The sequence below is a fragment of the Ascaphus truei genome, chromosome 3 (assembly GCF_040206685.1).
Source record: "Ascaphus truei isolate aAscTru1 chromosome 3, aAscTru1.hap1, whole genome shotgun sequence".
NCBI lineage: Eukaryota > Metazoa > Chordata > Amphibia > Anura > Ascaphidae > Ascaphus > Ascaphus truei.
The window spans coordinates 412,685,498-412,829,676 of record NC_134485.1 but is presented as its reverse complement, the minus strand read 5'-3'; the positions used below and the strand labels follow the sequence as shown (position 1 = coordinate 412,829,676).

Sequence of the window (144,179 nt, the reverse complement as noted above, 5' to 3'; positions counted from 1 at the left end):
TCTATGGAATAAATGACCATTTGTTTTATCATTTGGTTTTGCTCAGTGATATGATCCCGGTTAAAAAGGTGTAAACGCCTGGTCTACCGTGACAGTCATCAAGGGGGATATTGTATTGTATTGTATGTCTTTATTTAAATAGCGCCATAAATATACATAGCGCTTCACAGTAGTAATACATGTTGTAATCATATAAATAACAAATAATATAAATAACAGGTCATGGGAATAAGTGCTTCAGACATAAGAGTGACATTAAGGAAGAGGAGTCCCTGCTCCGAGGTGCTTACAATCTAATTGGTAGGTAGGAGAACGTAGGAGGGAATTCTAGTAAGTGCGTCTGCAGGGGGCCAAGCTTTATGTATCATGTGTCCAGGATTATCCAAAGTGCTATTCATATGCTTCTTTAAGCAAATGTGTCTTAAGGTGAGTCTTAAAGGTGGATAGAGAGGGTGCTAGTCGGGTATTAAGGGGAAGGGCATTCCAGAGGTGCGGGGCAGTCAGTGAGAAAGGTTTAAGGTGGGAGAGGGCTTTAGATACAAAGGGGGTAGAAAGAAGACATCCTTGAGAAGACCGCAAGAGTCGGGATGGTGCATAGCGAGAAATTAGGGCTGAGATGTAAGGAGGGGCAGAGGAGTGTAAAGCTTTAAAAGTGAGGAGGAGAATTGAGTGTGAGATGCGGGATTTGTATAACACTATACAGCCCCATGATAATATCGATGACCAAATATGGTCATATAGCTCCCCCTCATGATGTAGAAACCCATATAAGGGCATTTAACTAATTCAGGGGAAGGAAACACAGCCCTGCATCTTAAATTCAGCGCTGCGGGGAGAAGGCTGCAGACAGTGACTTGGAGAAAACACACAAGAACAGTAAGGATTGCTACATCTGTAGGAAGGATATACAGGCATACCCCGCATTAACGTACGCAATGGGACCAGAGCATGCTGTTCAGAACGTGCTGACAGGTGTCACGGTAACAAGATATAACAAACACCAAATATCTGGGTTGAACTGAACGAGGCTTAGATATAATAAAATATATTTATTCCTTAAAAAGGTGAACACAGCAATATAGTACAATTAACAGGCCAGAAGGTAACACTTACTTAGGGTTGGGGGATGGAGAAGTATCAGCTAACAATTCTCCAGCAATCCGGTGACATTCAAGGTGAAATCAGAAGAACAACAACTGTAGGGTTGACACAGTTTATATACCTTTGTAACCCTATTCTTAACATTGAATACAGACTATTGGTGAACAATTATCTGTATCCAATCCCTAACGTGGAAACACAGTTTAACCCATGCCACCCAGCTAGTTAGCCCATGCGTACTGGGACTCTGAGGGTCTTATGTCTGTAGCCCCATAATTAAATCAGGGGCGACGACCAGTCTACCAGATGAAGTATCTGGCAGGATCTTCATTGTTTGTAGGTGTAGATATAACACTTACAAACCACTCCAGTTTGATGCTTCTCCGCCCTCAGGTAAACAGTTAGAGTGGCAGAGTCTTTTGATCAGTACTTGGTTCCTAGTGTAAACAATCAGGGCAGTTAACTTTTGATCACAGGGCTTATGCTAAATCATCCGGCTGCCCTTCCTGACCTATTAGCATAGCAGATGGAGTCTGCATTTTCAGAGCAGATCCAAAATACCATATACACTTTAATATTTTCACATATTAATAAGTTCCGTTCTAGTGGGCCCAGTGGGTCGAAATTTGCCAGTTTTTAATGCCTACAGTGACTCTACATATTGGCCAAATTTCAACTCTCTGGGACCTCCAGAACCGGAGATACAGAAATGCACTTTAAAACATTTTTAAAATACAGGATTATAATGAAACATGGGAACAGGGGAACATACATTTTCCTGACATGACAAGGTGTAAGCCACATTCCTGGACCGCAGTCCAGTTAACCCCTTGCCTCCCTGGTGAGGTCAGGGGGTGGCCATATGGGGTGCCACCCCTTTAATACCGGGCCAACCCCCCTCTCCCTCTACACCTCCCCTTCTTAATGGGTGACCTGTGGCCCACTGGCCCTAATGGGGAGTGGGGCACTGCTGGCACACTTAACGAACTCAGTATCAGAGGGATAGTCCTGACGTGAGAGTCCATCAGCATTGCTGTTTTCACTACCCTTTTTGTGCTGAATAGTAAACTCAAACTCTTGCAAGGCCAAGCTCCACCTTAGCAACTTGGCATTCTCCCCTGATGCCCTCTGCAGCCAACTCAGGTGGTTGTGGTCTGTGAGGACCGTGAAAGCCCTTCAATACACATAGGGCTGGAGTTTTTTGAGTGCCCACACAATGGCCAAGCACTCTTTCTCAATGGTGGCATAGGCCACCTCTCTTGGAAGTAGTTTTCGGCTGAGGTACACCACAGGGTGCTCTCTGCCGTCGTCCCCCACTTGGCTCAACAAAGCCCCAATGCCATAGTCCGAGGCATCAGTCTGTATAAGGAAATGTTTGTTATAGTCTGGGGCAGCCAGTATGGGGGCCCCAAGAAGCGCAGTTTTCAGTGCCTGGAAAGCAGTTTCACGGGCAGGAGTCCAGGTGATAAGCACAGGCAGTTGCTTCTTAGTCAAATCAGTCAGGGGTTTGGCCACGGCGCTGTACTGTAGGACAAAAATCCTATAGTACCCTGCGGTGCCCAAAAATGCCATGACCTGTTTCTTGGTTTTTGGAACAGGCCACTGAACTATGGCTTCTACCTTGGCTGGCTCTGGTTTGAGGTACCCTCCACCCACCCTCTGCCCTAAGTACAGGACCTCTGCCATCCCTACCATACACTTAGTGGGTTTCAAGGTAACTCCAGCCTCCCTGATCCTATCCAGCACCGCAGCTACATGTCCTAAGTGGGAGTCCCAGGAATTACTGAAGATAGCGATGTCATCTAAGTAAGCCCTGGCATAGCTCTGCATCCCTTCCAGTAACCTATTGACCAGGCGTTGGAAGGTAGCCGGGGCATTCTTCATCCCAAATGGCATCACCAAAAACTCATAGAGGCCACTTGGAGTGATGAATGCTGACTTCTCCCTAGCCTCCAAGGTCAGGGTGATTTGCCAATAGCCTTTGCTCAAATCCATAGTGGTCAGATACTTTGCCCCCGTGAGTTCATCCAGTAACTCATCCATGCTGGGCATGGGGTAGGCATCTGACACCGTCCCAGTGTTGAGCAAGCGGTAGTCCACACAAAACCGGGTGGTCTTGTCCTTCTTAGGGACTAGAACTACCGGGCTTGCCCAAGGACTCTGGGATGGAGTAATTACCACTAGGGTCAGCATCTCCTCTATCTCCCTTTCCATACTGGTCTTGACCTCTGCTGACACTCTATAAGCGTGTTTATGCAGTGGCTGCAGATCCCCTGTGTGCACTGGGTGTTTTGTGAGATGTGTGGTCCCTGGCATGTCAGTGAAGAGGGCCCTAAACTTAGCTAGCATGTCCCTGGCTTCTACCTGCAGCCTAGCACTCAACTGTGCCCCTATCTCTACCTGCTCCACAGTTTCCCTGCCTAGCCTCCCCTAGGAGATCAGGCAGAGCATTGGTCGCCGGATCCTCCAGCAGTGGGCTACAAATGGCCATTACTGCTCCCATACTCGGTGCTCTGTATTCTTTCAGCATATTGACGTGATATGTCTTATGCCTCTCAGGCTCTACCTGTACAACGTAGTTGTACTCATTTACCTTTCGGATAACCGGGTACGGTCCCGACCAGGCAGCCATCAGCTTGTTCTCCCGAGTGGGCTTGAGAACAAGCACCTGCTGTCCTGGGATGAATTCCCTGCTATGGGCATTCCGGTCATACCATTGCTTTTGCTTGGTCTGAGCGGTCCTGAGGTGGTCCTGGGCCACCCCCATGAGCATCTCTAACCGGTCTCGGCGATCTACTACATACTGGATCACTGAAGCATCAGTAGCAGTAGCCTCCCCTTCCCATCCCTCATGGAATAGGTCCAGAGGTCCACGTACCCTGCGGCCATATAGTAGCTCAAAGGGGAAGCCTGTAGATTCCTGCGGTACCTCTCGGTAGGCAAACAGCAAGTGCTGTAAATGAATCTCCCAGTCTTTCCCCTCCGCCTCTATAAAGGTCCGAAGCTTCTGCTTCAGGGTACCGTTAAACCTCTCACATAATCCGTTTGTCTGGGGATGGTAAGGGGTAGTGCGCCGGTACTGTACACCGCATGCATCCCAGAGACAATGTAACAGTTCACTCATGAACTGCGACCCCTGATCGATTAGGATCTCACTAGGGAAACCTACCCTAGAAAAAATGTTGAGCAAAGCTGCTGCCACTGTCTTGGCATCTATGGTGCCAAGCGCTATCGCCTCAGGGTACCGGGTGGCAAAATCCACCACTGTGAGGATGTAGCGCTTCCCTGACCTGCTAGGAATCATAAGGGGTCCTACAAGATCCATCTCTACTTTCTGGAAGGGTTCCCCTATTATCGGTAGGGGTTTCAGGGGTGCCTTCACACGGTCGCCCGCCTTACCCACTCACTGGCAGGCATCACAAGAGCGGTAGAAATTGCCCACATCTTGAGATGCCCCCAGCCAGTAGTAACGCTGTAATAACTGGGCTCACGTTCTGTTGACCACCTGATGTCCCGCTAACGGAATAGAGTGAGCTACCCGTAACAGTTGCTGTCGGTACCCCTGGGGCACTACTAGCTGTCGCTTACCAGTCAATCCCTCCTCTATCCCTGGGTTCCCTTCTTCTCTATACAGGAGTCCCTTATACCATAGGCAGTGCTCAGTGCCTTCCCCTGCCTGAGATTCAGACGCCCGAAGTCTCACGCAGGCCAGGGTAGGGTCTGTCTTCACTGCCTCCCTAAACTGGGCTCCTAATTCTGGCCACCCCCCCAGTCATGTCATTTTCTGGAGAATGGGGAAGGGTGAGGGGAAACAGTAAGTCAGTCTGTGGTTGCAACTGATCCTGGCTTACCTCCCCGGGCTCCACTGCGCCCTTCGCTAACGTTGGTCCCAAAGTCTGGGGGACTGGCGCCGCCGCCATTGCCGCTGTCTGGCTCCGGGTAACCACCGCCACTGCAGCGGGTTTGGGCACTCGGTCGTAGGTGCAGGTCATCGGACCCAGATCGTTGCCAAGAAGAACTTCAGCATCCAAACTGGATAAAACCCCCACCTCCCACACACCCTGGCCCTCCCCCAATCCAAAAAGATTCTGGCCACTTGCAGGAAACGTGGCTCTCCATCGGCCACAGTGATCTGTATCCCAGGGCCTGGGAGTAACTCCTCTGACTGGACCATATCAGGTCAGACCAGGGTCACTGCAGCTCCAGAATCCATCAAGCCGACTGCTTGCCGGTCACCGACTGTGACCGGGGTGAGATGTCTGCTCCGGCCGTCCATCTGCTGCAGGTCCGCGCTGAGATGTCCTCCACTCCTGGCTGTAGGCACCGATGAAACCGGGACAGGTGTGGCATGCGACGTCTCAGTGGGAGTTGGTTCCATGACCGGTCCGGAGTCTTTGGTGGAAGCCACCCGCACGCGGGCTACCGGCTTCGCAGCTGGGGTGCGTTGCCCCTGATGGGGTCCGCTGGAACGCAGGGGTTCCGGGCAATCTGGTCTGATGTGACCAGGGCGGTTGCAGTTGTAGCACCGGCGCTCGTGCCGGAGCTCCCCCACCTTCGGTGGACTGCTGTCCGCAGGCGGCCTCTGAGTCCATTGGGGGGTATTGGCAGACTTTTTGGCCGGTGCCGCCGCCACCACTGCCTTGGCTACTGCTTTGGCGGGCATCAGGGCTCGGCTGGCCACATAGTCGTCTGCAAGCCTCGCCGCCTCCTGGTAAGTCTTGGGCTTCTTGTCGTACACCCAAGGCCTCACTGCCGGTGGGCACTGCTGCATGAGCTGCTCCTGAAAGATGAGGTCCAGCAGGCGTTGGTAAGTCTGTGCCTCATAGCCCTCCACCCAGCGTATCCCGTACAAAGCAATGCGGGTCACGTAGGTAACATAGGACTCCAGGGGCTGCCTTTCTTCCTGCCGGAATTTACCCCGGTAGGCTTCAGGGGTAAAACCGTATTGAAACAATAACAGTTCTTTCAGGTGTTCATAGTCATCAGCATACTCATCTGGAAGTGCATCATCATCTGCTTAGCCAAGCCGGACAGTAAGGGTTCCAAACGTGCAACCTTATGCTGGGGAAGCACTTTGTACCGCCGACACTGTGTCTCAAAGTTCTTTAGAAAACTGTCGATCTGATCAGTACCTTCCACGAACTTGGTGAGACTGTGCTGATCCAGTTTGAGTTCATCTTTGTTGGGTTGGACAGGGGGGCAATAAGCGGGTCTGTTCACTGCCATAGTGATAAACTGCAGCCGCTCCTCCGGTGTCTCTCTTTCACCCCTCGCAGTAATCAGTGCCAACATTTCAGGGGTGAACGGACTGGTAGCCGCAGCAACCAGTACCCCCCTGTTGCACTGTTCCCGGGAGGTGCACTCGTTCCCTCCCCGAGATTCCGCCGCCCCGGCACTGGGTTCCTTCCCTGATCTCCGGGTGGCTGTATAAGGGCAAGCTGAGCCGTATACTGAGGCTCTGCAAGCCGGGCTTCATAGTCACCGATTGCGTCAACCATATCTGCGACCTCCTGGTTCTCATAGGGCAGTCCATATTCACGGCACTTGTCCTTCAGCTGAGCTCGGGTCCTCATGTTGGATGAGCCTTCAGCCTCGCTCATGGTTCATGGTCGCAGCAGTGAGGTGGTGTTACAACTTGTGTTAACTGTTGCATTACTGTGTGTTCAATATCTTTCGTCCCAGGAACTCGCAATTCCCTTCGAGTTCCCACTATATTACAGGGTCCCGCAGTACACTGTAATACAGGTTCAGTTCAATCCCGCCGCTGCCACCAGTTAATTATATGCTTGTCACGGTAACTTATGACAAGATATAACAAACACCAAATATCTGGGTTGAACTGAACGAGGCTTAGATATAATAAAATATATTTATTCCTTAAAAAGGTGAACACAGCAATATAGTACAATTAACAGGCAAGAAGGTAACACTTACTTAGGGTTGGGGAATGGAGAAGTATCAGCTAGCAATTCACCAGCAATCCAGTGACATTCAAGGTGAAATCAGAAGAACTACTAAAACTGTAGGGTTGACACAGTTTATATACCTTTGTAACCCTATTCTTAACATTGAATACAGACTATTGGTGAACAATTATCTGTATCCAATCCCTAACGTGGAAACACAGTTTAACCCATGCCCCCCAGCTAGTTAGCCCATGCGTACTGGGACTCTGAGGGTCTTATTTCTGTAGCCCCATAATTAAATCAGGGGCGATGACCAGTCTACCAGATGAAGTATCTGGCAGGATCTTCATTGTTTGTAGGTGTAGTTATAACACTTACAAACCACTCCAGTTTGATGCTTCTCCGCCGTCAGGTAAGCAGTTAGAGTGGCAGAGTCTTTTGATCAGTACTTGATTCCTAGTGTAAAAAATCAGAGCAGTTAACTTTTGATCACAGGGCTTATGCTAAATCATCCAGCTGCCCTTCATGACCTATTAGCATATCAGATGGAGTCTGCATTTTCAGAGCAGATCCAAAATACCATATACACTTTAATATCTTCACATATTAATAAGGTCCATTCTGGTGGGCCCAGTGGGTCGAAATTTGCCAGTTTTTAATGCCTACAGTGACTCTACATATTGGCCAAATTTCAACTCTCTGCGACCTCCAGAACCGGAGATACAGAAATGCACTTTAAAACATTTTTAAAATACAGGATTATAATGAAACATGGGAACAGGGGAACATACATTTTCCTGACATGACAAAGTGTAAGCCACATTCCTGTACCGTAGTCCAGTTAACCTTTGCCTCCCTGGTGAAGTCAGGGGGTGGCCATATGGGGTGCAACCCCTTTAATACCGGGCCAACCCCCCTCTCCCTCTACAACAGGCGAATGCGTGAGCTGCCATTTGCCTATTGGGCGATATGTCCTTTCTCGCGAGTGTCCTTAAAGTGAGTGTCTTTAAACCGGGGTATGCCTGTAGTACATTTATCAGATATTGGCTTAGACATTTGAATGTAGGGTCTCAAGAAGGGTAAGGAAAAGCATTATTTTTGTTGTTTATTTCTGAGCATGGTCTCAGGAATGGTTAAATTGCTGGTTTGATTGCGATGGAGTTAAAAATAAATATTGGAATATGATAGAGATCAAGAAAGTTCCTTTTATTCGTAAATAGATACTCGTTGTCCAGAGATTTCTGAGCAGTTTCTACTTTATTCTTCTCGAGGCAAAATAATAAACTTCAGATATACTGGTTGTCATGGGAGACCAGAACTCTTTCACAGGAACAAACACAAGACAGACACAGGGATCAAATAAAGGGATATTTATTCCGGACGGAGGCCGTAGACTCAGCACAATGTCACACAACAGAGCTGGGAATACAGTTTGAATCCTAGAGGTCCTAAGTGTCCGGCGCCACCGAAATGACTTACCCAGCGCAGTTAACACTCATGTGGGGCTCTCGTGTATCCAGGCAATTGATGTGGCATACCAGTCTTATGAATCAGTATCTGTGATAGCACTGAGCGCTTTCTTTTCCTGTGGAGCCATGGCTGGCTTATTCTCTATTTCTATATATTCGATCTATTTCCAAGGCAAATCTGCAGCTGCTGTCCTAATAGCAATACTTCTATACACTATATTTTATCACATATGATATATACCAATTCAATAGATATACACCAATCGTGAACAGCATTTCTGAAATTAACATTAAACTGTGAGTGAACCTGCTTAAACGTGTGCATCTCACAAACTGCATAAGACCCTTAACTTTGGGTTCTCAGCTACAGACGCAGCCTGCACAACAGCTTAATTGCTGTGTCTGAAGCAGACCTCTATGAACTCTGTTTCATTCAGCAGCCAGCTCCAATTAGAGATGCTGCATGCACAGGAGCTTAATTAAGCTCATAGCAGTCTGAAACAGATCACTAGGAATCCTGCTCCAGTCAGTGCTAAACTCTAATTGGCCATCATCCCTCACAGAAAACCTTCTATGATCCACAAGAAAGCTGCCAGAGATGATCTATCTCCAGGGCAAATCTGCAGCTGCTGTCCTAATAGCAAAACTTCTATACACTATATCTGATCACCAAAAAAGAGAACACAGGAGCGCACCAAGGTAAGAACAATTGTATTGGTAAGTACAAAATAGCAAACAAATAGTAATTTACATATAAGTAAAATTCAGTCCGTGTAAGGGTCAATCAAACTCCTCCATACAGTGGAATAGATGGGGGAAATGCTGTCTCGGTGATCCTACACTCCAGTGTATTTTTCCATTTATTGGTTTTCACTCCTCACACGAGACGGCTACTATCATTGATGAGGATAAGGGGTCCTTTCTCATCCGGGTATTCCAATGACGCATGAACTTGCATGAAACCGGAAGTGAGTTGCTACAGAGTGCGACCGGCTCAGCCCCAGCACGCGGGACTGATACCTACTGTACTACATCAGCATTTCCCCCATCTATTCCACTGTATGCCGACACATGGAGGAGTTTGATTGATCCTTACACGGACTGAATTTTACTTATATGTAAGTTACTATTTATTTGCTATTTTGTACTTAACAATACAATTGTTCTTACCTTGGTGCACTCCTGTGATCTCTTTTTTGGATATCTGGTCCACCGACGGAGGTTTCCAGCGTTGGACATTTTCGGAGTGAGGGGAAGCACTCCTTGTCACAGGAGCTGCAAGAGGAGAGAGAGAATCAACCTGTTTACCATCTTAGGAAGCAAGAGCGCGGATTGAATAAATTTTGACTATATCTGATCACATATGGTATATATCAATTCAGCAGATATAAACCAATCATGAAAAGTAGTTCTGAAATTAATATTAAACTGTGAGTGAACAACTCTGCCTTAAATAGAGACTCTGGGGCTCTATTTATTATTATAGGCTGAAGCTGTAACATTTTGGGCATTATTGAAATCCCTGCTCTCTGATTGGTTAAAATTCCGGGCATTATTCATTCAGTAATGCCCGGAATTTTTGCAGCCAGCAATGTGTTTATTTCCAATGTGTTTATTTTTAGCCAATCAGCTTTCAGAACAGCTCTCAGACAGGCCAGGGGATCGGACAGATATCAGCAGCAGGCAGTGACTCCTCCCCATCCCTCCGTGAACAAAGCTGACAGACTTAGTTGAGTTAAGGAGGGAGAGAGTGTGGCTGCAAAGTAAGTGGCTGTCTGCAGTTTGCTTGTAGCTGCAGTTTCTGTGTGTGTGTGTGTGTGTGTGTGTGTGTGTGTGTGTGTGTGTGTGTGTGTGTGTGTGTGTGTGTGTGTGTGTGTGTGTGTGTGTGTGTGTGTATATACATATATATAATGTATGTATGTAGCTGCAGTTTGTGTATGTATATGTATGTAGCTGCAGTGTGTGTGTGTGTGTGTGTGTGTGTGTGTGTGTGTGTGTGTGTGTGTGTGTGTGTGTGTGTGTGTGTGTGTGTGTGTGTGTGTGTGTGTGTGTGTGTGTGTGTGTGTGTGTGTGTGGTGTGTGTGTGTGTGTGTGTGTCTGCAGTGCGTGTGTGTAGGTGTGTAGCTGCAGTGTGTGTGTGAGTAGCTGCAGTGTGTGTGTGTGTGTATAGGTGTATGTGTGTAGAGCTGCAGGGTGTTTGTGTGTGTGTGTGTGTGTGTGTACACAGAGGGGGCGGCAGTGTGTGGATATAGATAGCTGCAGTGTAAGCGTATATAGAGGTGCTTTAATGTATTTACCATTTTTTTTAAATAAAAAAAATCTATCTAACTATACAAAACTGTCTATTATTTATGAAAAAAACCTACATTGTCTCTCTGCTATATCATCCTGGATGGCCCTCCACCGCCTTAAACTCAACATGGCTAAAACAGAGCTCCTCATACTGCCTCCCAAACCTGGCCCTACTACCTCCTTCCACATTACTGTTGGAACTACGATCATTCACCCAGTAGCCCAAGCACGCTGCCTAGGGGTCACACTCGACTCCTCTCTCACATTCGCCCCTTACATTCAAAACATTTCTAAAACCTGTCACTTTTTCCTCCGCAAAATAACAAAGATACGCCCTTTCCTCTGTTGCTCGACTGCTAAAACTCTGACTCAGGCCCTCATTCTCTCCCGTCTTGATTACTGTAACCTCCTGCTGTCCGGCCTTCCTGCCTCTCACCTGTCTCCCCTACAATCTATCCTAAACGCTGCTGCCAGTGTCACGCTACTTTTTCCTAGATCTGTCTCAGCATCTCCCCTCATGAAATCCCTCTCCTGGCTTCCGATCAAATCCCGCATCTCACACTCCATTCTTCTCCTCACTTTTAAAGCTTTACACTCTTCTGCCCCTCCTTACATCTCAGCCCTAATTTCTCGTTATGCACCATCCAGACTCTTGCGTTCTTCTCAAGGATGTCTTCTTTCTACCCCATTTGTATCTAAAGCCCTCTCCGCCTTAAACCTTTTTCACTGACTGCCCCACACCTCTGGAATGCCCTTCCCCTCAGTACCCGACTAGCACCCTCTCTATCCACCTTTAAGACCCAACTTAAGACACACTTGCTTAAAGAAGCATATGAATAGCACTGTGGATATTATGAACACATGATACATAAAGCTTGGCCCCCTGCAGACGCACTTACCAGAACTCCCTCCTACTGTCTCTGTACGTTCTCCCTACCTACATATTAGACTGTAAGCTCCTCGGGGCAGGGACTCCTCTTCCTTAATGTTACTTTTATGTCTAAAGCACTTATTCCCATGATCTGTTATTTATATTATCTGTTATTTATTTGATTACCATGTGTATTACTACTGTAAAGCGCTATGTACATTAATGGCGCTATATAAATAAAGACATACAATACAATACATTAGTGTGAAGATTCGCTGTTCTGCTATCCCTGCCTCCTTAACCCTCATTCGCCCATTGGACTAACGTGGTACTAGAGAGGGGCAACCTGGCGGTGGTACTTACATGCGGCGTGCGGGTTCTGCGCGGTCACCCTCGGTCTCCAGGCATGGGGCGCATTCTCGTCCCTCCTGTCTTGATGTGCGGCACGAGCCCGGTGTACGGTGTCTCCGGTGGTCTGCGGCCACCGCCCCTTGGTCCTGCCCTCGTCCTGGCATCATAGCTACACAGCGTGGTTACGCCCCTCGCTCTGCCTCTACCTCCGCAGGTCCTGCCTCTGGGTCCCGCCTCCGTCCTGACATCACGGGTACGCGGCGCGGTTTCGCTCCTCGCTCTGTCTCCCTTACCACGGGTCCCGCTTCTGGTCTCCGCCCCGTGTTCGCACAGATACTCTGATGCGCAATGACGGCGCGTGACCGGGTCGCCCACAGGTTGCTTGGGTTGCGCATGACGCGCACGCACATTCGGACGCGGTACCTATCAACTGTATTATGGGACGCACCTGGTATAGCCAGAAGCCTATCCCGTGCCACACTCTTGCTTCCTGGCTGCCTCCCATTGGTGGAAGGTCCTATAAATATTCTCTCAGTGCTCCCAGTCATTGCTGAGCATAACCTCTGTTTGTGTGACGCGCACTCGCTACCTAGTTCCTGTCCAGGATCTGGCAAGTGCCTTGTTGCGCTGTCTTGTGTTACCCTGATCCGGCCTGCACGACTATCCTACTCTCTGGACGTGCCCTCGCGGTTGTAGTTGGCGTTCAATACGGTTCCCTGCCTCAGCCCCGCGGTCGCGCCTCGTCTGTAGCGAGCTACGCATTACAATTAGCCTATAATAGTAATAATCCCCTCAGAACAGGACATTACTGGCCAATAATGCCCTGGCTGGGTTAAAGACCCTCAGCTTCGCCTCGGGCCTTCAACTCTTCCAGCCAGGGCATTATTGGCCAGCAATGCCCTGTTCTGAGGGGATTATTACTTAACTATTACCTGTATGCCTATTTTAACAAACGTATTAAAAGTTGTAAATTTTAACTAACCAACATAACGAACCCAAACAGTGAGGGCAAGACTATTACATAGGTCCTGCTAAGAAGTACCTTGCTGCTCCAATACACAGCTGTTCATTACTCTTTTATATCTGTGGTGCACCAACTAAGGGATTTCTTTCTTCTCTGTATCCCACTGTACTTTTGTCTGCATATCCCCTATCTCCCAGGTAGCACACAGATCTCTGCATTACGGGTTAGAGCGAGGTTTTTCTCAATTTATGGTATGTGTTGTATTGCATTATCTGTGTTATAAGTACGTGCCAATAAATACTGTTATATCATACCCTGGTGTGTAATTACTGGTTATATTGTCTTGGGAGGGGCTATCCCACTGTGTGAGGATCCTTCTCAGGTGGAGGCTCTGTACGCACACCCCAGGCTCCCTGCAGCGGAGGATCAGGCCTCCTGTAAGCCTATCAGATAACGCACTGCACGTAGTCACCCTAGACACGGGGGAAAGGGGGCTACACCTACAACGTTAAACTACCTGTATAGAAAAATCGATTAAGAAGTGCATGAGATCCCTGTCAGAATATGGTGTGAGATACTGAATAAGTGCTCTATGGACTTATTCTTACAAGTAGTCGACGAGGTTAAGAAACAATTGGGACAAACTAACAGCGAAATCATTCTGTTGAGCGTACACTAAGATAAAAAAAAATCCTCAACAGGATGCTACTGATCTTCTAGCTATCATCAATAAAGAATTACAGCAATACGCTATAGGCTTGAGACAATTTAAAAGAGATATATATTGAAAAGTGTGTGACGACTTCAAAGGAGGTTCGCATGTACCTGTAGCTAAGTGTCGAACAACATAAGCTATAGATATCAAGGCGGTGACTCCAGACGGAGACAACCACGTCCACAGAGACTTGAGACATCAGAGGGTGATCGGTGATCCTAACCCTTTAACAGAGGGTAGATACAGGAGTTCAAAATCATACTCTGATATTAATCTTGAGCACAGGTCTTTCTTAGGTCATACTAAAGACATGGACCGAAACATAGACAGAAACAAGCAAGAGGGGGTCGTAAAAAGACGTGTATCACCACACACCATGACGAGCAAGTCTCATCTTTGATATCTTGTCTACGGAATTGAACCAAGGTGAGTTGCGGGTGCTTTTCAAAGAGTTATCATTTTTTATTCTACGGTTTTTCAACCCTTTTAAATTAGCAGTCGACACTTTTCTTTAAGAGAGGCAAGTTCATTTCGGACAATTTCTCAAGGAACAGAAGGTATTTTATAAGGAACCCTTCACAATTAAAACCACCTTCAACCCATCTTGCCGACAGGCCTCTATTTTGAAACACGACACACATCCACATATGTGTAAACCTAATCGTGTACGTCCCAACCTATCGGTGATAGAAATGCAATACACTCTTTCAAGAATGATAGGTCTATTATTATTATTATTATTAAACCAGTGGACAAGGGAAGAGCGGTAGCAGTTTTGGATTTCAATATAAAAGGGACTAATTAAATTTACCCCAACCATGTATACTAGGCGTGTTAATGATGTCGTCTCTCTATGGTTGACAAATTCATGGGTCAATGATGATATTGGCAAGTTTCTTAATGTAACACCCCCGAGCCAGACGGTTATTTATGGACTACCAAAAATCTATAAAGAGCTAATTGATCTACTGTATAGGCTAATTATTCCAGCCACCCACTCCTTTTTGCAGCCAATCGCACAATACATTGACTCATATTTGCAGCTCCTAGTACACAGACAACCATCATATCTTCAGGACACCAATCATTTCTGCATAGATTATATGACTTTGGGACCTTTATTGATGACTGTTTATTAGTTACTATGGACATCTCATCATTATATACCAACATTACAAACAAAGTGGTTTTGACAGCTGTTCAGCTTTTCCTGAGTAGAGAACACATGGACCTTTCCGACTGTGGAATATCTTATATCATTGTTATTACTGGCACTGAAGAAAAACTATTTTCGCTTCAAGCAACAGTATTATTTACAGATCCAGGATATGGCAATGGGGAGCTCTGCAACACCCCCAGAGGAAAAATGTATCCTCGTTGATAACCCCTTTATTGAACATGTAGCCTGTTGGTAGCATTATATACACAATGTTTTCACGGTGTGGCAAGCCCCCCAGAGGCCTTTTCGGATTTTCTTCGGCATATTAATTCCCTTGACTCCAAGATCACATTTAATCCTGAAGTCAGCACTTCTGTGATACATTTCCTTGATATTCACATTTCAGTGAATAAGGGCACTATATTCACAAGTCTCTTTAAAAAGCCTATCAACAGAAATACCATGCTGAAAGCAGGCAGTTTTCATCCTACAAAGTTGATCAAGAGGTTAACGATATCGCAATTTGTATGCGTATCTGTAGTGACCCTGTTGACTGTGAAACTATGTTGACTGAGATGACCCAGTGTGTCCTAGAGAGTGGTTGCAGTTAGAGAGTACTTCTACTGTAGACTCTCTAAGCCGCCACCAGTCAAAGTTCTTTCAAAACTTAGGCCTGGGACATAGTAGGGTGAGCCTTGCAGAGCCGTGCTGAGCCGCGCTGAGCAGATGCACTTACCCCCTGCATCTGTCATCAGCGCGGCTTTAGCAGCCGCTTCCGCACGCTTCCGCATGCGTGCGGAGGCTCAGGTATTTTGGAGAGACAGGCAAATTTAAAATTTGCGCTCAGGGAAGCGGAGGAGCGGTCACGTGACCGCTCACATCCAATGGTAGCGAGGGACTAGCCCTGCCTCCCGCCCCGCCTCCGATCCGCCTCCCGACACGCCTCCGGCCTGCCTCCGCCCCGCCTATGCACCGCCCCCAAAGCGCGCTCACTGCCTCGCCTGCCAGGATACAAAAAAAGCTCCAGTTTGAGCAGGCGAGGCAGAGCAGGAGCGCTGATCAGCGCAGCCCGAGGCACCATGCCCGAGGCCTAAGGCTGCCTCACATTTTAATCTGGTCTGTAACTGTTACATACGCCTATAACATATTATCTTTAACAGTGCATGCAATGTCTTATATATAATGTATACCCTGTTCGCTTAATGTAACTATGTATTTGTAACCATGTACAGTATTTGTCATCATACTTCTGTGCCCAGGACATACTTGAAAACGAGAGGTAACTCTCAAATGTAATACTTCCTTGTAAAACATTTTATAATGAATAAATAAAATACTAAACATGGCTTTAAACAAAGCTAGATCTCAGATGAGACCCAGAAATAAGTGTGGGAATAGAGTGCCATTTTTGCAGACATTTAATACAGCATCCCCTGCAAAAGTGAAAACAGTTAAGAAAATGTGGGCTATTATAAGAGTGATGATGACAAGATTAAGTCTCTTCTAATGAAGGTGTATAAGAGGAATAAAAATCTCAGGGATCTACTAATTAAAGCTGACCCGGTTAAAAAATACAGAATGGTAGGCTACAGAATACAGGAATGTATGTATATCTTTATTTATATAGCACCAAAAGTGTACTCAGCGCTTCACAAAGAATACCGCATAGGGAATTACAATAATACAATAAGCGCAGCAAAATCAGACAATAGGAAAGGAAATTTGTGCCCCAAAGATCTTACAATCTAAGTGGTATGATGAGAGACTTAGGCTGCGGTCCCACTAACTACTATGGCGTGCGCTGTGCGATCAAGCCCCGCCCCCCCAGTACCTCTGGTCCCAGTTCCTACCTTGTCGCGCACCTTTCCCCAGCGGTGCGCGACATGTTTTCAGGCAGGCAGGGGAATTTGAGTTTAGTGTTTGCAACGGAGGCGTGGCCACGCCCGCGCCGGCGGTTCAGCCAATGAGGGCAAACCAGCCGTGGGACGTCATGGCCACGCCCCCGCAAACCCACCGCCACGCCCCCTCCCGTCGCAAACCTTCCCTCTCCCCTCAGATCGCGGTGCAGCTCTGTGCATGCGCCGCCCCCCCCCCGCCGGGCGCGCGTGCCACAGTGAAAACTGGGGACTCACCCTTACAAAGACAGTAGTTGAGGGAATAAGTGCAGTAGATGGCAGTGCTTGGTCACAATGGATGGTGGGAGTGACTGTGGGTGTGGGACAATAGCCATGAGTGCAGGCTATTGGGATGCTTGATTGGTGGGGCGAGTTTTAAGTTTAACACCATTTGCAGGGGAAGAGATGGCAGGGAGGCGTGGGTGAGAGAGCAGGTGTGTTTATGGCTGGGTTCAGGCTTAGGGGAGATCCCCAGCGGCAGGAAGGAGTAGAAAGAGGGTGTGAATAGAGGATTTGTGTGGGTGCTTTTTATTGATGAGTAAAGAAGTTGTTGGGAGAGAGGTGTATAAATAATGGTGCAGTGTATGGGCACATATGAAAGGAAAAAACCTGGGCACTGCAGATTTCTGCTAGAAAATGTATTATAAGCCAATAGTTGATGTTTCGGCCTCAAGGACCATTCTCAAAAGCAAATGCTTAACTCCAAAATTAACTCCTCAGACACTTTATATGTGACACTTTAATATGTTATACACAGCCAAATGGCACACAGCCAAAATAGACTGTCTTAAATACATTCACTTGACTAACAATTAAGGGTGGGGTTTGCCTAATCAGCTCACAGAACATTACCACATAGTTGTTAATAAGATTTAAGTTCTCTTGCAATTGATAGAAGAAATCAGCTCACAGAAACATACCAAATAGTTGTTAATAAGATTTAAGTTCTCTTGCAATTGATAGAAGAAACCAGCTCACAGAAACATACCAAATAGTTGTTAATAAGATTTAAGTTCTCTTGCAATTGATAGAAGAAACCAGCTCACAGAAACATACCAAATAGTTGTTAATTAGATTTAAGTTCAGTTGCAATTGATGGAAGAAATCAGCTCACAGAAACATACCAAAATCCTTTTTCTGACTAAACAGGCTGCTTTCTATGCACAAACTGTGGAGTAGGCAATTCATTAAGATAAGGTAATACCTTCAGCCGTCCATATAGGAGACGCAAATACGAGATTAAAAATTATCTCAATTGTCTCTGTACACATTGAGTATACCTTCTCAAGTACCCCTATAGTCTTATTTACGTAGGCAAGACTACCCGAACATTTAGATGTATGTTCTCGGAGCAGCAAAGTAGTTTCAAGTGGGTTAATGAACGGTTTGAGAAAGGACAACTAAGAGAGGATGGGAGCCCAATAGCCTTGCATTTTTTGAAAGGTAAAAACCCAATGTGTAGCCTTAAAGCTATGATAATTGAGCAAGTGCAGCCCCTTTGGCTCTGATAATTGAGCAAGTGCAGCCCCTTTGGAAGAAGGATAAACTTCTATTACAATGTGAAGCACACTGGATCTTTACGTGGGATGCATTGGCACCAAGGAGGAGTCAGTCGCTTTATCAAGGAGAGATGATGGTATACGAGGCATATCTATTTGGGTTATCTGCCTAGCTGGTTTGCATATGCCGCTACAGTGCCCATTTGTTGTGTTTCTTTGGCTGTGCATTATGGAGTGGACTCGCTGTGAGTAATACATGGGTTACCACCAGAGCATACAGCGCTGAATATTATAGGTGTATTGTAGTACCTATAGCTTGTCACCCTTACATTGATCTGTTCCAGTACATGAAGCTGTTTGCATATATTCGTTTTTTTACGTCATTATAGTTCTCCATTTCCTCCCCTGGTTGTCTGTCTACCTAGTGTTTTGTTGGTAAGTATAAACCCTATGCATACTTCTGATAGCTTTTCTCCTAGTTCCCTAGTGTTCGTATCGCAGTTATCTAGCAAGGTTGGTTGTTGTATCTTGTCAATAGGCTTTCACTTGTTCTAACATTCTGTAAGGCTAAGGCCTCGGTGTCGGCGCTGCTCAAACTGCAGGAGGCAGATCGCGGCGTTTGGGGGCGTGGCGGGGGCGTGTAATGAACGCGTCACGGAGCAGGTTCGCGTTTATTGGCTCAACCAGCTCGCGTCACGCGACTGTAGCCCCAAATTTCAATTTGAGTTGTGCCGGCAAAATGTCTCAGCGACAACGCTGCACTTTGCCGCCGGTGGAGTTTTCAGTTTGCATCGCCTTTTGTCTGAGCTCAGCCTAAGGCTGCAGTCCCAGTGACTAAGGCTGCAGACCCCTCAATGGGGCTGGGCCCAGTACGCACCGCTGAAGGTACAGCCGCGCCGTACTGCCAGATTTTTTAATCTCAGTGAAATTGAGTTTAGAGCTTGCGATGGAGGCGTGGCTACGCCCCCGCAGCAGTTCAGCCAATGAGGGCAAACCAGCCGTGTGAGGTCATGGCCACGCCCCTGCAAAAACCCCACCACGCCCCCTCCCGTTGCAAACTCTCCCTCTCTCTCTGCTGGACCAAAGAACGTGGTGCAGCGCCAAGCACGCGCCGCCCCACCCCGCCGGGCGCGCGTGCTCCAGTGCTAACTGGGACCGCAGCCTTGGGCCGCGCTTATCGTGCCATCGACGCGACATCAGCCGAAAACAAATGCATTGCCGCCGCCGCATGCGCTTATTCTAAGCGCTACGGCGACAATGCTATGGAGCGACGTCGCGAAAACTGGTAGTCGGCAAAATTTGATTTTTCAAGGGTGGTCGCCTCGTGATGGCCCTTGAACCAATCAAATGGCTGGTACCCGCGCCGCCGCCCGGCGAAATATAACTTTCGCCTGTGTCGACAGCGTCGTGGCGACGTCATCATCGAAGGCACTAAATGCGCGGCCTTAGGGCTGTTATATACTCTGTGCGGCCGTGTGCGCATGCGTGCCTGTGCAAAGGCACGTGCATGTGCCGCACACGTTTTGTGTGTATACTGTGCGCGAGTGAGGTACTGTATGTATGTGTGTATATGTGTGTAATTTATTATTTCTTTAAAAAAAAACACATTGGCCTTAGCCATAGAACCATTAGCATGCCGGATAAGGATGAACCCCAATATTGCGGGTATTCCTGTTGGCCAGGAAGAATTCAAAATAGCTCTTTTTGCAGATGATATACTATTGACGCTCTCAAAACATCTCACATCCCTCCCTAACCTTTTGCATGATCTATCAGAATTCGGCTCCCTTTCAGGTTATAAAATTAATCATTCCAAATCCATGGCCCTTAGCTTAAATCTCCCTAAAGAATTAGTAAAATTACTCCAACTAAATTTCGACTTTAAATGGAATTCGAACCATATTAAATATCTAGGGGTCCAATTAACAAAAGATGACTTGACTTTATACAACGCAAATTTTAAACCCTTTTTCGACCAGATAGCTAAGGATTTAACCACTTGGCATCCATATATAATATCCTGGTTTGGGAGAATAACCACCATTAAAATGAATATTCTACCTAGACTCCTCTATATCTTCACTAAGATTATTCCCGGTTAAAATCTGTCAGAAAGACCTAAATAATATACAGAAGAAAATTTTTAAGTTTGTCTGGCAAAACAGGCGACCCAGAGTTCGTAAAGATATTCTTTATAAATCCAAATCAGAAGGAGGCTTAGCTCTCCCGAACTTACAAAACTACTGTAGCCCCCTGTAAACAGCACAGGTTATACCTATCTTCTACTGTGGTAAGTCCTGTTAAGATCAGGCACCAGTAATCATTATGGGTTTTCCCCCTTCATAGCCATGCCTGAGTGGTAGATGCAGGCCTGGACTCTGCTGCAGGCGTGAGCAAGAGGGGAGGTTCTGCTGACATCACGAAAGGTGGGGCTAGCTCTATATTTAGCAGCCAACTCCTGTGAGTGACGAGTCTGCCGTAGGTATGTCTGAGTAGTGAGTCCTGCGGATTGGTCCAAGGAGTTGGAGGAGACAGGCGGTCTCACCTGCGCAGCCGTGCAGGAGCAGAGAGAGGAGTGGAGAGACTCAGCCACTTTGAGTAGAGCTGATAGCATTATAGACCTGGTGGACCAATGCCCCTCACCCCCCTGCCTGGGGTGATGGGGAGAATCCAATCCCCACCGTGAGGATAACCTAAGAGGTGGGCCGCGGGGTATTGATGCCCCAGCCCAGACCATCCTGTCGGAGAAACTTGGAGGGAAGGAGAGGAGGAAAGATTTGTATGAGAGGAGAGCGGAGTAATTAGCAAGGCTTGTGCTGTTGTTGTTGTGGCAGCTGGACGCCACTACATTTGGGAGTCGCTGATCTGCCAATAAAGAGACTATCCTTTGTACCAAAGACTGTTTGTGAGTTGGAAGCTATTACCCTGGGACCGAGGGGGTTCTTCTATACAGGTCCTGTCCCATATTCCTGGGAGTATAGAAGATGGAGGCGCTGCACCACTAAGAGATCATGGAGGCTACCACCCCAGAAGCCTGGTCCTGTCTCCCCAATAACATCGCGGGAAGCTCAGGCCCTCCTGTTGCTCACAGGTATGCACCACCACGACGCATGTAATCTGCCCTCATGCACCCTAGACACCACCATAGAGTCTGGGGGGGGGGGGGGGAGCAGGGTTAAACTACTATAGATCCGCACATCTAGGGCAACTCATTAGCTGGCATTCAAACCCAACCGAAAGGAGGTGGGTCGAGATAGAGGACCTGATTTGTTCCCCATGTAAAATAAAAAATCTTCTCTGGCTCAACAGAAAGTCTAGACCACCTGAGACCTACAAGAACCCGGTGATATCCTTTGCCTGTAATCTCTGGGATTCCCTCAAAACCAAGTTCCAACTAACCTGTACCCCTTCCCTTATGCAACCACTATTCTCGGACCCCTCCCTTCCTTTTTACACAGGAAACCCGCACTCCCATACCTGGATTCAAAAAGGACTCACAAGAGTAAAGGATATTCTCACCCAAGGGAAAGTCCCCCCATTCACTTCGCAACAAACAAACCATGATATCCCCTCCTCTGAATTCTTCAGATTTCTCCAGGTTAGGCACTATATCCAATCAATTTACAAGCCAAGTCAACCCCATGCTTTAACTTTGTATGAGGACTGGTGTCTACACCAGCCCCACACAAAGGGCATTATCTCCAGAATATATCACAGTTTATCCTCTATCAAGAACAACCAAACCCCCGATAACTATATGGTATCCTGGGAAAAGGATCTTAACGTCTGTATAGATCTCGATACCTGGACAGACATCTGGGAAGCTGCTTCCAAAAACTCATCATGCGTTGTAATTAAGGAGAATATTTACAAGTTAATATTCAGATGGTATATGACCCCTGCCAGGCTGCACTCTTTCCTCCCAGGGGTCTCCCCTCTGTGTTGGCGTGGTTGTGGTGAAGTGGGGAATATACTGCACATATTCTGGTCATGCCCCAAAATCCAACAAACATGGACGAAAGTGTTCACCTTAATACACAAATACTAGAAATCTCTGTCCCACATGACCCAGTATATATATATATTACTAGGAAAACCAATGGCTAATATCTCCAAAAAAAAAGCTAGAGTAATATCCCAAATTTTAAACGCTACACGGTGTACAATTGCCAAAAATTGGAAACAACCGGCCCCCCCATCCTTAAATCAAATAAACAACAACATTTGGCATATAGTCTATATGGAAAAACTCTCAGCCTATCTGAACGGCTCTACCTCGCAATTCTCTGATATTTGGGCTCCTTGGTTCCGCCATGCAGGTATATCCCCATATATAGACTAGAATGCTTTGAACAGAGTGATACATGTGGTATTTAAATTGTTGAATACAGTGCGATATTGGTACAAATGCTACCCTTTCCCCCCCTCCCCGACCTCCCTCTTCTCTATTGTTCCACAACCAGTTTATTTGTATTACGATATCCCCCTTTTCTTTTGTGTAGTATGTTGTGTTTACCTTATTTTGTATGTTTGAAAATGCTCAATAAAAAATGTAAGTAATAATAAAAAAAACACATTGGTAAAAATAAAATATTTATTAACATTGTCCAGACACACACATACATACACACACACACACACACACACACACAAACACACAAACACACAAACACACACACACACAAACACACACACAAACACACATACATACATACACACACAAACACACAAACACACACACACACATACATACATACAGTTCAGCGCCGGTAGCGACGCGAAATCATTCTATTCCCCGTCTTCCCCGCTGTCGGCCGGATGCACGCTCACTGCCGTCTATATACACTATATACACTATATACACTATATACATTACCCCGGCCACTTTTTCTGGATATTTACTCTGGTTTATGTTATGTCTCTGGTTTTAAATATATTTACTCTCGCTCAATCGTTTAGCTCCGCCCACTGCACGTAGCCACGCCCCTCGTCCAGCCAACATCCATTCCCCGTTCAACTCACCCACTCTCTCATAGCCCCGCCCCCTCTCTAGTAGCACCGCCCCATCCCAGTTTCATTTCCTCTCAACCCCACCCCGTCCTTTGTTTCTCCCGCGTCACTCCCTCAGACCCGCCCCTCTCTTCCTATCGCTCATTGTTTCAGCACTTGGCCCCGCCCATTACCCGCTGGCTGCTATGACAACGAGTGAGCGAGGCCCGGCGCTGGCCGCTCCTCCCCGCTTATCAGCACCCCTCCCTCCGGTCCCACCTCGGCCCGTCTCCCCCTCCCGTCCCCACCTCGCTTATCAGCGTCTTTCCCTCCGGTCCCACCTCGGCCTGTCTCCAACCCCCCCCCCCCACCTCGGTCTGTCTTCCCCCCGCTCCTCCCTCTGGTCCCACCTCGGCCTGCCTCCCCCCGGCTGTGAGAGTCAGGCTGCAGCGCTATGGCTCCGGCGGTAGACAGGCCCGGCTACTGGGGTCCCCCCACCTCCACCCTGGACTGGTGCGAGGAGAACTACGCCGTCTCCTCCTACATCGCTGAGTTCTGTGAGTAGCGGCCCGGGCGAGGAGCTGGGGGTGGCAGGGGGCGAGGAGCTGCGGGGGGCCAGGAGCTGATGGTGCAGCCTTGTAGGGAGAGTATGATTGGGGGAGAGGTACTGGGGGGCAGAGTACAAACTTATGTGCCGGTTCACAAGCCTGTCATTGCAGGGGCTGGGAAGACCCTTCTCTTATCATTAATGTTTTATTATGAAGGATGACTGTGTACGCAGTGCTGTACCTAGCATTATGCAGGCACAAGGCGTCCCCTTGCCCCGTAGATCGTACAATTTAATTATTGTGCCTACAGCATGGAGTGGCTTGCCCAACTGTTACAAGGAAAGCTGACACTTGGGTTCAACCAATCCCATTGCAGTGCCATTGCCGCAGAGTTGGTGTTGCAGCCCTAATCTCAGACTTTTCTGCAGTATTGGGCGGAGGGTAGAGAGATTGTTAAGGCTGTCCCCTGATACTAAGAGAACCTCATACACTCATTGAAAGGATGGATAGAGCCAAAAGGACTTAAATTGTCATGGGTCAATCCTACTGACACTATCATTGACAGGGTATGAAGAGCATCCTTTCCCTTCCCTCTCCTCCCCCCCCCCCCTTTCCTTCACTGAAGTGGTAGATGGGGCAACTTTTTAATTAAACTGGTATCTAGTGCACTGGAGGGATAGATACGGTTCCCTCCCCCGCTTGGCACAAAATGTTTATACTCCCTCTGGCTTATTTGTTTTGGATTCAGGTAGCTCATCTCCACAGGTCATGCCCCCTCATCCCTCCCATACCCACTCTTCTGCTATATGGGGAAACTCACAAAGTAGTGTGCTAATGATACAAATGGGGGCATATACCCCATGGAAATGAGACAGACGACAACCTTGAATTTGTCCTCCCTGTTCACATACTGCCCCTCGCACACACTTGACACTTCCCCCCTCGATGGATTGTGTTCTTTGACTTCATGTTGTCCCATCTTCTCACCACCCCCCGTTTTTTTTCCTTTTGCCTTATCGCCTCTTCCTATTTATCCTCTACCCGCTATCTATACTGTACATTGTAGCCTCTGATGTTATTTTTATCCCCCACTTTATCTTTACCCTTTGTACTTTTAGACTCCCACACCTCCATCTGTTCGCGCAATGCCTTTGGGCATGATAGAGCTGCAATGCCATTAAATGACCAACCCATGGCTATTATTTTCTGTTAGGTGATACAGTGAGTCTAGCATAACATCCTTTTGGATTATTTGGGAGAGCATGCAGGCGCTGGGCCCACTGCGTTGTGTATAACGTAAACTGTGACCAATAGATATGTCCCCTGTAACAGCTGCACTTTTTCTTTGTACTTGTACTACCATGTAAAAGAAGACTACATGGTCTGTAGTATATATATGTAGCCCCCTTTCCTCATGCCTGAGGGAACTACCCGGGCAACTTCGCGTGCTGCTCTACCTGTCTGCTCACAGGAGGCCTCTGTCACTGGGAGCCTGGGGTGAGCTCTTTCTCCTTGCATTGCAGCGCCTCCACCTATGAGGGATCCTAGCGTTTGGCAGGATAACCCCTCACAGGAACCAATCTCAGTAATGAATAATACACACACAGTATATAACTAATGTTTACTGAACACACATGCAATAGCAATAATAACTACCCACAGTGTACACCCAATGCCCCAACACATGGGGGTTCGCTCAAAGTACTGAGGGTGCTGTGGCAGCAATACCCCTGGTGCCCTCTTTCAGCAAGCCCCACCCAAATGTGAGGTAGCGCTCCCCCCTGTGGATGTTTGTGCACGTTGGGTACCTGCCTGGCTACTCCAGTACCCAGGTGCTGCTTGTCTTGATGGGTTGAAGCGGGTCCCACGTAGCGGGGCCTCCAACCGGAGGGTCTCACCGGAATGTCTTTGGATCCTGTGCGATGGTCCCAGGCCTCAGGGCACCGCGTGGCCGTCCGGTCGCAGGTGCAACAATATCAAAAAAGGGAAGAGTCCGTATCTGGGGTCTAGGCACTTGTTAGGGCCTGAGTCGCCCTAAGGGCAAGATCTAGGCCTAGCCCAGGAAGCACTGCTTCCTGGACACTACCTTCTCCTTTTGGATCCTCCGTCAGGACTGACTCGCGGGCTTTTCGCGCACGGAGGATATCCTCTCCCTCGCGAATTCCATTGGCTGGGACAGCCCTACGTGGGCTGTTTCTCCCTCTAGGAATTCTGGGATTTGTAGTACCGCGTCTGCAGATCCATCCCAAGGCTGCGGTACCAGTGTCTTCTACGGTGTGCGCTGTGTGTACAAGCACTGCCCCTCAATGGGGCTGGGCCCAGTATGCATCATCGCGCGGAAGGTGCAGCTGCGCTGTGCTACCAGATTTTCAAAAGTCAGTGAAATTGAGTTTACAGTTGGTGATGGAGGGCCCCTGGAAAACCCCAGCCACACCCCCCGTCACAAACTCTGCAATCTTGTCCCATGACCGCAGATCGTGGTGAAGCGCTGTGCACGCGTTTGCCCCCCCCACCCCCCCGCCTGGCGCGTGTGCTACAGTGCACACTGGGACCGTAGCCTTAGGCTGCGCTTATAGTGACGCTGACGTCACGCTACGGTCGCTGGAAAAATCTAACTGAAGTGACTTCTAGCGATCGCGACCAATCCATCGCGCCATCGCGTCGCTCCTACTATAAGCGCACTCGACGGCTTCAATACATTTGTTTTGAAGCAACGTCGCTGTCACCGGCACTTTAAGCGCAGCCTAAGATGACCACTGCACTAATCACACTGCGCATGCGCAATTAACTAAAATGGCAGCCCCCACTGTCCAACCGCGCGTAGCTCCGGCCAACTAACCGCCAGCTCCCATGCACCGGAGGCAAGGTAGTGGGGACTCTGCTACATATATACTATTACATCCATTTATAGTCTTAATTACTATAGTATTAAAAAACAAAACTCTCGCTTCAGTCTGACTTCATTACCAAAGTAACAGGGGAGTAGGGGGGGAGGGGGGAAGTGACACTAGAGGTTTAGTCTGATGTCATCACCAAATAGTGGGGTGATGGGGAGAAGTGACGGGGTGGGTGGCAAGTGAGTGAAAAAAATCTCTCGCTTTCCTCTGACATCACTATTATTTCCTGGTAAAATAAAAATAAAATAAATATATACATCTCTAAATACCAACACATCTTTGTATTTTTCTTCAAAAAATAATACTTAAAGAGAGTTTAAGAAGCTACATTTAGAAACAATTGCTATGCGACCACAAGTTCTGGTGTGCTACTAGTTGTATTTCAATACTACTATAACAATTTATGATACACAACTTCTTTCCATACATTTTGTAGAAGCCGTTTGAGTGACACATGCCGGTATCTTATTCATCACAGAAAAACGAGATGGGTATTGTCTATATTTTGTTTTATGGTTCAGGTGGTTTAAGGAATATGGTTTCAAATGTGGAGGAGCTGAAAGCAGACACCGTGGCATCCTGCATTTGCTGGAGGCTCCGATGAAATTGAATGACGCATTGTGTTGAAAAACCCTATAAATGTGAACATTTGAACAGCCAGTGGTTTAAAGACACAAGAAGCCTTTTGGGGTTTTGCTGTACTAGACCCCAAAAACGTAAACCTTGCTGCTAAGTGTACTTGTTGCAGTACTTGTTTGTATTAGCCGACGGTCACAGTTATAATTCACCTCAATGATTAGAGCTGTTGAAGGAGTCGTCCAAAGTCCTCTCTCCATTTTCAAAACTATACCACTTGCCTTGGTTTTTACCTGTGACTGACGCATGCATACCAAAGCTTCTCCCCTTCCACATAATCCTTGTCTTCTGCCACACAATGCCTGAATGCTTTATGCCTGTCAAGGCATTCAAATAAATTGGGCACTGGACGCCTTAACATGTTGCTTCCGCCTGTACTTTGCATGGCCCATTATCGTTATGTTAATTTCACCCGACTGTGAAATAGAAGTTGTATGTTTTTATAAAGCAACAGTGCTGTGATGAACCAGCTTAGTTTAACCCCTGCCTGATCGCATAGATTTTTGTTTTTGTTTTTTTCTTTTTTAACCCACTACCTTGGTACTTGGTAATTCACCTTTATCACCCCGAGCATCCTTCCCGAAGGGGATTAATTTCCAGGAATGTACTTTCACACCGGTATATTGCCAAACTCGAGTCTGGGCTCTGGCAAGTACAAAAGGGTATATGGAAAGAGATTGTCAGCACATTTTGACAATTCATTCCCCACACACACGAATTCTCAAGTTTTAAACTTTACAATGCAGACAACTGTTCTTTTGCTCCTAATGCTTGACATTTGAATTTCCTGTCTGCTATGCAAGTATTGTTTTTATATAATTAGGGATTCCAGTTTTTTGTTTTCATTTTAATTTAAAAATCTTTATTTTTTTATTTTCCAAATGCCTACTTCCTTTAAGTTGCCTTTGTATGTGGGTGAGTTGGTATTAAATGTCTAATAAACCACTATATATGAATCAACCGGCCATATAGTATAACAATCACTGTAATATAATAATTCACATGCGTCGTAGTTGAATAGTAATTAATAAAATGTTTTTCATATAATGTAATACATGATTTAGTACTCTTTTTAGTTGGTTTTCCTTAGATTGTTGCTATTCTAGCGTTATTCATTTAGCTGCTACATTGAGAATACTGTATTTGGATTCTAAGACATAGGCTTTGGTCCGGCGGCGCACGCGGCAGCGGACCACCAGCCCCTTTCCTCTAGTGTGGAGGTCCCCGCTGGCTCCTTACTACTTGGCTGACTGCGTGCTGTGACGCGTCAGCCGGCCGATGCTGCAAGCTCCTAGTGATTTGCAGCTCGGATGCGTCACGTGGTGCGGCAGTCAGCCAATGAGGGAAGGAGGGGAGGGAAGGAGCTACGGATGGGAGGCGGCTTTGGAAGGGAGCAGGGAAGGAGCTGCGGGGGGAAAGTGTGTGTTGTGTGTGGTGGTGGGGGAGTGGACGGCACCACCGCACCACGATCTCAGACCTGGCAAAGTTTTACCACGCCCCTCCTGCTCCCGGCTCCCTACAGACCGCATAGCGCGGTCAATTGCCTGTCAGCGCGCCGCCTGTCTGCAGTGCGGGCGCGCTGACTGAGGGAGCGGGGCCTTAGCCATATACAGTCTGACAAGATTTAATTTACACCTGAGTGCAGTTGTGAGAGGAAACTAGTGCAAGTTCTCTTATTTGCACACTCATGTACTATCACTAAATGTCTAATTCAATAAAAAATTATGCATTTACTTTTTTTTATTATTATTATTTATTTTTTAACTGGAAATGCAAGATGATCACTTGGTGGTGTTTTTAAAAATATTTTTTTTTTCCACCAGTTAACTCTAAAACCGGGATCCTTATATATAATTTAGTATAATGCCGTTTCATGGTAAATAGAAAACCAGTCCATGCTTTCCCAAATATGACCACTGTTTAGTAGTTAGGTCGCGATTTATAGTGCTGCCGATGGCGCAGAAACAAATACCTTGCTTCCAATGTAGTTACCCATAGTGTGCGCGACCGCTTGGAAGTGCAACGGCGCGACCGCGTTCTGGAAAGACAAAATATTTTCTCTTTCCAGGCGACGTTCGCGTCACGTGACGCGATTCAGCCAATGAGGGCAACCGCTCACGTAATGTCACGGCTACGCCTCCCCATCATCACCTGAACATCTCTGAGAAACCGATTTCAGTCACGGAAACGACAGACGTGCACGCGGTCCATCGCATGCAGTAATTATTATCTCGGCCTAAAATACAGGGTAACAGATTACACCATTCAATTGAACGGGATCTGTTTAGAGCACTAGCCCAATATGAATGAGATCTGGTGAAAATATTATTCACGGTGGTAAAACTGAAGACATTTTACCAAAACCTAAATGGTTTACTGCAATAACCTTACACTTTTTGTTATACTGTTGTAATTTGCAGATATTGATCCTGCCTTGTGGACGATCTGCCGTCATCTGTAAATAGATTTTTAAAACAAAAACATTTGAGGATTTTACATTTCTTAATAAACAAAAATGAGACGTGTGTGTGTGTGTTTGAAACCCCCTAAGGCTGCGCTTATAGTGCCTTGCGACGTCGCTCCGAAACAGATACATTGACTCCATTGCAAGCGCTTATAGTAAGGGCGACAGAGCGACCCAAAATTTTTAAGCCGGCTCTATTTGATTTTTTTTAGAGACCGTCGCCACATGTGACTGTCTCTAAACCAATCCGAGACCGCGGCACCGCCCCCTTTCGTGAGGTCACTGGCCTTGTCGCCAGCGACGTCGCTCAAAATCAAATTATAACTTTTGCTAGTGGCGACGGGTGACGTCATCGGTCACATCGCCAGCACTATAAGTGCAGCCTTAGTACCTCTCATTGTGTACAGGTTCTAAGTACCCTACCAGAATTGAAAGGCTCAAGGCAGAGCTTAGAGGTGCAGTTCCCCTAGTATGATTTATTTTGCGTCTGCTCAATATTATCACTGTTTAAAGCAGATTACCAACCGAAGTAGAGATCTGTATCTATCAGTACACATTTTTATAAGGCCCAAAGCCTGCAGTGTCCACATGGCAACTTCTGCTGCTTGTTCTCACTTTCTTCGCTCCAGAAGGTAGCACAGAGATGCTTTCCATACACAATACCAAAGATCTGATCTGTAAAAATTCAGGATATTTTTCCTGATCAGGCTCTTTGAGGTCTAATTATGTCACTAAATAAAAGGGCATTTGCAGCTACAGGCATACCCCGCTTTAAGGACACTCACTTTAAGTACACTCGCGAGTAAGTACATATAGTCAAACGGCAGTTCACGCATGCGCCTGTCAGCACGTCCTGAACAGCAAAGTTGAACTCCCTACTTGCACCGAAGCTGTGCGCAAGCGGGGAGACTATAGAGCCTGTTACACATGCGTTATTTACATCAGTTTTACACATATAGGATGATTGCAGTACAGTACATGCATGGATAAGTGGGAATTAAGGGAGTGCTTCACTTTAAGTATATTTTCGCTTTACATACATGCTCCGGTCCCATTGCGTACGTTAATGCGGGGTATGCCTGTATATTACTTTAGGTTTTGAGCTATTTTTTTTACATATAAACTACAGTATGTGACCAGGGGAATAATAGGGGTGAAAACAGACCCCTTTATTGTATAGCACTGAAAAAATAAATAAAATTAAACATGCGGAGGGGGAAGCTTCTCTTTAAAGTATTGCGGGGACCATCAGATATGTGATTGGTGGCTAATTTTCCTATGATGTGTATATTAAGTGCATTTGTATCTGTCACTTAACCAACTAATTGAACCCCATGATGCCACCACATCATAAGATCTCTTCAGGGGCCCCATGATGTAGTAGCTACGCTATGCTAGTTTTCTAGGGAAGATCGCGTACTGCACTCTAATAGAGCGATGAGCACAATCTGACCATATGAGTAACGCTGGAGGACTCCTTTTAATTCCACTCGCCTGTAGTGATGTCACAATCATGTGACCACTTCTTGAGCGAGCGAGCGAGCAGCGACACAGGATTTTTAGCTATGTTTATGGCAGCGTTTATACCATTACAATGGTTTTCAACCTTTCTGAATCAGGGCACCCCTGAAGGTTTTTTCAATCTCCAGGCACGCCTGCTCTTCACACCCCACGTATCTGTTCCTCACATGCACATACGCCCATCTATTCACAAGCACACTTCCAACACACCTACCCTCATCTTGCACACTCCACATTCATCCTCATACATACTGGCCCTTTTACTCCACGCTTCACATTTATCCCCTTATCTCACACCGCACTTGCCCTCTTTCTTAATCATTGGATCCACATTCCCCCTCCCAACTGTTACTTACACCCCACACCTTCCCCAAACCCACAAAAAGCACTCCCTCACCCCTTCCCTCTCCCACACACAGACAAACCCATCTCACACCCCCAACATTGTCATCCCACTCTCCTCCCCACACAAATTCCCTCACTACTTCCCTCTTTGCTCCCACCTTCCCACACACATCAAGCATGGCTGCTGCTCAGCGTGTTGTGTTGTCTGGTGATGGAAAGGCTTCTCTCTTCCCCTCTGTGCCGAGGCGGATCGCAGCCTCTACATCTCCAGGCATGTGCTTGGGATGTGCCAGCTGAGTGAGCAGCCAGCAGAGTTTTTTTTCCCCTGGGGCCCCGGCACACTTGGCAGAGGTTTGCCGCACACCCGTGTCCCCTGGTTGAGATATACACTGACTTATGCAGTGAGCTAAGGTCCTAGAAAACACTCAATTTGTGGAATGCTACTTTTCTTGAAAAACATTCTGAATAATTGCAGCTTTTTGTTAGTTAGCAGTCACCAGGAACGTAGAAGCACAGTAACTAGAGATGCGTGACTACCTTTTTAAACGTGCTTCACAATTTATTTAGTTTTTGACAAATTGTCTTGCATTTTGCGGTTTTGCTTAAAAAAAATTGCGGATGTTCACACTTGCTAGAAATGGCGCTAAAATAAACAAAAAGGGCAGTATAAAGAGTCACATGACATAACTTCAGTTGTGCAAATGTGCTTTGGGAAATATTTTGTGAAAAAGACACATTTCGTCTTGTTTGCGAACTTCTAAACACAGCATAAAGATCTTTGGTTGGAGGCTATCTTTGCCAAGAGCAAAGATAATTAGTTAACGATACATGCTGCAAATTAATCGGAAGTACATTTTAAAATTAAAAAAAAAAAACAGACAAAATAAAACCTGCTCTTTTTATAATTGCATTGGAATACATTATTAAATACGTATAACTACATTTAGGGGAGGTGGGGTGGAAAGAAATGAGCATGCAAAAGCAAATGAAGCAATAATCACTGAAATGAATTTCGTATTTTATAAGATACTCCTACCCTGAGCTGATATAAAAAATAAAAATCTAAGTATATTGACCATGTGAAACGACGTAGGCTCGTGGTTATTTGCTTCGGGATGTTCCTGCAGCAATCCAGATTTAATTTATTTTTATTACATGATTGAAGCAGGGGGTCTCCGGAGCTGAACTGTGTTAATTTCGGCTCCTGGGACCCCCTGCTTCCAGAGATACTTGCCTCCGTAGGGGGTGCCGCTGTCTCTGCAGGCAGTGAACGTATGTGCCTAACAGAGTGCTTCCCAACCAGGGTTCCGTGGAACCCTGGGGCTCCTTGAAGCAGTCTCGGGGGTTCCTCCTACAAACCACAGCGCCCCCCCCCCATGGGGATGGGGTTTTTTGTTATGTATTTTCTAGGTGGATTGAGTGAGAGTGGGGTAATTGATGGAAGGTAGGGGCGAGTGAAAGAAGAGAGGGGGCGGGAGGGAGTGAGTAAGAGTGAGATGCAAGGGATAACAACATGCAAGGCGGGAGGTGGGGAGAGTTAGTGAGACGGATGGGAGAGAAATACATGGGTAGAGGGTGGGAAATAGAGGTGGCTTGTGAGGTGTGACATTTTGTGACTGACCCCTGTCGAGTCTAATATGTGTCAGCCAGATAGAGGTTCCATGAGATTTTTCTAAATACTTCAATGGTTCCTCAACAAAAAAGGTTGGAAATCACTGGCCTGACATAATGTCTTTCGTTTCAATGTCCTGCCGGCCAAAAGGACGCCGTGACGTCATTTGTTGTGGATTCCTATTGGCCACATGACCAGGACCTTTAAACTTGCCAGAGATACTGGCTGCCCCTACGGAGGTCTGTATCTCAGGAAGCCAGGCTTCCCCGGAGCAATGGAGACCCCCTGCTTCAATCTTGTAGTTATTTATTTTTAAATCTGCATTGCTGTTTTTAAGGTTTATAACCAGTTTTATAGCTTTGCTGATGAGCTTGGTAGCCGACGCCTGTGGTCCATGAAGTCTATCCCGTTGCTTACCATTGTATTGCACCATCTTTCTACTAGGGCTTATTTTCAGTATCTTACCACCTATTTGTGCTCCTGGCCTAAAATGCACTGATTATGTTGAACAAAGTGGGCGTTTCTTATTGTGCTGCAAGGCAATGATAGAATTAGGCCTTGACCCCGCTGCCTACTACAGTGTCCGCTGTGGCGGACGCTGCACGGACGAGAGCCCTCCACTCAATGGCACCGGGCCCGCTGCGAGGGGGGGCCGCAGCGGTGGGGCGAGAGTTGCTCCTGTTCTCAATAGAATTGAGAGCAGGACTCGCGACGAGCGATACGGCACGCCCCCCGGCGGTTCAGCCAATGAGGGCGAACCTGCCGAGTGACGTCATGGCCGTGCCCCCGCCACGCCCCTCCCCCCCCCCCCCCGGTCTCTCTTCCTGCAGTGAGCTGCAGACCAGGGAATATAAGGTAACACGCTTGGGATTTAGGTAATGTCCACCCTAATATAGTAATTGCCTCCACTTGGATAAGTCCAAAAAAAAAGGATACGTTTGGGATATGTATCCCAGTATGGTGGAAAACACTCTGAGTTGTAGCTTGGTGTAAGTGATTGTCGGCACTATATATTAGTATCTGTTGGTATACTGGCTGGGCAAGAGGAAAGATGTTAGTTAAAGTCACAGGGTTCTAGGCAGACTTCATACTCTCTGGTTTTCAACCCTCATGGAGTGAAAGGTGTGTTCAGATGTATGTAGGCAGAACTCGATAGCCTTCTTCTTAGGGCTTACACCACTCTTTAGCACACAAATCTTTATCTCCACTGATAGTACAGATAAGGGAGCGTAACCTTCTTATTGTGCCACTCCTAGCTTTAAGATGTAGTTATTGCCGGGATCCTGAGGGGTACTGCGATTTTACTTGTTGTCTCACTTCCCCCTCCACTACTCGGCCAGAGTGTAGATTAGATCGGAGTCTCCTCTGTGATGTTGGAGTGCATCTGTAGCTTCCGCGTCTGCTGCTTGCGCGTCTTGCTTATGCTGAGTGCGTCTTCACATCTCACCAGAGAGTATGAAGTCTGCCTAGAACCCTGTGACTTTAACTAACATCTCTTAAGCGTGTTACCTTATATATGTAAACACATTACATGCATGCTTAGTTATTTTATATAAATTATGTGTTTATTTTAATAGGCCCCTATCAGGGCATTTTTAATTTTAATTTGGTTGTATGAGTCAAGTGTTATTTGGTTTATACTTCTTTGTACCCAGCTGGTAAAATTTACATTTTCTATACTTTATTATTTTTTAGAACTATTAGGTTCTTTTTCTTTAATATAATAAAAGTATATTTGTATTGCACACATTTAGAGTATGTTCTCATTTGAATTCTCTTGAACTCTGGCAACTAGGGTCCCCTTTTTTTATTTTTGTGCGCAGGAGTATACATAATTCCCCTTTTTTCCAATTTGTACATATAGGGGAATTGAAGATTCCCTGCTGTATACTCCAGCAGCAGACGTCACTTTGTCTTATATAGAGTAAAACAGTATACTCTACCCTTGCTACAAGTTCCTTTAGCGCCATTCCCTCTTTTTCCTATCACATAGAGCATACACTACTGGTTGCAGTTTGCCTTTCCTCTGAGACGCTCTGCAGAGGGCTCCTTTTACATTTTCATTGTCTCCAGACGGTTTTCCTACTTCGTGGCATTTCTATCCTCTGTGCTGGAGAGAGGGTATTTCAGCCCCAGGTCCCACCTAAACACTGGATCCTCTATTCAGCTATCATTTGGGGGCATACTCCTACCTGTAACATCTCCATAGGGTTTATCATTCAGCATTGAATCTCAATTTCCTGCTTGCATTTGGATTTATGCACAAATATTTAATCTCTGCACCATCTGAACCATTCAATACAGTGGGACATTCAATCCAATCATTATTCAGCAGGACTTTGCTCACAGCACTGGCTATTGGTGATATTTTAATTGTTCCATTTATATTATTGAGTTTTCATCCTGACTCTTTCACTTTTTATTAAATATCTGTGCTATCGAGCATGCGCTTCTGTTTTTATTGTTTTTGATAAACATCATATTTTCTTCTTGGCATTTGTCCTGTTTTTTTATGATAAAAAATTTATACAGCTAAACCCCGTTATAACGCGCCTCGCTATACCGCGATTCGGTTATAACGCGTTTTTTCCGTGGCTCCCGTTTTAAAAAAAAACACTGCACACACACTGCACACACACTGCACACACACTGACACACTGCACACACACTGACACACTGCACACACACTGCACACTGCACACACACTGCTCATTGCTCACACTGCACACACACTGCTCACACTGACACACACTGCACACACACTGCACACACACTGCACACACACTGCTCATTGCTCACACTGCACACACTGACACACACTGCACACTGCACACACACTGCTCATTGCTCACACTGCACACACTGCACACACTGCACACACTGCACACACTGCACACACTGCACACACTGCACACACTGCACACACTGCACACACTGCACACACTGCACACACTGCACACACTGCACACACTGCACACACTGCACACACTGCACACACTGCACACACTGCACACACTGCACACACTGCACACACTGCACACACTGCACACACTGCACACACTGCACACACTGCACACACTGCACACACTGCACACACTGCACACACTGCACACACTGCACACACTGCACACACTACACACACACACACACACACTACACATATACATAAATCAGCCTTACCTTGGGGATGATTGGTGAGGCATGTGGCTGCAGGGGGGGGGCGTGCCGGTGGGGTTGGTGCTGCGGTGGAGGGGGATGATGGCTGCGGGGGCCCCCGATGCTGCGGGGGCTGGTGGGATGGCCCGGTGCAGCGCGGGGAGGCATGGGGGGGGGGCAGGACGACCCTGCGCTACGGCAGGGCCAGGGGGCCCTGTATTGCGGCGCGAGGGCCCTCTGCTGCGGCGGGGGGAGCCGGACCGGAGAGGAATCCCCCCTCCCATCTCCTGTCACGCGGTGACAGGGGAAGCCGAAGCCGGAGGGGCATCCCCCCTCCCATCTCATGTCCCGCGGTGACAGGGGAAGCCGAAGCCGGAGGGGAATCCCCCCTCCCATCTCCTGTCACGCGGTGACAGGGGGAAGCCGGGACCGCGGGGTAAATATGCACTGATGCGGCGGCCATTTTTTTTTTTTTTAAATTAGCGCGACCCCGTTAGTAACGCGGTGGTCTCGGGGTGGACCTGGAGGACCGCGTTATAACAGGGTTTAGCTGTACTCATAACCTTCAGCCTTTGCCGTCCCCATTGCTGGATGAAGGCCTCCCCATTGATCTTCCAAGGTATTGCAGTTGCAGCCTCTCCTCCACGTCGCTCCAACAAATGTTCCGATTTTATCCTCCCATCTTACTTTTGGTCATCGTCTTGGTCTTTTAATTTCCCATGGAAATCCATTTGAGTACCATCTGTGTCCAACAATGCGGTTTTCTATGTCTGGCCCACTGCTATTTTAATTTCTTCACCCTTGTGATGATGTCACAGACATTTGGTTTCAAACCCATTCATTCCTCTTCCTGTTGGGCTAATACCCAGCATACATCTCTCCATACTTCTTTGCATTGTCTGAAGCTTTTGAATCATCTTCGCATTTCGGGTATACGTTTCACATCCTTACGTGAGCACATGCAATATATGGCACACTTGTATGCATATCTTTTTAAACAAGCACTTCAGGTGGGCTCATTTTGTGGCTCCAAGACGGATGGGTGCAGGCTTGGTTAGCACCGTGGGGACCCAGTTAAAGAAGTGTTTTAAAAGTGCCTAGGTCAGCCCAAAATCTTTCACCCAAGAAACCAGGAGCTGCTTACCCTGATCCGGAGGATGCCTTCCCCCTTTTTGCCCTTTTCCCCCTTTTCCCCCTTCACAAATGACCTAGGGAAGTCAATTCCCCAGCTGGACTTTATAAGGGACTGGTAAAATGTGGGATTAAATAGTGACCCTTTCCCCCTTCCCATTGGCGTTTAATACTCCAAGTATCAGAGCCTAAAGGACTATACTTCTTACTCGCCACCCAACAATACTTATTCCAGAATTGGCCACATTTTTCAATCCCAGTCTGGGGATTCCCCCAAGCAGGCATAGGACCAATCACCTGGTCAGACCATGTTCCAAGATACATTCTATTAAATATTTATCAGTGACCACACACCAAGACAGTTCAATTTGTGTCGAAATTATTCCCTTCGGAACCACTCAGAAATAAACCTTAAAATTAATGAAGCACTTGAGGACTATTTTAGAATGAATGAGACAAGTGTAAATTCTTCTTCCACATGGGAAGCCCATAAGGCTTGTATAAGGGGCTTGTTCATCTCGCTAGCCACACATAAATAAAACATTCAAAAACAAGTCAAGATGCAGACCATTCTGGAAGTAATTAATAAGATTACAAAGTTCGATTAGTCTCACAAAGCTCAACCATCTAGAAAATTATATAAAAGATTAACTTCACTCCAGACCGAAATTAAAAAAGGTCCAATTACAAGACAGAGAAAGCTTTGAAGTGAACAAAGCAATTATTTTATGATGAAGGCATCAAAGTGGACAGACTCCTGGCAAATAAATTAAAGAGTATGAGTGCAAAATCGAATATACCATCTGTAAAATTAAAGAATGGCAAGCTAACACGTGACCCAATAAAAATTTCCAAGGAGTTTGCCAACTTTAACTCTGGCCATTCTAACCTCTGCAAGGCACGGAAGAGCCAGGATCTACCAAAATTAAAAAAAAACTATCTGAAAAATGCTCTCAAGTCTTACACAGGATTAGCTTCTTTCCTTGAACGCCCAGATTGCGAGAGAGGAATTGGGGAAAGTAGTCAAAAACTTTAAATCTTCAGACCCCTGACCCAGATGGATTACCAATTTGTATAATAAAAAATAAAATACTTGATGCATTTTGCTCCTTCCCCTCCCCCCCTGAATTTGGTGACATTTGTATATAATTCCTTTTTACAAAATAATCCAATTCCCATACAAATGTCCAAAGCGAATATTGCGGTCATCCATAAAGGAAAGGATCCCTTGCGTTGCGAAAGTTATAGACCCATCTCACTTTTAGACCTTAAGAGCTACAGTAAAATTTTAGCTAACAGATTTGAACCCTATTTTACCCAGGTTTGGCCATCTGGATCAAATAGGTTTTATACTTAACCGCCAGGCCGCAGACAATACGAGGAAAGTAATCAATATCATTGAACACAAACTATTCTGAAATAAAAGCAATCCTCCGGAGCCTAATAGGCGTTTTATGGGATTGATTGGCAGTTCCCGGATGAGACGTTATCAGCTTTTGGCTTTGTAGACGCCTTCCTAAAATTGGTTAAAGCCTTCTATAATAACCCTGCTGCCTCATTGAAATTACTTGGGGGAGACATGGATATAATTAAAAAAAAAAAAAAAAAACTACTTTGACAGGGTTGCCTGTTATCCCCCTTACTGTTTGCACTGAACATAGAACCCCAAGCATGCACCATCAGAAATGAACATAACATCTCAGGTATTCAAATTTCTGAGTGTCCATACAAAATGTAATTATTTACAGATGACCTCTTGACCGTAGCTAATCTGTTGACTTCATTACTAAATTTGTACCAGAAGCTCTCAGGATTTGGATCACTTTCAGGATAGAAGATAAACTGATAAATCAGAGACTCTCAATCTGAAGCTGCTCCTCCAGTTGAATTTAAATTCTAATTGGCGGGAAACGCACCTAAGATACTTAGGAATTTATTTGACCAAGTCTTGTCAAACCCTATATGAATATAACTACCCCAGCCTATTCTCACAAATTGGAAAAGATCATCTTTAATGGGAGAAATACCAGATCTTGTGGTTTGGCAGAATCTGGGCATAAAAATTAATATTCTCCCCAAACTTCTTCTATATTTTTTTTTTTCAGGCCCTCCCAATTACCATTCCCATTAAGATCTGAGATCTCCAAAACAGATTTGTCAAATATTTGGCAAGACAAGAGGCCCAGAATAGCTTGCGTTGTATTGGCACCAAGATCAGGAAATGGTCTCGCAGTACCTGATTTAAGATGCTTTCTAGCGTCCCATTTATTGGGAATCCAACCCTAAATGTTACAGATGGTTAGCCCTTCACTGATGGTTGAGGCCCTGGAACCCATTCTGGCACATCTTACACTAAAGTATAATCTGTTGCTTTTTTGTTTGGAACTGGATATATAATTTGCGGTTTGACGCATTTAATATGTTAACACTAAATGAAACCATTGTTCCCCGCTGTCTTACATGTTGATGGAATATATAATTTCCCCTCGTCTCTCCCCCCCTCTTTGTTTTCTGTTCCCATCCTTAGGCCTCGGGCATGGTCAGCGCTGAGGCGCGCTTACGCTCGGCAGTGAGCCCCTGCAGCCGCAATGAGAGCGGCTTTATCAGGGGCTCGCGCACGCTTGCAGAAGCATGTGTCTTATGAAAATGTTAAATTTTCACGCTCATGGGAGCGCAGGGCCGGTCACGTGAGCGGTTCGCCAGCTACGTGACGTGACGTGACGTGACTGGCCCGCCCCTGGATGGCGCGCTAACCAAGGCCAGGGAAAGCACCCGCTTTCCCTCTGCCTCAGCGCGCCTCCGCACGGGTTGAGTCACCATGGACTCAGCCTTATTCCCTTAAAAAAATTTTTTTTTAATAATTCTTCTACGATTGAAGCAATGAGTCTCCAAAGCTGAGCTGTGGTCATTTCCGTGCCAGGGCCCTGCTTCCCGAGATGCTCGCTTCCATGGGAGGTGCTGGTATCCGACTGGGCTTGTTTGAGCTAACAGAATGGTGACTTTTAGCCGTGACGTCATCCTTTGCGGTTTCCTAATGGCCCGCGTGACGAGGGACACTTTAAATATCAAGGCGATGGGATACTGGCACCCCCTACAGTGGTAAGTATATCGGCAAGCAGGGGGTCCCCGCAGCTCCAATCCTATAACTAAAATGAACAGAACAAAATAACCTGGAGTACTGCTTGAAGATGCAGATAACTCGAGGTAAAGCTATTTTAAACCTGGTGGTGCTTTGCCTTCCTTTCTAAAGCGATGTGGCCCCCTTTTTTTTTTTTTGAGGTTTGTAGGAAGTATATAATGCGGTAATGATTTCTCACAAAGTAAAGGTGTCATTGGCAGTTAAATAGATATTACATGATTTCTGACGAGCTTAAAAATAGCAAGAAGGTAAAAAGACATATTGTATGGGTATGTTTGGTGCACTCCACTTCTCTGCTGTGAAAGACCACTTGTGTGTAACCACATTTTGAGACCACTACCTCTAGAGGCCAAGCACATAGGTTGGGTTTGATATCGCATTTTTATTTTTTTAGTAAGTAAAATCTCACCATAGATCACAACAGAGGGTGCATTGAATCTGCAGGGGAATGCTTGAGCTCTGTAGTTTACTAATCAAATCAGTAGAACATCAGCGATCAATTCAGTTGATGTATATCTTCCACTCAAAAATAAGACCGGCAAGCACCGAACATTTATTTTCCTTTCTTCCTCCAGGGCTTATTTAGGGGGTCTAATACCACATTACACATGACTTTTATGTTTCTAACTTCTCACCATGTTGGATAGGAAGGTTCGTTAGAAAAGAAGGGTGGAGTAAATGGGATTACATTGACATTGGGTTCCAAATACAGCATTCCCGTCTTAAATGAACAGGGCTCGACAAATGCACTCGCCCCCTCACCTGGGGCAAGTGCATTTTGGCCGCTGTCGAATGTTACCGACGGCGTGGTGCGGTGTCTCCTGGCATTTTCCTGCATCTGTCGAACTTCAGTGTCTCCCTCTGCATCTCCCGTAAAAAAAAAAATGGCCACGCAGCGCCAAATGACGAGACGTGATGTTAAGTAGCGTCTCGTTGCCATGGCAAAAAAGCTGCACTGCCATTTTCACGGGAGGTGCAGGGGGAGACACAGAAGTTGGGTAGGGAGACGCCGCAATACAACACTCGAAAGCAGGGTGGCGCATTTCCCAATTTGTCGAGCCCTGTAACTGAAAATATTCAAAAATAATTTTAAATACGTGTATACGTGTTTATATCTATATCCTCACCAGTTGCAAAGATTTCAGTTAGCTATTTATTTACTTCTGTCCTATGTAGTATTTATTATATGCCACCCACCGTATATAATGGCTCTAACGTTTTGCATTTACCTTCATTGTCACTGCTGACATCTCATTGAAATCATTCAGCAGGTTTCTATTCTGCAGGAATATTTATATAAACAATATACACAAGGCCTATTGGGATGTTACCTTTGTGATCTTAAAACCACTGCATAATGACACAACCTGGTCGCCTTTTCCTGTATGTTTTTTCACTGCAAGATATGATTTCCTTAAGTGCTCAGCAAAGCAGCACTTATACAAAGTTCTGGAACAGGGATTGTCAAACGTTTCCAGATTGTAGATCGCTGTAATGTAAGGTATTTGTAGCACCACCTTGCTTACGGGGCGGCGTCTCTGTGTGCGCGTCTTTGTGTTTATATAGATGCATAAAGATGGAACCGGCACTGCTCTAAAGCAAATACAGCTCAACCCCGTTATAACGCGATCCGTTACAACGCGAATCCGCTTATAACGCGATGCAAGCGTGGCTCCCAATTTTTGTATTTATGAATACTGTACAACACAATTATTGGTATCGTAAATACTTTTATTGTACAATGCATACAATTGTACATTATTTCTAACGCGATCCGCTTTTATCGCGATGTGATTCTTTGGACCCCCAAGCACAGCGTTATAAGGGGGTTGAGCTGTAGTTTGTTTTGGGGTGACTGAAATGTTGACAGCCCCAAATAAATGATTTGCATTGGAGCAGTCCTTGTTCTATCTTTTATTTATATTTGCTATTAAGATGTACCTTTTTTCCAGGCCTTTTTGCAGTGCATTTCCCCCCCAGGAATATAAATATATACACATTGTGTATACATATCCCAACACCCACACATACCGAGTGCCTAAAATTTCAGCCATGACCGGCAGCGGTTTTGCGTAAAGCAGGACTTGGCGAGATGTTGCCAGTCGCAACAGTCAGCACTGCTCTGCTTACCGCGACAACGGTACATTCAGGAGACGCATTACTCTAAAGCAGGCCTGCACAACATACAGCCCACGGGCCGCATGCGGCCCGCCCGGCCTCTCTGTGCGGCCCGCGATGAGATTTAAAAAAAAAAAACTTTCAAAAAAAAAACTTTCAGAAATAAAAAAAACTTTCAAAAAAAAAATGGCGGAGATTCCCCGCGGTCCCGGGGGTGAGTTGCAGGGGAGGTGAGGTGCAGGAAGGGTGATGTGAGGTGCAGGGGTGATTGGAGGTGCAGGGGGGGGTGATTGGAGTTGCAGGGGAGGGTCATTGGAGGTGCAGGGGAGGGTCATTGGAGGTGCAGGGGAGGGTCATTGGAGGTGCAGGGGAGGGTCATTGGAGGTGCAGGGGAGGGTCATTGGAGGTGCAGGGGAGGGTCATTGGAGGTGCAGGGGAGGGTCATTGGAGGTGCAGGGGAGGGTGGTTGGAGGTGCAAGGGGGGTGATTGGAGGTGCAAGGGGGGGGAGAGTGGTGTGAGGTGCAGGGGGGAGAGTGGTGTGAGGTGCAGGGGGGAGAGTGATGTGAGGTGCAGGGGGGAGAGTGATGTGAGGTGCAGGGGGGGAGAGTGATGTGAGGTGCAGGGGGGGAGAGTGATGTGAGGTGCAGGGGGGGAGAGTGATGTGAGGTGCAGGGGGGGAGAGTGATGTGAGGTGCAGGGGGGAGAGTGATGTGAGGTGCAGGGGGGAGAGTGATGTGAGGTGCAGGGGGGGAGAGTGATGTGAGGTGCAGGGGGGGAGAGTGATGTGAGGTGCAGGGGGGGAGAGTGATGTGAGGTGCAGGGGGGGAGAGTGATGTGAGGTGCAGGGGGGAGAGTGATGTGAGGTGCAGGGGGGAGAGTGATGTGAGGTGCAGGGGGGGCGAGTGAGGTGCAGGGGGGGCGAGTGATGTGAGGTGCGGGGGGGCGAGTGATGTGAGGTGCAGGGGGGGGGACCAGGGATGAATAACAACAATAAACAGATGTAAGCAGTCTGAGTGCTAATGGAACTAACTGGCCCTTTAAGCTGCTATCAGGGAATCCCCTGTACTATCACCACTCAGGGATTCCCTGATAGCAGCTTAAAGGGCCATTATTGTTGTTATTCATCCCTGGTCCAAGGAGGTATCAGTCACTGTACACAATTATACCCGCCTTCAGGGCACAACATTTACAGTTCATAATTTACTAAGCAGCTGAGAGCTCACTATCACCGAGTATCGCCTCTGATGTTTACTGTGTATTAGCTCCTATATCCTGACTAATAAACTGTCTTTATGGGTACTACTGATATCTATATGTGTTACTGTCCTCTCCCCTGTAATATCTGCACATAGTGCATTTAATCTATGTATACCACCACTGGGGTTACTAGAGGTCAGATTTGTATTATCACTCTACACTATAGCAGGGCACCACAGGTCAACGAGACCAAGCACTGCACCCTAAAATAAGGTTACCGATATCATTGATCGGAGATTTAACTCCTCACTTACCTTACAATTCTTGTGAGTGTCCGGCAGCCACTTACCTGACAGTTCCTGAGCACACATTAACTATCTAGCCATACCTGGTTTGCTTTAGGCGATTGCGGTTATTAGTAGAGCCAGTGAATATAGCCTCAGCCTCAGAGCCAGTGAATATAGATTGGACAGATCCTTATCTGGATTTCCAGCCAATTGTGCTATCTGTATTTTACAGAATATACGTACACTCCTAGACCCTAAAACCTATATGGTTCTAGTATTGAAGGTCACTCCTTCAGGTCGTCAGTTTTTTAACACCCATTGTTTTATTTCTTGTGATATAATAAAGTTTGTTTTAAATCATTCACTACACATCCAGATCTTGAACTTGAGTGCTATATTTGGGTTCTATCTCTATCTCCACTCTCCATTGCATGTATACCCAAAGCACCGTTCATTCAATACTTACATGAGGCAGCAGCAGGGGCTCCCCTACTTTTTGACAGTTACTTGTTCTTTAATAATAAATACGTACGCCCCATAGTTTTGGTGGTGTGTTGTTGTTTTTTTTTTTGTTTTTTTTTAAGGTTTATTTTGAACATTTTCACAAAGTATAAAGGTGAGCGGGGGGGATCCAAAAACTGAATAGGGATGAGAGTTTTATTGTTGCGTTTTTTTTTAAATGAGCTGCATACAGTTGTTGACCTTTCAGTGCCTTTCCACAGAATTGTGCAAACCGCGACGTTTAGTCGTTTTCTTTGAATCCCTGTTTTTGTGACAGAATGCCCTTTCTGTTTTGTTCAGAAAAAGAAAAATGTCTATCTATAGAAAAGGACAAAAAATACTTTTAACAAAGGTGCTCCTGCAGCACACAGAACAGGCTCTTCAGCTAGACTCGATCATTTCTCCCCCACAAAGCTACTATACAAACCACTTAGACCTTACTGAAAACCTATTTTTTGTTCTGTTGTCTATATATTTTTTGTTTTTGTTCTATTATTCTGCCATGTCTACAGTCCATAGTTTTACAGTCCCCGCTAAAAAAAAAAGCTTGCTATTCAGTTCTGGCGAGACACAGGAAGATAATGTGACTTCACCAAGGTCACAAGGAGCTGATGCTGGATTTTGAAAGGAGTTCACCTAGTTTAAACTACAGAGTAGTCTGTCTTTTCTTCCTTCTCAGCATTTCCAGAACTTTGAGGTTTGCACTCTTACTGGTAAATAAATCTGCAGCGAAATCCCAGTGCCCACTTCTTTTATTTATGTATTTCTTTTATTTTGTCTCAACTTATCTTGAAATGGCAACGCCTAAAGCCTCAAAGCTGTAGTTGCCAGCAGTCCTTTTATACACATGCAGCTGTTATACAAATTATTTTGTAAACCTGTGTAACAGATGTGGGTGCAGACAGGGGCCTAATTAAGAATCGCTGCTGGTATGAAGTAGGCAATGCTTGGAAAACATGTCTTACAATACCCAAGTAGCTGTATTCTCCATTGAATACAGGAGCTTGTTGGCGACCTTGAGAATGGGAACTAATACAATCCAAGTAGCAAGTAGATTCTTAAAGTAGTCATTCAAGTAGATATGCATGAGTGTGCAAAGATAATTACTGTGGTCTAATACTGCTTTTTACTGACCAGCTGCAGCACGTGTATCTGTGAAATACTCCTATGCTGAACATATGGGAAGAGGAGCCTTCACCATTCAGGATAACGGTTCCTGCCACGGGGGCACGTTCTTCCAGGAAGAAAAACAGGGGTGGAGAAAAATTTAAACACCGTAGGAGCCAGAGTGCATTTTTAGGAGCCCACATTTTTAGGCGCCTGACTTTGAAGGGGGGAGGGGTGATTGGCTGTAATGGCATCTTCCCCAACGGCTGTGTATCTGTTATCCAGTAATATAATATATAGATAAGTGCACACACAATTGCTGTGGACCTTATTATCACAGAATTTGCATCTATTCAATATTCTATAATGTTATCAAAAGAAAAGGCCTGCTGCCCGAAACGTCGCGTCTCTCTGGGCGAGTGTCTGCTATGCAAGTTGGTTTTTTATACATTCATCGGGTCACTTTATGTATTTACCTAATGTATGCATGATCTATTTTTGTATATGCACATTTTAATACAAGTTGGGTATTTTTTGCAAGTCGGTCATTGTCATTCTTTTATCTGATAGAGATTTTCCCCACATATATATATTTATTTTATTTTTTTAACACTATAAGCTGTTACACTGTGGCACACACCCACTCTTACACAGACACGTGTGTGTCAGAGACACACACACACACACACACACACACACACACGTGCTCCAATATTATGAATTATTTATAAAATATTTTACCAGGAAGTAATACATTGAGTTACCTCTGGTTTTCAAGTATGTCCTGGGATGATGGTTACATGGTTACAAAATAATTTGCTCACAATAAATTTTCTTAAGCAGAAATCCGCAGTGCCCAGGTTTTTTCATTCCTACAAATACATGGGTACATTAGGTGAACAGGGTTATACATTATATATAAATACATTGCATTACATTAGGTAAACAGGGTCATAAATTTAAATATAAAGATATTGCATGAAGTGTTAAAGATAAAATAAGTTATACACGTGTGTAACAGTTACAGACCATGTGAGTCCGCTTTTAGTTTTGAAAGAACAAGACTAGTGGCGGATTTGAGAGTCTCGGGTAGGTTGTTCCAGTTGTGCGGTGCACGGTAAGAGGAGGAGCGTCCGGAAACTTTGTTGAACCATGGGACCATAAAGTCCCTTGGAGTGAAATCTCTGGTGGTAACTGCTGCGTGTGGTAGAGGTGAGGAGCTTGTTCAGATAGATGGGTAGCTTGCCCAAGAAGTATTTGAAGGCAAGACAGGAGAGATGAACTTTGCACCAAGTTATGACCAATCTAGTTCTTTGAGCATTTTGCAGTGATGTGTTACATTGTAGAACAAAACAGCATATTGAATTGTAGAGGGTGTCTAGTTTGCTAAGGTGAGTTTGGGGTGCTGTGCCATATACTGTACCATGTTCCCATAGTCTTTAATTGGTACTAGCATCTGCTGTGCAATGCGCTTTCTGTCCAGCGGGCTTAGGGAGGATTTGTTCCTATAAAGCAGGAGAGTGCAAACTTTTGATGCTGCGCCCACCTGCCTTGCTTGCCCGGTTCTCGCCTCCCCCACTTCTCCCCCACCTTGCATCCGCGTCAAATGACGCTACGGGGTCATGTGACGTCACGTGACCCGCAGCATCATTTGACGCGTGTGACTTCATATCACATGGCCCCGTGGTGTCATTTGAAGACGTTTCACACAGCCGGCTGAATCATGGTAAGTGGAGTGTTGCAGGGGCTTCACACGATCCCCCAACATTTAATTTAAATGCCTTGGGGAAGAGCGCGGGGCCTCTGCAACCACCCGCGCTCTCCCGTTTGCGCACCCCTGCTATAAAGTACACCTAGTTTGGCATATGTTTTGGATGTCTGCGTATCAATGTGCAACCCAAATGTTAAATAGGAGTCAAACCAGATATTTAAAACTAGTAACGGGCTAGGATGGTATTAGAGCTGGTTCTTATCTGAAACTCTGTCATTGGCAGCTTTAGAATTTAGCCTTGGTCCCAAATACCATAGCTACCGTCTTGTCAGTGTTTAAAAACAGTTTGTTTTGGGAAATCTAATTTTCAAGTCTCAAATCAGGTTGAAGTACGTGTCCAAGGTCAGAGAGAGCAGGGCTGTATGCATATAGGATTGTCATCCGCATACATGTGTATTAAAGCTCCCTTACAAGCTGTAGGTAGATCATACATGAAGACCAAGAAGAGTAAGGGCTCCAGAACAGAGCCTTGCGGGACAAGTTAAAGTTTCTAAATGCTCTAGTGAGTCGAACATTAGGGCTTGATTGGGGTGGTCTGATTTTTTTCCTTTAGCCGCGCTTATAGTGCTGGCGACGCGACCGATGACATCGCCATTAGCAAAAGTTGTAATTGGGTTTTTAGCGACGTCGCTGGTGACCAAGGTGTAACGGACGTGCTCGCCACAAACCGGGACCGGATCGCGGTGCTGAAGTGGGAATGTGAATACACCGACCTTAGACCACGAAGCCGGTTCAGGATTGCGCTGTCCGTAGTCAATCGTAGCTGGGTCAGGGTTGGAGACGGTAGAGTAATCCATTGACACACCAGGGTCAGGGTTGGAGACGGTAGAGTAGTCGATATCCAGTCTGGAGATCTGCAACAAGGAGTCAGGTACGCAACTCTTCAGCATAGCTGCAGCACTGCGGGAATGGCCTCTGCGCGAGGAGTGGGAGTGGCCCATAACGAAGGCCTCTGCAAGGCAGGAGTGCAGCAGGCCTCAGGAATCAGAAAGCTGAAGGTTAACGCTGGAAATCCAGCGCTTCAGCACAGGAACCAGGACACGGCCTCTGCAATGGAGAAATGCAGCAGGCCCCAGGAACTAAGAGGCAAAGACAAGTAGCTTGTGGCAAACACGGTTACATCCTAGTGAAACTAGGCTTATGTTCGGCATGATTCAAAGGGAGAGGCCAGTATAACAAGGGCAGATAGCCAATCCCAAGACAGGGGTGTGTGGGAATTCCTCCAATGCCAGAACAGAGAGACAGAGTTGCAGTGATTGCAAGCACAGGTGAAAGTCCAAGGGGGGGGGGTGTCTGAGAGCTCACCAACTCTGCAAAAGTGAGCTCCAGCCAAAACCAGGATGGATTCCTTACACCAGGCCAGTGACGTCACTAAGGGGGCGGGCCGCGCAATTTGATTGGTTTAGAGACAGTCACATGTGGCAACTGTCTCTTAAAAAAATCAAATTTACCCGGCTTCAAAATGTTTGGTCGCGCGGTCGCACTTACTATAAGCACTTGCGACGGATTCAATGTATTTGTTTTGGTGCGACGTCGCCGTCACAAGGTACTATAAGCGCAACCTTACACAGTACACTATTGCAGGTCGCTGAAAATGTAAGGTTGAATACCAGAGGATTGGGTTCTGCATGGTCTGGAGGAGACAATCCAGTCTGGCAAGGAATATTTTTTCCTGTAGGTCTTTTCTCTATTTTTATTTCATTTAAATGCAGACTGCAACACAATCACTGTATGTTAAGGTTTTCATGCCAGGTTAAACCTGTATATTTAATATACTGTATCCAAGTGTCGGCAAAGCAGCACATCATATAGGAAAAAATGGGACAGGCACTCCAAGTTACATAAAGTGAAATTTAATCTGTTTCAGCTCCCAACAGAGCCTTTCTCGTGTGTGTGTGTGTGTGTGTGTGTGTGTGTGTTCTACTACACACACAACTCTGTGACCTACATATTGTTAGTCTCATACAGAGATGTGTTAGAACAGGCCTGCACAACATGCAGGGCGCTTGCGGCCCGCAACGGCTTTGGTCTGCTCTTCCCCCTTCTTCCCCCAGAGCCCGCCATCCCGTTAGAGGAGGTCGGCAGGGTAGGAGCGTGCTCTAGCAGTGTGACCAGGAACGTCCGGTGTCTGCTACTAGAGCGCGCTTCTTACCTCGTGAGGTCCTGCTCTGCTCGGATACTGGTAGACGCTAATTTAATACCTCCTGGGGCCCTCTGCTGCAATCAGGTAGGCATATGGGGTGGGTGGGGGAGGGAGAAGTAGAGATGATGATGGGTGCTGGGGGAGATATGATGATTATTATTTTACCTGTGCAGCCCGAATCTGATTTCCATGGAGCAGTTTTGCCCTTCTCACTTTAAAAGTTGTGCAGGCCTGTGTTAGAACTTTAATCATTGGCCATGTATCATACTTTATGCAGCAATCCCGCCTACTTTATGTATGTATGTATGTATGTATGTACGTATTTTTTTTTTTTTTAACACAGTTCTAACTGGGGACTTCCCGAGAAACTTTTCGGTTTAGTTTCCAATTGTTTCAGCTCCAATTTGAGACATTCAAATATTAATTGAATCCTGCGGGTCACGATATAATACATAATGGGTTAGTTAGGTGTTGCATTATTTAGTGTAATTGTCTGGGATTGTGTCCTGAAGCTGTGTCTGCCCTGGAAAGAACTTTTTAATATATTTTTGTTTTAATAAGATTTTACAAACAAGATGAACACGATGCTAGGAAAAATAAATACAAAAGAGGATTAAAGAAATCCTAGTTAAAATAAATGAGTGTTGGGAGCTTGCAAATATCACCACGTGAAATCATTATAAAGAAGCAACCTGGTAGGGTAAAGTGTACTGGTGATATATGAAAAGAAACGGTGGTATACCGCACTTTGGCTGTCAATCACCCAGACAAAAAATAAATAACCAGCATCCTTAAGGCGTTATGAGTCCTGCAAGCCAGGGGGACCAGATTTATCCAATGTTCCCGCTAATGGAATGAGTTCCTTTTCCATAAGTAAAACATTGCAGACCTTTTGAGACCAATACTATAAAGAGGTTCACCAAGCTTCCAAGAAGCTGCCACTGCATATATGTAGCCAGTGTTAAGACAATCAACCAGCTTATGTTATGTTTCCCACATCATTTTAGATGACTGCAAATAAGGACATACATGGATCATGTGAAACGGTTACTCTCAGGATCCCCCTTAGGCCTGGGACATAGTACATTGAAGCTCGCTGAGGCGCGCTCCTGCTCCTTACCGTAAAAACCTTACCCCGTTACTCTAAATGCCCACACTAGTGTACCCCTTATCTCTTTAAGCTTAACCCCTAATCCCAACACTAATTGCCTACTTTGGGGCCGAAAAAGCCAGCGGCTAAACAGCGATGGCCAAGAGTCCCTTGGCGGCGAAACGGCCAAGTCTAATAGTCCCATTCCGCTGTACACATTAACAAAACCTGACAGAAAAGGGTTTTTATAAAATAGAGCTGATGTACTAAGGTAGGGCCATTGTGTTCTGGACAGGAGTTGACCAGACCCCAAAAGAAGGGCCATTGACTCCTCGTTTCACTGATCCACAGATAAAAAAATTAGTTGGGAGCATTATAACTGTTGGGCTAAAATCGAGGATGGTACTGTGTTCACCTGAAGAATAGACAAAGAAAAGTAGGGAAGAAGTGATACCTTTTTAATGGCTAACCCGTGGTTTAAAAAAGGGCAAGCTGTCAGAACCTCCATGGTCTGTTCAAGCACATTTTTATAAATGATGCTGAAATGGCATGTCCTATTTTTACAGGAATTACACCCTAGTAAGACTGGATATACAGATGTAGATGTTAGGCTAGAAACTAGGCACACCAAAGAGATGAAATGGAGCAGCATCAAAGCTTCACATATACTCTAATCTATTGTGCCAATGCTTCTGTGCCAAAGGGCATCTCCATCGAGGCATTCATGAATAATGTCTAGATCCTATTAACTTAGGTTGTCAGCAAGCAGAGCTGTGTGAAAAGTAATTGGGCAGCCAAGAAAGTGTCAGCGGTTTCTATGAAAATACGGGAAACTCTACAAGGCAGTATTCTTATAGTTTACACTCCTTTACAACCTCTAACACTGACAGATACATCCTTGTCATGCTTCACCATCTGTGGCAGGGGTGGCCAACGCCAGTCTTCAAAGGCTACCAACAGGTCGGGTTTTAAGGATTTCTGAGCTTCAGCACAGGTGGCTCAGTCAACGACTGTCACTGATTGAGCCACCTGTGCTGAAGCAGAGAGATTCTTAATTTAAAACCTGACCTGTTGGTGGCCCTTGTGGACTACAGTTGACCACCCCTGGTCTATGGCATTAAAGCACCATCCATTAAAAAGGATTATTTACATACTGTACAAAATGCACCTTCTTCCACATGTTTGGAAGGTTTTTGACTTGAAACAAGTGTTTTACTTTCTCTACATCCCCGCTTCTTAAATAGATTCCTCTGCTATTTCTCATCCAACAACATTTATAACATTAAGTACACGTGAGGATTTCCGTCTAGCAATGGTGAGGAAGAGATCCGTCGAACACCTTCTTTAGTAACTGGTTTGAAATACCGGTTTACATCTCTAAGATTCAACACCCGTACCAAAAACTACGCAGCCGGGGTCGGAAAAAGTTTCCCATAGATAACAAGTGGGACTTTAAAGTACCTCCGGGGTCCCAGGAGCTGAAATTAACGGGGTTTAGCTCCAGAAACCCCCTGCTTCAATCCTGTATTTAAAAAAAATGCGGAGAGAGAACTGCTTGGATTGCCTTTTTAATAGGGGTGAGGAATACGTTTAAACGTACTGATGCGAGGGGAAATGGGATCGGTGTGGGGCACGGTCTGAACATCCAGGTGCAGTGATCTGTGTAATTGCCAAGAGCTGCTGGGCTTCTACTGGCTGTGGAGCAGACCAGCAGGTCTGTACGAAATCGGTGAATGTTTTATTTAAGAGCAGTCCCACTTCTATATTTGGAGTTGTAATTTAGTGAAGTTGTTCAACCACGTAACGTTTTTTTTTTCTCATGAAGACAGAAGTGGCTTGTGTTATTTACATGGCTCGCACACCTTCTCTGACTCATCCAGTCTCTAAACACAGTAGCAGAATCCTAATTGGTCAATCAATACAAAAAATAATGGTTTATGGGTAGGGGGGAGTGTGTAACAAGAGTGGCAAATGGGTTTTTTTGGTGCAGAATCGGTGCACGAAATTTTTATTTTAAATTGCTCTTGTGTGTGCCAATGTACTAACCTGAAAATGTGTGAAATGTGTACAAATGTGAAGGGTACAATATGTACTAAAGTGTTTTCTGTACACCCAGAAAAAGTAGGTGTCAAAATCATCCAAATACAACTTGGCATAAACTCTGCAGTCTGTTAAGTGTTCGCACAGAATTAAGTTCTTTACTAACCGAGAAGGAGGGATATTCCATTGTATAGGTGTTTTCACACTACAACTATTCATTCCATTATGGACGGATCAGATTGTGTATATTTACAGTAGTTTGGTGGTAGGACACCGTACCTGACAGGGGTTATTTGTCAACCAGCAATAAAAAATGATTTAACTTTAAAGGATGAGAGTAACAATGTGTGTGTGGCAGAGGCTCTGAGAACATCACATCAGTAACACTGCGGGGCACCTGTACGGGTCCCTGCCTTTATCTCGGGCGGGGCACCTGTACGGGTCCCTGCCTTTATCTCCTGCGGGGCACCTGTACGGGTCCCTGCCTTTATCTCCTGCGGGGCACCTGTACGGGTCCCTGCCTTTATCTCCTGCGGGGCACCTGTACGGGTCCCTGCCTTTATCTCCTGCGGGGCACCTGTACGGGTCCCTGCCTTTATCTCCAGCACAGCACCACTAACTTGCAACAGAAAAGACCAAGAGAAAAGCATAGCTCTGATTACCACCTAAGCTATACATTATTGTATCTATCAGATAAACATGACATGTCAAAATTAATTTAAAACCCCAAATTGTCTTATTATTTTAAAAGAAATGTTGCTACGTAGACCCCTTGTGAGTAAAAGCAAAGTCTTCCAAAGTAATACTTTTTTTTTTTTTTTAATGTACTGATCTTTTGGTTTTGCTCTTGCTGAAGATCAGGTAAAATTCTCTTTAGCATTTATTTTTAGATTTGTGTTGTACACACAGAAAACACTCACATGCATCTCAAAAAGGGTGATCCATTCCCTAAAACATCAGTGTTTGGACTGCAGATTTTGGATATTGAAATGCATATGAACACTTCGGGGCTTATCAAAGCCGTTTTCGAACTAAATCCCTGTTGAAGTCAATTGCAACTGCCCAATCGGCTTCTTCGGCAGATCTAGTATAAGTCACTTTGTGTCACTCTTATGTTCTAGTAGGAATTTCCCTCGTTCTGAGCTGGACCATTGCACATCTTTTCCAAAGTATGGTCAAGCTTTAGTTCACATTTGTCGCCGTCATATTGGTTCTGGAGAAGGGTAGACCTGTTGTAAAAGCATTTTTAGTGGACCAACGTGTGTAGGGTTATCCTGCGGAAAACAGCTCTGCACACCATCATTTCACCATAATTTCATCTATAGGGATGCTCTTGGTTGTCTCCTAAAAGGTAACACAATGTACAACAGATTCATGCTACTGTGTCACCAATTGTGCTTTCCTTGGGTTTTTGATTGGTAATCATCATGTTTATTCTGTCATTATGTGGTAACTACAGTTCACTTCATTAGGACCTGAATATTAAGCCAGACAACTAATTACAGAAGCTTTCAGGATTTAATAAACTTTAATTGAAATTGTAAAACCTGATTAAAAAGCAAGCTAGATTTAATGATTAGTAATGACTCGTGACCTCCACTTATGAAGAGTGCAGCACAGCGTTATGAAAGCAAGATTATTATTTGGGGGGTGTGGGCGGGCAACACATTTTGGGTTTGGTCCTGGAGTTTTAAAGCTTCAATTTAACTTTACATGCAAACTTAAAATATTTAACCCTGCAACACCTTTTTGTACTCTCTCCGGGGGGGGCGGAGCAGGGGGGGGGGGGGTTGGAGCACAGCCTCGAAACAGCAACACGTATTCAGATGGGAATATAAAGCCCATGAAGGCGGGTAACGGCTGTGTGACAATGCATTTACTTCATTTATTGGCACCACTGCCTGTTTTTTGGCACTTTACCTGTTCCCATTTTCCTGTGAAGTCACCTTTACCGAGCAAACTCCATGGCACTTCCGGTTTAGGTCAGGTCCTTGCTGCGGGGACAATGGGGCCGGGCTCACTACACGGGGTGGCCGCCGCGCTGCTCGGCCAGTTTTTCCTTAAGGCTGAGCTCAGACAGCAGGCGATGCGGCGTGTGCGCGCACGTCTGTCGCAAATGTGGGTTGTGCAGTGGGAGTTTTCAAACTGAAAACTCCACCGGCGGCAAAGTGCAGCGTTGTCGCTGCGACATTTTGCCGATACAACCTAAATTGTAATTTTGGTGCTGCAGTCACGTTACGTGAGCTGGTTTAGCCAATAGAGGCGAACCAGCTCCGTGACGCGTTCATTACACGCCCCCAAACGCCGCGATCTGCCTCCTGCAGTTTAAGCAGAAATCGCTGTGCTGCAGGAGCGAGCGGCGGGGGCGCGAACGCTAGCAAGCTGCTGTAGCAGCCTGTCTGAGCGAGCCCTCAGTAAAATTGTGCTCAATTCTAGCGACGAGCGTGGTGGCCACGCCCACCAGCAGTTCAGCCAATGAGGCCTGGTGACAACATGGCTGCAGCTCACTGCAGACCCGGGATGAGAACTGCAGGCGCACATGCAGCGCAGACGGGGCCGTAGCCTAAAGAAAGGGGTTGTTGCTTTAAAGTCCCAATCCCACTAACCTAGCCTAGAAAATATATCTTATTTATAAACGTACTCTTCATTTTCCACCCTGAGCTCATATTTAATAGTTAACGTCCAGCAGTGTTCTGGTTGGGAGCAGTATTGATGTGAGACTTCTTTACACTGCTGGTTTATAACACCGCCAGGATCATCCGACATTAGCCAATGCATTATTTCCTTAATCGGATATAAGCCCTAACAACCTATATTGGAAACAATATACAGTGTATCAGTGTATGTTCCATAAGTGCCTTTCTCTGATTGCTGCTTTTTTTTTTTTTTTAATTGTTATGCTTTCGGATGGGATCTTACATTCTGCAACCAATTTAAATGGTAAATCATGAAACATTTGTTAATATAGATTGTAGCTTTGAAGGAGCAGTCCCTCATAGGATCAGTGTACTACTGGCATCCACGTGTTTAAGGGCTTGATGCTTTAATAATTAATATTTTTATTTTTTTTAATCAAAATCTGGTCCCTATAGTTACATAGATGAGGTTAAGAATAACCAAGTTCAACCTATGCTAACATTTAGATGACACATACTTATCCTATATTTGTATTTACATCATTTTGAATCCAAAAAAACAGAACTTGCATTGACCCAGTGTTAATTGTAACTACTGCTCAGGTCCAGTATCTTCACCATCAGGGCACGTGCGCACACGTGCGCACACACCCGACCAGCACGCCTAAAAATAAGAAATCAAAACTCTGCAGTGTGGTGACACCATACCTTTTATTTTTTAATTTGCTATTCGACTTTTTGAGAAGATATTTGTCTTGATTAAATTGATTTTATGTAAAATAGTTATGAAAAAAAAATATATATATATATATATATATATATATATATATATATATATATATATATATATATATATATATATATATAAAAAAAAATTTTCATAACGTGCTACCTCATTAGTTGAAAAATGTATTTGAGTGCTGGCCTGACTTTTTTCCTGTGGTGGTTGTTCTAGTTTATTTTTGTTCTGGTGGTTGTTGTGTTTTTTTTTTTTTCCAACGGAGGTTAAACAAAAAACCCAGTGAAACATTATCTATACTTGTTTCTTTATCCAGAGGAAGGCAAACTAAAACCCCCAGAGTCATATCATCCAATGATATCTCATAAGGGGAAAAATAAATTCCTTCCTGACTCCAAATAACAGCAATCAGATTACTCCCTGGATCAACATCCTTCCCATGTTTGCTTATATGGTATATCCCTGTATACCTTTCCTTAAAATTAAAAAAAAATTGGATTTTTTTATTTTAAATTTTTTTTATTTTATTCTATCTGCCATTACAGTCTCCATGGGTAATGAATTCCACATTGTAACTGCCCTTACTGTAAAGAACCCTTTCCTTTGTTGCTGGTGCCATCTCTTTTTATTTTTATTTTTTTTCTTTCAACCTTAAGGGATGGCCCGAGTCCTTTGTACTGCCCTTGGGATGAATAGTTCTTTTGAAAGCTCCTTGTATTGTCCCAGAATATATTTGTATATAGTTATCATATCCCCTCTTAGATGCCTCTTTTCTAATGTAAACAAATCTTAACTAATCTAACTATTTTGCAATCATTTTAGTTTTTTTAAAGTTGGTTAAAAGCTGCGATGTGGGAGAAGTTTGATCTCCTCTTGGTAATCCTCTGTGCAAACGCTCGTTGAACGTATAGTGACATCAGACAAAGTCCTCTTCCCTTAGGCCTTGGATATACTGTAGTGGGCGCGCGCCCCCGTACGAGAAGCGATCTGTGGCCTGTAGGATTCCTGTAACGTGCGCGACAGGGAGGCGTGGCGTCACGTGAACAGTTCGCCCTCATTGGCTGAACCGCGCACGTGCGCCAAAATAGAAAATGTCTCGTGAAAAATCGGCCGCGCTGTCGCTCTCCATCGCGGTCGCACGCTCTGACAGTCCTCATTGAGGTACGGCATTTTGTTTGCGCGTCGCGCGGACTATGCACCTTACTTTTATTGGCTCTCCGATAAGAACAGTGTGTTTGATTAACAAGTGTTTCCTTTCGATTTAGCAAACAACCGCTCCTAAAGAAATTGTGCTAAATTTCCAAATACAATTGGCCAAATCTTTGCTTAAAGCATGTTTACATTTGCGGAGCGAAGACTGGGGGTGGTGGGGTTGCCAGTTTTTCTAGCGGTCAAAAATAAGTCTGATCAAGGAAATTAACATCTTAAAATAAAAGGTACCTGGATTTTTTTTTTTTTTTTTTAATAAGATTTTTTTTTTTGCCCCTGTCAAAATGGTAATGAGCACGTATGTTTTCCGGGTCCTTAGTAAATTAAAATCTTATCCGCTATATTGCCCATCCCTTTTATCTGGTTGGGGAAGTGTGGCAATATACTACAAAAAACAAACAAAAGGAAAAATCACTTACCTGTACGGTAGGTTTTAAGTCTCACAATCAGTCAGATCATGTAAAGATCATATAAAAAATTTTTTTTAAAAAGTTACTATGTTTATGCGAACTTTTAAAACGTATTTAAAAAATATTTATACTATTATATTTAATATATTTAAAATAATACCATTAAACCAAACAGATAACCCTGATTAGTTCACTGTCCTTTTTGAAGGAAAAAAGTATCCTACAAGGGACACACTATAAGTCCTTTCACTGGTAGATATGAGGATCTTGAGGATGCCCGACCCTTTAGCAAGTACAGCTCAACCCCGTTATAACGCGATCCGTTACAACGCGAATCCGCTTATAACGCGATGCAAGCATTGCTCAAAATTTTCGTATTTATGAATACTTAACTTTACAACACTATTATTGGTATCTTAAATACTTTATTGTACAATGCAAACAATTGTACATTATTTCTAACGCGATCTGCTTATAGCGCGATGTGATTCTTTGGACCCCAAGCACAGCGTTTATAAGGGGGTTGAGCTGTATATGAAATATATGGGCTTTGCACATATATAGAGTATCAGCTTTACACTTGTTGTGGAGTATATTACTGGACTAGACTCTAGAGAAAACAATGAGTCAAACATGTACCAGTATGTAAAATAACCCCCAATAAATCTTTTACTTGTCTCTCTCTTTTCTTTCTTTCCCCCGCCCCCCCCCCCCCCCCATTTTCATCTTTTATTGCTGTAGATCCACTATCATTCAAGCAATTTGTTTTAAAATTTCAATAAAACTCCCACGGTCGCCTGTTGGAGGCGCCCAGGTAGAGTTACCGATTCAGCCTCTCTGTAACTGCATGTCTCTTAGGCCTCGGTCCCGCTGCGCTCGTTGGCGCGGGTGGCCATGTCGCGAGTTCCCCACCAGCAGGGGAATCCTGCTGAGCCGGTCCCCCCTGGCGGCACAAAGCACTACACACTGTGGCGCGTCAGCCGCTAGGGGACACAAGAAAATGGTGATGTCTAGCGTTGACGCGTCACGTGGTGTGGCTGTGAGCCAATGGGGAGGGGAGGCTTCGGGAGGAGGAGAGGCTTCGGGGAGCGGGGAGGAGTGTGGAGTGAAAGCGTGAGTGCCTGTCTGTGTGTGTGTCTGAATGCGTGCGTGCCTGTCTCTGTGTCTGCCTGTGTGCGCGCGTGTGTGCGTGTGTGTGTGTGTGTGTGTGCCTGTGTGTGTGTGTGTGTGTGTGTGTGTATATGAGTGCCTGTGTGTGTGTGTGTTTAATACTTACCATCAGCAGCTCCAGCCCGAGTCCGTGGAGGGGGGGGAGAGTAGCGGGTCCCTCCGCTCAAGCCACGCCCCCCTCCCTGTCAAACCTCCCACTCCCGCCCACCTCCGCTCCCACCTTCTGCTCCGGCTCCCGCTCCCTACAGACCGCATATCGCGGTCTGTGTATGTCAGCGCACCGCCTGTCTGCAGTGCGGGCGCGCTGACTCTGGGAGCGGGGCCTTAGCCTTACAGACGATAGACCCCGTTAGGATTAACACAGCAGGAGCCCCTCCTGCTTCTGTATGCTTAGAAATAAGTTTATTTGTATTAGAAAGGAGAACAATGTTTGTCAATAAAAAAAAATAAAGTAGTGGTACTCTGATGTAATAATAAAATGACATTAAAAATAAATAGTTGTACAGTATTTCCTAAACACCTCGACCACTACTCCTTACCCATAATTATTCTTTTGCTTTACAAACCAAGGACAAAAGCGGACATTTCATCTGACACCACAAGGACCAGCCTTTTTATGAAGGAGATTAAGAGTTTGTAAAAATCCTCCAAAACAAACTGAAAAAATATATATTTTAAATACCTTTTTATTTTAAGTCACTAATTAAACCTGACACTGCAATTAGCTCACTTTGTTCCTAGGAAGTAACGCCCCTTTATGACATGTTCATAACCTTTTCCAGTGGGAGCCTGAAAGCTGATCCCTGTGCCGTTGTAAAGCAGAGCGTCCTGGTCTCTTTGTTGGGCTGGAGATCACTAGTTTGTTACACGTTTTTCCAGTTTATTGAGCCATCATGAAAGATCTGCATGGGTGTTACATCCACTAAAGTCTATTCTTTGCCTTCGTTGAATAGACTTTTGTGCCTTGCAATCTCAGAATTATTGATGGAGACCTTCTTTTTTTTTTTTTTTTTAACACTGGTCTCACAAAAGGTATTGGCAAACTGCAAAGGAGAGGAGGTGGATAGTGAAGACCTTTCGGAGCTGTAAATTCGTCTCTTCACAAAAAGGACAATGTTCTACATCGTTCTGTAACTTTACATGCTGTTTCTTTGCTTTTCACATACACCTTTTTGTCTAATAATATCGACTTTGGTCTCCAACTCTTCGTGCTGCTGCGTCTTCAGATCCTTTACATCAATCAGTAGCTGGCGGCTAGATTCCTACCACGCCTATTCTGTCCAATTGATGCTTTGCTCATTGCTCTTGTCATTAGAATAGCTTGTGTTTCATTTTTAAAGCTCAAAAGCATACAATTCGCAGTGGATGGCTTGTAATGCGAGTGTGTCTTCAGTGGGCAGGCCCCTCCTAGGACCAAAGTGAACCGGGACAGTGGAATGTCACTGATTGGCATGATAGAGATGAAGTATTTTAACAGGGGTGGGTTTTTTTTTGTTTTTTACTTTTAAGGGCCTGATTTAGTATTCTCTGTAGTTGTCAGTAAGACGAAAACGTCCATTTACGTGAATGTCCATTTTTTTTGACCAGCCACTGAAGTGTTTTTTATGGTAACTAAATAATTTGGAGGGTTAATCTTACCCCTTTTGTGCTCAATTGTTTTTGTTTCTTTGATTTTATTCCCAAACAAAACACTTAAGCTGTAGATTTGTAAAGTAACGGCCTTGCCTTGGTTCTGCAGATGGATAAAAATGCAGCACGATAAGCTATTTTATGAGATTGAGGCTATTTACCAAAATAAGCTATTTGATATGGTGTAGGCCACGGATGCTCCGCTCCAGTCCTCAAGCCCCCAACAGGTCAGGTTTTCAGGATATCCCTGCTTCAGCACTGGTGGCTCAATTAGTCCCTGTTTCAGTACAGGTGGTGCTGTCTTTGACTGAGGCTTTGATTGAGCCACCTGTGCTGAGGCTGGGATATCCTGAAAACCTGACCTGTTGCGGGTATTTTGAGGACGGGAGTTGAGCATCCCTGATATAGGCTACTTACCGGCCAGGCAGCAGCTTGTGCAGCCTTATTAAACAGGAAGCCGGGTAAATAAGGGACTTATTCCGCCCAACCTTTTCCCAAACATGCCAACCTTTTCCCTTCCCAGCACGGTCCTGGTAATCTGGGAGAAAATAATTGCCAGCTAAATAAGGGAGAGTGAGAGGGGAAGTAGGTTTCACACACACGTACACACACACACACACACACACACGTACACACACACACACCTACACACGTCAGCAGTAAGGAAGTACTCTAAAGTAGTTCCTCTTCCAGGCACCCCTCTTTTTTTATCATGTACATGAAGCGGGGGGTTTCCTTGTTAATTTCAGCTCATGGAGGGGCGGCGGCCCTGCTTCCCCATGTATACTTACTGGAGAAGGTACTTCCTAGATGTTTAAATCACCCCACCGCTTCATGCAGACCAATGGGATCTCCTGAAAACCTGACCTGTTGGTGGCCTTGAGAACTGGAGTTGGCCACTCCTGCCCTAGTAGTGTTCTTGGCTTGTTTCTGAGTTATAGCTATTTTTTAACTTTCAGTTTTATTTGCTGTCTGCTTGGGTTTTGTTTTTTTGGGGGGGGAGGGAGGGGTGTTCAGCGCTTCCAGTTATTCACTTTCACCTTAGGGAAATTCCACAATTCTACTCTTCTGAAATGTTATTACATTTCCTTATCTTTTGTGCAGAACGGTTCTGTCAGCAACGAGAAATGTCGCTCACGGCCAAATATCCTTTCATAACTTTCAATCTTGCCTGGTGAACTCTTAGAGGTTCTTTACCCTTTTCAGTGCCAGGAGCCCAGCAGCACCCGTGTGCCACCGGATATCCGCATTCACCATCATGCAAGTACATGACCAGTGATCACATGACCAGCCCCACCCCTCGGGTTATGTAAACAGAAGTGGGGGAGGCATTTTTGTTATGACCTACCTCCTCATCAACTTTATTTACTGGCCCTCATGAGTACAGGGCCTAGGTCTGTAACACTCTCCCACCGAAGGGGCATCACCGAACCCATCGGGTTAGAGAAATAATTAAAAACACAGCAGAACAGTACATGGTAAACCAAATAAAATAAGACAATTGGGGAAAAGCTAGATGGAAAAAGTGAGTCTTGTACTGGACCCCAAAGTGAGCCAAACTTAGTGGTGAGGAGTTCCAGATCCTAGGAGCTACACTTGAAAACAGTCAGGCCAATCCTTCTAACCTTGGAGTATATATACCAGTTGATAGGGGAGTAAGGCAGTGGTGCAAATACTGAGGACCCATTCCTTGCCATGCTTTATACACCATAAGGGCGGTTTATGACATACGTGGTACTTCAATAGGGGCTCTGGCTAGCAAAAAATTACCAACAGCTATTTGTTTGCATAGTCATTCTCATAGTTTCCAAGTGCTAGGTCATTCCTAAATTCTGGTTTGGCTGGTGTTGCATGCGGAAAAGTTTGAAAACGACTGCTTTCAACCACTTTTGACTTTTATGTTTGCTATACATAGTATTCCTATAAAGTACACACTGGCATAGAGCTCATAAACATATTCCTAATTATACATAATTTCTATTCGGGCACACTAATCGTCGACCGGTATGCTAAGATATAAACGGTTCCTATCCTTCTTGTAGGAACGTATTCCAATGGCCAACGCAACTTAAACAAGTGCATGGCACACATCCACAATTTGTACCTTCTCACTCTCTATGCCACCCACATGTCTGTATCTACTTCGTCTGTTTTTTGACAGAACATTCACCTCTCCATCACAGCTCCTTCCCACAGCTTATTTTCCCTATACTAGTGTAGTACGAAACTGTATTTTCTGTGCCTTTTCTCCACTGGGTGTCTCACACAGATAAAAGACCATTTATTTCAATAACTTAAAAGCTCTTGAGACTTGATGCATATATTCTTTCTACATTATTTTCTTTTATCCGGGTGTCTGAGGATCAGTTTAAGTGACTTCCTGACTCTAAGCCTGTGTGTTTTCACCCATCACTCAAAGCCTGCAGCAGTTTTTCCCGCCATTGGCCGTGACCTTTGTCTTTTTGGGCGTTGTGTGTAGTCCTTGTGAGACTTTCAGCTGCAAAACAACACGTCTATTTTTAAACACTCCAAGGTTTTGCAAGACCAAATAAAGTAGCATAACGGGGCAAATTGATTGAATTTAGAAACCTTGCAACTTTGGCACCTTTTTAATCAGAAAAAGTGCACCGCAAAGTAATAGGAGGCTTTAGCAAAAAAAACGTATTTTTGTGTACACTTATTTGTGAGAACTGTGTACGGTCTTGTTTGGAATGAATGTGACTTTGTTTATGTGGCGGTGGTGTTTCCCAGTGCTAAATCTCTCTTATTCCATTACAGGGAACACAGTGAGCAACCTAATCATGATTCTACCTCCAATCTATGGCGCAATTCAGACTGTAAAAGATGGCCTTGAAACTCGGTATTTAGTTGCCTATTTAGGTCTCACAGGTATGTGTCAATGTGCCCAGTGGTGTAATGTTAAAAGCTGCTTTTTCTTATTGTTTTTTTTTTTTATATATGGGCGTGTGGGGGGCATCTATATATACACATATACACCTATACACAGGGTGTACTAAAAAGTTCAATTGAGAATGCAAACTGCCTAGATACAGTTATCGCTATAAAGACACTATGTAAGTCACATTGATTATAGGAGTTTGACAAAGGGCCAGATGGATTATTTAAATGGATTAAATAAATACACCTTTTATCTTCATCCGAGAGTGCTGTAAATCTCCTACTTTGTGTGTATGTATGTCTCTACATCCTTCACATGACGTACACACTATGAGGTTTCCATTCTTCCTGCGTGGTAGGACCGCCTTTGCCAAAGAATTTAAAAAAAGCTACTCCCACCTGAGATCCCCAGTCATGTTTTTCCTACCTGGGTGTGCAGGTGGGGGAAGGTGGAGGATCCTCCTGATCCTCCCAGCATTCTGGTCCCTCCGCTGTGTGTACGTATACCGGCAAAATCCTCTGAGGTCTGATACATCCCTGGACAGCGTACGCCTTCCACAGATGTGCAAACTGACTGACTCTTGATTGCGGTGCGATGCAGCCTCTGTGATCTGGTTCCTCCGCTACACACGTGTATGCCGGCAAACAATCCTCTGATTTCGTTTTGTTGTATCCTTGTAGCCTGGTCCCTCTGCAAAGCATGCACACCAGTATAAATCCTCTGAAGGTATGCTGTAGGTCTCTGGCCTCTGGACCCAGTTCTCAGTTGTTCTTGAGCTTTGCGACACTGGCGGATCCACTTCCAGTTAAACCAGGATTGCGGTCGCCACACCTGACGTGACGTTTTGGGTGCCAAAAGGCTATAGCTCTCTCCCAGATAAACTCATCCAAAGCATGATAAACGATGGACTGAAGATGTCAAACAATATCATAACAAAGTGGATTGTGTGGCTTTTTTTGGCCCTCAAAAGATATGTTTTTTCCTATACACCAAGATATCATTTGGTAATAAGTGGCTACATCAAGACAAAAGGTTTTCACTCACAAAGTACCTTGAAAAGATGTATCCCTTCTCTGATCGGGATACTAAGCTCTGGGATAGTCCTCCCAAGGTGAATCCAGCTGTGGCCAGAATTACAAGGAGAACCACTATTCCCCTGGAGGGTGGGTCCTTCCAGAATCCCATGGATAAGAACAGAGGCTGCACTAAAAAAAAAATAAGTTTTCCACTATTGGAGCAGCTTTTAAGCCCTTCGTATCCATGTCCTGTACCATGAAATTCTGGATGGCTGCCGCAACTGTGGGACTTTACCTTACTGCCGATACCAGCAGAGTTTATCTTTCCTGCAGTATTCATTAATCTGGTGATATTTGCAGTGGTCTGGTACTATATTTCTTGATGGTTATCAGACAAACATAATATCAATTTTATTATGTGTAGTTAAAATACTTTTTTTCACTAAACATATCTTTTGTCCGTTGTATAGGGGAGTTTGCGTTTGTCTTTCTTTCACCATTTCTAGTCCCTGATGCATGAGCCATCTTATTTCACTAGCTGCACCTCTCGCTTATTAGGACTATTCCCCTCTACTACCTTCTATCACTAATAGTTTTGAGCGCACTTATCTGTCTTTGATCATTACCAGTGTGTCGCACTTCCCTTCGGGCTAGCTACAGCTCTAAGAATGTTTACCAAAGCTCTAGCAGTCATTGTAGCTCACCTCAGGGGAAAGAACAAAGATGGGCATCTTCATTCTTCCAGATCTGGGCGACATTCTAACCTGAGCCTGTTCCTTTCCAGAAGAAAGCTCTTCCATGAAGATAGTTCTGCGAAATCTCCGGTTGGCTAAATAAGGAGATGAGCTTGCTATCCCCTTCAACGAATGTAAGGTTTCTGGGAATGCAGTAACATTACCAGCATGGGCAAAGTTTTCTTCCCTCAGGGAAAAGACTGACTACGTTGGCCAGTAAGTATCAATGGATGGGAACCTCTCAAATGATGTCAATAGGAGGAAAGTGAAGATTGGATGTTGCGCATTTAGAAGAAACAAGACTATCTTACAACGGAACTTTCCACTGTTCCTCAAAAGGAAAGTGTTGTATCATTGTATTCTGCCCATGCTCATGTATGGATGTGAAAGGTCATTTAAAAACTTCATACAACTCCAAGGACAATTGGGGGGATGTATTCTGGGTATTACCAGAAGAGACGTGAAAAAGAATGATTTGGTTTGAAACAAAACAAGTCTGTCACCTCATCACAAGGGTGACGAACTTAAAATGGCAGTGGGCCAGAAAAATCACAAGAAGAAATGACCATTGGACAGGAATGGTACTCAACTGGGTTCAAAGGGATATCAACAGGCCAAGATGATGACCAAAAGCAAGATGTGAGGATGAAATCAAATCATTTGTTGGTACAAACTGGGAGAAGTGAGGCTTGCAACTGTAGTACTTTGGAAGATCATTGGTGAGGCCTTCATCCAGCAGGGAATTGCCAAGGGTTGAAGATGACACACACACACACACACACACACACCCCTACACACACCCCTACACACACCCCTAATCAGCGTATGCAATTCCAGTTATTCAATTTTGAAAAACCTATATTTTTAGAATACGTGAACAATACGTATGTGTTTCTACAGTAACTTGTGGGGGGTTTTTGTGCTGGGGAAGTGCTCTTTGGAATTCATGATCCAATTTTTCGAGAGGTATACCCCCATAAACTATTCTCCAATGCTCTATTCAGCATCACAAGGACCAGGATGGGAAAAATAGAGAAATATTATATACCCTTTCCCGTGCCAGGGTGACAGAAACACAACTCAATATATTTCAGTACCCCTTGGCACTGGGAAGCATCTATATAATAAAGGACATTTCACCTAATCACATCGCTTGGGTTCAAATATCACCTCTATGCTTGACGACACACATTTGTACAGACCAAAGTTTCTGGATGTCTCCCTGCTAAATCATCCTGGATGGCCCTCCGACGACTTAAACGTAACATGTCAGAAATGGAGCTCCTCATATTTCATCCCAAACCAAGTCCTACTACCTCGTTCCACATTGCTGTTGGAAGTACTATTATACACCCAGTAGCACAAGCACACTGCCTAGGGGTCACACTCGACTCCTCTCTCTCATTTTCCTCTCACATTTCAAAAGGTAGCTAAAACCTGTCGTTTTGTCTTCTACAATATTACAAAGATATGCCCTTTCCTCTGTTGCTCGACTGCTAAAACTCTGACTCGGGCCCTCATTCTCTCCTGTCTCGATTACTGTAACCTCCGGCTGTCCGGCCTTCCTGCCTCACTCCTGTTTCCCCTACAATCTATCCTAAACACTGCTGCCAGAATCACTTTGCTCTTTCCTAAATCTGTCTCAGCATCTCCCCTGTTGAAATCACTATCCTTGATTCCTATCAAATCCTGTGTGTCACACTCAATTCTCCACCTCACTTTTAAAGCTTTACACTCTTCTGCCCCTCCTTACATCTCAGCCCTAATTTCTCGCTATGCACCATCCCGACTCTTGTGTTCCGCTCAAGGATGTCTTTTCTCTACCCCTTTGTATCTAAAGCCCTCTCCCGCCTTAAACTTTTCTCACTGACTGCCCCGCACCTCTGGAATGCCCTTCCCCTCAATATCCGACTAGCACCCTCTCTATCCACCTTTGACCCACCTTAAAACACACCTGCTTAACAAAGCATATGAGTAGCGCTGTGGCTAATACTATACACATGACACACAAAGCTTGGCCCCTTGCAGACGCACTTACCAGAACGCCCTCCTACTGTCTCTCTACATTCTTCCTACCAACCAATTCGATTTTAAGCTCTTCATAGCAGGGACTCCTTTTTCAAAATCTTACTTTTATATCTGCAGCACTTCTCCCATCATGTGTTGTTTGTATTTGTTATTTATATGATTGTCACGTGTATTACTGCTGTTAAGCGCTATGTACATTAATGGCACTATATAAGTGTGTGTGTGTACACGCACACATACGCGCACGCACATATATACGCGCACGCACATATATACGCGCACGCACATATATACGCGCACGCACATATATACGCGCACACGAATATATACGCGAACACGAATATATACGCGCACGCGAATATATACGCGCACACGAATATATACGCACATACATATGCGCACATACATATGCGCACATACATATACGCACATACATATACACACATACATATACACACATACATATACACACATACATATACATATACACACATATACATACATATATACACACACACGTACACGTACTGTGCTGTACAATGCATCAATAAAACAAAACAATATTAAAAATAGTGGGAGAAATAGATTTACGATTAAAAAAAATTAAAAAAAACGCTGGTGTCCTTTGAGTGTTTTCAGGTCCCTCACAGGGCTCTTTCCTTTATTGAATTGTGTGCAATTGTTCAAACTTTTACGACGCATGCCTGTGTTTTGTGGATCTATTTTTTTTTCTGGGGGGGGTTAAAGTATAAAATGTCTTATAGTTTGAGCATCATTCCCCCATTAATGATCTTGTTTGCTGCTGATTGTTCACTTCCATGAGGCTTTTTGCTATGCTCAATCAGCACAGTACATTGGTTGTTCCAGATAACCCCTGAATGCAGCCTGAAATAAGCATTTTTGTTGATAAAACCTTTTAACTTTTTAAACCCATCGTGCTTTGCATAGTTGCTTTTTGCAGTAACCACACTGCTCCATGAAATTAGTCTTTCTTTATTTCCACCATGTCAATAAATATCCACTTTCTCTAGCCATTACCAATGTTCCTTTTGATCCTTTTCCCCCCAAAAAACCTATCTGCACTTTAGGGTTTTTTATTTTTTATTTTACCACAGTCTGTTAATTTAAAAGTTATGTTTTTGGAGCTTTTTTTTTTTTTTTTTTTTTTTTTACAGAGAATCTAAAAACGGGTCAATTATTTAGATTTCTGGTTTTACCCAAAAGCCCTTGGTAGTGACCGAAGGTCAAAGCTTCTATGAGCGCCTACGACAGGCTTCCAACAAAGCCGTATGTAAATTAAACCCCAAATCTCCAGGCTCCAATATATAGACAGTATGTGACTGGTAACCAGACTACACAGAAAGGTTTAAGCCCATCTGGTTACCCCTGAAACCATGGGGGTCCCTGGTAGCTACATAGCACCAGGGCTTATGCATGTCAAAAATAAAGTGACCCCTGCTTTTCCTGTTTACATGTTCCCTTTCCTCTAGAACTGTGAAATCTCGTATGTGCAAGTTTTCGGTGGGGTATTTGGGTAGAAATGCAATTATTTTGTTTGCAGGAGTTTGGGGGCCGGCGTTACCGGTAGTCCTTTAATTCTCCCCGGCGAGCAGGCATGATTTGCCGATTCGTGGGGTGAATTACACAGGGGCAACCCAGTGTCCCCCAGACATCTGCGTTTCGAGCCCAAATATCCCAAACCCATTTCCCTTATAAGTGTAAGGTTCCCCAAAGTCCATACTTTCTTAAACTGTACTTTGTAATGTTTTATACATTTGCTATAAGACTCTATACAGTCAGCCAGGGCATCTGCATAGACGCCAGCATGTCTGTATAGAGTCCGTAGTTCAAAGAGGAGAGGATGTCCAGAGGTGAGAAGACAGTTTGGTGGGCGAGGAAGGGCCAATTGCCAGGTCCGGGAACAAAGGGGCACCCTGTGGGGGACACCTTTTTGTACCTGCTAGACTTGGTGGAGCCTGCCCAGCGGGTGACAATGAATTAGCTTGGGGAAATACAGCTCGTAGGCGCTTCTCCCATTGGCTAAACCATATTTCCCGCTCACCTGGCTTTTTGAGCCGGCTTGGCACGCTCCCTCCTCTGACATCAGCCAAAGGACGACCCCTATTCCTATTGACTGGCGGGGAGGAATGCCCACGCTCTGATTGGTTGCTCCTCCTTCCTCCATGCTGAACATAGCTCAGTGGACGGTATGTAAAGAGAAGCCCCAGTCAGAGAACCAAGCCATCCAGTGACTTATGTCGATGAAGCTAGGACGGGCTTTTCAAAGTTGTTCCGTTACAAATAGCAGAGCAACCGGCTTCGCTTTGAAGCTAGGAAAGTCTGCCTCGCAGAGACTAAGTCCCGTCTTTTGCGGCCAAGTTCTACAAATCGAACATCGCGGTCAGGATTTCTTGCTGAAATCATTTCCAGGACGATCAGGACACGGTCCCGGTCAGGATTTTCTGCCGAATTTCGTTCCAGGACGTCCGGGACTAGGTCCCGGTCAGGGTAAGCCCTTACAAGCGGTCCCCCTGCACCTAGGAAAGATTTCAGACCCCAGTAAGTGTGTATATTTGTGTCTTTTGTATTTCTGTTTCCGAGGTTTTTATCCAAATCAACCCCATTTTATTTCACCACATTGTTTTGCCTACTCAATGATCCTGGTATAAATTTGTTAAAAGACCTGGTCTCCCATGACAATATGAATCGGTGTAGAACAAGTTGAAGTTTTTATAAAGCTTAAAGGAGCAATCCACCCTAACTAATCTCCTTTTTATTTATTTTTACAGGAATTGAACTGGGGGATTCTCCTGAGCTGAACCGCACTATTTTCCCGATGTACTTACTGGTGAAGTTACCGGTATTACTTCCTGGTCTTTAAAGGGGATTTAAATGGCTGTCCAATAGCTGCAACTGAAGATGCAGCTTCCTGTTGGCCCAATAGTTGGCTGCCGTTTTTTATTTGCCTAGAGGCAGTGTTTCCCAGTAACTTCACCAGGAAGTATCTCTGGATACTCAAAGTAGTGATGTTTGGCTCACTAGGATCCCTCATTTCCACCTTGTTAAAATATGCAATATTACAAATAATGTTAATGTCGCTGTTGCATAATTTACTGTCCTTTTTGTTTGTGAAAAAATGCCAGAGAGGCCTGCAGCATATTGCAGTGCAATTGTTTCTGTCCCCTCTGGCTGCAAAAGGGTTAAGTGGGATTGTTCTTCTTTACATTTTGGGATCATTGCATACGCCTTGATACAATGTGAATGTATGTTCTAAGGCAGGGGGCTCAACTCCAGTCCTCAAGCCCCCCTGCTCCTCCCGACAGGTCCAGGTTTTCTGGATATCCCAGCTTCAGCCACTGGTGGCTCAATCAGAGGTTGTCGTAGACTGAGCCACCTGTTCTAAGGGACATTGCTATCCACTGAATAAACGTATTTTCGTGATATATCCCATAGAACATACATTCATAAAGAGGTGACATACTAATACAGCATAACCCAGATTTGCATCTGTATACAACGATCCCATATAGGAAAAAATAGCAATGATCCCACTTAACCCTTGAGGGGTAGCATCGTTTATTAATTTGATGGCAAACAGTTAGAATTGTTTCACGGTTCTTTCTCTCTTATAACATATATTCCTTTTTTTCTTCCAGCTGTGGGTTTGGGTTCATGGTGCTTCCATATGACACTTCAATATGAAATGCAGGTAGGAATATAAACAGAAATAAAACCTAGTTCGACAGATGGTGGTAAAAATGTTGTATTGCTGCTGTAGTTGGGGTCTAAATTACAATAGTTTATTTTTTGATGAAAATAATTTAGTTTAGAGTGTAGTTGGCACTTGCTTACATTTTTACTGTTTCACATTTTTGTTAAAAAATCTACTTAATTCTGTATTACTTTTTTTAATTTTACCATAATAAAAAAAATGGATAAATATTGAACAACTCATGTTGTTGCTCTTACTATGTATGTGTATATGTATGTACATTTAGGCATGTTTAGTGATTATTCCCTTATTCTTTTCCACTACACCAATCTCTATTTGTTCGTTACTGTTTTGGGGACTATAAGAAGTCGCTGCTGTTCTATGTTTTTGCTGCTTTAATATTAAATCAACAACCTCCACCCATTTTCCATATTGATCTTGTTTACAAAATTCAAATCAAGGGGCGAGTTCTCAAGGGCTGAACCCACCTACTTTTAACTCTGGTTCCCAAAATACTTGGCTCTAGCTGCCTGTGTTTCAGCTCCATTTGGGGGAAACAAAAATGGTCGCAAGGGCCAATAGGAAGCCTTAACAGATGACTTTGTGGCTTCCTATTGAATGGCTACTGGCGCCATCTTTGTGTATACACGAAGAACTCCTGCAACTAAAACTGTACTTTAAGTATCTTGGGAACTGCGGGGTCCCCTGAGATAAAAAAAAAAAAAAAAGCACGGTTCTGATCCGGACCACTCCCTTGTTTGAATTCTGTAAAAAATAAATAAAACGGGTGGGGGAGGGTAGAGACGAGAGGCCCTATATTTATTTATTTTAATCTCAAAACACCCTTATTTTTGGGAGCTGAAAATCAGACCGTGATCAGAAGCTGCTTGTGCACCCGTAACTATAACCTATGAAGGCACTGTATGTAACATTACCTACGGAGCAACCATGTGCACACTTCATCTTTTCCACGCCCTTCAGACATTCAATGAACATCATACCGTTTGTGGTTGCCTGGCTGATTGCTGCCACAGTGCTTGGAGAGCCCGGTTGCAATCGCAAGGGACGGGGACATGCTGTCTCCTGATGTCGCAGGCCGGGGCGATGTGATCATAGCTAGCCTGTTCATGGCACTGTTGCCAGGAGGAAATAGCTCTTAAGTGCATGTTCTATTTTTTTCTAAGTAGTAATTGAAGAAAAAGCGTGAAACCGTGATCTACTATATTGTGTCGAGTCATCTGAGACACGAAGGGGACACAAGTGTTGGCTTTTACTGTTCGTGATTCACCAAGTAATTGTTTTCATTATTTACTCATGTTGGACTTTAAGACCTCAACAGAAACTGTGAACATTCCAGCCTGGTATGAGCGAAACGTTTCTTCCGAACGCAGTGTGAGGTTAACAGGATGGCACAGCATGGACAGGCGTGAAGAGAAATACACTGCTGCATGGAACGGCAACGTTCTTATCAGTATCCTCGCCCACCAACACAGATAATGTCAAGACTGGCTGAAACTAATGACACTGCTATTGAAACTACAATACCCTCCCCTTCTTACTCAGTGACTGTATATAAAAAAAATATAGGAAGTTGCAGAATTGACAGACAATAAGGATGGGATGGGCATGACCAGAATGAGTGCATTTTGTCGTAAGTTTTTATAATATTGTATCATACGAGCCCATTACGTTGTCTGAGCCTATTACAAGGGAAGTTACTTCAAGGAAAAATCTGTGTCAGAATCATCCATCTCTCAACTCGCAACCCTTCCTGTCTTTGGTTTGCCTCCTAGCTTCACAATATAAAGTCAGAGCAAAGGTCAACCCGATTCATTCATTGACACAGCGTTGTGACCCCTCCTTTAAAGTGGTATAAGCAAAAAAAGAAAAAGTAATATTAATGCACACCATTAAGGCTAAACAAAAACGAGTTGGTGTCTCCTGGATGTGCAGACAGCCTACAGTAAGTACGGGAACAAACAATCTTGTTTGATTATTTTGATTATGCAATAAATTCACAATATTAAGTACAAAAAAATGGTTACATTTTGGTCCAATTGGACCTTTTAACAGGGCAAACCATTAAGGCTGGAACGGGGGTTATTTATACGCAAGAGAAAAAAATGGAGAAAAGATTAAAAAACGATAATGCCGTGCAGGAGCGTCAATAACAATGACATGTCATCGCGTTATTGAAAAGCATCGTTATGTGGAATGATGGAAAAATCGGGAAAACAAGAAAAATAACCTTTACATAGGGAAAGAAAAATTAGTCCTATTAAGATACAACTTGAAAACATGTAAAATTGTGGGAAATTGGGAGGAGAACAAAACTGTTGTACAAAAAGAAAATATACAGTATGTACACATCAACCAAACCACCAAAATCATTCTATCTTATCAATTAAATACATGTTCATATAATGGTATAGCAAAAGCCTGCACATATATATCCCAAGAAATAATCTAGTCACCTGTCATTCAAAAACCAATAATACTATATACACCTTTTCAAGGATGATTAAAACCCCAAAGAATGAGTCGGAGTCACAAATCTTACCAGAAGACTGAGAACCATTTTTCTTCGAGGAAGTAATCACACTCTATATGGTATATTAAGACCTGTATAAAAGGGGCATCAAGAAGGAAAATGCATCAACTGACGACCCTTAACCCCACCCCAACGTGGCATCCTAACATTTTATTGCCATCAAACCCGTTAAGGAGATTGGATGACAGAAGGATTTCCGATGTTGCACCAAAGATTTTTTTCCATTAGATGCTGCTGCGATTTTTTATAAACCAGGTCTGGAATTCCTCTTGATAGTATAAAAAGTGGCCCCGTCTTTAACAGAAACAAGGTCCTCACATATTTATTTTTTTTGGGGCTGCTTCCCCTGAAGATCAATCATACCCTATGTTAAAGGAGAACTCGACTGTTCCAAAAGTAATGGGGAATAAATGTTTCCCCAGAGAGAGGAGTTTTCTGAACTTCTCGGCCTCACCTAGAGCGTTTGTCAGTAAGAGACGCATGTTACCTTGCGTCTGCAATCAAATTCACACGAGCAAAAAAAATGGTTGTTATTTTTCTCTCTCTGCATTGGTATTGGAATCATGTGGCTTTGCAGTTTTCTCTGTCAGTGAAGGGGTTAATTGAGCCACATACAGTAGGCTGGACAGATTGTGACTTGTGACTTATGAATCTGAAATGCTGGTGCAAATCAAGCCCCCACGTGGTGCTGCAAATAAATTGTAGGACCTTCCAGCAACATAAGGATTATGTAAAACAAAATGTAGTCTTCCTTATGCAGAGTTTACCATGCCGCTGTTCTAAATGAAAGCTCCTAGCAGATGAGGACCAACTAGGCATCGAGCCTGCTGGTCTAGATCAGTGGTGGCCAACTCCAGTCCTCAAGGGTCGCCAATAATTTGGGTTTTCAGGATAGCCCTGCTTCAGCACAGGTGGTGCAGTCTTTGACCGAGTTGCCGATTGAGCCACCTGTGCTGAAGCAGAGAGATCCTGAAAACCTGCCGTGTTGGAGGACTGGAGTTTGGCCACCCCTTGTCTAGGTTCTGACTGACACAATAAGGATTTGTTCTGTAGGTTGTATGGAAAGTTTGTATTCAGTTCATGCACACAAGACAGTGTTTGCTCTTTTTCTCAGTCCTCCCAGTTCCCCTGCACCAAGCATTTGTAAGTCTGCGTGACTCGTGAATGTGCGATTTTTTTTTTAACTGCAATGACGGTCTGTCCAGTAGTGTCTCCTACGGCTGGCAATCGGATGCAACATTTGCAGCACTCCAAGGCACCTGCACAATGAACCCGTTTACTTGTTTGTTCGCTCTTTCAGCTCATTTCAAATTTATCAATCTATTTTTTTTTTCGATTTTATCGGCTTATACATGAAGGATTATCTATGCAGATTTATTGGAAACCTACTCCGCGGACTTTACCGCAATAAATATGCGATATTTGTTCAATCTATTTTATCACTTTTTTTTGTTTGTAAAAAAAAAACCAATGTTTGTTTTTAAATATTGTATAGGTACGACATTCAATTCAGATCTTGAAATAACTCCTATGTTGTACATTGCAGTTATCTTAAAGGAGCAGTCCCCATCAGCAATTACAACAAAAAAAAAGTGTAAACTATGTAAAGCAAAAAACAAACACAATTGAATAAATAGGCTGTCTGGAGCTGACCGCAGTTAATTTCAACTCCAGGAACCCCCTACTTCCAGGGCTACTTAACTCCGAAGTAGGTGCCGGTAGCTAATCCAGCTCCAGAAGCAGGGATTTCAAGTTTAAAGTTCCCGTGTCACATGGGCCAATATGAAGCCACACCGATTACATCACAGCTTCCTATTCGCCCGCAGGCCGGGAAGTATCTGAACAGAGGACATGTGAACACCTGCTTGCTGACGAGAGCAGCTACTGGGCACCTAATTCGCAGGTAAGTTTCTCCGGAAGTAGGCGGTCCCCAGAGCTGAAATTAACAAGGCTCAGCAGCGGAGACCAACTGCTTAAATTCTATATTAAAAAAATGTTACATCTCCCCCTGGGACTGCCAAGCAATATCCCATACCTGTATATGTTTTCTTTAAATTAAATAAGTTCTGTAGTATTAGATAAAGGTTACTACCTCCATATTTATTTTTAATTCAACTCTTAATGCCATTTTTTGAGTTTTAATATACCAATAATCCTTTGATTTCTATAGCAGGTTTATAGCCCACCTCCCCAGCAGTGCAAGATCTTTGTAACACTTTCCTGTTTAGGATCATGTGTTGCCAATATTCCCAGCAGTTTGAGCTGAAAACTGTAACAATAGATAATGTTACTATAGTAATATAAGAATACATTGTAGCTGCTGAGTTACACTGACTGAAGGATTGATTTGAAACGGAAAGGCGGCCATTTAGTGAACCCTGTGAAGCAGGATTTTGCTGATCGATCACGGGAGAACGAATCAATCGGCAGCTTAGGTAATTCGTTTTCTATAAAGATAATCAAAGGCTGCATATATTAAAATATATATTTTTTTTCTTTAAGCTGCTTGGACTGCCTCTTTAACATAACAATAGGGATATTCAATATGAGTAAAACAAAATTAAAGAAACCAATCAAAGGTCAACATTCAAAAGCGTTCAATATACTTTAACAGAAGTGCTCTGTACTCCATCATACCATGACGCCGGAATATAAAAATATTCGATCTGTCAAGCAACCCATGGTGGATCCGTCTCTTCCATGTTGGGTCCGTCTCTTCCACGTTGGGTCCGTCTCTTCCACGTTGGGTCCGTCTCTTCCACGTTGGGTCCGTCTCTTCCACGTTGGGTCCGTCTCTTCCACGTTGGGTCCGTCTCTTCCACGTTGGGTCCGTCTCTTCCACGTTGGGTCCGTCTCTTCCACGTTGGGTCCGTCTCTTCCACGTTGGGTCCGTCTCTTCCACGTTGGGTCCGTCTCTTCCACGTTGGATACGTCTCTTCCACGTTGGATCCGTCTCTTCCAGGTTGTCCTTTTATTTCTCTTCTTTGCTTTGTCGCTACCTTGGGTGTGTCCCTTTGTCAAATTGGCCCTCACACTTGAGGTATAGTTGGGCAATAACCAAAAGAAGTTTGCACACTGCTGTTGAGACATTTATCATAATGATATGTATTGCAATAAAGATCTGCCAAAAAAAACCTAACTTTTCATGGTATTCTTTTATTTATAATGTACATTGAATGTGTTTTTAACCAAATTAAGTGTTAAAATGAATAAAAGGCCGTTCTTCATCTCCTTGAACATCAGATACGGGTGGGGAAAGGATAAGGAGGAAGGGGGCCAACACGCACCAAACTGATCCACTGAAAAGAACGAAGTGCTGCCATCCTTGGGGTTGTGGGAGAAGGACATGTGGCAAGATCGATGTAACATTGGCTGTTCTGCCTCCTTTGAATCTGCTGCGACTTATGAGCATTTGTTATTATTACACTGAAACGATCTTATGTTTTCATATCTCCCAGCTGTACCTTTTGTAGGTCATCCAGTCATAACAGCCGTCCATCCCACTACTCCAATTCCCAATTCCCATTGCAAATGTAAAAGAAAAGAAAAAAATAAGGAAAATGTGTTTTTTGTTTCTTTTTTTTTTTTTTTTTAACAAATGTTAATAAATTCCAACCTTTAATTCCTGCGGGAATCTTAGGCTGCGTCCATAGAGGGGGGAGCCGTGCTGAGCCGTGCAGAGGCTCCCCGATGAGCCTCGTCATCCTCAATAAGGATGTCTTGAGAGGGGGCTCCCGCAGGCGTGCTGAGGCGCAGGGATTTTCAGCCGACAGCAGAACCTGTTTCTGAGCGCGCTGTCAGCTGAAAACCTCAAATTAGAGCAAAGCAGCGTCAACATCACGGCGCGTTGGCGCTTCGCAGGCTATTGGCCCAGTGACGTCAGTGCCCCGCCTCCCGATCGCGCACGCTGGCTCGTCTGCTAGTTCATGCAATCGTTCCTGATTGCGCAGTCGAGCCTCGGCGTCAGCGCAGAGGAGCACGGGGCTCCCCCCTCTGGACGCAGCCTTAATCATTGGAATCTTCTCTTTTTTTTTTTTTTTTTTTTTTTTTTGTGCAAGGCAAATCCATATTGAACCAATCTGGTGTCGCGTTTGTAACATTTCTTCTGACCCCTGATGCGAAGCTGTTCTGTGCAGTACTGTGCATTTTTTTTGAGACTTTGAACAGTGATTTACCCTAACTTCTCATTTTTATGTCTTGTCATTTCCAGCTGTTGGATGAGCTGCCCATGATCTACAGCTGCAGTGTTTTCGTCTACTGTCTGTGAGTAATGTTGAACGAATATAGTATGTGATAGCATGTCGGGGCTCTCTATATACAGCAGTAGCTCTCAGACTTCTTTTAGACCGTGATGCCCCTAGCTTACCTTCAGAATATAGGTGACCTTATTATTCTTTGTATGACATGATTTGGGGTTCTCTTAATCATGGTACAGGTTATTTTATTTATTTAGGTTATTTATTATTATTATTATTATTATTATTATTAGCCATTTCAAATGCAGTGCTTCCAGTAGCTTGTTTTCGTTTTTCACGTTGCATTTTTGTATTCTTCATTTTGTTTTGCTCTATACATTTTTGATGACATTCTTGCTTGCCAATCACTACTCTCTGTAGAACAAACGCTTCTAATTGTGACATCTTGGGCTTACCCTTTTGGAGGGGATAGCCTTACAACAATATAGATCTGTTACGTTATCATAGACTCCATAAAGGTTTGCTCTGATTCATAGCTTTTTTTAAAGTGGCAATCCTAGCAGTGTTTTTGTAGGTTGAAAGGTGCCGAAACCCCTAGGCGCAAAAAAATTGTTTATATCTAAACTAAAATAAATTATTCAGCTTTTAAGTCAACTCCCATTTTTTAACTCCATTTGTATAATCCCTTAATGGAATTCCTTACTGTTCTCCTAAGGTGTCGGAACTCCGTTTCCAAGTTGCCCTGAGCAATCCTCTCCCTGGCCGTAAAAAGTATTTAGCGAACTGGACAAGTGTCCTGGAGCAGGGGTGCTCCACTCTAGTCCTCAAGCCTCCCCAATAGGTCGGGTTTTAAGGATAGCCCAGCTTCAGCACAGGTGGCTCGATCGGTGGCTCAGTCTTGATTGAGCCACCGATCGAGCCACCTGTGCTGAAGCAGGGATATCCTTAAAACCCGACCTGTTGCATTGTCTTGAGGACTGGAGTTGACCACACCTGTCCAGAAGCTTCCGGTACAGCGCAGATTTAGGGCTGGTTGTCCTGGTGCATTTATAGAAAGTATTTTCTTTATCTGCCTGTGAACTAGTAAATATAGTGCAAATTTACAATGAGGGCTCCTACAATGGCTTGATGACCTCTTTAAGATGTACTATGTAGAACAATCCTTGGATAGAAGTTAAAGTTGCAACATATAGTAACATTTATATATATATATTTATTTTTTTAAAGTCCCAGATCCACCGAGGTCCCTTATTGACTTAACGAGGCGCTTGACAAAGTTAACCCCTCGTTAAGAATGAATGTGAATCTTTTCAGCTCACTAACATTCGGTTGTCACATTTTTGGCCAGAAAGAGCATTGCGTTGAGTATAACGTCCATTAGTGCTAATGCAATGCAAAAGAGGCGTTCCATCTAACATCGCATATCCACAGAGCCGTTAACCAGCGCCGGGGTAAATCCCTGCGTTCACTTTAAGTCATACATAAAGGTATTACTCCTGGGGTATGTGCAGGAGGAATAGCGAGTGAGACTTCTTCCTCTCTATCTTCGCTCTCATTTAATAATGGGAGTATCACCACCTTTTAGGTACGAGATACTTAACACAAGTCATGTTTTTCTTACGCTAACGTGCGGCAGTGCCAAGTTAGCATTAAGCCTATGTTAATGAGATACAACGGGCATTGTTTTTTTTTTACTATATAATTAGCTTGGTGGATATTACATAGTTACATAGTAGATGAGGTCCATCAAGTTCATCCTTGTTAAATTTAGACAACAAATACTTTATCCTATATCTATACTTACTTATTGATCCAGAGGAAGGCTACCAAAAAACCCCATTGTTATATCATCCAATGATATCTCTTAAGGGGAAAATAAATTCCTTCCTGACTCCAAAAATTGGCAACCGGTTTAATCCCTGGATCAACATCCTTCCCATGTTTACTTATTTGGTATATCCCTGTATACCTTTCCTCTCTAAAAAGATGTCCGACCTTTTTTTGAACAAATCTATTGTATCTGCCATCACAGTCTCCATGGGTAATGAATTCCACATTGTAACTGCCGTTACTGTAAAGAACCCTTTCCTTTGTTGCTGGTGAAATCTCCTTTCCTCCAACCGAAAGGGATGCCCCCGAGTCCTTTGTACTGGGCTTGGGATGAATAGTTAGCACCTCTGGGACAATAACGGATGTTCGTGCTTATAACGGGCCGTTATCAAATAATGGCGTTAATGGGCCCCTATGGATCTAGCCCCAAGTGATGTAACACCTTCCCTGCCATTATAATGGTTTCATAATTTAACACATTTAATTGTTTTGCAAATTTGGGTCCAAAAGCCTAACTGTAAAAATGATGAAAAACAAACATGAGGCTGTTTTTGTTTTGACAGAGACCAGATGCCATGTACACACTACACACAGAATGAATTAGAAGTATGCTTTCACTGCAAAGACATTTTAGTGGTGGATAAATTATAATGAACCCCTAGCTACCTGAATGCCTCAACTTTTTTGATCCCCTGCTTTTTACTGTTTAGAGTACCCCTGCCCTCCCATCTGTACCCCAATTTTTTTCGAAATTCCTTTATTGTATTTTTTGCATGTCTGTATTTCGCAGGGCTGGCCAAAAATATATCAAATAGGAGCCAGACGTGTTTTTTAGGAGCCAGCGTTTTTTAGTTGTGGAGGCATTCGGACTACCCCTCCCCACCTGTAGTCGGCGCTGTCACTATGTGCCAATAAGTTTGTATCTCGGTGTGTATTTGTGACGCACAAAGTGAATCCCTGCGCTTCTCCCATTGTGCGAACAATATCTAGTGAAAAATATATTTGTGACGCACTGGTGCTCTCTGCACTGATTAGCCCCATCCCCAGCTCTCCAATACCCGCACATTGAGACACACATACACACATATATACACACTGTTCAGCTCTTGACACCTCTGACAAGCTCTCTCCCCTCCCCCCCCCCCCCCCCAGCTCTCGGATTCTCCGCACCCCCCCCCCCCCCCCCCACTCACTGAAATGCGCAGTAGAGACTTGGCTTATGAATCGGGTCAGTCATCACTGCGCACGGCACAGGCACCATGGGGGGGGGTGGAGGGGGGATTTTAGGCACCCACGATTTTTCCGTCCCTGATATAGTGCATCACAGCATTAATACACAGCAAAATAATAAGATCTAATTGGAATAGGCGCTTCAAGCATAAACGTAAGCAGTAGGAGTTCCTGCCCCAAAGAGCTTATAATTGAAGTGGTATATAGAGAGAACTTGGAGCGAGTATGAGAAATTGCTTAAGAGATGATCATGTTTTTTTCTTTTTTGCAATTATCTGCACATCGGGGATTCTGTGTGGGTGGGATCCATGTATACGTTGTACCTCTTCAGTTGTGAGATTATCTTTCCATTTTCAAGAGGGTGTAATGGTAAATGCGTATGTACTGTATTTCAATAAATTACATACAGATTGCAGCTAAAAGAGAACGTGATTGCTCTGCTCTCAGTTTTCACCTGATGCTATGAGCCCCGTGTTTGTATAAATCCTTTCCCACAATTTCTGCACTTCTTGATTGTCGTAAAGTAATACACTTACTCTGCCATCTAGTGGCTGCTTAAACAATATGTTCCCTCTGGGAATCCCTGATGTAGTTGTTTATTTGTTAAGCACCAACATATTCTGCAGAGTGGTACAATGGGGTTACAGAGAGATGATGTAAATGACATAAACATGTACAAACAGATACAAAAGGCAATGGGTGTCCTGCTCATGACGTTACACTCTACAGGGGACATATTTGCAATAAAATAAATCTGTCGGTGACTGATTTTATATCTGGGGCTTTCTCCTGAGCTAAATCATGCTATTCCTAGCTCCAGGGACAAACCCCGCCCCCTGGTTTCCGTGATACCGGTTTAGTCGTTGCTGTTACTTCCTGGGCACTTAAATGATCGTCTAAAAGGAAGCTGCAACATCATCTCTACCCTCACCCCGTGACTGCGGCTTTCTATTGGCTCGGTTATCGGAGTGGGGGGTTCTCCACTCCGGCGTACACCCTAGTTCGAGTTCTGTATACATTGGGTATGTGGGATTGCTGCTTGAAGGTACTTTGTAATCATGGTAAGATGAAACTTACCAGGAAGAGGTTTCCCTTCCCTTTAGGGTTGGTGTGTGATGTCGCTGTATTGTAGATGGAGGCCAGTATAGTGCCTTCTCTCTCCACCCTTCTTGCTGGGTTCTCCAGTGGGATGGGTACTTATTTTCCAAGATAATTGTTTTTAGCAAAGCAGTGAGTAACTAATTAAATCCTACAATGGATAATGTGCTTCACATAATGAGGTGGGCATCATCATGCATCATTCACAAACTGGAGGATCAAAAAGAACCGGTCACGGACTTGAACAATATTTACATTATGAAAGCCAGGTGTCCTAGCATATTGACTAGAGGGCTTCTGGGAGTATTGTAAATGAAGGATGATATTTGCTAATGGTTACACTGTAGCAATACGGTACATATTAAAACTGAATGTTCTGTATTTTGTTTCAGGTATGAATGTTTCAAGAACAAAAACAACTACAATTATTTGCTGCTTATTATATTAATACTCTTCAGTTTAATAGTAACTACCGTAAGTGATGGGTTTTTATCAAGTTTTATTGGAGAAGTTTAAACTTGCAAACAACGGGTTGAGCCAAAGATATAGAAATACTTCCTCCATTATGTTTGGCTCAAGCGCTTATGTAAGTGTTGGATGGTACGGAACACATTGGGACTTATTTAATTTGGTGTCACTGTGAGAAATCTCCCTTTCTAGTCGTTGGGCATTTCCAGGCAGTGACATTAAATCATCACTATCGCTCTTCATTGAATAAGCCCGAATATCTCATGGGTAAAGCCATTTAGTTTGTAATGGTTGTGATATGCTTCTGTTTTAGAATTGGGCAAAAGTCTCTCAATTTCAGGCAGCCCTGCTAACTGTGGCTCTGGCTTTTGAAAAGCCAGTAAAATTTCCATATACATTTGTAAGCAAGCGTAATATTGGGTATTTACAGGCAAATGTAACAAAGTCATTCTCCATCCATTCGAAGTAATTCATCACTTCCCAACATCCTCTCCTCCTATACCCCCAACTACTCGGGGTGCAAATCGGTAGGCAATAGCTAAAGACTCTGCAAATAGAAATCCAAGTACTGCATTTGAAATATACTCAGGTGGGTGGTGAAGTAATGTGGGCACTTTCACTGGTGTTTTTGGTTGGAAAAATATCCATGTTTTGGGTGTGGTTCTAAAAAAAAATAAAGTGTTTTTGGTTTTGACATATTTATTTATTTATAAAATATTTTACCAGGAAGTAATACATTGAGAGTTACCTCTCGTTTTCAAGTATGTTCTGGGCACAGAGTTAAGACAAATAATACAGTTACATAAATGAACAGGGTATACATTATATACAAGACATTGCATGCACAGTTAAAGAAAATATATGTTATGGGCGAATGAAACAGTTACAGACCAGATTAAAATGTGTGACAGCCTTAGATTTGAAAGAAATTAGACTGGTGGTGGATGTAAGAGTCTCTGGTAGGTTGTTCCAGTTTTGGGGTGCACGGTAAGAGAAGGAGGAGCGGCCAGATACTTTTGGAGTCTGATCTCAGGTGATAGGTGCTGCATGTGGTAGGGGTGAGGAGCCTGCCATAGGTACATAGCAAATGAGAACATACAAGTGCCTTTATCTGACCTTAAGTATATGAAGACATTAGGAGCCTGCTTTGCGCTGTTGAGCACTGGGTATCGCCAGTAATTCTCATCCACCTCTTCAGTGCCATCAGGGCCTTTAGTCTATTTGTGGGTCTGCCGGGCACTGAAGGGGTTAAATTAGTGTTTTCTATGGCGAGCCAGCTAAACGGACCCATTTGCAGAATGATGCAAGTCCTCTTGATTGAGAAACTGTTTTGTTAAATATACATGTCAATGGGGTTTATGTATTAAACTAGTGCCAGTCGGGGCATTATCGCACAGGACTTCCCATTTAGTTCAGTGGGGGTATCCGTGCGATAGTTCCAATGAAGAACCTCAAGTGTCATGTGAATGCAGTACCGTGATGTATACATACGTTATAAATCAAATTAGTGTGCAAAAAAAGGAAACGTACAATATACAATCACTAGGACATAGTGGTTATGGAAAGAAGCTCACTTGATTTCTTCCATCAAAAGTAGCCCACAAACCTTTATCCTTCCCATAGCTTGCCCAATATATAAAATGCATAGTTGTTTTTTTTTTTTTGTATGTTTGGTTTGTGTGCCTCTCAAACCGTGGTATGTAATGAATTGAAAATCAAGCAAACCATTTTTTTCTAATTGGTCAACTGTAGAGACTGGGCAGTGTTTGTCAGCTTGGCGCTCCGCATGGAACAGAATACTAGACTAGAGCAGCCTCAGTTCCCAGGGTGACAGACATTTGACATTAATGTAAATCATGTGATGACAAACTATTGGGGTAAGGGTGTTGCCCTCTCTTAACCTATTCTAATAGCTTATATTTATTTTTTTCAGGTTTACTTACGGTTGAAGGACCCTTTATTTCATCAAGTAAGTGTGCTGATACATTTTGGGTCACAAAACAAAATCGGAGCGGGAGTTATGAGAAATGTGTTGCCTTTACATTTCAACAGCGATGGAGATGCATTTCAACTTGCAGTTCCCTCAAAAATAACTTACTTTGTAAATGAGCTGAAGGAATGCCCTTTTAAAGCAGATTGCAAGACTTGCTTTTTCTTTGCTGTTCCTGATTTGTAATTTGGAAGACAACGAGCCAGTAGTTGAGCATTCACATGAAGGCTGTTGTGGAAGCTCATTCTCCTTCGCCATTTTCTCTCATTCCTAGTTTCCCCTGTTACTTCCTCATTCGTAGTGATGCTCTCAGGACTGTAGGTAGATAGTCACCTGAATTGTTCAGCTTTTCTCAACAGAAGCTTATATTCCATAATGTCCAACGCCAAAGCCAGGTCTTCATCTTGAAGCCATACACAATCTTGGTGCCCTCTTGCCGAATATTTCTGCTAATGCCTTTGACACAAGAACAATAATCAAGCCCTTGAGTAACTTACTTTCCGGCTCTTCAGACACCATTAGGTATTCGGTTGCTTCCTTTATAGTAGCCCTGTACACTGGTAAAGAAAAAAGAAGTGATGTAGAATAGCGCTAATGATGGAGTGATAATCAGTAAACTCTAATTAAGAGCAACCCCCATGGGGTCTGAGGCAGCCTGGTGGGACACAGAGTACAATCAGATAAAAACCAGAAACAAAAGGAAAGAGATACCGGTGCCTAATTAGTCCAATTAGGAGTTAATCCTGGATATCCAGATGAAATAGTTCCAGTCCCAATGATGACAACTTGTAATCAAGGGTTGTTTTGATGTAGATTCCTCCGTATGGTGGGGAACATGAAATGAAAAGAACACAGAATGTAGTGCAACACAGCTAACAAAAAATCTTAACAGGCATAGACTCACAAACCAGCACAGACAAGACACACAAACGCAAAGCTGAAAAATAAAAATTGTTTAATACAACTATAAAATAATAAAATGAGAAATTGAAGTAACCGCAACTTTCCTCCATATACCGGTGTATGGAGGAAAGTTGCGGTTACTTCAATTTCTCAGCCCAGGGAGGACAGATTACATCGGTCTATTCGGCGCTCACTGCTTGTGTTCTAGAGCCGTCCTGTGAGTAGCTTTCTAGTTTTACTCTACCGGACAGGCTCCATTAGTGTCTCATCGTTCCACATTGTATTATTTTATAGTTGTATTAAACAATTTTTATTTTTCAGCTTTGCGTTTGTGTGTCTTGTCTGTGCTGGTTTGTGAGTCTATGCCTGTTAAGATTTTTTGTTAGCTGTGTTGCACTAAATTCTGTGTTCTTTTCATTTCATGTTCCCCACCATACGGAGGAATCTACATCAAAACAACCCTTGATTACAAGTTGTCATCATTGGAACTTGAACTATTTCACCTGTACACTGGTAACACCAATGCATGTCTAAGGGTTGTTATTTTGAACAGCAGCTATAGGACAAAGCTCATTACAATAACTTTTTCCGTCAATATCCCCACAATACTTTCTGGGGGGGACCCTTTACTACTCCTATACCTCTAAATCGCTAGTAAAGGTTTATATTTACCAGTGCAAATACAAGAGAACCAATAATGAAGCATAATTATTCAGAGCACAGATCAATCCTCATGCTGTCAGTCCTGCCATTGATTAACTTCCAATGGGTTGGCATGCCAGCAAAGATGTGAGATCAGACAGACACCAGCCAGCAGGGTAACCTCAAGTGGTAGCACTGTATATAACTGTACAGTATATAACAATTCACATATACACAGAATACAAACTTTAACATACATTAGCAATATGTTACTGAGCCCCTCTGGCATCCACACGGTTAATGAATAGAAATGGAGGCGCTATTAAACTTGCTTTAAAACCCAGTCTGTGGTTTTCTTGAAGATGTAAGGGGTGGAAAGACCTAGTACTGGCATAATCTTTTTATTGCCGAAGAAAGCCCGTTCTAACGAAAGCATAATGCAGAGGCTTAGAGAGAAGGTTTTATCGCTCCAGAACAGCTGACAGCAATATTAAAACAACGGATCTGTTTTACAGCTGTGCCTGGTGACCTCCAACTTTAGTGCCTGCAAGCTGCTCAATATGTGGCAAATTAGAGATGGGCTTTCTGCTAGAAGCAGCAGGGCACATGGGAAGGAAACATTCTGGGAAACCCAACACTTGCCTCATCATTTAAATGCCTGCATATGGCTTGCATTATGTGACTGTGCAGGAGTCTGCACATGGTGACTCAGATTGGGGGAAGAGAAATCTTGAGCAACGTCTAAATTAACTCCTTAAGATCCCGGATGAGCGGCATTTCTAAAATTCGTAATCGCACATTATATTGAGTTGTGTTGAATTTTAGACAGTTTGAGGGGTTATAGATAGGGATGTAAATGTAATGTGTATTGTATCAGTGCAATCAGGCTTTATTTCAGCATCAATTAATGAATTATGTGTAGCCCTTGTACCCCCACCCTAAGTGAGATTGGGGTCATCTGCTTCTCTGGCTACTCCATTTAGGTGTTGTGGTGTACCTGTGTGGCAACTGAAGGGCTGAGTGCTCCGCGGTGTTATGGGGAGAACAGGACAGGTTTACAGGTTACTGTAGTCGTGGGTGCAGCGCCTCCAGTCAGCATGGGTCCTTTGGATGGAAGGAGAATCCATACCGACACCTTGTTCTTGATTCTCAGAAAGTGATCACACTGGTGATGGTACAACTGTGTTTATTGGCAGGTACATATCTCACAGCATGGCATTGCTTTCTTCTTTGCATGGTGCTCCTCCTAGTGTGACCCAGGGTAGCTGGTACTCGCTCCACAGGAGGAGGAAAGAGACACACCTACTTTTGTGAGAGTGCCAGTATCTATACCCTTTGGGTGTGATTGTAACTCTGTCTCATAACAAAACAGATCTGGATACTGATTGAGCCACATACTGGATGTGATGGCCTATCAGTACCCACCCCTCAGGCTGACAATCTCTGGCTGTTGCTAGGCCCGCCCTTGGATACATCTAATGTATCCAAGGCTGCAAAAGCACACAGGGCCTTTTTGAAGGAATTAGCCCATCCACTGCCTGCACCTATCAGGTCTTATACTGGTAGGGCCCAGGAAAAGAAGTAGTGGCCGGAAGCTAGGCAACATAGGTTTTCACATTTTGTGTTGGTCAGCAGTTACCCATTCAGAGGCTTCAGTTATAAAACTGTTCTTATTGATTTCCAAATGACCCAAAACAGGGAAATGTTTGCTCTAAGTATGATTGCATTTGTTTGTGAAGACCATTTGTTCACAGGGGATGTTTATTTTTATTTAAGATATGCTTACCATGCTGTATGTTTTCACCTCTAGTTTTCCCCCCTGCTTATGGATTTTGTTTTTAAAACCTTTCTATTCCTAAAAAAAAAATGACCCCAAGCCCTGAATGAGTATGTTGCGAAGCCCCCTCCGTGACATTGGTAAACCTCAAAGAACATGATCTGGGAAAGACCTTTCATTTCTGATAACATTTTTGGTTGTCTAAATGGAAAACTGCGCTGTACTTACTGGGGCAGTGGAGCAAGTGAGAAAAAACAGCAGGAGTGTGGATGGATACTCCAGGTTTCAAGCTTTTTAAATTAAAGTGAAATGAATGCTAGGGGGAAAAAAGAACAATGATTAGCAATCTGCATTAAAGAGCCACACATGCAAAGTAGGTAATGTAGGAAAATTGTACTTTAGAAACAAAAATAAAGTGTTTTTTTTTTGTTTTGTTTTTTTTTTAATGTCCTTTTTGCACATTTAAGCAGAAGTCAGCAGGCCACTGTTACATTTCCTGGCAGGGACACACACTTTGTGAAAGAGGTTTCCTCAAACGTTTAGACTTTAGAGGAAATTATTTGGAACCAACTATAAGAGCAGCCGGGAAGACTGGGCCCCATTTATTGCTGATTAAAACCACTGCATATTATCCAGCTTTCTCCCTGGTGTTTGGCTGAAAATATATGTAATTTTTCTACTTCCTCAACTGAAGTTTCCCAATATCAATTCAAGTCAGTGGAAAATGTCAGTATGGTGAAATAAATGCTGAATGGCTCTTGTATGCCCCGGTTCCCTGCCAGTAAGGATACTCTGCAGATTTGCTGTTGGTAAATTTAGGTTTGCACAGTAATAATGGTGACAGAACTTGCACTTTTGTGGTATGTACGCACGTAGCATATAGCTGGTGTCTACATACACCAATATACCAATTAAATGACCATGTAGTAGGACCAGGGAGTATTGCTAAAGATGAAGAAAATTGTGGGTGTCTTGGAGAATGCGCTGTACATTTTTAGAGACATACCTGAAAAGAGAGCTAAAAATTGACTTTTTTTTTATTCGTTTGACTGGGTTTTTGCATGAAAGTAGAAAAAGTGGAAGTTTTTTCTGTAACTTTAATAATAAACAGCTGCATTGGTGATTACTGCTTGTGGCTGCATGACAGTGAGGCCTATATTGCATAGGATTGTAAGCCAAACCAAATCTGAGACACACACATGTGTACTAGCAAGTGTGTCCTCTGTGTGCATTCGATGCTGACCAGCTTGTGATAGAGAGCATGTTGTCTGTGCCTTAGTAGTTTAGCCATACAAAGAAATGTCTCTTTTTTTTTCTTTTCTTCCAAATCCACATTTAATTTAGCAATTTAAGGTGCAATCCCACATAGTCAGTTTAATTACTTTGGGGCCCCTGAATGGGGAAGTGTTTGTCAATCAAGTGTTTTCTTTACCCTTATCTCTACCCTGTCCTTATCAGAGTAGGTGTGAGATTTGGCTAAAAAGGGTATCAATCTCCATGACAAGGCCCCTTAAATATTTGACTGGAATTAGTTCACTGTAGTCCTACGAGGGATTGTCCCTTTAACTTGATTTGCTGTTGCTCCATTTGCTCCCCCTTATGGATTGAATATGAATGTGAGCTTTGTTACTGTTTGAGGTTATTTATTTGTATGTGAACCGGGCTGCTCTCCCTGCAGGCCACAGCTTTTCAGCAGCAAGGAAAGAACAGGGAATATATTAAAGATTCTTAAACGTTCGCTCTACAAAACATGACTTCCATGATCATAAAACACGATCACTCGCCCTGCACGTGTCATGGGGTTTCACGTGTCGCGTGGTCACTTTCTCGGCTAATCGTGCAACTACACGTTTTTTTTTGTTTTTTTTAAATAATACTTGGGTGCTTTCCCTGTTTGAAGCAGGAGGGATACGGTACCTATACAAAGGGAAACAGTGTTTTACTCCATGTTATTTCATTGTGGAGACATGGATTTTAAAACTTTCTCAATGCATAGTGGAAAAAAAACATGCTCGTTGATCCTGATTAGAGACCAGTTATCTGTTAATTAAATTATTTCACTGATGTTTTGTGTTGGTTTGCCCAGCAACAGACCATTGTAATTGTTGCGATGTTGCTGTTTTTGATCAATGCTGTACAGTAATTTGTGGCCTCTGGGTAACATTTTGTATTTTGCTGCCCATGTATTTTTAATAGCTTGTATAAAGAAAAAAAATCTTTCTACCTCCATGTATTCCTATTTTTTTTAAATTTTTTTTTTTCTCCGGTGGTTCTATTATACAACGGTCAGAATTAATGTTTTCTGCTAACTAGATCAAATAATGATTATGGTAATTCAAATTCTAACAAATGGAGCCGTTCTCAAAGGCCTCAAGACATTGCACTGTCAACTAATCACATAATCCTTCAAATATCATCAAATTTAAGAATGACCAGCAAAATATACATATGTATTGTACTAATTCTGCTACAGTATATACAACTTACATTGTGCTGTTCTGAAATTGGATTGTGTCCCATAGACAAAATGAATGGTTATTTAATTAACACCAGTAGAGTGTATGAAGCCTTTATTCACAGACATTTCTTTCTCTGTTGGGTATCTGCTCCATCGTCATTTTCATTGTTTTCAAGTCTATGGATTTACTAAAACATCACCCACAATCTGACAACTTTATTTAGGAAGCTAAAAAAGTTTAAAATAAAAAAATTTTGAAGAAAAGGCCATGTTTCTAATACACCTGTACATTATTAATTGTGTATCCTGGAGTGCTGGGCTAAATTGTTGGTTGCAAGTGATTTTAAAATGTAATTTTAAGGTGTTTATTTTTCAACAAATGCTTCTCTGAATAATAGCCATGCCACATTTCAGGGCTGCGGGTCATTTTTATCAGCAGTTGTAAGCAGCTTCGAAACGTAGTTTTTGCAACTCGATCAACACTAACTGTGCACAGTAAGACCTCTTCACTTGGTGGCATATCCACAATGCTTCACTCAGTGCCAAATCTGTTTAGAAATAAAGTTTGCTACGAGAAAAAGAAATCCCTCTTGAAAGCACTCAATGTGTCTGATGTAAATGTGTGTATAGGAGGGCCCCGGGTATGCGGCGGGTTCCATTCCAGGGACCCGCCGTATAGTGAAAATCGCCGGAAAGCGGATCCGGCGATTTTCAGTTGTGCATGCGCAGACCGGCGTTTTCGCCGTTCTGCGCATGCACGCGGCCTATGGTCTGCGCGCGCAGGCTACGGTCTGCGCGTGCGTGCCGGGCGCACCCGCCCGTTCTGCGCATGCGCAGCGTACTATCCAACATGACGGCCCCCTTCTCGGTGCTGCCGTATCGGCGGATCGCCGAGAAGCGGGGCCCTGCTGTATATTAAAATAGTTTATTGAATCTTCATTTAAAAGAGAACTTTCTTTTAAATGAAGATTCAATAAACTATTTTAATATACACATTTACATCAGACACATTGAGTGCTTTCAAGAGGGATTTCTTTTTCTCTTTGCAATTTATCCCTTATTTCCCTACTTGCACCTGTGTCACCATACATGCCCTCTAATTAAGCTGAAGCGCGAGCGCTATTCCCATCTTTCCCCCTCTTCCCTACATTTAAATAGAAATAAAGTTTACATACCGTAAGATGTAGCCATTTGAAAGGGAACATGTAGAATGACAATGTGCACTAACCTCTTCCTTTCTCTCCTTCAGGTTATGTACGGACTACTTGTTTCCTTTCTAGTACTCAGATCTGTTTATATAGTGACCTGGTAAGTAACACGTAGCATTCATCTTTGCCGTTTAAGCACTGTGGTTCATTAACATGGGGGAATGTGTAGCAGTAGTGACACTATTACGGTTTCTCTTTGGTGAACGGACATCCAAAACTCATATGTAGCTTCAGCTAATAATGATAGTAACTGTCATGTGAATGACAGAGAAACAGAGGGGAATAGGGGTTGTCTTGTGATTTACTATATAGAGCAGTGGTTTTCAAACTTTTTGTAGTTAGGGCAACCCAGAATTCGATAGTTACATTCTTGGGAACTCGAACTCTCGTCCCGCTCCTTTCTTTCGTCCCCTATCCCCACCCCGCTCCCGTCTCTCATGTCTCTTTCCCCCTTACGCTCACTCTCCCCCCTCATACTCTCCCCCTCTCACTTACGCACACACCACCACAACACCCTCCCTCTCTCTCCCCTTGCTGGGAGTGCGTGCTCTTACCCAATCCTTCCTCTCCCTCTTGTCAGCCGGAAGTTAACGCGACTTCTGGCGCAGACCGGAGCAGGCAGGGAGAGGAAGCGGTGACCGGGTGGCTGCTGCTGAGCTCGGGAGCCGCCGGGTCACTTCTATGTGGGGTGCCACCACGCTGGGCAGCTGGGAGAGTTGTCCCAGCTCTCCCCCTCCTGGCGGCCACGGAACCCCTGAGGGGTGCCCACGGAAGCACGGTTGAAAATCAGTGGTATAGAGTGTTTGTTTGATGGAATTTTAAATGTATGTTAAATGATTTCAAGATTGTTTTAAAATGTAGTTGAATTAATTTTGGTATCTATAAATCGAACATCGCTGTTTTTCCTTTCATAGGGTATATCCGTGGCTGAGAGGACTAGCTTATACTTCCTTAGGACTGTTTTTTGTTGGATTCGTACTTTGGAATGTAGACAACATTTTCTGTGACACGTGGAGGTAAGCCTGTGTGTCCCCATGTTCTGTGACACGTGGAGGTAAGCCTGTGTGTCCCCGTGTTCTGTGACACGTGGAGGTAAGCCTGTGTGTCCCCATGTTCTGTGACACGTGGAGGTAAGCCTGTGTGTCCCCGTGTTCTGTGACACGTGGAGGTAAGCCTGTGTGTCCCCGTGTTCTGTGACACGTGGAGGTAAGCCTGTGTGTCCCCGTGTTCTGTGACACGTGGAGGTAAGCCTGTGTGTCCCCGTGTTCTGTGACACGTGGAGGTAAGCCTGTGTGTCCCCGTGTTCTGTGACACGTGGAGGTAAGCCTGTGTGTCCCCATGTTCTGTAATACGTGGAGGTAAGCCTGTGTGTCCCCATGTTCTGTGATACGTGGAGGTGAGCCTCCTGTGTTCTGTGATACGTGAAGGTAAGCCTCCCGTGTTCTGTGATACGTGGAGGTAAGCCTCCCGTGTTCTGTGATACGTGAAGGTAAGCCTCCCGTGTTCTGTGATACGTGGAGGTAAGCCTCCCGTGTTCTGTGATACGTGGAGGTAAGCCTCCCGTGTTCTGTGATACGTGGAGGTATGCCTCCCGTGTTCTGTGATACGTGGAGGTAAGCCTCCCGTGTTCTGTGATACGTGGAGGTGAGCCTGTGTGCGCCATCGTTTTGTTTCCTTGAGTCTGATTGGGAGAAAGCAACCTCCACTAATGCTATATGAAAATGGTTTTAGAGCACATGCTGCCTTACCAGTTTATAGCGAGCAAAATGACCTGGTTTACATCCGTTACACAATTGTTGGTTTACTAAGCCATAATACAGGCTCCGATTTTCAAACTCCTCTCATAATCGTTAAATACACACACCCCAATCCTCTGCTCTGTAGACTTCTAATCTGTGAATAATCCGAACAACCTGCACAGCATCTGCAGCCTTTCATACATTACTCCCTAATCAACAATGTTTTAGAGATTTATAGTCAGGCATCAAAAGAATAATTACATTTTTAGACCTTAAGTACTGGTTTCTCTAACAGCCAGATTAATAAATTATTATTATTATTATTTTAAATCTCTGCTTAATCATGCATCGCTCTTTTAATTAAAGCCTTTGAGACACATGGTGTTCTGTAGGGATTTCAACTGTTCTCAGGACAATGGGAACTTTCAGCTTCCTTTGCACTGAAGGAAAATTGTCTGTTACAGGGGAGTGCGACAAAAGATGCCTCCAGTTGTTGGAGCTGTGACGCAGTTTCATGCCTGGTGGCACATCCTGACTGGGCTTGGATCTTACCTACACATCTTGTTCAGGTACTTTGGTAGCTTGCTGCATGGTGGTGATATGTTCGTCGTGGCTTATAGTTGATGTAAAGGTGCACATGGAAATCATAGATCCTGTAATTTTCACATACGGGGCTAAGCTTGGACTGTTTTGCTGTGATTTGATTTATGACCTATTCAGTGCATTCATTTACCACTTATTACATAGCAAACATTGTCATTTAACATAGCATTGATATTATTGCAGTTAACTTAGTCTCTGCGAAGTCTTCAACTCACGTCACTTACTTTTGATATTGAAATGTTTTGTTTTATTTTAGCTTGTATACACGTACGCTCTTCCTTAAGTACAGGCCAAAGGTAAAGGTAAGTACCTCTAATTTTTATAATATATAATAGTATGTTCTCCTCTGCTCCCCTCCAAAAAATTCTACCACGCCCCCCACTCAAATTATACGGTCTGTTGTCATTCTACTAGTCGACAGCAAGAAGCCCAATTAGGTTAGACAGTAAATGCTATTTTTCGGGTGATTTTAAGAAAACAAAAAGTTTGGAGTATTGAAACCACGCAGCCGTAAACCGTTGTATGGACACATTGAGGGTGGTATTTACATTTGCTTTGATAAATGCATCCGGACCCCAACAACATAATAATGTATAAAAGTTGAGTAGATGCAACTGAACGCCTTCATTTTCAAACGAGCATCTCTAGTGTTCTGCATAAGAGCATCGAGTTCTGCTTTACAGCAAAATCTTCTTAATCTGATATATAGCCATAGAAGATCTGAAACAATTTACACATCTCATACATGCTCCCCAATCCCTTTCCAACCTCACAAACTTCCTAATATGTTTAAACTGAATGTACAGTAGATTACCACACACGAGAACACACTGCACACCCAGTATTTTCATGCACGCAACCAGTATATGATAGTGATCTGTGTGTGTTTTGCTTTGGACAGTTCTTCCTTGGGATATGGCCTGCGATCATGTTGGAAGCTCCCAAGAAGCTCTGACAACATGAAAGGCTGAAACGACACAAATAAAGACATTCCATGATTGTCCAGGCAGAAAATGACACAAGGATTCGCCAACTCCAACCTTCTATGCATTAAAAATGGACTCAAAATATATGGATATATACTGTATTTACAGTATATATGTGTGCGTGTTTTTTTTTTTTTTGTGGGTGTGTACATTCGCACACCGTTATATACCGAGGTATATGCCAAGCCTTGCACTGGTACTGCCAAACGTAGACCGAACGATGAATAGCAACTTTTATGAATGCAGTAGTTTGGGGGGGGGTTTTGTCTTGGGCTACTGTGAACTTTTTTTATTTTAGGTTTGGGGTGAAAGTGAGTTTCTGCTGGTCACAGAAATATAATAGTATGTTCTTCACATTTTTCTTTTCCACACCCAGTAGATTAGCTTGTTTTTTTTTTGTTTTTTTTAAAGCCATGATGATGTACACCAATTGCCAAAAGATAATTATGGGCCAAACCGGGGGTAACGATAACGCACATGTTATATTAGCCACTAATGCGTATTATCATGAATAAACAATAACAAAAGAGTTGGGAATTAGAGTGGCCCCAGATTATAGGGATATGTTAACTTCCTCCTTGTCAAACGGATCTACAACGTATTGCTCTACTTGGCAACACACGGCAGATCCCACTGGTAGGGAATGGTTATCAGCTAGATATTAATATGCTGTTTTATTAATAAAGGCAGTGCCTAGACTGTGCATGCATCAGATAATGAGAAGACGAGTCTGGACATTAATTTGTGAATGTGGGTCACTGGCCATTCTTGCTGCCATTAAGATAATTAACGTAACATAAACAAGAGGTATCATTACTTAATGCTGAACATTTTTCAGGTGTATGTATGCCATGTTTGCATTAATTATCCTTTGCTTGGAAATGGTGCCTAACTTATGTGTGCCTCTCGTTTATCTATGCATTTCCTTTTTTCTAATTGAAAATTGGTAGTGGCTTTCCTTCCATTGTTGAGTGATAATTCACGCAGAGAGAAAAAGCCCTACCAGTAATTTTGGGAGTTGTCTGTTTTTTCACAGCTGTGGAGAAATGTGGATGACTTTTATGGACTTTGGAAGGCATTTCTGTAGTGATACATGACAAATAATATTCTTGCCTATCGAAAGGAACCAGTGTTAAGATGAGGGACAAATGTATTCAGAAAGGGTCAACAACCTCACTCATAGTTTATATTTGAATATCAATGATCTGCTCAAACCTGGCACGTCAAGAATTCAACGGGAGAACATTTTCTGACATGCAATACAGTACCCCATTGATGACCCAATTCAGGAGGGTCATCTTTGTATACCTCTTGCTGATTGTGACAACAATCTAAAATGCTATTATACCATCTATGTAATGAATGTTATAAATTTGCAAATGTGACCTTATACGCTTCCTGCAATTTTTTTTGAAGAAATTCACAAACACGTGAAGTTTGATCAAAGGCTATTTGTTGATTAATAGGGTGAAAACTGTAGGTCTCAATTTAATTGTTATGACTTCCTACCACATCTTTCTATTAAATATGCTTTGCTCCTGTACTTTGTTAAAATTCTTGATGTATTTCAACAGTTTATATCAGGCCTGCACCCCGTGCGGCCTGCGACGGACCCCCTTCACCCCCCCTTCCGTGGTAAGGACAGAAGGAGAACGCTCCAGCATTAAGTAGGAGCGCGCTCCAGCAGTGTCTGTGTGACTGCGCGCTCTCCCCCCCCCCTAACGCTGCTCCCCCTCAGCCTGCTCCCCCTCCCCCCTCAGCCTGCTCCAGCAGGGTGACGCGCTCTAGCAGTGTAGCGCAACCCGGAACTTCCGGGTCTGCTGCTAGAGCGCGCATCCCTCGCGCTTCACCCTGCCGCCACCATCATCAGGTAAGCATGGGGGAGGGTTTCATTCATGCGGGGGGCTGCTGACATTGGGGGTGGGCAGCTCATTCATGCAAGGGGCTGCTGAAATGGAATGGGCTAGGGGTCTGCTGAAATGGGCTGGGGGGCTGCTGGAATGGAATGGGCATGGGGAGCTGCTCAAATGGGCTATGTGGAGCTGCTGAAATGGGCTGTGTGGGGATGCTGAAATGGGCTGTGGGGCCCAAATCTGTTTTCCTTGTGAGGGGGGAGAGTGGTGAGGTGCAGGGGGGTGGGATGTGTGTGGTATTTTGTGTTTGATGTGAAGGGGGAGTGTTATGTGTATGGGTGAGGGGGAGAGATGGGGGTATGAGAGATCGATGGGGAGTCTCGCAAAGGTTGATGATGGGTTTTAGGGGAGAGATGATGATGATGATGATGATGAATGGTGCTGAGGGAGATATGAAGAGGATGATGATTTTACCCGTGCGGACCAAATCTTTTTTCCTTGGAGCAGTTCGGCCCTTCTCACTGTACAAGTTGTGCAGGCCTGGTTTACATCCTATCTTCCCTGTCTATTCAAAGCTGTACATGTTGAGGTCCTCTTGCTGTTCCTGATCAGTTTATGCCATGCAGTGCAAGTCCGTGCACTATTCTAGTAGCTCCTCTGTGCATGAACGTTTTGTGTCTTGCTGCATCTGTAAGTCTTTCAAACATCCTGCTGTTGAAGAGGCAATCCCACGTGGTTGTCAAAAAATTATTTCTGACATTACAGAGAGGGAGAGTAGCTATGTGAGACAGGATGGGAATCATGAAGTGGTCAGTGGCCATTGCCGCCAGATCGGGCCTGCACGGCGGTGACTTCGCCTCTCGGCTTTATCTAATATTTATATTTCAGTTCTTGGTCAGTATTGGCCATAACGCTTTCCCAGTTTCAAGTTGGCAGGAGCAATATACAATCTAGCATATTAAAATATCTAAAAGATCCAGTTAATGATTTGTAAAAATTAACCCTCTAAACCAGGGGTGTGCAAACTTGCCTACATGCATCCCCCTGTTTCCTCTCCCCTCCGGCTTGCGCCCCCTCCCTGCACGGCTCTGGCGTCAAATGACGCAGTGGGGGGGGTCATGTGGCTTCACATGATCCCGGGTTGCCATGGAGACGTGTCGCTGGAACTCCAGGTAAGTGAAAAGTTGCAGAGGCCTTGTGCGATCCCCGACATTTATTTTAAATGCTTTTAGGTAAGGGGCCCCGCGCTAACAGCCGCGCTCCCCCAGAAAATTTTGCACCCCCCCTCTTTGTGCACACCTGCTCTAAACTTATGTCGAAGTGTTACTTTTTTTGCTTTTCTGTTTTCGTGAACATGCATAAAACTTTAGCCTTCATGAATAAATCCCCTTATGCAGCATGGGATAAGGAATTACACAACCAGCAGCCCATTCAGGGACAGTGGTTCCCCCCCCCCCCCCCTCCTCCTAGATTTCAGTTGCTGGCTCTGCATTAGGAATACATAACAAAAATACACATGGGCTTGATACATTTGAAACGATAACATTTCTATTGCACAAGAATACATACTAATGAAAAGTTTAGGACAAAAATAAGCCAGATTTATTCATTTTTTGGTCTCGTTTCTTTTAACACGTAAAAATGTGGTTGGCACAATGGCGTATCATTGAAGTCAGATTGGTGTTGTAGTGTGATCCAAAATTACCAAAGCTCGACACCAAGACTTGAAAATAAAACTTTTCCCTCCTTCAAGCATGCAACCGTTATACCATTACTCAAAAACAGCAAGCTTGACCCTACCTGTCTTTCTAACTATCGACCTGTATCCCGCCTTTAAACTCATTGAACGCCTTGTATTCTCTCGCTTGCTCCATTTTCTCACCACCTGTTCTCTCCTAGAGCCTCTACAATCTGGCTTCCGCACTGCTCACTCTATTGAAACAGCCCTCACTAAAATAACTAATGGCCTCCATGCTGCCAACGACAATGGTCACTCTGCTTATACTGCTCGACCTCTCTGCAGCCTTTGCTACCGCCCTCCTCTTCACATTCTCCGCCCTCCTCTTCACATTCTCCGCCCTCCTCTTCACATTCTCCGCCCTCCTCTTCACATTCTCCGCCCTCCTCTTCACATTCTCCGCCCTCCTCTTCACATTCTCCGCCCTCCTCTTCACATTCTCCGCCCTCCTCTTCACATTCTCTGCCCTCCTCTTCACATTCTCTGCCCTCCTCTTCACATTCTCCGCCCTCCTCTTCACATTCTCCGCCCTCCTCTTCACATTCTCCGCCCTCCTCTTCACATTCTCTACCCTCCTCTTCACATTTTCCATACTCTTGGTATTGTAAAAGAGCTCTATCCTGGATTTCCTTCTACCTCTCCCATCATACTTTCGGTGTCTCTTGCTAACACCTCCATCTCATCAATTTCTCTGTGGGGGTACCCCAGGGCTCTGTTCTGGGACCTCTTCTCTTTTAATACAGTCTCCCTAGGTGACCTTATCATATTTGGTGCAATATCACATCTATGCTGCTGGCTCACAAATATAGTTTTCAACCCCAGACCTTACACCTGCTGTACAGTCCAAAGTTTCTGAATGTATCTCTGTCTCTGCTATATCATCCTGGATGGCCCTCCACCAACTGAACATGTCAAAAAAGGAGCTCCTCATATTTCCTCCCAAAACCTTGTACATTACTGGTGGAGCACCATCATACACAGAGTATCGCAAGCATGCTGTCTCTGGGTCACATTTGACTCCTCACTCACATTCACAATGTAGCTAAAAAAGGATGCAAAAAAGGTGAAAGTGGCGCTCCCTATCAGTTATACGTTGGTTAAAACAATGTTTGTGATCTGTCTATAAGACCATAACACAAACCAGTTAATAAAAATCAAATACAATAAAACAACCAGATGATATCGTAATATTAGTTATACTGGCGCTTGATAAAAACTGCAGCTCAACCTGAAGAGGGTCATCCCTTGATCCTCATATGGTGTGAAAGTAGAAATGGTGGTGAGCGCATGTGGTGGATATATGAGATATATTAGATGGTGAACAAAAGAATAAAAACCAGATAGTACACAGTACAGAGATCAATGGTCAGGGAGAGGAATATAGATAACTACTCACATGGCCATATGTGAGCCTCTTCCCATCAGTTGTTTTCTTTGTGCATGGAGTATGCCACCTCTAGGAAACAGTCTCTCGTCAGGCCTATGGTGGGGGCGTCCGGTGTCCCAAAAACCGTCCCAGTAAGGATGATAAGCATAGGCACGAAGTTAAAAAAAACAAAAAAAAAACCACTTTATTGATATATCAAAGTAAGTGTTAACTCACATATAGAACACCACTCCGGCTCCTGGAGCGCTACATCGGGGTTTCTCCCTACTTCCGCCTGCAGGACCACATTGAGGTAAACTCGTGGGGGCTACGGCAGCCTTCTGAGTACAATAGGATGCACGTACCGACGGAACAACGCGTTTCGGAAAAAACTTTCCTTCGTCGGGTTCGTGCCGGTGACGTTCTACGCATTCATTATTTATATCTTGTGTGATCGCCCACCCTGCTTATTTAAATGTTATTTGCTAATTGGCAACACAGAAGTATATACGATTATAGTAAGGCTTCTTTCAAATGTTAAAATTATGCATATATTAAAACTGATTAAATTTATCATGGTGCAGACTATTTTCCTTATTGTTTCAGAAGGATGTTATTACTCCAAAGCCCATAAATTGTATTATATTGCATCTTGCAGTATCAACAAAAACACTCTTGGAGGGACTAAAAGTGCTCAAAACAGACATCATACCTGTCAAATAGTAGTAAGGTGGAAGGCTAACTAGTATATACAATGTGAGCCTTCTTCCTACAAAACACTGGTACGCATCTGGTTCTAGTTGCAAAACGAACATGTATATTGATCCGGTGAATGGTCAATGTAGCTAAAACCTGTTATTTTTTCCTCCGCAATATTGCAAAGCCCTTTCCTCTGTTGCTCTGTCGTGGGAGACCAGGTTCCTCAGCACCTTTTTATAACCGGGATAATTTGAGCAAAACAAGATGGTAAAATAAATGGTAATTTATTTCTCGTAAAAAAGACAGACACACAAAGTTACACAATTCAAGATTAACACACTTATTGGGAATGGGGCTAACAAATAAATCCATTTCCGGAACGAAATTCCTTAATATCACCTTTTCAGAGCACTTTCCAATGACCGGTAGTTACTCACAAAAGTCCTGGAACTGTTTCTGGCATGCAATGCCTGCTGCGACCAGTACGTTGTAAAAGGCTGGATTTAGAAACTTTTCTGCTTTTAAAATCCTTGAAGCCGGCTCGCGTCCATTCAGTTCTGAGCATCTTTGAATTTGCCGCTGTTGGTTTGGTGCTTGGAATCTGTGCTCCCTATTGGCTGCAGGCTCTCTCTCTCTTGAGCTTTCAGGCTCTCATCCACTAACCTGTACAGCTTATCTGAGCGTAGGAATTCTCTTGCCAGCCAATCACCGATTTGCCGCTATTGTAAAGCAGGGCGGGCACCTTTTCTCAGGTAGCAAGGGGGCATGGGCTAACTGAGCCCACCCTCTGCTCAGGATCCACAGAGTCTGGATTTTGGCAACTGTTCATTGGACCGCCTTGTGTTAAGCCAGGATGTGGGTACTCAAATATAACTGCAGTGCTCCTCCTGTTCTAACCCCTTGGCATCCCTGAGTCTTTCAAGTAGGGACTCCGGACAAACACAGAGGCACCAAGCTTGATAACTTACTGGGTCTTCCGGAATCCATGACTTAGAAAGCCCTCAGTTCATATACAGGTTAGCTATATATATATTAAACTAAACCCATTTAATAAAATATATTGTGTCCTGTTTTCTGTGTGCTAAACCTTATGGGTTCCTCTACCGGTGTCAGGAATGGAGTGAGTGTATATATCACCTACAGTCACTAGCCTCATTTCTGGCACACATTAGAAAACAACTTTTAAAACACTGCAAACATGCTCAGCTTTATAACCTTAGCTGGAGCATCTTGAACCCCTACTCTAGGCTCAGGATACCTGAGCATCTATGTGGGTACCTCTGCTATACTAAGGACTCTGTGTATACATGCAAATATCTTTTTTTTTTTTTTTTCAACTTTGTTTTTATTGGTTTTTAGTGCATACAGTCAATGGGATACATTACGTTGATAATTATTCCATGTATACACTTTACTTACAAGGACATACTACATATGACGGACGCACGTGGGGGAAACCTACAGGACAAGACCTTAACAGACAGACAACAATTACGGGGAAGTATGGGAGGGGGAGGGGGGGGTAGGGAGGGAGAGGCGTAGACGAGTCTCTTACTGCTTGATGAACCGACGTCCTGCGCCGGCACCGTTAGCACCCTGCTCTTGATCTCACCGAGAGCCCTGCGCCAGATCCGCGTCCGTTCTTCCACTTCGTTTCCATTGGGGTAGTACTACTGCCCCGTGGGAACCCTGCCGTCCGAACGTCCCGTGTAGTCCCCCGTCCATCATCCAAGGAGAACCCACTTCCATCTATCAAAGCCATATGGTGGCCTCATTCATCCCCTGAATATCGGTCTGTGCCAACCACAATGACCAGACTTTTTCGAATTTATCGGCCGAATCGTTAACTAAACTCGTTAACTTCTCCATTCGGCATATGAACCAAATTCTGTTCCTGATTTTGTCTATAGAAGGAATCGCATTCTGATTCCACAGTGCTGCGGTCTCGCACCGCATAGCGGTGGCAAAGTGTGCTATCAACTTGTTACCCGATCTAGATACCTCATTCGTAGGTTTACCTAACAAAAACAGCCACGGGTCCAGCTGAATTTTGAGCCCCAAAAAAATCCTCTGCAGCCAATCTCGGATCTTGGTCCATATCGGCACTATTTTCGGGCAAGACCACAGCATGTGTACCAGATCCCCTTGTTCCCCGCACTGCCTGGGGCAGAGCGGGGAAGACCCCTGTTTGAATTTAGCTAATCTAACTGGGGTGAGATACCACCGTAGTAATACTTTATACGAGTTCTCCTTCAATGTTGTGCAGATGGAGGTAGTGGCCGCGGCCTTAAATACCGCGGCCCAGTCCTCGTCCTCTAGGTGGCCCTGAAGATCCTCTTCCCATTGCGTCATGAAACGGGATTTACCTGTCCTGTCTGTGTTCGTATTCACCACCTCTCTGTATAAGGCAGAGATCAGTCCCCGCGTGCCTGTCCCGCGCACACAGAGCCTCTCCGGGTGTGCTTTATAATATGCCCTGACCTGGAGGTATTTCATAAAATCTGTGTTGGGAATGCCTGTTTCCGACTGTAATGATTCGAAGGATTTGATCTTACCTTTAACCTCCAGGTCCTTCAACCTTCTAACCCCCGATTTACGCCAGAGCGGGAAGCTCTTATCTGTCAGACCAGGAGCAAAGTCCGGGTTGCCATATAAAGGTGCCATCAGAGTATGTTTGGAGGTCAATGAGCTGTTATCTTTGGAAGCCTCCCAGACCGAGAGTGAGTTGAGTACAGAGGTCAATGGAATGAGAACATCCCTCACCCGTTTCCTCGGGTACCAGATCAGGTCCATGAGCTCCAGCGGGGATTTTAATCATTGATTCGTTTAGCTTCCAATTTGCTCCCGGCCTGACAGATCCAATTTGGGTGCATCGTAGCTCAATCGATGCATGGTCCGACCATGTAATATCATGTATGATTGTGTCGGATATTTGTGGGACCATTCTGCCCGAAACAAAGAAGTGGTCAATCCTACTGTAACTGTCGTGGGGATGGGAATAAAAGGAGTAGCTGCGTTCCCCTTGGTGCTGCTCCCTCCAGATATCCACTAGGCCAGTTTGCCTTAGACCCCTCAGGAGAGCGGCGTTCCCCACTTTCCTTATAGATTGTTGGGATGTCGAGCGATCGACCTTCGGGTTAAGTACCGTATTAAAGTCCCCTCCCAGCACGATATGACCCTCGGCCCACTGCTGCAGCTTTTGAAAAAAACCGTTAAAGAAATCTGTCTGACCTTCACTCGGCGCATATATGCATGCCAATGTGATTCTGGTCTGTTTGAGGAGCCCAACCAGCACGATATACCGTCCCCCGGGGTCCCTTTTGATCTTTTCTACCTGGAATGGGGTGTTATTATGCATTAATATAGCTACCCCTCCTTTTTTTTCCGGCCCTGACGCTAGAAAAAACTGACGAAAGTGTGAGTCCAAAAATTTAGGGCTATGTCTAGAGCTGAAGTGTGTTTCCTGGAGGAAGACCACTTCAGCCCCTCTCCTTTTGAACTCCGTGAAGGCGATCCTCCGCTTGTGCGGACTATTAAGCCCTTTGGCGTTTTGTGACAGAAAAGTTACCGCCATATGTATATCACTTGTGTGAGCAGATAGAGTGTATAGGCGTAATTATTCTTACCCTGGTCCCTGTGCACTTGATGGGTTTTCGAGCCGTAGTGCTTGCACTTTCCGAGCAGGATTCGTCTCACGCCTGATGGGGCTGGGGTGGGGGGGGGAGGAAACATGAGGGAAAGAAACATGTAAATATCACATACACAAATAACGGGAACCGTATTGGTCCTAGTGGACCTCGGGTTCAATGCCCGGCTGCGATCTGTTCTTCCTGGACCTCTCTCCCCCTTGGTCCCCTTCCGTGGCTCTTGCGACCAGCCACGGACAGCCGGGTCTTTGCCAGGAAGGTGGGTCTTACCCCATCTCCTGAAGCGGATGCACATACCTGCGGGCAGGGCGATGGTCACCCCCCCCCCCCCCCGCCGGCAGTTATGCGGAACTAAAACCTCCAAACTCTAAACTGTTGTCGTGGCAGTTTTTTTTTTTTTTTGTATTATTATTAAACATATTATTTTTATTTATTTCCCAGTTCTGGTGCAGACCATAGTAAACCTCTATATTCTACTCTATTACCCTCTACTTTTTCTATACTATTTCCCAAAACTCTAAAACAATTTAACCCTTCAGTTCTGGCAGCCTTTTGTGCCATCTCTTGCACCCCGCCTACTCCTGCCCTCACGGCTCTAGCAGGGGTAACTTTTTCCCTAGTCGCCTGTTAGCGCTGGGATTTATTCCGTTTGTTTTGGCCCCTCCGTAGCTCCCTCCCTCCGGTCTCCCTCCTCTATCTTTCCCTCCTCTCTCGGGACACCCCTTCCCGACCTTGCGACCTCCGCTCTCCTGCCCCCCTCCCTCGCTTATGTCCGCTTTGTCCTTGTGTCGGGACTTCTCCCCGGCGGCGGATCTCGCGTGCCTCCGCCGAGGAGCTCTGCTTCATATCCGGGTCGGCGCCGTCCTCCTGACGTCACCGCGACTCCCCAGCCGTCCCTTCCAGGGCTCTCGCGAGATCCACCTCTCTGACGTCGCCGGTCTGGGCGGGTCCTCCTCATTCGGAGGCGGGCTGCTGAGGAGAGAGGGCTGGTCCGGGGACCGCTCTCTGGGCGGGTCCCACCGCCGGAGCAATCCGTCCCGCCAAGAGTTGCGCCGCCATGGTCGATTTCGCGCCTCTTCTCCATCTTCCCGCTCCATGAGGTAAGGGAACGCCATCTTGGAACCTCCCGATCTGTGTGAGCCCGCTGATCTTGGCGGCCGCTGTTTGGGGCCTACTGGAGTTGGTCTCCCCTCTCCTGTATAGGTCTTCTCTGGGGTAGCATCTTGGCTGTCATGAAGGGAATAGACTGGTTGTTAACAACGCAACAAGCGAAACGAAACTGTTCTGTGTTTATGTGTAACCCCTTCTGTGATTTATGGGCTTTTCCCGCGCCCATCTTTTTTGCTTAGACTCCTCTCCTTCGGGGGAGAGGTACCCTGTCGTCTTGACGGGGATTCCGCACTAGGACCTTGTTGGGCCCCCTCTGGGGTATTGGCTATATTTCCCTGCACCCCAAGCCTTTTCAGGAAGGCTGCCCCCTCCGAAGGTTGCTTGAGGACGTGGGGTCTTCCATTCTTTGTGGCCACCAAGGCAAAGGGGAAGGCCCAGCGGTACCTTATTTCGTTGTCTCTGAGAGCCCGGGTAACGTGGCCCACGGCTCTCCGTCGGGCCAGCGTAAGGGGTGACAAGTCCTGGAATACCATAAGGGTGATACCCTCAAAGGTGATATGGGGGGTAGCCCGGGCTATCCTTCCCACCTCCTCCTTTATGGAGAAATAGTGGAGGCGGAGGATCACGTCTCTAGGGGGATTTGAGGCCAGTGGTCGAGATCGCAGGGCTCTATGGCACCTGTCCATCCGAAAGTCAGCTTCTGGCTTATCCGGAAGGATGGAGGCCATCCAGCGTGTCAGCAGTGCCTCCGGGTCCAAGATCTCCTCCGGGATCCCCCTGACTCGCAAATTGTTCCTCCTGTCTCTATTTTCCCCGTCCTCCTGGCGGGCCTCCAACTCCATCACCCGCTGTTCTAGGGCCTGTATACGGGAGTTTGTTTCCTGCTGAGTGGTCGCGCTGGCTTCCATGCGCTCCTCTAGGTCATTGGTTCTGGACCCAATCTGCATTAGATCATGCCGGAGCCCCTCCACCTCCCCCCTGAAAAAAGATTTCAGATCCACCAGGAGCTTGGAAATTTCCTTTTTAATGGTTCTGGATTGTTCCGTTGCTGCTCTTGCTCCCTCGGTATCCTGGGCGGAATCGGAATCCGACACTGCCGACAGCTCCGCGGCTCCCGCCTTGCCTTGTCCTGTAAAGTAGGCCCTGACATCCGACTTGCGTCGGGCTTTCTGCCTCGTTGCCGCCATCTGGTTCTGGTGTTGATCTGCCGCACCGGGGTGTGTTAATACGCCGATACTGCTCGTTTGTTTTGTTCAGATGTTGGTTTCAGTCTTAGATATTGTCTTTATTATGCCGGCGGTTGGTGGAGCTGAATGACTAAGCGTCCATCACCAGCCAGCCGCGCATGCGCCATGCAAATATCTTTTAACCCATTCATACCCATTTACCTTGGCAGGAAGATGCTGCAGCAGGGTTCCTGGCGGTGAGTCGTAAGAATGTTTTCAAAGTCCGAGTTTGGCGGAGTAATGTGCTTGGCTGTAGCCGAAGATATCACTCAATCTCCAGATACAACTTTTGGGGTATCCCATAACTCCGGAACCCCGCTACATAGATACATTCTGCTATGACTTTCTCCGACAAACCCATCCTGAGACTTGCAGCCTAGAAATCTCCCGATCCCAACACCCCAGTAAAGGCAAAAACCACATAATTCTTTAATGTCACAAAATCAGTATACAGTTGCAGTAAGACTTTTTTGACATCTGGGTCCCAGAGCTGACACTCTAAGACCCTAACACACGGGTCAGGGTTAAACAAGTGGGCTTGACCTTTATTATAAAGCCTGGTTAACCCCCTTCACCGTCACACTATACTGCGTCACATCTCACCTGCTGGCCGACCTTCCTGCCTCTCACCTGTCTCCCCTACAATCTATTCTAAATGCTGCTGCCAGAATCACTCTACTCTTTGCTAAATCTGTGTCCACGTCTCTCCTGCTGAAATCCCTCTCCTGGCTTCCTATCAAATCCTGTGTCACACACTCAATTCTCCTCACTTTTAAAGCTTTACACTCTTCTGCCCCTCCTTACATATCAGCCCTCATTTTTTTTTGCTATACATCATTCCGACTCCTCACTATAATGTTTGACAACACTAGAGAGCACACCCTTACCTCTGTTCATTTTTAATTGTTTTTACGTTTATTTGACTCGTTTTTTATGCCACTACTTATCTATTTCCTTTTTATTGTATACTCATTCAAATTTTAAAAAAAACCACCATGTTTGGGGTTATATTTTGGGTGCAGCTACATGGGGGGAATGCTTTTCTGTCTCCATTCATGTAAGTCGACACTGACCAACCCTCTAAAGAACTCCACTGAAAGATACACATTTGTATTCAAATAGATTTGTCTCATTGCATCACTCACTAGGTGGTAAACCCTTCCATCTGATGTTATAACAATGCTGACTTCTCAGATGTAAGAATACACCATACGGGGGCGCATGCGCGCAGTGATCCAAGATGTCCACCAGAGGTTAAAGCGCCAATCCCGCAGCAGTAACGAGAGGTTAGTTCCCATAAAAAATAAGCACCGTGAAACCCCCGAAAACAGATCAAGGAGACACCGGAACATCCCCGTACCCAAAAATAAAGCGCAGGAAGGGGAACTAGCACTTTTCTTTCAGTAGGAAGTTCCCCCTTCCAAAAACAAAGATGGTGGATCATAGCATGAGGAAGAAAGCTCGGGAGCAGGATTACAGACCCTTCTCCAGGAAGGAGATGAAAGGACATATGGAGGAAATTAAACATACAATACAAGAGGAAGTACAGAAAGTGGTGAGTGAACTAAAAGCAGACATAGCTGCCTGAAAGAGCTACCACATTAGAAACCAGGTCTGAGGACCTATCAGCAGCAAATAGATTTAACGGAAGAAGTGGAAACATTTCAGCAGCAAGTTCATTTACTGATCGAGGGACTAGAGAAAACAGAAAATCGTTCCCGAAAGAATAACATTAGGATCAAAGGTATCCCAGAGGCAGTAACCCCAGATCAACTGAGACCTTACACATGCCTCATTCAAACCTTGATATCTATCCTCACACCCGAAAAAGCTGAACTGGATAGAATCCACGAGCTCTGAGGCCGGCAGCCCCAGAGACGTGATATTAAGGGCACATCACTATAACAAATGATGAACGCAGCATGAAAAACTGCCAGATCTTACAATTGAAGAGATAAACCTCTGTATATTGAATGAGTATAGCCCCTGCAACACTAGCCAGAAGGAGAGACCTTAAAAACATTACATCAAGCCTTGGTAATCATGAGAAACGTGGGATAGATGGGGCTTTTCATTCCGACTTAATGCCACACACAAGGAAGCCAGCATGAAGACTGTGGACGAGTGCCCCAGCTTTCTAAGGTGTCTAGGTTTGGGTCTGGTTACGGAGACGCAAAACGGCCAATGGTACAGACACCATCAAACTTCAGAGACAAAGATGGTCCAGACAGAGGGGGCCGTTATCGTCATGGGCCCTATGCCACTGAGCAAGACTGCTGGGGATCCCTGCCTACAACACAGAGACTTTTAAGCAAGACCAAAGTAAAAAAAACTGTTTTTACATGACCAATAAATAATCTTTTTATGGGATACTCACCCTCCTTTCTACTTTTTTGATACCTACAGTAGTGCTCTTCCAGTTTTTCTCCTCCCGAAAACCACACAAAGGATCTCTGGAACGCTGACACCAGAAATGCACACAACGTGAATGGTCCAGTTACTATAGATATCCTCAGAGTTCTAATACTTCCAAAAAGATGACTTTGATTGGGCACTGCTGGATTTGAAAGAGTGTTATGATTAAAAAGTGTATAAATAAAATTATGTTCGTCCATTATTATTTAACCACAGAGATATATTAGGGGATGTTAAGGAGGACTCCAGCAATACTGATAATCATCATTATATGTGGGCTGGAAATATCTGTTATGGTTTCTGCTTTATAACATCCCCACTGTACCTATTCTATCTTCTGTATCCCATTTGAAAATTTGCCAATAAAAATTAAGTTGAAAAAAAAAAGTGTATAATCTGTTTGAAGGTTTTTATTTATTTTTTGTAAATTCTTTATTTTCAATTTTTATAACAATTAACAGAAATAATACATGCAAAAAACATACATACTGCAATTCGCACTAATTGGTACTACTATTTATATCGACTTGTGAGGGGGGGATGTAGACTCCTGACAATGCTAACTGGTAGCGAAACGCGTAGAGTTAGGCTCCCAACAGATACAGCATCCGCAGACGCGTTTACCAGCTGGAAACCCAAAACCGGAAGGGACGTCGCGGAGCCCACAAGAGACTCCGGCAGGGCTGAGGCGACGTTCTGGACCACCAGCGGCACCCGAGGGAACGGTGGCAGAGAGAGAGCTCACTACGTTGTGCACTGTTGTATTAAATGCTTTTAATATCGTACACATGAGTGCGATTCTTATTCTTTTTATACATAAAGTTTCAATTTTTTTTGATCTGTGCAATGGTCCCTCTTTATATTGAGGAACCAACTACCTGATTCCAACATATAAGAACCACACTGCCATGGCTTTGGATGTGCCTACATTTAGCTACCACACAGTGAGTAGGCATCACATAAGAGCCATGTTATTCTTGTAATCCATCATTTCAAGACACCTACACGTAGATATATTTTCTGTTCTTTTCTTGGTTGAATTCCTCCTATGCTCCACTTGGATTTTGAAGGACGCTGGCATCTCTTTGGGACCAGCGAAGACCGTCCCTACCAGAGGGTCAGAGCAGGAGGTTACAACTCTATATTTTTATCTTAAGATTTTTCACTCTAGGCCCCACTATTGTTCTCTTATTCACTTTGTTATATATTAAACTACTCATTTAGGATTTGTCACTTAATTCACTATATACTTATCACATAGGTTGCGTGGGAGAGCCTAGTTTTTTTTATCCTGGGTGAGTCAAAAAAAGTTTGTCAGGTCCCAGGTGGGGTAAACTTCCCTGGCTAACAAACTGTCACATTGACACAACCAGAAAGCACTTTGTCACAACATAATTTTCTTTGCATTGATAGACTTAAGCTACTGAGAGCTGCATAAGGATGCTGGATCTGTTTATATAATCAGTGGATGCTGCACCATCTAAATAAAGCTTCTTCAAAATAACTGGTCTGCTGCTAGATGACTATAATTGTTATACATTTAAACCAGTGTTTCCCAACTCCAGTCCTCCGGGAAACCCAACAGGTCAGGTATAAGGATATCCCTGCTCCAGCACAGGAGGGTCAATCAGCGGCTCAGTCATTGTGACTGCCCCACTGTGCTGGAGCAGGGATATCCTTAAGACCTGACCTGTTGGGGTTCCCGGAGGACTGGAGTTGGGAAACACTGATTTAAACTATCAATTTACCCAGAGGGGAAAAAAAGAAGGCATAGCAGTGCACAGCCAAAATATAAAAATGTGAATGGCTATCAATCTATCCATTCTAAGGGTTTTATTCATTAAACTGTAATCGTGCTGATCAGGGAACTATTGCAGTTTCATGAATAACCCCCTGTGTTCAACAGTATACACACCTTAGATGTTTCAATTTATTTTGCCGTGTTATCTCACAGTAAGATGATCTCTGAGTGATGTGTGTAGCAAAGCACAAAAACCTGCTATTTGGGGCAGTTGCAAGACGCTGGGTTTGTTGTTGCGTTTGACCAGGCAGAGATCTTTGATATAAATGAAAGCGCGAAAAAGTGACAGATTAACTACTTCTGTGTCTTAAAGCGGCAATCCTAAATTTGTCTAAATTTAGCATAGGTTGAACTTGATGGACCTATGTCTTTTTTCAACCTCATCTACTATGTAACTATGTAACTATGTAATCCTGATTTTCCTTTTTTTTTTACATTTTTTGTTTTAGCGTTTTAGGTTTGAATCGGGGGTTTCCAGAGCTGAACTGTTAATGTCAGCTCTGTGGGTCGCCTGCTTCCTGAGATACTTACCTCCGCAGGGGGTGCCGGGAGCAGCAGTGTGGTGCTATCGAAATGGCGGATTTAAAGCTCCGGCGTCACCAATAGGAAGCCGTGATGTCATCCCTCGCAGCTTCCTATTGGCCCGCGTGACTGGGAGATTTAAACCTACGGAGCTGCTACCGGGGTGCACCCACTACTAAGGTCAGTATCTTGGGAAGCAGGGGGTCCTCTGAGCTGAAATTAATGAGGTTCAGCTCTGGAAACCCCCTGCTTCCCATCTATTAAAAATAAAAAATAAACATGTTTTGCTGCTTTAAAAGTTTACAGTCTCAAAGGACAAAGTATATTGGAAGCATGTTGTGTTAGGGGAATCTTTCCTAATATTAATGTGTGAGGGCTTAGAAATCAGACATCCTTTTGTGAACAATATTATATTTGTGATTATGGTGTGTCTGTTTTGTAATATCAAGATACTGAGGATCTCTCTAACAATGGGTATTGTGGACCTTTATATTATCAGACACAGTTCTCATATATTTTGCTGCCTCCTTTGTTATACCTTTTGATGGGCAGTAAAAGTTCTTCTCATACATATGTAACATGGTCTGTATCTTCTGGAATATCTCTCCTCCCTGTCATGTAAGTCCTAGCAGTCTAGGCTATGGCAGGTTAATCTATGGGCTTTTTGACCCCCCTCATGCCCCTCTTATGAGTGACTCATGGCCTGTGTAAGCCTATCTGGTATAGGTATAGAGCATGAGCCCGACCCTTCTGGTTCCTCCTAGGAGGGAGTGGCAAATTTAGTCCTGCTCTGGAGGAGGAAGAGAGATCAGTAGAGCTGTGAGTCTCTCCCATAGCGGGATGAGCGTGCTCAACCCAGCCCTGTGGCTGGGGGAACATCTGATTCAATCCACAGATGCCCTGTAAGGCCAGGAGCCATCCAGAGGCCTGGGATCTCTGAGACTGCACCGCTGTGAGGAAGATCTGCAGTGAGTGCATGCCATGCAATAAAGACCCTTGTTCATCATACGCCTGTCTAAGTATCAGTCCTTGGGAAGGGGGAGACGTGTGCAATAGTGGGGGCTGATCTCTGGACACCCTGGAGCCCACTACGGCTGGAGGCGCTAACACCATGAGAACTACAAAAAGAACCTAAGCCTGTCCTGATCTCCATACCACCGCAGATCAAACTCAGCTCTCCTGACCCTAACAGGTATCCGCACCACACACATGTAGCAGAAGCTGTGCATCTCCCACTGGGGGGAGGAATGAAACAGTGCTACAGTTGGAGGCGCTGCTGAGAGCAGGGCAGGCTTTTACAGAAAGCAAAGCAGCAAGAAAGGTACAGATGAAAGTACACTTCAGACAGAATGCCAAAAGGGAGAGGGGGATTAGATATAGTGTCCAGGGGACCACGGCCTACAATAACCAGGGACCATTTTCCCCGCCAGGGAAATATAGTCTGGTATGCCCCAAATAAGAGGTCTTGTGCTGAAGCAAAGGCTATTGCTGGTTCACCCTGGGTATTGGAAGGGATAGATGGTTAACTTGGCCCAAAAATCTCTGAAGGGATCTAAAGTGTCAGTGCTAGAGCAGGGTGGCGTAGGGTACTGTTGAAGTGGGCTGCTGAGGGGTGCCAGGACGGACTCGGGTGCCTGAACCTCTGACCCACCACAGTACTACTAGCCGTGGAGGCACAGGAAGTCACAGGCACTCTAAATGAAAATGATCATATGCAACGTACTGAAAGGGGTTTTGCTTAAACTGGAAGGTAACTTCTGCCTCAGAATATGCAACCTAAGAAAAGTGGTTCCCCGCCCAGATCGGAGGTACTGCGTGCAAGGAAGGTCTTTAAAATGGCAGCCACCGCGTGGTGGTCTGCATGAGTTACAAAATGGCGCTCCCACCAAGAACACAGGACCGCATGGGATGCTGTGTGCAAAATTGCAAAAGATCTGCAAAATAGTTGCATCCTTTCGGCGCCAAATGCTGGCACCACCCACCAAAGTGACTGGCTCATTCTGAGTCAGGTCTGCCTGAAACCAAACAGCCCCACCTCTAAATTTCACCCAGGGGAGGAGTGGAGAGTAAGGCATCCAATCAGAGATGGCTCCATGCTGGGAGGAGTATCCCCTGCTGCTTAAGTGTGCCATTCATAACTAAGCTGTGCTGGAGAGAGGAGACTAAACAATTATATCCAGACTACCTCATGGCGTGTCACTCAACTGCGGAAGACTTGGAAGTCTCCAACTACACGCTCCCAGGTGGCTACCTGATGGTCCGTGTACATGGACAAATACACTTTCGGTGCATTTGCGCACACTGTCGCCTGCCTGGTGGCCCTGTCAGCCTAGAAGCGCGGTGTCAACACTGTAACACCTACTATCTGAGGCCTGCCAGCCCAGTGCCACCGGAGGTATGTGTGCCTCCTTCAAGAGCCGTTACTCCAACTGGCGTGGTCTCATTTGTCATCCATGCTACGGAACTTGGCAAAGGTTAGTCAGGTCCGGTTCCTTGGTTGAGGCAGGCGACAGGCAAGGTGTAGTCAGGTTCAGTTCCAAGGTCAAGACAGGCAGCAGGCAAAACAAAGGCAAGGCAGAGCTCAGAAAGGACAAGGTAACAAGTACTTTGCATGAGCAAAGGCTAGTAGCAACTGCCTGCTATATAAAGGCCAGAGGCAGCTGCTGGCAATGAGAACGAAAGAAAGGCTGATTTCCTGTCAGGGGAGTAAGGGCAGGACTTGCCAGGTAGCAAGATGGCCGTGGTAGTTTTGGACCAGATGTCACTTCCTGTCAGCATTCATCCTAAATGTTTAGACAGATCCCTTATAACTATACAATGAGCGAACGGTCATGACGTACAGCATACATCATAAGAGCACAGAAGGGGTCCATTCATGTTAGAGGCGGTCAATGCAGGATCGAGCTTTGATACCCCTTATAGGAACTAAGTAAATTCCAACCAAAGAGCTTTGCCTTCTTAAGCAGATATCATTTTTGTCTCCTGTACAGGCATACCCCGGTTTAAGGACACTCACTTTAAGTACACTCGCGAGTAAGTACATCTCGCTCAATAGGCAAACGGCAGCTCGCGCATGCGCCTGTCAGCATGTCCTGAACAGCAATACCGGCTCCCTATCTGTACCGAAGCTGTGCGCAAGCGGGGAGACTATAGAGCCTGTTACAAATGCGTTATTTACATCAGTTATGCACGTATATGATGATTGCAGTAAGGTACATGCATCGATAAGTGGGAAAAAGCGAGTGCTTCACTTTAATTACATTTTCGCTTTACATACATGCTCCGGTCCCATTGCGTACGTTAATGCTGGGTATGCCTGTAATTAATCAGACCCTCCAACTGTACTTATTGAGCAGGTACTGTACTTATGTTTTATGTCTCATACTTGAAGGAGTGGCTCACTAAGTAAAGGCACTGATTCTGAAAGCAATGCCGCTGTGGAGGCTGGTGCAAATCCCGGTGTCAGCTCCTTGTGACCTTGGGCAAGTCACTTTGTCTCCCTGTGCCTCAGGCACCAAAAAAATAGATTGTAAGCTCCACGGGGCAGGGCAGGGACTGTTCTATGCACAACACTGTAATTGTGAAGCGCTTTAAGTTATTATTAAACCAGCTGTGTCTATTTCAGCCCATTCCAAACATAGAAGTTTCCTATTGCAAATGATTGTATATAATAAGTAAACAAGAAAATTAAATTGCATGGGTTATGGAGCCTTTATAGGAGGTGCTCACATGTGTATAAGTTCCTGTGTCCCAAACTGACACTATACCGATTGTCATGTTGGGTAATCTGCTGTAGCGCTGTATCCAATGCCTTAACGCGTCTTATTTCTTCCAGAGTTGAACACAGTGTAGCCCCCTGTAAACAGCTCAGGCTATACCTATCTTCCTTCTACTGTGGTAAGTCCTGTTAAGATCAGGCACCAGTAATAATCCTGGGTTTTCCCCCTTGATAGCCCTGCCCTGAGTGGTAGATGCAGGCCTGGACTCTGCTGCAGACGTGAGCAAGAGGGAGGTTCTGCTGACATCACGAGAGGTGGGGCTGACTCTATATTTAGCAGCCAACTCCTGTAAGTGACGAGTCTGCCGTAGGTCTGCGGAGTAGTGAGTCCTGCGGATCGGTCCAAGGAGTTGGAGGAGACAGGCGGTCTCACCTGCACCGCCGTGCTGGAGCAGAGAGAGGAGTGGAGAGACTCAGCCACTTTGAGTAGAGCTAATAGCATTATAGACCTGGTGGACCAATGCCCCTCACCCCCCTGCCTGGGGTGCTGGGGAGAATCCAATCCCCACCGTGAGGATAACCTCGGGGGAGGGCCGCGGGGTATTGACGCCCCAGCCCAGAACATCCTGTCGGAGGAGAGACTTGGAGGGAAGGAGAGGAGGAAAGATCTGTATGGGAGGAGAGCGGAGTAATTAGCAAGGCTTGTGCTGTTGTTGTTGTGGTGGCTGCTGGATGCCACTATATTTGGGAGTCGCTGATCTGCCAATAAAGAGACTATCCTTTGTACCAAAGACTTTGTGTGAGTTGGAAGCTGTTACCCTGGGACCGAGGGGGTTCTTCTATACAGGTCCTGTCCCATATTCCTGGGAGTATAGAAGATGGAGGCGCTGCACCACTAAGAGATCATGGAGGCTACCACCCCAGAAGCCTGGTCCTGTCTCCCCAATAACATCGCGGGAAGCTCAGGCCCTCCTGTTCCTCACAGGTATGCACCACCACGACGCATGTAATCTGCCCTCATGCACCCTAGACACCACCGTAGAGTCTGGGGGGGAGGGGGGGAGAACAGGGTTACAACAGTATTTTCCTTTTCTGACTGCAGGAGGAGACGGTGTCCTATCCTTTAAATGGACAACATTCTGACTGATATTTTATTTCCATCTAATCAAAAAACACTCCACCAGCCCGAGATGATCTGGCACCGATGGAGGTTCTGTAACATACAGCAGGTTAATTGTGTTATTGTGAAACTTACATTATGTGATGCCTAGGGGTCTTTCTGTAATACAACAATGGGAAAGGGGGAAAGGGGTGGAGACCCTCGCATCAGCCTCTAATCAAGAAAGAATTAACAACGGTGCAATAAGGGGAAGGAGCAGAATTATAACAATTAAACAAAAGACACCCTATGGGCAGCACTCGTTGTAAGCAGATATGAATTAGTGATAAATTTAAAATTAAAATGCTTTAATCGTATAATTTAAAATAGATGTCAAAATTGTTGAAAAAATGGTCAACTGACTGTGGTGACAAAATACAAAGAAAACAGACAAAAATATATAAAATACTATAACTGAGATCTAGGGGGGAGGTGGAGAGCCCACCTAGCTGCTAACTAGCAGAAATCAACAATCAAGGACTATATTAGTCAACCCCCTAGTTCAGCAATAACAAGGTTAAAAGGCCTGTAAAGTGGATACAGGTGACGGAGAACTACCCATGCCAAGGTATATACCTATGTGCTATGCACAATAGATTGAGAGCTCACTAATTGCTATTTGATAGTCCACAATGAAGATGGTGAGGAATACCCTAAATAAAGGGTTAAAGCAAGCCTAACTATAGGAGGGTTAATATGGTAGGCTAAGTGTTATATTATAGTGTGCACAAGAGCTCACAAAGTGTGGTACTTAGCTCTGGGGCACGGTTCTAGTCCGTATCCAGTTATAGCCCCCTAACATAAATGTGCCACTTAAACATGCTTAATAATACCTCACAGTATACACATAGGTCAGTCAGTGACTATCAATAGCTAAATGTACAAGAGCTTACAAAAAATGTTTTTTACAGCTCTGGGGCACGGATCTAGTCCGTATCCAGTTATGGCCCCCTAATTCAAATGTGTCACAGTAACAGATAGGTAAACAGACTGTAATGACGTTGTGAGCAAACACATAAATGAGCCGAGGGGAGAGGAAATGCACGCAATGAAAAAAGTAGTCAGCAGCAATTGCATTTACACGTGCTGGGTGAGGTAATTGGATATATACCGCATCCCTGTGTTCAGCCCTCGTCAGGGTTAATATCACGGAGTAACGCTGACATAAGCAGTTGTACCTGTGGTTCCTGTTCAAAGTCCTGCTGCCGTAAGATACCACATAAAGTACCTGGTGTCTGTGATGTATAGACCCAGACTCCCTTAACACGCGTCTCGGCTCTGTACAGAGCCTCTCACCCTCTGCTCGGCATGGGGACGTCAATGCGTGATGACGTCAGTCCTGTAGCCGCCTCCCACCTGACGTACGTTTCGCTGGGGCGCTTTATCAAAGGTGGTGAAGTGAGGAACTACATGCATAGTATATATAGTGTATTAAGTACCAGCTAATGCAGGGCAGCTGAGTCTAACCAATTGCTTCTATTGCAGGAGGACGGTAACTATCGCGGTGCTGAGGAATTGATCAAAGAAGAGACATTTGAGATAATAAAGTGTAGACTGAGAGAACAAACTAAGTGTGGTATTCATTTGTTCAAGAGCTGAATGTAAATTATGATGTACTTAGAGACACAGGATTTTAATACGTATTGCTATTTAATCCCAAAACCCATTTCAAATGGATATATTAAGTCAATGTTGTTCAGGAAGATAATGCTGACAATCTATATGAAGGGAGAGAATAGGAAGCCTTCGTTTATCCCTCTGGGTGCCAAAGTACCCAGTACATAGATCCATTTGGATTCTTTTTGTAAGATTAAGCGGTTCCAATCACCCCCTCTAGGACTGGGGGGGACGCTCTCAATCCCTGTGAAGTGAAGGTTGGTAATGTCACCGCCATGTGCCTGATGAATATGATTGGCGAGGGGGGTGTCTAAATGGTTCCGTATAGCCCCCAGATGTTCCAAAATACGCTGGCGGAATTCACGAATGGTCTTGCCAACATATTTTTTGGTACATTGACAGGTGACTTGATAAATGACTCCCTTTGTCCGGCAGTTAATAAACTGCCTGACTTTGTAACTTTTAGTATTGTTCCAATTGAAGAAATTTTTAGAGAGGGACAGATGTGTACAAGCCTTGCATCCTTGGCATTTAAAATTCCCCACAGATCTATTACTTAGCCATGTTGATGTTGTTAATGGTCTCAAATGGCTATGGACCAACTGGTCTTTGAGATTAGGTGCCCGCCTGCTGACCAAAGTTGGTGTAATTCGTAGGACATCATTAAAATCTGGGTCGTTTAAAAGGATTGGCCAGTGTTTCTTTAATATGGCATTAATCTCTGACCATTGATTGTTGAACGTACCCACAAATCTTATGAGTTTGGAGTCAGCGACTGGAGAGCAATGTGTACTCAATAAAGAGGTTCTATCTGTAAATTTCGCTCTCCGATAAGCTTGTTTAATACATCGTTGGCTGTACCCCCTTTCCCTGAATCGTTCACTCATGTTTTTAGCTTCATGTTCAAAAGCTGTGATAGTGGAGCAGTTCCTGCGAATCCGTAGGAACTGCCCAACAGGGATACCTTCCTTGAGTCGCCTTGGATGGTGACTTTCATAACGCAAAAGGCTGTTGGTGGCTGTCTTTTTTCTGTGGATAGTAGTTTCCACTTTGTCACCAGCACCTCTGGAAATTTTTAAGTCAAGGAACGTGACTTCCTGTGTATCAATTTCATACGTTAAATGGAGGTTAAACTCATTGGTGTTAAGTATATTGATGAATTCAATAAATGACGCCCTGGTCCCCTGCCACAGGACCAGGACATCATCGATGAAGCGAACCCACAGCAGGATTTGGATCGTGTATGCTTCATTGGCTTCATGAAAAACCACCTCCGCCTCCCACCAACCGAGATATAGGTTCGCATAGGTGGGGGCGCAGGTGGTCCCCATCGCCGTACCTCTGAGTTGATGGTAAATGACACCATTGAATGTGAAGTAATTATGTGTCAATATGAATCTCAGTAGGTCGAGTACAAGTTGATTATGTGTCACAAATTCACAGCTTCGACTTTTTAGGAAGTAGGATACTGCGTCTATACCCACTTGGTGTATAATAGAGGTATATAACGATTCGACATCAAGACTAATCAGTAGTGTGTCTTTGTCGAGGACTATGTCATTTAGTCGATTGAGTGCGTCCTTGGTGTCTCTAAGGAACGATGGTAGGCTGTCAACAAACGGTCGTAGAATTTGGTCAACGTATTTACTACTTTGTTCCGTGAGGTTAGATATACCGGACACAATGGGTCTCCCAGGAGGGGGTAAGGTTCCCTTGTGGATTTTTGGTAGGCAATAGAAGGTGGATAGGACTGGTGCGGGGGTTAGGAGTTGTTCATACTCTTTTTTTGATATGACCTTAGATTCTAGAGCTATCGTTAGGATGGTTTTGAGTTCTTTCTTAAAAGTTTCTGTGGGGCTCAATTTGAGTCTCTTGTAACAAGTGGAGTCTGAGAGGAGGCGTGTGCATTCTGTAACGTAATTCCTCCTACACAAATTCTTTAAACGACGCGAAACATTTCAACTTAAGAATGATGGCCTACTCTATTTCGATCAGCTACATATTGACAATATGCGGGACCTTACATCACTCCTGGAAGAATCTAATAGAACTGAAGGAGAAGGCCCGTTCTCTGATCTTAAACCTAGGTCAAAATTTACCCCTCCATTAGTGACCAGTCCAAATGTGGAGGTATTTATGAAACTTGTAATAAGTGATCTAGAAGATTTGCAACCGCATAATAAATCTGATAATCTCTCTGTATCTGAACGACAAGGTCTTAAAGACTTACAAAATGATATTACAATCACTGTGAAACCCTCGGATAAAGGGGGTAACACAGTGATTATGAATACTGTCGATTACGTTACAGAATGCACACGCCTCCTCTCAGACTCCACTTGTTACAAGAGACTCAAATTGAGCCCCACAGAAACTTTTAAGTAAGAACTCAAAACCATCCTAACGATAGCTCTAGAATCTAAGGTCATATCAAAAAAAGAGTATGAACAACTCCTAACCCCCGCACCAGTCCTATCCACCTTCTATTGCCTACCAAAAATCCACAAGGGAACCTTACCCCCTCCTGGGAGACCCATTGTGTCCGGTATATCTAACCTCACGGAACAAAGTAGTAAATACGTTGACCAAATTCTACGACCGTTTGTTGACAGCCTACCATCGTTCCTTAGAGACACCAAGGACGCACTCAATCGACTAAATGACATAGTCCTCGACAAAGACACACTACTGATTAGTCTTGATGTCGAATCGTTATATACCTCTATTATACACCAAGTGGGTATAGACGCAGTATCCTACTTCCTAAAAAGTCGAAGCTGTGAATTTGTGACACATAATCAACTTGTACTCGACCTACTGAGATTCATATTGACACATAATTACTTCACATTCAATGGTGTCATTTACCATCAACTCAGAGGTACGGCGATGGGGACCACCTGCGCCCCCACCTATGCGAACCTATATCTCGGTTGGTGGGAGGCGGAGGTGGTTTTTCATGAAGCCAATGAAGCATACACGATCCAAATCCTGCTGTGGGTTCGCTTCATCGATGATGTCCTGATCCTGTGGCAGGGGACCAGGGCGTCATTTATTGAATTCATCAATATACTTAACACCAATGAGTTTAACCTCCATTTAACGTATGAAATTGATACACAGGAAGTCACGTTCCTTGACTTAAAAATTTCCAGAGGTGCTGGTGACAAAGTGGAAACTACTATCCACAGAAAAAAGACAGCCACCAACAGCCTTTTGCGTTATGAAAGTCACCATCCAAGGCGACTCAAGGAAGGTATCCCTGTTGGGCAGTTCCTACGGATTCGCAGGAACTGCTCCACTATCACAGCTTTTGAACATGAAGCTAAAAACATGAGTGAACGATTCAGGGAAAGGGGGTACAGCCAACGATGTATTAAACAAGCTTATCGGAGAGCGAAATTTACAGATAGAACCTCTTTATTGAGTACACATTGCTCTCCAGTCGCTGACTCCAAACTCATAAGATTTGTGGGTACGTTCAACAATCAATGGTCAGAGATTAATGCCATATTAAAGAAACACTGGCCAATCCTTTTAAACGACCCAGATTTTAATGATGTCCTACGAATTACACCAACTTTGGTCAGCAGGCGGGCACCTAATCTCAAAGACCAGTTGGTCCATAGCCATTTGAGACCATTAACAACATCAACATGGCTAAGTAATAGATCTGTGGGGAATTTTAAATGCCAAGGATGCAAGGCTTGTACACATCTGTCCCTCTCTAAAAAATTTCTTCAATTGGAACAATACTAAAAGTTACAAAGTCAGGCAGTTTATTAACTGCCGGACAAAGGGAGTCATTTATCAAGTCACCTGTCAATGTACCAAAAAATATGTTGGCAAGACCATTCGTGAATTCCGCCAGCGTATTTTGGAACATCTGGGGGCTATACGGAACCATTTAGACACCCCCCTCGCCAATCATATTCATCAGGCACATGGCGGTGACATTACCAACCTTCACTTCACAGGGATTGAGAGCGTCCCCCCCAGTCCTAGAGGGGGTGATTGGAACCGCTTAATCTTACAAAAAGAATCCAAATGGATCTATGTACTGGGTACTTTGGCACCCAGAGGGATAAACGAAGGCTTCCTATTCTCTCCCTTCATATAGATTGTCAGCATTATCTTCCTGAACAACATTGACTTAATATATCCATTTGAAATGGGTTTTGGGATTAAATAGCAATACGTATTAAAATCCTGTGTCTCTAAGTACATCATAATTTACATTCAGCTCTTGAACAAATGAATACCACACTTAGTTTGTTCTCTCAGTCTACACTTTATTATCTCAAATGTCTCTTCTTTGATCAATTCCTCAGCACCGCGATAGTTACCGTCCTCCTGCAATAGAAGCAATTGGTTAGACTCAGCTGCCCTGCATTAGCTGGTACTTAATACACTATATATACTATGCATGTAGTTCCTCACTTCACCACCTTTGATAAAGCGCCCCAGCGAAACGTACGTCAGGTGGGAGGCGGCTACAGGACTGACGTCATCACGCATTGACGTCCCCATGCCGAGCAGAGGGTGAGAGGCTCTGTACAGAGCCGAGACGCGTGTTAAGGGAGTCTGGGTCTATACATCACAGACACCAGGTACTTTATGTGGTATCTTACGGCAGCAGGACTTTGAACAGGAACCACAGGTACAACTGCTTATGTCAGCGTTACTCCGTGATATTAACCCTGACGAGGGCTGAACACAGGGATGCGGTATATATCCAATTACCTCACCCAGCACGTGTAAATGCAATTGCTGCTGACTACTTTTTTCATTGCGTGCATTTCCTCTCCCCTCGGCTCATTTATGTGTTTGCTCACAACGTCATTACAGTCTGTTTACCTATCTGTTACTGTGACACATTTGAATTAGGGGGCCATAACTGGATACGGACTAGATCCGTGCCCCAGAGCTGTAAAAAACATTTTTTGTAAGCTCTTGTACATTTAGCTATTGAAAGTCACTGACTGACCTATGTGTATACTGTGAGGTATTATTAAGCATGTTTAAGTGGCACATTTATGTTAGGGGGCTATAACTGGATACGGACTAGAACCGTGCCCCAGAGCTAAGTACCACACTTTGTGAGCTCTTGTGCACACTATAATATAACACTTAGCCTACCATATTAACCCTCCTATAGTTAGGCTTGCTTTAACCCTTTATTTAGGGTATTCCTCACCATCTTCATTGTGGACTATCAAATAGCAATTAGTGAGCTCTCAATCTATTGTGCATAGCACATAGGTATATACCTTGGCATGGGTAGTTCTCCGTCACCTGTATCCACTTTACAGGCCTTTTAACCTTGTTATTGCTGAACTAGGGGGTTGACTAATATAGTCCTTGATTGTTGATTTCTGCTAGTTAGCAGCTAGGTGGGCTCTCCACCTCCCCCCTAGATCTCAGTTATAGTATTTTATATATTTTTGTCTGTTTTCTTTGTATTTTGTCACCACAGTCAGTTGACCATTTTTTCAACAATTTTGACATCTATTTTAAATTATACGATTAAAGCATTTTAATTTTAAATTTATCACTAATTCATATCTGCTTACAACGAGTGCTGCCCATAGGGTGTCTTTTGTTTAATTGTTATAATTCTGGGTCTTTCTGTACACAGACATCCTCTGCTTCAAGAAGCAGTGCAAGAAATGTGAAACGTGAAACCTTTTGTTGCCGGAAGGGCCAGCAATGCATTTCTGTGTAAAGTCAAAGTAAGTGAAAAACACAAAGTAAGTGAAAAACACAAAGTAAGTGAAGGTTTACATTGATCAGTTCTTATTTTTCTTTTTTTTTTAGAATATTATTTCTGTTAGGTGGAAATGTACCTTTAGCCCATTTTGTTCTGGTCCCGCTGTTAAGTAACTGGATAGCTCTTTGCATCCTGGCTCAGTGAGAAAAGACACAGCCTCAGCACCATCACACGTGAGCAGGGGAACTTGGTTCGATTCCCGGCGTCGGCTCCTTGGGACCTTGGGCAAGTCACTATATCTCCTTGTGCCTCAGGCACCAATAGCATAGATTGTAAGCTCTACGGGCCAGGGACTGTGTCTGTAGCATTCCTAGCTGCGTATCACTGCGCTGTGCTGTAATTGTGATGTGCTTTAAGTCCCATTGGGAGAAAAGCAATATATTAAATAAAGTTATTATTAAAAGAAAGTAGTGTAATGATAATGAATTCAAGTTTGTGAACAGACGCTTGTTTAGGACACGTATTGTAGCAAAAATAAACACTGTTATACTAAAGTCATACTCTGCTATATAGCAGTATTTTTGCCAACCCTCAATAATGACTTACGCATTACACTGACAGCACCTGTGACTTTGCAGCACCTAACATTAACAGTGCTGCAACTAAGGCCGCGCTTATAGTCGCATCACCCGAAAACAAATGCATTGTCGCCGCCATGAGCGCTTATAGTAAGCGTGACGGCGACGCGGCGACGCGAATTTTTGAAGCCGGGAATATTTGATTTTTTAGGGGCTGTCGCCTCATGTGACAGCCCCTGAACCAATCAATAGCCTGGTTGCCCGCGACGCCGCCGCAAAGCGAAATGCAATTTTCGCTAGCGGGCACTATACACACATCCTAAGGCTAATAATACACATTCAGTTACAAGCTAGGTCCCTAGAGGGGGCCACAAAAGATCCTATATGGTGCACTCTCTGTGGAAAGAATATGGGACCAATGTCCAAAAGATAATATCTCAGACGAGGGGGAGGTCAAATGACCATAACTGATATATTCTGACGCACACAGATGTCCACTCAGGTCTAAAATAAAACAATAACATTTTAATGACAAACTTATAACTACAATATATAGTGAACACATATTAAAATCCCCCATATGATGGCGCTCTAAGATGGAAACTGAACATTTGTCCTAAAATGGAAACTGAACATTTGTCCCATATTCTTTCCACAGACAGACAGCGCACAATATCTTCTCTGGTGCCCTCTAGGGGCCTACCTTGTAAATTCATGTATTTATTCCTTTATGCACCATGTCCAAACACTCATTTGACTTCAGAGTATTAGGTTTGAGCGGTCAGGTCACCTTTTGTGTTTGTTTAATAATACACATCTACTGTTATGATTACTCCAATATATATATATATATATATATATATATATATATATATATATATATATATATATATATATATATTGGAGTAATCATAACAGTAGATATACATGTAGAGGTATCAGTACCGTGTTAGCCGAGCTTCAATAATCAAAAAAATAAACAAATAAATAGATGATACCGTTCTGTGGCTAACGAAATGCTTTTATTTGTGCGAGCTTTCGAGATACACTGATCTCTTCTTCCGGCGATGTTACAATGAATGAAGATGATACCGTTCTGTGGCTGTGGAGGGCATTCTAAAACCACTTGTCAGGAACACACCCAGCTATATCCAGGATACCACCGACCTGCTAAACAAACTGAATGCAATTGGCCCCCTCCCAACAGGAACACTACTAGTAACCATGGATGTAGAGTCACTTTATACCAACATTCCCCACGAGGATGGGATTTCAGCCTGCAGATACTTTCTGGGACCGCAGGAGCCACTCACAGAGACAGTGACTAAATGCATCGAATTTATTCTGACCCATAACTACTTCACATTTGGAAATGACACATACCTTCAGACAACCGGGACCGCTATGGGTACTCTGATGGCGCCACAGTATGCCAATCTGTTCTGCGCAAAACTGGAAAGTGACTTTCTGTCCACCTGTCACTTGAAACCCCTTACATACCTTCGCTACATCGATGACATCCTCCTGATTTGGACCTCTGGCGAACAGGACCTCCTACAGTTCTATGACAACTTCAATACTTTCCACCCGACCATCAACCTCAAACTCACCCATTCCCCGGATGAAGTACATTTCCTAGACACCACCATTACTATAAAGAACAACCAACTACAGACCTCTGTATACCGCAAACCTACAGACAGAGCCAGCTATTTGAGGGACAACAGCTTCCACCCGACACACACCAAACATGCAACCATCTACAGTCAAGCCATACGATACAACCGGATATGCTCCGACACAGCAGACAGAGACCAGCGGATTAAAGCCTTGCGATCAGACTTTATAAACCGTGGATATAACCACAGAATTGTAGACCAGCAAATTCACAAAGCCACCAGAATACCAAGAAGTGATCTCCTTGAATACAAACAGAAGGAGACAAGCGACAGGGTACCTTTGGTGGTCACATATAACCCACACCTAGGAGCCCTACGCAAGATCGCCAGGAAACTACAACCCATCCTCCAGGAAGATACAAGACTGCAACAGGTCTTCCCTGAAGCACCCTTATTATCATACAGACAACCCCATAATCTCAAGAATATTATGGTGAGGAGTAAAGTATTCAGCAGTACAACTGAATGCGGGACAAAACCATGCCAGGACCCAAGATGCAAAACCTGCGCAATGCTCTACACAGCGGACACAATACAAATACCACACAGGAATCGGGAATACAAAATCAGAGGAAGGTTCAACTGTTCTTCAAGCAATGTCGTGTACCTCATCATGTGCATGAAATGCCCAGGGGGCTGCTACTACATAGGTGAGACAGGGCAGGGCTAAACAAGAGAATGAACCTGCATCGCCACAGCATCACACGCGGTACAAGAGACAGTCCTGTTGGCGAACATTTCTCTGACTCTGGCCATAAGATGAACGATCTGAGGATTGCCATACTCAAAGGTAATCTTAAAACCCCGAAAGAGAGACGGTTGCATGAATACAAATTTATGCAACTGTTCGGGACACTTAGCAGTGGCCTAAACAGAGATCGAAATTTTATGAGTCATTACTGACAGTAGTGAACTCTCGTCCCATAAGCGCTAAAGGCCATGTCTGTACATACTGTGCTATATGTATGCACACACAGCTGTCTCTCACACATACTAATACTCCTTGTTTTTCCATCCCTATACACCAATAGGGACCACTAAGTATCCACACACACTTTTAGTTGTGCTACTAACTCTCACATTTCCACACCCACCCACACCATTTATATCCAGTCCCACTCCACACACACCTTGTGTAAAGCACTGTATATACTGTGGGCTCTCCATTCATTTTTATTCACACTGATACACATACACACTCTTTCTTCACTTGCTTTCACAGTAACCTTTTGACACCTCTAGCCATAAAACACATCCACACCGGGGGAAGGAACAGCACAGATAACATTCCAAGAGACACTGTTTTTAAGTTTACCTTTTGCTTCATTCATTGTAACATCGCCGGAAGAAGAGATCAGTGTATCTCGAAAGCTCGCACAAATAAAAGCATTTCGTTAGCCACAGAACGGTATCATCTATTTATTTTTTTATTTTTTTGATATATATATATATATATATAATCAATTAAGTATATATTTTTTCCCAACAATTAATTCTCCGATGTATGTTGTATGTACTGTAGCAATTTTAATCTTTTTAAACTTTCTATCCGCTAAATTTTTCAAATGAGAAATAACAAAAAGAAGTAATGGGGGTACAAAAAAGGAAAGGGGAGTTGGGGTGGGGATTATGGCGTGGGTACAGAAACAAAATAGAAGCAATATTTTAATACACTTGTATCCAGGTCCCCCGTTTGACCCCCCTTTCACTCGCCGCGATCACCTCCGCAGTAGTCGGGAGTTGCAGTCAGTGGCTGGGGCGCGCGGTTGCCAACGAGCCGATCGCGGGTACTAGTGGCACACCCGGTTAGCGGGGGCTGCCATTTTGGATTGCGCACGCATGCGCAGTGTATTGGGAGATGCGGAGACCATCAGAGGAGCTGCGCCTGCGAGACCATGCAAGACCATCAGACAAGCACGCGGAAGCTGACCTATAAGAGAAGGCTATTGGCAGGGACTACAAGTCCCATGAGCTTTAGAGACGCCACACATGATGCCAGGGAGCCAATAGGACTACAGCAATCCCCTGCTTCGAGGAATTGATACATTTCACGCGCTGGGTCCACGAGTCAGTCAGGACCAGGAAGAGCTAGGGGTATGAGGTGAGTGCAGGGGTCCGTGACCCACTGCATTAGGCCAGCTGCCCCCTAGGCCCCAGTTAGGTCCTGAGTTATGTTATAGCTTGTTGTGCTTCAGGGACAGGCCCTAGCTTAGGGACCCTGCCCCCTTAGTGTTGCATAGATCTAGTTAGGGACACAGCGGACGCTGCGCTTCCCGCGAGGAGCTTGGGACCAGGCCTACTTCGCCGAGAGGGAGCAGGACTTGGGACCAGGCCTACTTCGCCGAGAGGGAGCAGGACTATATCCAGGGTGGACCGCCCTGACAGATCATCGCGCTGGTGGAACCGGACGTCGCCAAGGAGGTCGTCGGATCCTTTGCGAAGATATTTGAAAGCCCAGGTGCCGTCGCACTGGGCAGGTATCGTTATGCACTTGCACCATATGAGTACTCACACAGTGGCAGCGCTGACTATGGGACCGGGGTTATACTGTGAACACGGTGTGGGGGTACACGGTGGTGGGAGAAGGGTTACACTTTCCAGAGATGAGAGTATTGATGATGACATTTATAGAGTGATAAGTGGTATGCATTTATATAGTAAAGACAGTTCTGTTTTATGCAAGGTTGTGAGTATTGTGATTGTGTCCTGTGAGGGGCTGCTTCCGCTCTGCTGGGATCCCTCACAGGTGGAGGCGCTGCACCAGAGTAAGTACACACCCCCAGGCTCTCCGTGGCAGAGGCTCAGGCTCCCGTGAGCCTACAGGTGACAACAGCACTAGTAGCCTACTGTATTCTCAAGGGAAATAGGGCTTTACGTTTTCATTTTAACCTGAGGTTCTTCCTATTCATCTCCACTTCACAAGGTGCTGAGTTCAGCACCAGGAGAGCTCTTTGCCCTTCTTCGACATTCTGTATTATTTTATCTCTTCGTTTGCACCATACCTTACCACAGGGGGGCTCAAATCCAGTCCCCAAGCCCCCACCCCCCGACTGGTCAGGTTTTCCAGATATCCCTACTTCAGCACAGGTGACTCAGCACCTGCTTCAGCATGTATGGCTCAATCAGCCCCTGCATCAGCACAGGTGGCTCAATCAGCCCCTGCTTCAGCACAGGTGACTCAATCAGAGGCTCAGTCTTCGGCTGGGACATCCTGAAAACCTGACCTTTTGGGGAGGCTTAATCACTGGAGTTGAGCCCCCCTGCCTTATCCTATTCATAGGCTGTAGCAAGAGTTTTTTCATCTCCCCGTTTTCAATCTGATTATCCTTAAAATATCCACATCTGGGCATTTTGCATCACTCAAACTGTGACCATGCACCCAGCATAAACTACTGTAAGGTAAGAAAATATAGTCTGAGGAGGGTAACACTTACAAACCGGCAAAAAAAACAGTGCCAGAGCCCATCATGAGCACGTTGTGGCTGCAATAATATGCATCATGTACCCTAATAAGTAACGGATATAATCGTGTCGCCTCTAGTCCCATATCCTTTTATCGTGACTGCAGGCAATCAAGTTTGGGCTGAAGTTTCTCTTGACTAGAATCGAAATGCTTCCACACCCACATCACTGCTGAGGACAGATCTAAACGCTTTCACAGTAATTTAAATACATTCATCTTCTTTATTCTATCAAAATTAGATTCTTATTGACACGTAGTGTGTGTAAACTGCAGATGGTGGATCTGGCATGTCTCCCAAGATGCTTTCAGTGAGGTTGTTTTATGAAGTTGCGTTACCAGAGGAGATTATGGTTATCCTCTTCCAAGCAGGGGAAGTAGGGACTGTTAATGATGATCATTGATGACATCCGCTGTGACACAGCGTTTCCATGTGGTTGGGTGGCCACTGCGTTCTTTTCCTGCTGTCACCACTATACAACCTTTTTTATACAGCCAATAGACATCATTCTCCCTCTCCCCCCCCCCCCCCCGCCCCTTATCATTCTCCTTCTGTGCATCTCCAGTTCACTGAATTTAGTAACGGGACAGTGTGTACTGGAGATGCACAGTGCAAACTGCCTTCACATTAACTCTGTGCCCAGGACATACTTGAAAACGAGAGGTGACTCTCAATGTATTACTTCCTGGTAAAATATTTTATAAATAAATAAACATTAAGGCTAATCTGCTGACCCTACAAATGTTGTACGTGGGTCCTCTCCCAGTAATACGCTGCATCACACCACAAATTCTTATTTTTTTCACCCGAACACCGAAATTATTTGCAAAAAATATATATTGATCTAGAAGGACTCGTGAAATATAAGGAGGTCCCCTGGTGCTAACATGTTAATAATTAACGGTTAATGGTTTCACACAGCGTTACTGATGTCACTTTTACGGGATATTGCGGAGTTGGAAATGTGATATGCTACACATGTTGATTGATCCATATTGGTTATTTCTACTCAAACTTGCTTGTCTTAATGAAACTGATGGTTGTTATCAATGTTGTAGTTATATGGGAGACTGAAAATGGTTTGTTTCAACACCACTAAGCACCTAGATCCAGTGGGCTGGCTAGTGTAGGGCCTGTGCCCAAGAATAATGCGCTGGGCGGGCAGGACGGAGCTTCTCAATCCCGCGCTAGTCAGCTGTATATAGGAAGCGCAGGAATTGGAGCGCCACCATGTGACCAGCGGCAAGCAGGAAACAGCGGCAACTGAGGAGCTGTTTTTTTCGAGAGTTATTCCTGCTTCTTTGTGGGTTGATGTGAGGCTGGCGCCTTTGATATATTTTGTTTTTATTATTTTTATTGGTATAGTTTTTATGTCACTCAGTCACTTTACGGCACACAGTCACTTTACGGCACTCAGTCACAGTACCCAACAACGGCCATGTTGCTTATGTTTTGCATCAGTATTGTAGCATTAGGCCTCGTTCAGGGTGCTGGCTTCGGAGGGAGGGCATGCTTACGTGCGAGCTGCCGTCGGAAACAAATGTATTCAAATTGAATTGTGGTTGTCGGGGTAGCAGCTGCCCTGTCTCCGAAGTACGGAGTTGACGCTGGCTACAGTTTCAATAAACAACCCAAGTCGTTTTTTGAAGCTGCAGCAGCGTCACCGGTACCTCGGCAGCCAATGAAATCATTCTTGAATGATTTCAAGACAGCAACTTGGATCCCTAAGCTGCCGTCTGTAGCCCCGCCCCCTCCCCGCCTCCTCAACTCCTGAAAAGGTCTGCTGGGGAGGATGTGCACACATCGCCCCGCAGACTGCCGCTCGCCCTCGCGAACGCCCGCCCTCCAACTCCTGCCTCTGGCACCCTGAACGAGGCCTTATGGTTGTTTGGCGCCTTTTTACTTTCATTTGGGGGTCCGAAGGGGGTCTATATTGCACAGTTTGTATATTTCACAGTATCTTGGTAACGGTATGGAAGGGGACCGGAACGTCGATCTCTGCTTACATAAATCTTCTACCTTTGTGAAAGACTCGAGTACCAGACCTTCTCTATCGGCAGTCTGTGTTGTACACGGTTGATAGGGGAGCCCCTGCTGCGGCCACAATAAAGTAAATCTGTGAACGGTGCTCTGGGTATATATTCAATACTAGAAGATAGAGAGAGAGAGAGAACCCAATTTAGCACTCAGATTCACCCTCTGGTGAAAAGTGAATGGATTAAAACATAAACTTTATTAATACCAACATATAAAATAATGGGTGTTAAAACAACGTGCTGCAGGTAAGTAGATCCATAGTACTGACAGCCGTATAGGTTCAGGATCACAAATAGTAGTGTGTGTTTGGTGATTCCAGATCACACACACCTGACGAGACAACACAGAAATCCAAGTGTGGACCTGTGTATTAAAAGGGATACTATAGGGTGTGTTCAGGTAGAAGTTCGAACTACTGGTCACATAAGGGCAGGGTCTGCATACACCAAGGTTAAATAGGGTAGAGTGACCAGTAATGACTGATAGATATATAAACAAATAAACTATATATACCAGTGAACTATAAGGTAAGTTGATAGCTCCTCTGTATGATAATGGTGTGCCTAGCACGGTAATAACAATACAGACCGGCGCCTCAAAGTCCAAAACTGAAATGAGTCCAAAGATGTGCTGCAGTGTCCAAAAACGCTGATCCGGTAGAAGGACTGCAAACTCCACAGCAGCACACGTAGTATCATGCAAGGGAGATAAAGAGAAAGATCATAGCGTGACACTGCAGACTATAATACCATATAACTCATACAAACAGGACATACATGACAAACAACACTAACAGAAAGGCTGACACTATAACAGAGATTTATTTAGACAATACTAAAAACAAGAGGAGCTTTGGAGCGGGTCTAGGATCCAGTGTGGTAAAACTGGAATCCTACTTACAGCAATCCAGAAGGGTTCAAGCGGTGTGTATACTGTGCAGTTCTTTATTCAGCTTATCCTCGGCGCGTGGTGCTGCTGTAATGGCCGCCGGCGCTTCCTCCGGTTACTCTCGGGCTCAGCGTCCCTGCAGGCCAAACCTCGCGAGATTTCCCGTCAACCGTGACGTCACTCGCTAGGTGGAGCTACTCGCCGCCGCTTTCTCCTGTATCGCACGTCTACACCGTTCGCTCGAGCTGTGACTGGGTGCTGTGACCTGCTCCTTTGATGCTCTCTTCCAAATGATCTCTAAAAACACCCAACGCGTTTCGTGCGCATGCGCACTTCTTCAGGGGTGATTAGCACAGTCCATGGTTGCCTTTTGTAATGGCAGGTACAGTCCAATTGGTGGAATTAAAATGTCTTTACACATTCGTTTTCAGCAATAGTAATTGGCTGATTGACCTGTCAATCATGGTTGTGCTAAGCTATGGCAGCCTTACATATATAAACAACATACACAACATTTAACAAAAATCATACAAACATAAAACAGATCAAGCATGTTGTCCTGACATATAAAGTATGAAATTGGTGTAAATGACTCCAAGTAGTTAATTATCCTACATCCTTGTTACAAAGCTTGCACCGGAAACTACATGTATTTAAAATCTAAGATGCAGTAAAGGTGTCTTATATGAATATTAAAATTACTTTTAAAAATCCAAATTGTTAAAACACTTATTAAATGAATTGGTGAGTGACTCTCTCAGATTACAAGGTCGATAAAAACTTTAAATAAATACTTATAAATTAAAAACCTTGATATTATTATGAGTATATATAAAACTATTATTTAAGAAAGACACCTAGATCGAAGTCTATGTTTAGTCCATTTGGGGACAGGGTTTTCAGCTCATAGATCCAGTAGGCTTCACGCCTACTGATCTGTTGTAGCTGATTTCCCCCTCTCCATTGCACTTGTGTGCTTTCTATTGCCTGACATCTCAGCCCAGCAAGGTTTTTAATTTATAAGTATTTATTTAAAGTTTTTATCAACCTTGTAATCTGAGAGAGTCACTCACCATACCAAACAGAGCAAGTTCTTCAGAGATAAAAATGACTATGATACGGGCCGTCGGAGAACCTGGAACAGAAAAACTAAGGATGAATTAATTAAACAACAGGAAAAGCGAAATAGTAATTCCTATATGGGGCCTAAGCGAAGTAGGAGTGAGAAGAGCAATCAGATTTCTGACAGTAATAGTAATAGGTCAAGAAAACCGCATCATTTGCCTCTTATACCCACTCCAGTGCCCATCCCAGTGCCCATCCCCCAACCACAAAGGGTATTGCCCCAACATGATACGAGTCAGTATCTTAAGCAAAAAAGAGCTAAGGAACTATATGACGCACAGATAGCAACAGCACCTAATATTGAAGCAAGTTTGTCCAATAATAAATATCATGTGCTGTCAGAAATCGAATCGGAGAGCGAACCCGATAGTGCGTCATATACTCCCTTACCAACTCCGGGGGCCAAAACAACCTTTTCTTTTTTAGAGTGGAGGAAGGAAAGGGAGCACATTTTTCCCCAGGTAGAAATATAGAAAACCAGTCTAGAAATACAGCCACCCATGAATTACAAAAAAAGAAAAAATGCACCAGAGGGCGAAGAGGAGGTACTAATAGAAATAGGTTAACCAAAAGTCAGACACGCCAGAACATTTTTAACCTCAGTAAACACATTCTGACCCCAGTAGAAAGACGTGTGTTGGGAAAAGGACTCACATTTGCTCCAATATGTGGCCCTAACAGTTTTAATATCCACATCGATGTTCATAAGTTTGCACGGAAATTAGCTTTAAAAAAATATTTTATAAAAGATGCAGTTACTAGCCAATTAGATCAAGAGCTACAGAAACCATATAGTAAGTTTAAGGCTAAGTCCACATTTTATCCTAAATTTGCCCAAGGGCATTTGGTGAACTCCTTTGTGGAGATAGTAACCAGGGAATTGGATGAGTCAAGTAGGACATACAAGATTCGTCGGGATAATTTCAACTCCAATGAAAAACTGGCCCTACAACAACTGGAGGATAATAAGAGGATAGTTATAAAATCTGCTTACAAAGGGGGGGGTATAGTGGTCATGGACACCGAGTACTATCTCCAGGAGTCCATGCGACTACTGGGTGACGTGAACACATACCTCCCCCTTTCGAGCAATCCCCTCAAACAATTTGAAACCCAGTTGACGACTTTGCTACATAATGGTCTCAAGGAAGGGGCGTTAATACAGCAAGAATTAGAGTTTTTGGATGTTAAATGTGCACGCACTCCCATTTTTTACTTTATCCCAAAAATACACAAGAGCACTACACAACCTCCTGGCAGACCAATCATATCAGGTATTGGATCACTAACTTCAAATTTGTCTTCATTTATAGATCACCACCTTCAACCATTGGTACAACAGGTCCGGTCCTACCTGCGTGATACAACACATGTCCTCCAGATACTTAGAGATCTGCAGTGGAAGCCTGAATACATGTGGGTGACAGCGGATGTCACCTCATTGTATACGACCATCAACCATGACAAAGGATGTCAGGCCATATCACGCAGGTTAGAACTAGACGACACTACATCACCAGCACTTAAAATTTTTCTAGTAGATAGTATATATTTTATTTTGACACACAATTATTTTCAGTTCGATTCACAATTTTATTTACAGACCTGTGGAACGGCGATGGGCACGAGGTTTGCCCCAAGTTATGCGAACTTATTTATGGACAGTTGGGAGATAGATTATATTTGGAACAACTGTCCATTTGGGGCACACCTTGTGCTCTGGCGCCGTTTCATAGATGATATCATTTTTGTATGGTCAGGTAGCCAGGAACAATTAGAGTTGTTTTTTGAATTTCTCAACTCTAACGACAGGGATTTAAAGTTTACTTTTAATCACAATAGGGAGCATATAGAATTTTTGGATTTGAGCATATACATCTTAGACAACCAAATAAAAACCAAAACATATTTCAAGCCAGTACAGGCCAATAATTACCTTAGGGCAGACAGCCAACACAATCCAAGTTGGATCCGAAATATCCCTAGGGGTCAGCTCACCCGCCTAAAGCGCAACTGCTCCGATCCTGGGGTGTATGCGCTCCAGGCGTCTGAGCTCAAGGACAAATTTAGAGACAGAGGGTATCCGGATGAACTTCTAGAGGAAGCGTCTGCACAGGTAGATAAAATTGAACGTAATACATTGTTAGAGTACAAAAATAAGAAACCATCGGAATCTACCAATGGAGTGGCCTTCGTCACCCAGTATAATGAGATGGCGCCAAAAATCAGATCTATTTTTAATAAACATTGGCCGCTACTCCTATGTGACGATGTACTATCTAAATGCCTCCCAGAGAAACCCAAAATTATTTTCACCAAAGCAGCAAATTTAAAGACACGTCTAGCCCCTAGTTGCCCTCTTGACAACAACAAAATAATGAGAGTTAGTAAAAATAAGGGCTTTTTTATATGTGCGAATTGTACAGCCTGTACTTTCAGCAACAGCATGAAAACATTTAAATCTAATGTAACAGATAAAATTTACAATATAAAAACATTTATGAACTGCCACTCCACATTCGTGATTTATTTACTGCAGTGCCCGTGTGGCCTACAATATGTGGGCAGGACTGGCAGGTGCTATCAACGAAGAATTTACGAGCACATCTATAACATTAGACGAGGATTAGCCACACACAGTGTTTCGCACCATTTCAGCGTGCATCATAACAAAAACCCTGCTGGGCTGAGATGTCAGGCAATAGAAAGCACACAAGTGCAATGGAGAGGGGGAAATCAGCTACAACAGATCAGTAGGCGTGAAGCCTACTGGATCTATGAGCTGAAAACCCTGTCCCCAAATGGACTAAACATAGACTTCGATCTAGGTGTCTTTCTTAAATAATAGTTTTATATATACTCATAATAATATCAAGGTTTTTAATTTATAAGTATTTATTTAAAGTTTTTATCAACCTTGTAATCTGAGAGAGTCACTCACCAATTCATTTAATAAGTGTTTTAACAATTTGGATTTTTAAAAGTAATTTTAATATTCATATAAGACACCTTTACTGCATCTTAGATTTTAAATACATGTAGTTTCCGGTGCAAGCTTTGTAACAAGGATGTAGGATAATTAACTACTTGGAGTCATTTACACCAATTTCATACTTTATATGTCAGGACAACATGCTTGATCTGTTTTATGTTTGTATGATTTTTGTTAAATGTTGTGTATGTTGTTTATATATGTAAGGCTGCCATAGCTTAGCACAACCATGATTGACAGGTCAATCAGCCAATTACTATTGCTGAAAACGAATGTGTAAAGACATTTTAATTCCACCAATTGGACTGTACCTGCCATTACAAAAGGCAACCATGGACTGTGCTAATCACCCCTGAAGAAGTGCGCATGCGCACGAAACGCGTTGGGTGTTTTTAGAGATCATTTGGAAGAGAGCATCAAAGGAGCAGGTCACAGCACCCAGTCACAGCTCGAGCGAACGGTGTAGACGTGCGATACAGGAGAAAACGGCGGCGAGTAGCTCCACCTAGCGAGTGACGTCACGGTTGACGGGAAATCTCGCGAGGTTTGGCCTGCAGGGACGCTGAGCCCGAGAGTAACCGGAGGAAGCGCCGGCGGCCATTACAGCAGCACCACGCGCCGAGGATAAGCTGAATAAAGAACTGCACAGTATACACACCGCTTGAACCCTTCTGGATTGCTGTAAGTAGGATTCCAGTTTTACCACACTGGATCCTAGACCCGCTCCAAAGCTCCTCTTGTTTTTAGTATTGTCTAAATAAATCTCTGTTATAGTGTCAGCCTTTCTGTTAGTGTTGTTTGTCATGTATGTCCTGTTTGTATGAGTTATATGGTATTATAGTCTGCAGTGTCACGCTATGATCTTTCTCTTTATCTCCCTTGCATGATACTACGTGTGCTGCTGTGGAGTTTGCTGTCCTTCTACCGGATCAGCGTTTTTGGACACTGCAGCACATCTTTGGACTCATTTCAGTTTTGGACTTTGAGGCGCCGGTCTGTATTGTTATTTCTGTGTTTTTCTAACTGTGTTTGGGTTAGGTTTTCCTGGCAGCCGTCCTTTATAATTTTTCATATTGTGTTTGCATTGTATAATTTATATATTGTTTAGCGCTATTCACACCACCCTTTTTTCTTAGTGCCTAGCACGGTGCCAGAGTGACCTCAGGTAACCTATTGAGCTAGTGGTAGGTGTGCTATATACACATATATAGCATAAATCAGAGGTCTGATACTGCGTGGCAAAGATGGTAATAGACACCTAACCCAGAGGGCACTGACACCTAGGAGTATACAGTAAACACAATATGTATCAGAGGAGTAAATAATACTGCATAGTGCACAGAGACAGTGTAACCGTAAGGCTGCCGTAAAATACAACCATGTGCACTGGCGCAGCCCCCAGGAACTGTGCTAAATACTGCTGTGAGTAGAGAACATTATCCCCATAGATATCCTCATTCAGAGGCTTAGCGTGTCCAACGGGGCACTTTAAGCCTGTATACTGTAGCACGGGCAGACTGCCGCATACACTCGCGGTCTCTATGTCAGTGCGGGTGAATCCCTGGTCTGCGCGTGCACGTGGGAAAAGGAGCCGACGCGCGCGTTTCGCGAGAGCTTTCTCAAGGCGAAACAGTAAGTGTAACTTCTGATTTATGCTATATATGTGTATATAGCACACCTACCACTAGCTCAATAGGTTACCTGAGGTCACTCTGGCACCGTGCTAGGCACACCATTATCATACAGAGGAGCTATCAACTTACCTTATAGTTCACTGGTATATATAGTTTATTTGTTTATATATCTATCAGTCATTACTGGTCACTCTACCCTATTTAACCTTGGTGTATGCAGACCCTGCCCTTATGTGACCAGTAGTTCGAACTTCTACCTGAACACACCCTATAGTATCCCTTTTAATACACAGGTCCACACTTGGATTTCTGTGTTGTCTCGTCAGGTGTGTGTGATCTGGAATCACCAAACACACACTACTATTTGTGATCCTGAACCTATACGGCTGTCAGTACTATGGATCTACTTACCTGCAGCACGTTGTTTTAACACCCATTATTTTATATGTTGGTATTAATAAAGTTTATGTTTTAATCCATTCACTTATCACCAGAGGGTGAACCTGAGTGCTAAATTGGGTTCTCTCTCTCTCTATCTTCTTGTGTTGTGCACGGACCCGCTTTTGCTGAGCACCTGTGGCAGGTTTTTTGCATACCGTGAGTGTACCATTCTTTGGACTATGTATATAATGGGGAGTATATTGGCCATTATATACATATGCAAGACAGGGCTAACGCCAGCCTGGACTAAGTGATAAATTATCTGCGGGATTTCTGCCGTTCCTCCCATTTCGATAAATATCGAAACTTGATGTATGGCCATTTTTACCTAAAAATTTGGTATTTTCCTCTTCTTCTTTTTTTTTTAACGGATCCGATAATGAGGGCTTTATTGTTGGCGGTGCAAGGTGCACAATAAAAATAATACACAAAAGAAAAATAACTCAGCTGATAGCACTCTGACTCCAAAGTGAATTGATAGTGGCAATGAGTAAATGGTATGTTTACACTTACTCATTACCACTATCAATTCACTTTGGAGTCATAGAGTGCTATCAGCTGAGTTCTTTTTCATTTGTGTATTATTACTATATTTCTCAGCACAGCACCATTACTCACCTATTTATTTAGAATGACTATTAGCTGTGCAGAGGTTCACATCCCTTTACCCTTCCCCCCTCTGTATACTGCACAATAAAAATAACAATAATTGATGCTAAGGCCACGATTACAGTAAGCGCGCGACAGCGCACATGGCGTAGCGTGTGCCTGTCGCTCTGCGAAATGAGCACTTTCACATTTTGATGACGCGCGCGACAGGGGGGGAAGGGGAGGGAGGCTTTGCCATGATGTCACATCCGCAATCCCAGAAAATCACAGAAAACAAACACGGCGCTTTCAAAGAACATGAATTTATTATTGTTGATGGACAGTTCATTTATTAAAACCCCAGTATTCAGTGGTAGAGAAACAAACGTCCACAAAATAAATCGTCATCAGGAATCACTTGGGAAATTTGCGACTTTGTATCACGAACTTCGGAAGCAAGAAAGGAATTTCTTTGAGTACGTGAATGAGTAAATCTTCATTTTATTATATTAAGGACAAGATATCCCCTGCACAGACTCATTTTTGTCGCATAATTAGTCCAGATGAAAGGCTTATACTCACTTTACCGTTAGTTCTAGTAGTACTATTGTGACAAAAAAAAGGTTAAGAAACGTAATCTATGTAATATTCCAGTGATATAATGCATTGTTTTCCGTATTTGAATTTTCTTGGTTTAAACAAGATGAATGTTTTTTGAGTATTAAAAAAACGACAACAAAAAAATTAATGCTGTCAATAATGATTAAACAAATTAATCTAAATCTTGTTGTTTCTTTACAGATTTCTTTCAACTGGAACCCCCGTTTCGTGGATTGGCCTTTTCCTTTATAATGAATAGCACAACAGTTGGGAAAATTGTGTATGACACCTGCGATGCTATATATCAGGGGTGCACAAAGTGGGGGGCGCATCCGAGATTTTTCAGGGGTAGCGTGGCGGTTGCAGAGGCCCCCGCGCTCTTCCCCACAGCATTTAAATTAAATGCCTGGGGATCGCGTGAGGTGAACAGACAGAAAAAAGATTCCTCCCTGAATGCACTCAGAAAGGCCAGTAATTTGTAATATTGGGTATATATTTAAAAACCTTTTAATCACAAGAGAGGTTAAAAGATATTTGTATAGAGGGGCATGGTATATACAATCCAGGACCAGCCCCTTAAAGGCAAACCAACACAATCTTCCTCAGTCGTAAGGAGATAATGATATTACACCACCTTAATGTGGACTGCTTCGCTCAGATAATCCCCTGTATGTAGCTCCAGAATGGGAGGCCCATATCACCTATGGAAATCCTAATATCAATAATTCAATGAACCTGACATGATGTAGGTCATTGAAGCTAAATCTGGAGGGGTGATTAACTCAAAGCCGAAAGGTCAGATAGTATACATCTGTGTGATGTCCCTAGACCACTTATACGGTGTGTAAAATAAATACCAGAACAGGGTGAAAACAACAACGACGCAAAAAAGATAATAGTGGTAAAATTAAATACTAAACCACACAAAAAATAATGTGTGGATGTACATATAGTTATGAGATGCGTAGCTGAATGATGTGAGAGCTCTGCAAAGGGCAAGCACAAAGTGTGCTCTCGTGGACGCCCTGAGGCCCGGTTCAAGGACCGTATCCAGTTATAGCCTCTGTATACTACCGTTTGTGTGGTGCAGAGGTCACATATATATTCATCTAGCTTGAAACCGGTGAACAACACTAATCAGACCCAATCAATACTAATACCTGATAGGTGTAGGGGCATAAAACACACTGACTCATTAATCATATTGTGTCTCCATATAAGGAAGTATGCACAGTGCATGAATAGCTATTGCTGTTCACGGTAAATGGGCACTACCCCAAACTCAGCCCCCCTGTTATAAAGCAGTGAAGTGAATGTCCTGCATAGTAGTAAGACTGTCACACTAGTAGCTGTGTGGGGAAGGAGGCAGAGCATATACTGCACCGACACACTTTATTCGAGCAAATACCCAGTATGTACCTGGCAGATACCTGGAATGCGCCGCTCCTCACCTCTGACAAGCCCCGTTGCGTTTGCCTTCCCAGCCTGGGTTCATGCCTGGCTGACGGGCGGCTGATCTGTTAAATGATAATGATTAGGATTTAATAGGCTGCAATGCTTCGCGTGTCTACCAGATGGCATAAATTCATGAATTGTAATGCAGTATATATATATATACTGTGCAGTATTGCAGCCAGCGGGAATAAAATGTTTCAATCCCTGCCTGGAAAATACCTCAATGCACTCGGGCAGAAAACAGTCACAAACCTCAATACACCCGGGTATACCCGAATTCGTGGGACTAGCCGAGCTCGAATAAAGTGTGTCGCCAGTGTACTGCAGTCCACTCCTATTACCCTAGACATAAATGTCTTGCACACTGGTGAGATATACTACTTAGCTCATGGGCGCTGTTATCGTCCTTAGCGCCGTCATATGTGGAGGAGAAGGGGAGTAGAATGCCAGGGGAGAAGTGTCCCGGTCTCGAGGCAGCAGCTACACTCGCGGGGGCGCCATCTTGGATGCGGTGACGTCACCACGTTCTGGTCACCTGACGCACGTTTCGCGCGTGATCGCGCTTTCTCAAAGGTCAATCTCAAATATCAATTGGTGTAATATCATTATCTCCTTACGACTGAGGAAGATTGTGTTGGTTTGCCTTTAAGGGGCTGGTCCTGGATTGTATATACCATGCCCCTCTATACAAATATGTTTTAACCTCTCTTGTGATTAAAAGGTTTTTAAATATATACCCAATATTACAAATTACTGGCCTTTCTGAGTGCATTCAGGGAGGAATCTTTTTTCTGTCTGTTCACATATACCCTATCCTCTTTTGCACCAGTATTTGGCACGATTCACTAGTAACACTACTGTTTTCATTCTCGCTGATGCGGGAGCATCCCCCATCCCCTCCCTTCCCCTTCTCCCACTCCTGGACTTATTGGATCGCGTCAGGTCCCTGCAATGTCTCCTACTTTGCCTCCGGCAACGTGACGTCACATGACCCCGCGGTGCCATTTGACGCCGAAGACAAGGAAGAAGGGGGCCGCGAGCTGGTGACTAGAGCAGGCAGGGGTGTGCACGGGGAAAAGTTTGTGAACCCCTGCTATATACAAAGAATTCCAGGCTGATCATGTGCCATTTCCTACTGTAGAAGGTTTGAGTAATGTGGCAAGGGGAATTTTCCAGCAAATGGAATTTTCCAAATTACGTAGGAAACATATTCGCGTCAAGCACACCAAGAAGTCTGGCACCATTTATTACAATTACAAACATTACAATTCCATTGTATTGCAAGCTGTCACTGATGCAAAATGTACATTTATTACCATTGACGTTGGAGTTTTACGGAAAGCAAAGCGATGGTGGGGGTGTTTAGAGCATCAGCGCTTTATCAGCTCATTGAAGAAAATAAAATTGCTGTTGCCATCGCAGAAAGGCTTGCCATTAAGTAGAACAAGCCAACAGTTCCTCGTGCACTTTTAGCGGATGAGGCCTATCCGTTGCTCACATGAAGCCGTACAGTCGTATTGGATTAACGAAAGAGGAGGACATTCTTCATTACAGACTTTCAGGAGCAAGATGCTGTGTGGATTGTGCCTTTGGGATTGTGACAGCTAAATGGAAACTACTATTAAAAGTGATAGAAACATCAGTACCGAATGCTAAGAAAATAGTGAAATGTGTGGCTTTACAGCATAATATTGTTATAGATTTGGAAGGCATTACTGTGTCAACGTCTGATCATGTGCTTATACCTAATACCCAGCTTTTGAGATGTTGGACAAATAATCCCACAATAAATATTGCAAAAATAATTTGTGAATCATTTTTAAATTATTTTAATGCTGAAGGAGCTGTCCCATGGCAAAATGCAGTTCAATAATTGTTAATAGCCATTAAACATTTTACATTTGGAACTTGTGGTCATGTATTTTTATTTAAGCATGTTATATTATATTCATGCATTGCTTCACTGCTTCATTATTTACCAGGCAATAAAGTTTGACATATAGTTTTTATATATGAGAGAAAACACATGCACAAAAAATAAAAACAGTATGAAATGTGTTAACAAGTGGAATAGTAAAACAAGGAATACTACATATAAAATACATTGCAGCCTAGTCCCCTGGCCATCATCTGTTCTGTGGCCCTAACAGTATAGGTCCTGTGGGGATAAGGTAATGTGGGGGATAAGCTATGTGACCGCAGCCTTCTCAGGGCTATCCCAGGGACACCAAGAACTGCAGCCGGGTTCGGTGAGTATCAAGGGATCTTTATTGCGAGTGCACAAGGAGATGACACATTAGCAGGCGGCTGCAGCGTGATCTGGGGTGGGGTAATACCAACCCCAGAATTTATAGCCTGTAGTTACAGAAAATAAGGCGGCACTACCCTATTACAATCTAAAAACTCTACATATGCTTTATTTGAGCTTGGTTAGCATAAAATACCTCCCTCCCATATATTGTTTTTTACCAAAGTTACGTTTTAATCTCCGTAGGAAGCACATGATATTCTGAAATAGTCTCAGAGCAAACCTTGCTCACTCATACATTCTTTCACACAGAAATGGTACAATAACAAAGTGTGTCAGGATACTGATAAATTGTATCGCTATCATTCTGGGCGTAAAGACACAGGCAAAGCCTTAGAACTTCTATTGTCAGCGGAAACTCATCTTTACCCACAAATACTTATCACGTGTCCACATAAATCAGAAGAGACAAAATGGATGACCAGTAACCCCAGACCCTCTTCTGTATAGCCCCCCTGTCCATAATTCTTTCACAGCTTTCTCATGGAGGCCTAGCTTGTTGTTGCAGCCTGGATACACTATTGCTGTATCCAGTGGTGGGCTTAACAACCAGAGAGTGTCATCCCTGGGGAGGATACTGGCTAGGTCACATGCCATGATGTGACGCCTGTCAGTATCGGATCTGCCCTGTTATGGGGCAGGGTTACAAGCCCCTCCCATGGGGTAATAAAGCTGACACTCTCCCAGAAGTCAAGAGCACTCTCTTCCCTCCCCCTGTGGAGTGGAAGGACTTACACGTTATCCCATCAGGGTGTAAAGGAGCTGAGAAGGGACCTGCAGGGCCTCAAGCCCTGGGGGCCCTACTTCAGGAATGAGCCTGCCATATCTGTATGATACTACAAATAAAGATCCAGTTGAATACATCTGTTGTGGCTACTTGAATGGAACACTACATTAGTTGCCAGTGCGGACCATCCTGGCTGCACCCGGATCCTCACTGTCTGGAGGCGCTGCGCTGAACGAAGAACCATCACTGTCCTGATGCCTCCCTATACCATCACAGAGTCCTCAGGCCTTCTGTTTCACCTAACAGGTA

General features: G+C 44.3%; 1 protein-coding gene across 1 annotated transcript; it reads left to right on the top strand.

Moving 5' to 3' along the window:
* The first annotated feature begins 23,406 nt into the window (after positions 1–23,406).
* ACER3 (alkaline ceramidase 3) lies at positions 23,407–96,319 on the top strand. Its single transcript, XM_075592663.1, has 11 exons — positions 23,407–23,768; positions 63,487–63,597; positions 71,042–71,094; positions 77,859–77,911; positions 82,395–82,476; positions 84,404–84,439; positions 91,490–91,548; positions 92,363–92,464; positions 93,652–93,756; positions 94,047–94,092; positions 94,692–96,319. The coding sequence occupies exons 1-11, from the start codon at positions 23,666–23,668 to the stop codon at positions 94,743–94,745; spliced, it is 804 nt and encodes a 267-aa protein (XP_075448778.1). The 5' UTR covers positions 23,407–23,665; the 3' UTR covers positions 94,746–96,319.
* The last annotated feature ends 47,860 nt before the right edge of the window (positions 96,320–144,179 follow it).

Bases quoted from the DNA above. Each gene is read 5' to 3' on its own strand.
- ACER3 (XM_075592663.1), top strand. From the start codon at position 23,666: ATGGCTCCGGCGGTAGACAGGCCCGGCTACTGGGGTCCCCCCACCTCC. The intron at 63,598-71,041 runs GTATGTGTCAAT...TTTTTCTTCCAG, and splicing joins TGCCTATTTAGGTCTCACAG to CTGTGGGTTTGGGTTCATGG. The intron at 84,440-91,489 runs GTAAGTGTGCTG...TCTCTCCTTCAG, and splicing joins AGGACCCTTTATTTCATCAA to GTTATGTACGGACTACTTGT.